Consider the following 144,179-nt stretch of genomic DNA (forward strand, 5'->3'; position numbering starts at 1 on the left):
AATAACAAAGAATTCACTGTGGGGTAGTGGTTAGAATTATATAGAAGATATTTCATCTCCTCATACATGAACATGTATTATATTACTTTTATATTTTATTCTTTTAAAAAAAATCCTTTTATATTTTTCCATAAAGTTTATTATTTGCTATTTTAAATTATATTCTCTGGCCTGGCATGGTGGCTTACGCTTGTAATCCCAGCACTTTGGGAGGCCAAGGCAGGCAGATCACATGAGGTCAGGAGTTTAAGACCAGTGGTAAATATGGTGAAACCCTGTCTCTACTAAAAATATAAAAATTGGCCAGGCCTGGTGACAGGTGCCTGTAATCCCAGATACTTAGGAGGCTGAGGCAGGAGAATCACTTGAACCCAGGAGGTGGAGGTTACAGTGAGCCAAGATCGCACCATTGCACTACAGCCTGGACAATAAGAGCGAAACTCTGTCTCAAGAAAAAAAAACAACAATAATAATAAATAGGATAGAATAGAAAAATTCCCATTTACTTTTTTGCTATCATGGAAAAGATTTGCTAAATGATATTTTTAAAATATTTTCAAATTTTTACAGTCATCTTAAAATGTTATTGTTATATCCAGTAATGTTGATGCACTTTTACTAATTGTAATAGTTTGTGGATTTTCTTTCTTTTTGATGAAGATAACCATGTCATTTTGTTTCTTCCAAATTACACATCTTTTACATTTTCCTGTCTTATTGGGGCTGGCTCAGACTGTAGGTACAATTGTGAAGACAGCACTGATAGCAGACATCCTTATCTTTTTCTCTACATTAGAGGGAATACTTTACTAATTGACCACTAGGTATAATATTCAATATTCAATTTAGGATTTTGCTTAGTAAACTTTACTAATATTTTATGCCTAGTTTAAGAGTTTTTTAAAGTCATGAATATTATATTTTAACATATCTTTTTATATTTTTAAAGATAATCACATTTTTGTCTCTTTTAATCATTAAATTTTAAGTGCTGAATTGTAGTTGCAGATTTTTTAATGTTAAACTCTTTATGAATTACTGGGATATACCCTATTTGTTCACTGAACAAAAATGCGGGATTCAATAGACTTTACTAATTTTTGTTTAGAATTGTTTCATCTGTGTGCCTTCATAAGATTGCCTACAATTTTTCCTTTTGATATGTTCTTGGTCAAATTTTAGAGTTGAAGTTATACTATCTTCATAGAGTGAGTTGGAGAGTTTCTTCTCCTGGCCCATTTCCTGAAATACATTGTGTTAAGATTGTCTTTGCTCACCTTCTAGTCAGATTTTTTTTTTAAGACGGTGAGAGAGAAGAAATAAGTAGATACTTGACAATCAATTGAATAACTTTAATGACATAATTTCTAATCAAGTTCCCTATTTCTCCTTGTGGTTTTTATTTATATTTTCCTAGAAAATGGTCTATAGTTCCAAGTTTTCAAATGTGTTGGCATAAATTTTTCTTAATAATCACTGATGTTTTCTTCTAAAACTGTTCATTTGCTTCTTCATCTGTCTTTCTGTTCTCTTTCTGCCTCTTTGTCTCTGTCTGTCACCCTCTCTGTCTCTCGCTGGGATTTACCTACACTTGTTTTCTTTTCAAAGAATTAGCTTCGGGTTTTGTTGATCTTTGCTTTTCCTGCTCTTGTCTTTCTCCTCTGTTTCCCTTTCCTTTCTCAGAGTTTTCCCTATGCGTCTTCTCTTACTTCATAAGTTGAACAAACAGATCACTTATTTTTTATTGTATTTATTGTTCATTTGTGCATTTCAGGCTCCCAGACTCTGGAAATGTTATTTCAATGGCATCTCTTGAGTTTCAATATGTAGTTTTTCAGTTCTTTATATGTTTTTCAGTTCTCTTTCCAGAGGCTTACCCACTCTCTTTTTTTTTTTTTTAGAAAAAAAAAATGAAGGAGAAGATGAAAAAGGAAGAGAAAGAAGGAGAGAGAACGGGAGTATTGCTTTATTGCCCAGGCTAGAATGCAGTCTAAAAATGGGAACTGAAAACCTAGTAAGGCAGTTTTTCAGTTCTCTAGTATCCACTCTGAATTTCTCTCTGACTTATAAAATATCAAATATTCAAATTTTAAAATTTTTATACAAGTTGTTTAGTGTTTCAGGAGGTATTTTTGTAATGTGTTTTTGAGGAGTTTGCTATTTTTTTCTAACTTATTCTATTTCAATTCTGTAGGGGTACAGGTTTTTTTTATTACATGGGTGAATTGTATAGTGGTGAAGTCTGGTATGTTAGCATACGTGTCACCTGAGTGACACTCCAGTAGGTAGTTTTCTAATGTTATCTGCACCAGGTTAAATTCCGGTACGTCTTTAGACATGGTTGATCGTTATAAAAATTCTGTGTCTGCTAGAAAGTAATGAGTACCTTAACTGTTGGGTACTGGGCTTTGTATGACAATCTGAACAAATCTGTTAATTTTGCTCTCTGATTTTTTTACCGTTTTTCAATTTTCCCTTTTTCTGTTTCTGACAGGTAAGCTAGTCTTCTATGATTTTATTCAATTAATTTTCCCTATGATTTTTTTTGTGCTTTATACATTTTGAGGTTACACTGTTAGAGGAGGATGGATTTAGTATTATTTCATTTTCTAGATAACTTTCAAATAATTTCCATGATCATTTTTATCATTAGTGTTTCTTCATACCTTTAAATTTAGTTGAATGACTTTAGTATTGCTATATCAGCTTTACTCAGATCAGCATTTGCCCTAATATACCTTTTCCCATTTTTTATTAATATTCTTTCTGTGTAATGCCTTTTTGTTTATCCAACTAGATGATCTTTATCTTTATTATTTATTGAGATTATAGATGTAGTTGGAATTATTTACACGACTGGATTTTTTTGTTTTCATGCTACTTCTTCATTATTTTTCTCCTCTTTTCCTCAGTCATCCTTCTGTTGGATGATTAGAATTTCTTTCCACTTTGTTTCCTTCCATCAAATTAAAAGATACTTTATTTATTTTGGGTGATATGTTAAAATGCACACCTGAATTAACAGATTTTCTCATGACCAGTGAAGAATTGCAGAATGTCCACATATTCCATATTATCATTGTGTAGTATTTTGGTTAGAGCTGTTTTGCTCCCCAAATAATAATTATTTTAATTATTATTAATTTTTATAGTACTTTTACTTATATTTACTCACATTTTTTCTGATTTATTTTGTAACCACTCATTTTGCTTTCTCTTTCTTCCTTCTTAGGTTCAATTTTTATCTTTATGTAACACACCACATCTATTCCATTTCTTGGCCTGCATGTGTCCACTTTACACCCACACACATACACACACACATGCACACGCACACGCACGACATTTATCTGTACATATGTTTATTTCAAAATAGCTATTAAATAACAAAAGAAAATAAAAATAAATAAATAACAGTTGTGTCTTTCAACAAGAAATATGGGTGGCAAAGTTAGCATTTGTGTGAAAATATATTTGACTTTTGAGGGTTTAACTGGACACAGAAGTCTAAGTTCCCATTATGCTTCTTAGCAACTTCAAAATGCTAATCAATTTTCTCTACTTTCTATATGCTGATAGAACACCTAATTGACAATCTGTTCCTTTTTTGTACATAATCTTTTTCTACCTGATTGCTTCTAAGAGTTATGCTGTGTCTTCTTTTCCCTGCAGTTTCACTATTATGCATCTCATTAATTTTTATTTTATTTATACAGCTCAGGAAGTGGTATGATTCCTCATTGTAAAGATTAATAGCTGTTCATCAGCTCTGAAAATTCCTAGCCATTTATCATTTGGTATTTTTTTTCACCCAACTTTTCCCTGTGTTTTTCTTCCACAGCACATATTAGACATATGTTGGTTATTTTTATTCTACTCACCATGACACTCAATCTTTCCTTTACGTTTTCCATTGCTTTATCTCACTGAATTATTACTTCTTGTAGCAACTTCTGCAGACTACTCTTCCAGTTCACTAATTATTTTATTTAGTTGAGCTCACAATTCTTCATTCAGTTGTGTGCAACATGATGTTCAACTCACTGAGTATTTAGTTTTGACTGTATATTCATTTTTAATGTTCTTTTTGTTTTTCTTTTAAAATATTATTTCTAAAATGTCTACTATAATTTTATTTCATGTTTTTATTTGTGAACAATTTTAAGTACACTTTATGACTGTTGTATTACTTCTGGTTCTCGAGACCGTATGCCTTAGGGTTTATTATTAATCAGATTCTCTCTCATGAGATTATTTTCTCATGTGGTTTATAATTTTGCATGTGCTCCTTTATTCAGTAGGCGTGGTGTGTGTGTGTGTGTGTGTATGCGTGCACACGTGCTTTCACACTGGGTAAAAAATGCTTCCATAACAAATTTTTCTGTTTGCCTAATAAGTCAGGACACAAGACTATCTTTATTTGGAAATACGTATTTATGCCAATTTTTCCTCCTCATTTAGCTGTAGCATAGGTTGGGGCTCCTCCTTCCATCCCTCCCTGTTTCCTTCCTTCCTTCCTCCCTTCCTTCAGATGGAGTTTCACTCTTGTTACCTAGGCTGGAGTACAATGGCATGATCTTGACTCACTGCAACCTCTGACTCCTGGATTCAAGCAATTCTCCTGCCTCACCTCCTAAGTAGCTAGTACTACAGGCACCCACCACCATACCTGGCTAGTTTTTTAATTTTTAGTACAGATGGAGTTTCACCATCTTGGCCAGGCTGGTTTCAAACTCCCGAATTCGTAATCTGCCTGTCTTGGCTTCCCAAAGTGCTGTAATTACAGGTGTGAGCTACAGCGCCCAGCCCGATATCGCCTTTTTGAATGCCTCTTGTCACCTCTTCGCAGGCATCATCACCCCATCCCTGGTAGGATTCAGTTCCTTCCTGGGCCACGATAGCATCATTCCTCGAGGTTTGCGTCTGTCGTTTTTGGCATCTAGGAATTCTTTTTTTTTTTTTTTTTTTTGAGACGGAGTTTCGCTCTTGTTACCCAGGCTGGAGTGCAATGGCGCGATCTTGGCTCACCGCAACCTCCGCCTCCTGGGTTCAGGCGATTCTCCTGCCTCAGCCTCCTGAGTAGCTGGGATTACAGGCACGCGCCACCATGCCCAGCTAATTTTTTGTATTTTTAGTAGAGACGGGGTTTCACCATGTTGACCAGGATGGTCTCGATCTCTTGACCTCGTGATCCACCTGCCTCAGCCTTCAGAAGTGCTGGGATTACAGGCGTGAGCCACCGCTCCCGGCCCGGCATCTAGGAATTCTATCTTCTTTCTTTTTAGGTCAATTATATATTAAACTCTTTGTATTACATATTACCAGGCACTTCCTCGTATTTGTAGCAGAAAAATACTCACATATTTCAGCATGCCTTGAAAGAACCAGTCTGATTTAGTCTTCAAAAAACAGTTATTGTGAAATAAACATATTTACAAAAAAATGCTGTGTGTGTTTGCATGCACATGTGCACTTGTGTGTAAAGTTAATGCCTGCATGTCAAGAAATGAAACATTATTGCCAAGACCCTGAATTCCCATGTCCCTATCCCGGTGACAACGTTCATCTTCCTTGGTAGCAATTGCAGTCTGACTTTTACGATAGTCATCCTTTTCCTTTTTATTGTAGTTTTACCACTTCTATTAATTATGAAACAGAAGAACTTAGTTTTCCTTGAGTTTGAACTTCATAAGGTTGAAATAATTCTGTATTCAATCTTAGGTCTTGTTTCTTTTGATCAAAGTATGTTTTTGACATTTGTCTATGTCAGAGATTGGCAAACTTTTTCTTTGGGGATCAAATAGTGAATATTTTAGTCTTTATAGGCTACCTATAGCTTCTAACACACACTTTTTCTTGCTTGTCTGTTTTTCAAGCTATAAAAATGTAAAAAACATTCTTAGCTTGTGGGCCATGCAAAAATAGGTCACAGCAGGTTTGTTTGGCCCAGGGGATCATAGTTTGATGACTCTTGATCAAATGTCACTGCAGGGAGCTTTAGTTATGTATCTGTATTGCTATTCAGCAATGTACATTTATTCATCCTAATGTGAATGTACACTTTGAGTTTTTTCAGTGTAATCTAATGGTATTTTTTTTTTTAGAATAATGAGTACACATTTTCTGGTGTATACATGCGTATGTTTCTACCTAAGGATGCCATTGCTTGATATGCATATATTTGACTTTTGAAAATATTGTCAAAAGTTTTCTCAAGTGCTGTTACTAATTGTTTGTACCCCTGTCCACATTAGCAGTAACAGAATGTTTGGGTTTAGCCGATCTTGTTTTTAATCAACATTTTCTTGATTATTAGTGAGGTTGAATACATTTTCAAATGTTTATTGGCCATTTTGATCTCTATTTTTGTGAGGTGCCCGCTTTTATTTATTTGTTTATTTTTAGACAGGGTTTCACTCCCATCGCCCAGGCTGGAGTGCAGTGATGTGATCTAGGCTCTCTGCCACCCCCTCCTCCTGGGCTCAGTGATTCTTTTGCCTTGGCCTCCTGAGTAGCTGGGACTGTAGGTGCATCCCACCACATCTGGCTAATTTTTGTAGAGACGAGGTCTTGCCATGTTGTCCAGGCTGGTCCTGAATTTCTGAGCTCAAGTGATCCACCCACCTTGACCTCCCAAAGTGCTGGGGTTATAGACATGAGCTGCACCCAGCATGCTCTCATTTTTTAATCACTTTTAAAAATAGGAGTATCTGCATTTTTCTTACTTTTTTTTAGTTCTTTATATACTTTGTATTATAATTCTTGACCAATTAGTTCTGTGTTACAAATATTTTCTTATGTTCGGTGGCTTGCTTTTTCTTTTCGTAAATGCTGTCTTCTGATTAATGTGAATACTTAATTTCCAATTAGCTCAATTTGTCAACCAATCCCTTCCTTTTTGACTCTCATTTAAAAATATTTCCCTATTGTTAAGTCACATTATTTTATATCAATACGATGTTTATACTTTGTCTTTTATATTTAGATTGTCAACACACCTAGAGCTGATGTTTTGTGCATGGTTTGTAGCAAGAGGCAAATTTCTTTTGTCCAATTGGAAACCCAATCATTCTAAGATTCGATGTTTAAGAAATATAATTCTGTCGCATATTGAATAGTCACATATTCATGGCCAAGTACCAGTATTTTCTATTCAGTTCCATTGTACTCTCCCAATGCAAATGAAAAGCAGATTTTGTTATTGTGGTTTTTATAATAAGACTTGAAATCAAGTAGAGCAAGTTGTCCTTAATAGATTCTTCTTCTTTAAGCATGTCTTCACTTTACTTGGCAATTGCATTTCCACATTATTCTTACCATAAGTTCATGATATCCTAAAATAAAGCAACAACAATGACAATATCAACTGGGTTTCCCAAACCACCAATAGGTTATATTCCTTCCTCTATTTAGATTTTCCTCCTTGATATCTCTCAGAAACATTTAATGCCTCGTAATTTTTCTATAGAAGTCTTGCACATATTTGAAAAGGTTTTCCCAACTTGGTCATATTATTTGATGTTACATGTAACTCGTATCTTTTAATATTTACATTATATAAATGTTATTACTCTTAATTTCTAAATTTGTTTATGTTGCCATAATAAAATGTGTTGTTCTAGATTGCTTCTACAGTTAGCTATCTGTTATAAACAAACCCTCTTCTCAATTTTAATAATTTATCTATTTTTTAGATAGTATACATATGAAATCATATTATATTTCTGCGTTAACTGTTCTTCACTTTCTTTCCCAGCAATCCTCATGTTTGATTCTTTATCTTCTTCTCCCAATATAATACTGACTAGAAATAGTGACAACACATATACTTTCTCTGCTTCAGCTTATGATGTTGCTATCAGTTTCATGTCAATTTCTCTGAGATGAAGGAGTTTTCCTTCTACTTCTAGTTTAAGAATTCTATCATGAATGAAGGTTGGATTTCACAAAAAATTTTTAATCTCTTGAGAAAATCATATAAGATTTCTTTTTTAATTTGCTGATATTGTGAATAAGGTCGGATTTGGGACTAAATGTTTAGTAGTCATTAGTATATAAATTATTCTTAAAGTCAAAGGAATTTATAGGCTCATATATGGAAGAGTGCAGAGACAGGAGAAAAAGACTGAGTCCTGAAGAAATCAGGGTTTTGTAAAATAGAGGGAGCTGGCAAATAATGTTGAGAAGACTTATTTGGTGATGTACAAGAAATACCAGAGAGTTGAGCAATCTAATAAAATATCAGTTCGTTGGCAATATGAAGGTGGTTTTTGGTTTTTTTTGTTTGTTTGTTCATTTGTTTGTTTTTTGAAATGGAGTCTCACTCTTTCTTCCAGGCTGGAGTGCAACTTCACAGCAACCTCTACCTCTTGGGTTCAAGCAATTCTCCTGCTTCAGCCTCCTGAGTAGCTGGGATTACAGGTGCCCGCCACCGGGCCCAGCTAATTTTTGTATTTTTAGTAGAGATGGGGTTTTGCCATGTTAGCCAGGCTGGTCTCAAACTCCTGACCTCAGGTCATCTGCCCGCCAAAGTGCTGGGATTATAGGCATGAGCCACTGTGCCTGGCAAACATGTTGGGTTTTAGCGATTTTTGCAATAAACATCTTAACTGAGGTGGTGAAGGGTTGAAGTGCGGAGATAGAGAAGCCAAATTAGAAAGAATTCAAACTAGATACTGAAAAAAATGTTACTGAGATGAGTGCTCCCAATAAAAGAAGGTACAATCTAGAACAAAGTATTTTCAGAATCTTTTGTAAATGTATTAAGGAACACTCCATGAGTTAGAGCCACAGGATCTTGTAGTGATGGTAGCACAGTTTTGTTTTCTTCTTTATGTGATAAGAAACCATTAGTGCAAATTTTCTGAACAAGTTCTGGAGGAAATTGGAATCCAGAGACTTAAGCAGAATACCAGGGTAACCAAGCCAATTTTCTCTAAGAGATTTTGAGTGTAGGATCAAGCACAATAGATGCCGACTGAAAATTACTTATTCATGAGACTAGTATGGTTCTTAGACCTGAGCAGGAGCAGGAAAGATTTTTACCCTGAAACTCTTGCTTCAGAGTACCCCTCATAACACAAATCCAACACCAGTGGTAATAGCCACAGTGTTACGTTTGTTAACACCTCTCTCTGGACACCTCTCTGGGATCTCATACTAAGTACAGCCCCATAACAGCACTTGAAATTGCTGACATCTGCTCTTTGATGAATGCCCCTGAAAGAAACACTTCCGTGTGTCTTGCTGGACACTTTTGAAAGGAAAGGCAATTCTGTTCAGAGTCCATAAAGGTTTGAAAGCTGTGCCACTGCTGGCATCACTGTTTTGAATTGAAGGGTGAGTTTGAGTGGATTAAGTGCTTAGCTAAGAGGAAAGTAGCATTATAACCTGTCAAACCCTACCTCCTCACATAAATACAATAGATGTTTATATTTCTCAGAAATGTCTAGTGTCCAATTTTTGGTTTTTCTTACATTCCAGTTGTGGTTCTTGAATAAGTACAAACCAACAAGAAATAGGATACTAGCAATAACTGCAAATAGTGTCTGAGGAACATTCTGAATACTAAATAATTCATTTTACTCTTGAACTTAAGTATATGTTGAATGTAAAATGCATGATTAGTGACACCCACTGTTTACCCTTGATGAGATGAACAGCAAATGCTAGAATTCTGAATAGTTTTAATTTCACAAAATTATTTAGTTAGGCTTACTTGCATTTGAAAGAAACCATTACATTTGCACTTTTATTTAAGTGATTTGTATTTGTAAACTTTAATATTTAGGCATATGGCCTGTGGGCCTCCTTTTATACCCTTGGCCTGGGCCCTGCAAATGTTAGAGATGGGACCCGTCATGAGTTAGAGCCACAGGACCTTGTAGTTACGGTAGCACACTTTTTATTTTCTTCTTTATGTGATAAGAAACCATTAGAGCATGTTAAAGTAGAAGAGTGATGTTAGCTGAATCTGGATTTAGAGGAATGTTTCTCAATGTTATGTGGACCTTGCTTTTGCTTTAAAATATCTAATTATTAAATAAAGTTTGGTTATATCCGAGATGTACAACGCAATGGCTTGATATATGAACATACTGTTCATTGATTATCACTGTCAAATTAATTAACAAATTCATCTTCACTCATGCTGTATGTTAGATCCCAAGAGTGTTTTCAGTTTATAACTCAAAGTTCATACCCTCTGACCAGCATCTTCCCATTTCCCCATCCACCAGCCTCTAGCAATCACCATTTACTGTACTTTTAGCTTCTATGAGTTTGGCATTTTCAGGTTCTTCATATAAGTGCAATCATACAGTATTTGTCTTTGTATGTACGGCTTATGTCACTTAGCATAATCTTCTCCAGGTTTATCCATGTTGTTGCAAATGGCAGAATTTTCTTCTATTCTCTGACTGAATAATATTTCTTTTGTATATGTACCATAGTTTCTTTATCTATTCATCTACAGATGGGTGCTTAGGTTGATTTCATATGTTGACTATTATAAAAAATGCTGCAACAAACGTGAAGGTACAGATATCTTCTTGAAATATTAATTTCATTTCTTTTGGATATATTCCCAGAGTAGGATTGCAGGATCATATGGTAGTTCTATTTTTAATTTTTTGAGGAAACTTCATACTGTTTTTCATCATGGCCATACCAATTATATTCCTATCAACAATGTGTACAAGGGTTGAGGATCCCTTTTCTCCACAGCTCACCAACACTTTTCTCAAATCTTTCTGATAAAAAATTTCCTCTAGAGGGAAAAGAATAAATGCAAGAGACTAAATTAGGAGATTCTCAGGGTAATCTAGGCAGTGTAGACTGGTGGTTACAAGCGTAGCCTCTAGAGCTTCTCAAGTTTGAGATCACTTCTTAGGTACATGCCATCTCTATGATACTGTGAAAATGACAGCCTCGGTGCTTTCATGTCCTTATTAGTAAAATGAAGGCAAAAATCACCTGGTTTATTCATATTTTGTAAATATTAAACAAGTTATGCAAAGCACTTGCAACTGTACCTAGCACTCAGTAAATGCGATCTGAGGGTTAAGTATTATTGGTTAGTATGGCATGGGAAAGGAATTGAGGGTGATCTTGATTTTGGTTCAAGTAACAGGATCAACACAATAGCACAATTTAATGATGTTGAATTTTATCAAATGCTTTTTCTGCATTAATTAAGATGATTACACAGTTTTTGTTTTAAATTCTGTTTATGTGATGAATTACCTTTATTGATTTGCATATATTGAAACACCCTTGCATTCCTGGGGGAAAAAAGCCCATGTGATTGTGGTGTACTCTCTTTGTGATGTGTTGTTGGATTTGGTTTTCTGGGTTTTCTGTTTGTTTGTTTGTTTTGTTTTGTTTTTGAGGATTTTTGCATCGATGTTCACCAGAGATACTGGTCTGTAGTTTTCTGACTTTGGTGTCACAGTGATACTGCCTTCGTGGAATGATTTAAGGAAGATTCCCATCTTGATTTTCTTGGAATAATTCCAGAAGAATTGACACCAGGTCCATTTGTACATTTGGTACAATTCATCTGTGAATACATCTGGTTCTGGACTTTGTTAATTGGGAGACTGTTTTTACTATTGCTTCAATCTACTACTTGTTACTGGAATGTCCAAGATTTTTATTTCTTCCTGGTTCAATAGTGAGAGGTTATATGTTTCCAAAAATTTATCCGTTTTCTCTAGGTTTTCTAGTTTGTAAGCGTATAGCTATTCATAGTAGTCTCTGCAAATGTGTTGTATGTCTGTGGTCTCAATTATGATGTCCCCTTTTTTTTTATTTCTGATTATGTTTATTTGGATCTCTCTACTTGGTTAGTCTAGCAAGTGGTCTATCTATTTTGTTTTATTTTCTGAAAGAATCAGCTTTTCATTTCATAGATCCTTTGCATTGTGCTTTTGTTCTTGATTTATTTAGTTCTACTTTGATCTCTTTGTTATTTCTTCTCTTTTGCTAGCTTTGGGTTTAGTTTGTTCTTTTTATTCCTAGTCCTTTGAGGTATGCAACATTAGGTTGTAATTTGTTGTTTTTCTTTTCTCTTGATGTAGGTATAACACTAGAAACTTCTTTCCTAGCATGGCTTTTGCTGTACCCCAGATGGTTTTGGTATATTGTGTATATTTTTATTTATTTCAGTTTTTTAAAATTTCTGTCTTAATTTTGTCATTGGCACAAAGATTATTTGTGAATATGCTGTTTAATTCCCAGGTATTTGTATGTTTTTGAGAGTTCATCTTGAAATTCATTTGTAGTTTTATTCCACTGTGGTATGAGAAGATACCTGGTATCATTAGAATTTGTTTTTAAAAATTATTGAGACTTGTTTGGTGGCCTAACATGTGGTCTATCTTGGAGAATGTTCCATACACTGATGTGAAGAATGCATATCCTGTTGTTGGGTAGGATAAATAAATATATTTACAGCGGACCCAGTGTTGGGTGCATATATATTTAGGATTATTATATTCTCTTGTTGACTAGATCCCTTTATCATTATATAAGTAAGTCAGCAAGTCATTGGTGCCCACTCAGGGTTCCCAAGTTCAAGGGAATTGTTCAGGACAGGTTTTCATCGTAGGACAACAGTTATCAGCACAAAAGGACAGTATATAAAAGTATTAAAACAGCTGCTTAAAGCTAGCAGAGCTTCAGTTTCACAAGCTCAATTTAGGGACTTAATGCAAATTGTTGTCTTCCATAATCCATGGTTCCCAGCAGAAGGCATGCTAGATGTAGAGGTCTGGGAACATGTCGGGAGAACTCTTAAACAACATCATGCACAACAGCAATGGGTCCCAGTAACATCTCTAACTTTATGGGCCTTACTTAGGCCTGCTATGGTCCCTCTCTACACAGAAGAGCCTAGAAAGGGAAGGAAGGAGGAACCAATCACCTACCTTATTGCCTCCATCTCCCTCAGCCCCACCGTTACCAAGTAAAAGTGTCATAGAGGAGACAGAAATTCTCCCTGAGCCCCTTCACCCAATAAATTGGAAAATGGTGGGAAAAGGACAAGGGAGATGCTACAGCTATGGGAGCCTGTCTTAGGCAAGTGGCGTCAGAAGGGGAGTTCCTGGTCTGCCCAGTGATGCAATATCAACAAGGCAATCTAGTGAATGTTTATAAAGAGATAAGAAAAAGCATTAGCGAAAAAGAAGCCATTAGCCCATTTATAAAAAGATTAATTGACGCCATAGCAAACAACCTTCGTATAAGCCCATGGGACTGGTCAGTCCTAGCTAAAACAACTTTAGGTGCCAGTCTATACTTCCTCTGGAGGGCATAATAACAGCTAGTAAAATGGCCACTATTTTTCCTCCCCTACCCGTAATGTGGCTCTCTCAAAATCCTATTTGGGTAGAAAAGTGACCTTTACAGGGAGAGAAATTGCAGCGAGCCCATGAATTAGTTGAGAAGTAATTAAAAGCCCGCCATAAAAAACCATCAAACAGCCCTTGGAATTCTCCCATTTTCCTCATTCCCAAAAAGTCTAGCAAATGGAGACTTTTGCATGACTTAGAGGCTATCAATGCTAATTTGCAACTTATGTGGCCTCTTCACTGGGGGCTCCCCTCTCCTGCAGCAGTTCCTCAAGACTGGCTTGTTATTGTTATTGACTTAAAAGACTGCTTTTGTATTATTCCTTTTGCAGAATAGTACAGAGAAAAATTGGCATTTACAATACCAGCTATCAATAATGAAAGGTGAATTTGTTGATTTCACTGGAAAGTGCTTTCTCAAGAAATGCTGAACAGTTCTACCATGTGTCAGCATCATGTAAATCAGGCTTTGCTCCATAGCGGAAAAGAATTTCCTAATTTCAAGATCATTCATTTTATGGATGATATTTCATTGGCAGCCCCAATGGATCCAGTACTTTTAAGTTTATGTGCCTCTGTCCAAAGGAATACACACTTAAGAGGTTTAATAAAAGTATTAAACTTTTTCAAGTTTAATAAAAGTATTAAAACAGCTGCTTAAAGCTAGCAGAGCCTCAGTTTCACAAGCTCAATTTCACCTGAAAAAGTACAAATGTCTATGTCCTTTTCTTGGAACTATCTTGGATATGTACTAACTTTCCGATCAGTAAGACCTCAAAAGGTTAAATTAAATACTAGCAATTTATATACTTCAAATGATTATTAAAAATTACTGGATGATACTGGCTTTGCACCACCTTGGACATAACTACTGATAAGTTGCAAAACCTGTTTTCTACCTTAAAAGACAATGCTACCCTGGATTCTCCAAGGTGTTTAATCCTGCAGAAAAAGGGAAATTGAGGAAATAGAGCTAGCTATCTCTCAGAGGCAGCTAGATCACATAGACCCAGGATATTCAATTCAATTGTTTATCTTTCCCACTAACCATTCCCCAACAGGATTAACAGGACAAATGGAATATGTTTTTTGCTCACATACAGATACTAAAACACTATCTCCCTATATTCAGCTAGTTAGTAAAGTAAATGAGTTAGGGAGGATTCCCTCTTTTTCTATTGTTTGGAATAGTTACAGAAGGAATGGTACCAGCTCCTCCTTGAACCTCTGGTAAAATTTGTCTGTGAATCCATCTGGTCCTGGACCTTTTCTGCTTGGTGGGCTATTACTTGCTGCCTCAATTTCAGAACTTGTTAATGGTCTATTTGGGGATTCAGCTTCTTCCTGGTTTAGTCTTAGGAGGGTGTATGTGTCCAGGAATTTATCCATTTCTTCTAGATTTTCTAGTTTATTTGCATAGAGTTGTTTTTAGTATTCTAATGATGGTTGTTTGTATTTCTGTGAGATCAACAATGGTCTCCCCTTTATCATTTTTTATTGTGTCTATTTGATTCTTCTCTCTGTTCTTCTTTATTAGTCTGGCTAGCAGTCTATCTATTTTGTTAATCTTTTCAAAACATCAGCTTCTGGATTCATTGTCTTAAAGGTGCATGGGAGTTGACTGATCCGCCGTCTCCCTCCACAGCACGGAGACGCTTACAGCAGTGTTAGTCCATGCCTGGCTGAGGGTGGGGTACAGCCCAACATTGCACTTGAAACAGCACCAGCTGTGATCCCACAACCAGAGAGGGTGGGGCACCTCTCCAGCAACTAGCCTGGGGAACATGGTCTGCTGGAGTCTTGGTCTCTCAGCAACCCGCAGCAGGGCAGGAGGAATCGTCCCAGGGTGTGAAGGAGTGACCGGCCTCCCCTCCCTCCTGGGCTGGGCTGTGTTTGCAGTAACGTCAGTCTGAGCTCAATCCAAGGGCAGGGTATAGTTCAGTGTTCAATTCCCAGAGTGGCACCAACTGTGCCCATGACCAGAACACGTGCGGTCCCTCTCAGGTGAGCTGCGTGGGTAAAAAGGTGTTCAGAGTATGGTCCACTCACAACTCTCCCTCACAGCGGCCCATAGCAGGGTGGTGGTTCTTGTCCTAAGTGTGCACAGGAGAGCTGGCATCCCTGTTCCTGTGAAGCGGGGCCACAGCTGTAGTAGCATCTGCATGAACTCGATCCAAGGGCAGGGTGCAATCCAGCGATAAACTCTCAAAATGGTGTTGGCAGTGGGCTTGTGCCCAGAAAGGGTGGGGCCCCTCTCAGGTGAGCAGCATGGGCAAGAAGTGATGGGGAGTGTGGCCCACCCACATCAGTCTCGAAGCAGCCTGCAGTAGGGCAGCAGCCTTCCCAGGAGTGCATGGGAGCAGGCGATCTCCCCTTTCCCTCCTTGGAGGAATGCAGCAGCAGCGGCTGTGCCTGCAGATCCCCAGTAACTAGGCTCTCAGAATGGCACTAAGCTGAAGCTGCTCTAGGCTCAGAGTCTGTGGGATTCTATGGGTTCCCTTTCTGAAGCAACGTCTCTGTGCTATATCTGGGCAACCCCCTATGTTAGATCCAAGACCCATGTGGATCAAGGGGTTCTCCAGTAGGCAAGATGGTAAAAATCTCATTTTGCCGCATGGAACCCCTTATGAGTCTCTGTCTTTCTTTCTCTGTCCAGGAGCCTCTCCAACTCCCAACCAATCCCCAGCTGGGCACACTGCCTCAAACCCTCACCTTTCTTTTGGTGCTTCTCCTCCCTTTGCAGATGACCCCTAATGCTTGCTCTTGGGGAGCATTTACATGATCTGTCAGAAATGTTTTTGGTTCCTCTTCATGGAGAAGGCACACACTGCCTGCATCTAGATAGCCCATCTAGATCCATCTCCTGAACCATACTTTGGCTCAGCCATTCCACATGAGCTGCGCTGTGCTATTGATAATGATAATAATAATTATAGTAATAGTGGTGTTTTTATGTATTGACTACTTACTATATGTCAGTCATTTTACTTATCATTTCTTTTATTTATTTTCTCTATGAGCTAAGCACTATAGTCGATATTTTTGTTCTCAATGTCAATATCTGAAAAATTAGTAGAATCATATTCTATCTCCAGTTAACATAACTGAGTATCAGAGCAGTAGATTCCATGGTGAGATCTAAACCCAGAGTAACTTGTCACAAAAAATCATAACTCTTGACTTTAGGGCGTTCTCCGCTGTTCTGTTTCCCAGCCCTGCTCCGAAGCCCACATCTCCAGGCAATGCATACACACCAAGAGCGTCTTACATCTTACAAAGCAGTAATGAGCTCTGTGTCGCATGATCTGCCACATCCTCCACCAAAAGCAGTACCATCTGGGATTATGGGGAGGGAAGGATAATCTAACATCCTTTACTCTTCTTCACTTTTCTCTTTCTCAGCTGAAACTACATTACTTTACTGCATGCAGCTCCATCTCTCAAAGCAACACACTGATATGCTCTCAAAAAAAGGGGGAATCTTGACAGAATAGGTGTTTATCTGTTTGGGAGTCCTGAGGAAGATGTCTGACATTTATTTTCTCTTTTTAAGTACCTATACTGATGTCAGGGAACAAAAATTACATGATGTCTCTGAACTGATGTCATAGAACCGACCCTTCCTGAAGTCAAAGGGACTTTAGGGTGAGGAGTCACTAGGCTGAGTCACTGATTAGTACTTTCTAAAAGGAAGTGTTCGGTAGACAAGTGCTTTTAGACACGGGATTCGCTGGTGTTTGTTGTGGAGACCGTTTGCCTCAGAAACCATGAAGAAAATACACCCGAGACTAAACATTCTCTAATGACCTGTTACAGTTCCTGGTAGACTCACTTCTGGGCTTGGGGGCTGTGATTCTGATTTCTTTTTTAATGTTGAATTTCGACTGATAATGTTTCTGTCCTGTGAAGTGATTTCTTATGAGTGGTGCCATGACACCCCTCAACTTGCTCCTTGCCTTAGAGACTGAGGGCTGATAACTTCACAAGAAATTTCATTACCCACTGGGTTTGTAGTAGCAATGGGTTTGCAGGAGGTTCATCTCTGGTCACATAATATATTTGATATTTGCCAGCTGTTATGTGATGGTAAGTCCTAGTGTTTGTTTTGTGCCTTATTCTGCACAAGACTTGAGGCAGCTTGCAGAATTGTAAGAAAACTTTTTGATTTGAATACAAGATGGAGATTGTGGGGGCACTTAGAATCCTGGACTGAACAGAAGCAAGACAGCTCCAGACAGGTGAAGCCCCCTGCCCAGGCTCTGCTGGTGTGTCAGGACAATTGGAAGGTTTTACCTTTTGTAACTCCTTCTCTCTGCCCCAGTTCTATGCCCAGATCTAATGATGATTCTGGTGGCCTGTGTGGCAAGGCACCATGACATCCTGAGCCACCGGGACCTGGGGTGAGGCTGCAGCACAGTGGGTGAGAGATGGTATCCAATAGCGTTTTCTCTCCCTTGGGTCTGGGAGCACAGCAGAGAGGACGCTTTCAACTGGCTGCTTCTTCCAGCAACTCCACTAACGCCCTCACTGGCTCATACATTTGTAAATTCAAAGTGCTTAGTAATGGCCTATAAGATTCACACTCACCATTCTCTTTTTTTTTTTTTTTTTTTTTTGAGATGGAGTTTTGCTATTTGCTCTTATCACTGAGGCTGGAAGTGCTTAATAATGGCCTATAAGATTCACACTCACCATTCTCTTTTTTTTTTGAGATGGAGTTTTGCTCTTTGCTCTTGTCACCGAGGCTGGAGGGCAATGGTGCAAACTTGGCTCACTGCAACCTCTGCCTTTTGGGTTCAAGTGATTCTCCTGCCTCAGCATCCTGAGTAGCTGGGATTACAGGCATGCCCCATGACGCCCAGCTAATTTTTGTATTATTAGTAAAGAAGGGGTTTCACCATGTTGGCCAGGCTGGTCTAGAACTCCTGACCTCAGCTGATCCACCTGCCTCGGCCTCCCAAAGTGAAGGGATTACAGGCATGAACCACCATGTCCAGCCCATATTCACCAGTTTTTTAAAAATAACTTTTTACATTTTGAGTTGCTAAAACACTTTGGTTATGTAACACAGTACCAAAGGATTTAATTTGTATAATCATCTGTAAGATGAGTTCTATTCATCCCATTTTGGAGAAGAGTGAGTTTAGCTTTAAAGCGGTAAAATGACTTGCTTACTTTTACACAGTTAATAAATAGAAGTGTTAGAATTGGAATCCAGATTTAGTTCCGGAGTCTACACTCTTCCCATTACTCTACACAGCCTGGTAGGAAAACAGCATTGACAAGGCTTTGATGGACATGTCCGAAAGGCACAGACCTGAGGTTCTCCGTACTCTCTGATGAAGAAGAAAAGATGTGCGTATGTGAAACTGGTCAGACATAACAGATAGCAATAGAGCAAACGTTTCAGAATTGAAAACAGGGACTCAAAGAGATGTTTGTGTATCCACATCCATAGCAGCATTATCCTCATAGCCAAGAGGCAGAAGCAGCCCAAGCGTGCATGGGCAGATGATTGGACGAACAAACACGGCGTGTGCTTAGAATAGAATAGTGTTCAGCCTTGAAAAAGGACATTCTGAAGTGTGCTACAACATGAATGAAACTTGAGGACATTATGATAAGTGAAATAAGTCAATCACAAAAGAGTAAGTACTGTATGAGTCCACTTACATGAGATAACTAATGTATCAAATGTCATAGGGATAGAAACAAGAGAGGTGGTTCCAAGGAATGGGAGGCAGTGCAGTGGGAATTAGTGTTTAATGGGTACAGAATTTCATGTTTGCAAAATGAGAAAAGTTCTATGGCTTGATGGTGGTGATGGTTGCGTAGCAGTGTGAATGTATTCAATACCACAGAGCTGTCTACTTAAAAACGATCGAAGGCAACTGTGTGTTACATGTATTTTACTACACTTTTTTTAAGCATTTATTACAGTTTATTAAACTCGCCTGTTTGTGTGTTGTTTGCTTGTTTGTCTATGTCTCACAAAAGACTACAAGCTCAGTGAGAACAAGGACTTTCCTGTTCTCAGTGACTGTCCTCTCAGCACAATGCCTCACACACAGTAGGCAGACATTCAGTTATGTGGGCTGAATAATCTAAGAAGTTTTAGTTTTATGCAAATATCTATGCGACATTTTCTCCCTTGTCCTTTTGAAAATTCTGTGAGGGATATTGAATAGATCTTAAGGCTCCTGTTTCACTGATGTGGAAATTGAGGTCTCAAAAAGTTAAGAAAATGATGTAGGGCCACGCAGATCGAAAGTGGCAGAATCATCTCTTGGTACAGCTTTTATTCATACTGCAATACCCCAGACCTTAGCTTCCTATTTCACACAGAGAAGGCTCTCTTTCCTGGTGGTTTTCTTACTTGTATCTCTAAGTGAAAATTGTGTGTGTGCTATGGTTTTCTTCTGTGTACGGTAATAGACCCTATTGGCACCCCACCTCTGTATTCCACAGTTCACCTCCACATTCACCTGTGGCTGTGTAGGCAGTTTCCAGAAGGTCGAGAACTTCTCAACCCAAACACCCACATTTCTTTTCCCCTGCTGCCCGAGGTTTTCGTCGGTACCATTTTATTCAGGAAGTTGCTTTCTACCTAGTGGTACAGCCCAAAAGTATATAGGGAGGAGGCTAATGTCTTTGGGAGAAATCCCCTATTAATGGGGATGAGAGCTGCTAGGTAAATAATGCAGCCTCCACACCCGCTGGTGGGACAATTCAGAGGTGTACTTCTTCCTCCGGGTTTCCTGGAGGGTCTACCCAGGGGTTGAAACCCAGGCGCCTGCAGAGCTCAACCCACACAGTACTACCCCCTTTCTTGGCTTTTCTCCTTCCTTGAATCGTTGTCATCACTCTCTTATTCATGCTTCCAGAGATTATTTTACAAATAAACTACCTGCATGCAAGGTCTTCTTTTGGAAAATAAACAAACTAACCAATCCATGATAAGTAAGAAGAACAGAGGCAAAGAACGGGGTTTCCTCCCCACTGCTGCTAAGTATCCTTGAAGAATACTCCCAACCATGTGGCCCATCCAGCTCCTCACCAGGTGACCTCTTGAGAGCCCTTTCCTCTCTGAGAGGTCCCTCATTCTACTCCAGGGTAGAGTCGTTCTTCAAACGCCATGCTTGACGATGATGGCTCATCCCAGTGTGGTCTTCCTACAGCTGCACTGTCACTATCTGGGCACTGGCCGGTGGCAGGCTGGAACTGGCACAAAGCTGGCAATTTCCAACCTCTGTGCCAGTTCTTCTTGTCCTTTGTTTATCCGAACTGGCTGGAATTACTGACTAGACCCCTAAGGGGAAGACAGAAGTTGCAAACAGCCATAGCTGTCTACACTCCATTAGCTGAGGCAGACAGCCAGCAGCACAATACGGCATTAACTTCCAGACATGCACATTTAGTTTCAGACAGTTCACAAGAATGGTGGGAGGAGCAAGGCAGAAACCGTACCCACGCAGCAAAATGCAAAGGAACAGCACACCGGATGCCCTTTGTTAAATATTGCTCAACAGGCTTCTGAAACCAGTTTTCCCAGAGTTGATTAAGTGTTTGTTTATTCAAGGAGCAAGACTCTAAAATCCAAAGGTCAATTTCATTGATTGATGTCTGTGCCACCTGCACCGCAAAGAATGACCTTCTAACCTGTGTCCTCCTTTCACCTCTCCCTGGGCACAAGGGCCACTACCTTATGGGCACCACCTGAGCACCAAGGTACTGTTTCTTTCACCCCCAACTACTTTGACCTGCTGATTGCTCCATCACATACACCACCCTACCAGGAAGGAGTCACAGGTGCAGAGGGGTGAACGTATTGTGTTGGCAGTGGGCTCAAACTCTAGGCACCTCCGTGAGTTTTGTCTTATTTATCTTCACATCCCATTCCTAAGTAGAGTGTCTTGCGCTTAAAGGATGTTCATTAAATATTTGTTAAATCCTTGGATGCATGCATGAAAGAATTAATAAATTTATGTGTAATTCTTCCCAGCTTGAAGGGTTGAGATTTATGCTATAAATACATTTCCTGAGTAATTAGGTCTCTGCATAGCAGGTGCCCAGTAAATATGAATTAATGGATCAATAATGTGCCTGAATGGGGTTTGCAGAGGATAAATCACTAGGAAGACCTGTAGGTGGGCCCCCAGTTTGTTATCGGTGGAATTGTGTGATGTACCCCCTGAGTGATTAGAGTCTCATATAACTGATTCTTGTGATAGTTACCACTGCTGAGATTGGTAAGAAATCATTTCAGATGGGCTTTCCATTTCTTCATATGCCCTTTCTTCATATCCTGTTTTGTAATAGTTTTGTTTGTTTGTTTGTTTGAGATGGAGTCTCGCTCTGTCACCCAGGCTGGAGTGCAGTGGAGAGATCTCGGCTTACTGCAACCTCTGCCTCTTGGGTTCAAGCGATTCTCCTGCCTCAGACTCCCAAGTAGCAGGGATTACAGGTGTGTGCCACCACGCCTGGCTAATTTTTGTATTTTTAGTAGAGATGTGGTTTCTCCATGTTGGCCAGGCTGGTCTCGAACTCCTGACCTCAGGTGATCCACCTGCCTTGGCCTCCCAAAGTGCTGGGATTATAGGTGTGAGCTACCTTGTTCAGCTATATTAGTTTTTTTGAGGCATCTAGGCAGGGCTAGACAATAGGGAAGGATCAGGGCTATAAATTATTTTCAGATAGATCCCTTAATTGAGTAAGAGTCAGCCTGTGGTCTTCAGTGTAGGTAACTAGTCCCTAAGGAAAGGTACTAGCTGTATTATCTATAGCACGCTGTGGGCATGCAATACGTTCAATAAAGCCATAATAGAGTAATAGGTACAATCATTCATTGTTATCTTTGCCCATTTAAAGCTGTTTCAGAGTGTTATGTCAAATACCTTAAAATGAAGAAGTTTCCTTTCTCCATTTTATAATGATATTGTAGAATCGAGGCATTTTGCTTTTTTTTTTTACTTTCATATCATATTGAATATTTCTGGAATGTTTATAAATAATATACCTTGGGTCAACATTTCCTATATTTAATAATAATGATAGTGATAATAATAATGATAACAGTGGCCTTTTTTTGAGATGGAGTTTTGCTCTTGTCACCCAGACTGGAATGCAATGGCTCACTGTAACCTCCACCTCCTGGGTTCAAATGATTCTTCTGCCTCAGCCTCCTGAGTGGCTGGGTTTATAGACACATGCCACCATGTATTTTTAGTAGAGACAGGGTTTCGCCTTGTTGGCCAGGCTGGTCTTGAACTCCTGACCTCAGGCGATCCACCTGCCTTGGCCTCCCACAGTGCTGGGATTACAGGTGTGAGCCACTGCACCTAGCCAATCTACTTATTTTAAGCGATCTTTCTGGAGATTTACCATACAATGTTTTTATTTACATCTGATTTATTTACATGGCTGTACTTAGATGTAATGGTAGCTGGGAAGTATGGGGATTTAGCTAGATTATTTAATACCCTAAATAAAGTCATCATTCTCTTCTATATAATTCTTACCAACAGTCTGCCACTGCAAAGGGGCATCCTAATAGTCAAGTGGATGGGCTTGCTTTTGGATGTCAGTAAATTCCCTTACTGGTCATCTTAGAATTTGCTTAATGAACTCATGAACAAAGCAGCCCTGGTGGCAGCGATGGGAACTGTGCATCTGCTCAGCCACAAAGATGTCCCTCACCAAGGCTGACGTGTAACTGACCAGTGCTGAATACACAATAGGCTATATTGCTAAGCACACAGTATTGGTTAAAATTTTGGATCACTATTTGTTGATAAGGGAATCCAGCATCACGGTAGTAAACTGTTCACATTAGGCACCTGCTATTATGATGAGGGCAGAGATTTGATTTTACTGGCAGAGACACTTTTTCCAGATTTGCATTCTCTTTCTGTCTGTTATGGCTTTGGCAGAGCTGTAATCTATGAGCTTGTAGTAGTCTTACACACCATCATGACATTGTACACTCATGATCAGGGATTTTCCCTTACTGTCAAGGGAGTAAGGCTATGATCCCATGCTGAGGGCATTCACTGGTCTGATTCTGTATCCCATTATTCTGAAGCAGCAGCGGTGCCACAGCTGGAAACAAAGCCTTGCCAGCTTGTGCAGCCATCCGGAGGGGTATAGTGAATGCTATGAAGTACTGATCCAACATATGATGGTGTTTTACTCACAGCTAAAAGATACGGTTCACAGAATTGGAAGATGGAAATTGATTTGATGCTTTGCTAGGTTACATACCTACTTGACTTCTATTGCCAGTTCTTCTCAGGACATGGAGATATGAGAATTTTAATACTAATTTACTTGGGAACATGGGGTTTCTTATTTTATTAGATGAATAGATCAAAAAAGATGTTATGCTTTTAGCTATGGGAGAAGTTGGATTATTCCTATACATTAGAGCAGGAGATAATATGGATAAAATCTAACTCATTCCCTTTATGGGTTCTCTGTAAAACTAGGCATGGTAGTAAATATTAATGGAAGTCTTTAGTAGAAGAAGTGTTAAGGTCTCAGATCTGTGAGGATGGCAAAGGTTTGAGTCACCATATTGAGAATCCTTTGACAAACTGGTTGTTGGAAGATGGCAAGAGAAACAGAGCACGTGGGAAGGAAGGCAGAAAAAAGATTAGTGGGCCAGGAATGGTGGCTCATGCCTGTAATCCCGGCTCTTTGGGAGGCCCAGGTGGGTGGATCACGAGGTCAGGATTTCAAGACCAACCTGAACAACATGGTGAAACCCCATTTCTACTAGAAATACAAAAATTATCCAGGCATGGTGGCGGGTGCCTGTAATCCTAGCTACTTGGGAGGTTGAGGCAGTAGAAAAAAAGCCCATGGGGCAGAGGTTGCAGTGAGCTGGGATCATGCCACTGCATGGTAGCCTGTGTGACCGAGCGAGACTCCATCAAAAAAATAGAAAAATATTAATTATGGCCTTGTGATGAGTTATAGAAATGAGATCTATAGTTTCTATCTTTATGCATTATCACCCCCTAGTGATGAGGCCCCCTCACCATGCTCCTCTCAACCAGGACAGCATCAGCAGAGGTCTAGTATTGATACTAAACTACCATTCCAGCAATAAAGAGTAACACCACCCTTCTTGGCTGTCCCTGGAGGCCCCATAGGGGACTTGGACTTCCACCCCACCTAGGAATGAGGAGCTACTGCTCTTCTCTTGATGACATGGTGTCAAAGGAGTCTTGCTACACCGGAAGCTGTAAATGAAATCCAGAATCTCTTACTATAATATTCAAAAGGTCCAAGTTTCAATCCCAATTTACTTGTCATATGAGAACCAAAAAAAGCACAACTTGAATGCTGAACGACAATCAACAGACACAAACAAGAAGATGACAAATGTATTAGAATTATCTGACAAAGATTTTAAAACAGTCTTCATAAAAGAATGCTTTAACACAAATTACAAACACACTTGAAACAGTAAAATTACAAAGTGTCAATACGGAAATAGAAAATGTAAAGGAGAACCAATTAGAAATTTTAAACTTGAAAAGTAAAATAACCAAATAAATGAAATGAACTCAATTGATAACCTCATTAGCAGGAAAGAGAAAAGACTAAGTGAAATTGAAGACAGGATAATAGAAATTCCCCAGTTTAAATAAAACAGAGAGGAAATAGATTGAAAATAATAGTGAAACAGAGCTTTGGAGATCTGTGAGATGTTTTAAAAAGATTTAATATTTGTACTATTAGCATCATGGATAGAGAGGAGAGAGAGGTTGAGGCTGAGAAGGTACTCAAAGAAATAATGGCTGAAAATGTTCCAAATTTGTGAAAAGACAAAAACTTACACATTCAATAACCTGAACCAACCCCAGCTAGGCTACAAAAGTCCACACCAAGGCAAATCAAAATCAAAATTCTGAAAGTTACAGACAGAGAACATGATTGTTCACAGCAAGAACTGACACTTACTCGTAAGAGAAAAAAGTTTTAAAGATGACAACTTTATGGCCGGGCATGGTGACTCACACCTGTAATCCCAGCACTTTATGAGGCTGAGGCAGGCAGATCACTTGAGGCCAGGAGTTCAAGACCAGCCTGGTCAACATGATGAAACCCCTTCTCCACAAAAAATACAAAAATCATCCAGGCATGGTGGTGTGCACCTGTAATCCCAGCTACTCAGGAGGCTGAGAGGCACAAGAATTGCTTGAACCCAGTAGGCAGAGGTTGCAGTGAGCTGGGATCATGCCACTGCACTCCAGGCTGGGCGACAGAGTGAGACTTTGTCTCAAAAAGAAAAAAATTAAAAATTAAAAATAAAGACAGCAGATTTATTAACAGAATCTACAAAGGCCAGAAGGAAGTGGCACACCATTTTTCAAACGCTGAAAAGGAAATGTCAGACATTCTTCAGAAATGAAAAGGAAATTAAGACTTTCTGAGATGAAGGAAAAACCAAGAAAATTTATCAGCAGCTGACCAACACTAAAAGAATGCCTAATGAAAATTTCTTCAACAAAAGAGAAAGGATGAAATTAGATCTTGGAACATCAGTGTGTTAGGCCATTCTTGTATTGCTTTAAAGAAATACCTAAGACTGGGTAATTTATAAGAAAAAAGTTTAATTAACTCAAGGTTCTGCAGGTTTCACAGGAATCCTAGTGTCAGGATCTGGTTTTGGGGAGGCCCCAAGGAGCTTTTACCCATGAGAGAAGGTGAAGCAGAGCAGGCCCTTCACATAGCAAAAGCTGGAGCAAGGGAGTGCTACCCACGTTTAAACGTCCAGATCTCCTGTGAACTTAGAGTGAGTGCTCATTTATCACTAAGGGGATAGCCCAAGCCATTCTTGAGGAATCTTCCCCCATCACCTCCCACCAGGCCCCGCCTCCGATACCGTGGATTACAATTCAACATGAGATTTGAATGGGGACAAATACACAAACTACATCAATCAGGAGTAAAGAAAGAGCCATGAAAAATGTATGTTGAGGCCAAATGTAGGTAAATACAAGCGACTTTCCAACTATTTCAGTTTTCCAAATTATGTATGACATTCGTAACAAAAATTTTAACACTGTCAGATACGGTTCTCAAAATTTGTAGAAGAAATAGTTAAAACAATGATATCGTGTGTGCAAGAGGGTTAAGTACTGTAGAACAAGGGAAGGTTTCCACACTTCACTTGAACTGTTGTATAACATGTGTGCCAGTAGACTGTGCAAAGCTGCACATATGTTAATATGGCACTGAGAGAAACCACTAAAAATAATATAGAAAAGTATACACTCAAAAACACCACGTATAAATAAAAATAAAAATGTTCACATAACCCACAGAAAGTCAGGGAAAAAAAAGGAAAGAGAAGAAGGCCAGGTGTGGCGGTTCATGCCTGAATCCCAGCATTTTTGGAGGCCAAGGTGGTGGATGGCTTGAGCCCAGGAGTTTGAGACCAGCTTGGGCAACATGGTGAAACCCTATCTCTACAAAAATCACAATAATTAGCTGGGCAGGGCGGTATTTGCCCATAGTCCCAGCCCAGCTACTTGGGAGGCTGAGGTGGGGGGATCACTTGAGCCCTGGAGGTTGAGGCTGTAGTGAGCTGTGATAGTGCCTGGGTGACAGAGTAAGACACTGTCTCAAAAATAAATAAATAAAATAAAAATAAACAGAAACAGAGAAGAAAAAGAGAGAAAACAAAAATTAAATACAGACATTAGCCCCAACCTATCAATAATTACATTGAACATAAATGTTCTACATATAACAATAAAAAAAAATAGAAATGAACAAAGTTGATTAGAAAACCAAACATGAGGCCAGGTGTGGTGGCTCATGCCTGTAATCCCAGAACTTTGGAAGACTGAGAAGGTGGATCGGTTTGAGTTCTGGAGTTCAAGACCAGTCTAACCAACATGGTGAGACCTTGTCTCTAGTAAAAATACAGAAATTAGCAGGGCATGATGGTGCATGCCTGTAATCCCAGTTCCTAGGGAGGCTGAGGCAGGAGAATAATTTGAACCTGGGAGATGGAAGTTGCAGTGAGCCTAGATAGTGCCATTGCCTGGGCAACAAAAGTGAAACTCTGTCTCAAAAAAAAAAAAAAAAAAAAGGAGAGAGAAAGAAAAGCAAACATGACCTAACTATATCTCCTCTTCAAGAAACTCACTTCAAATATAATAATATAAATAGCCTAAAAGTGAAAGAATAGAAAAGATTCACCATGAAAACATTCATCAATCAAATCAGGATTGGCCATATGAAATCAGACATTTGTTCTTTTTCCCTAAGTTATTGGGGTACAGGTGGTATTTGGTTACATGAGTAAGTTGTTTAGTGGTGATTTGTGAGGTTTTGGTGCATACATCACCTGAACAGTATGCACTGCACAATTGTAGCCTTTTTTCCCTGTACTCCCTCCCACGCTTGCCCCAAGTCCCCAAAAGTCCATAGTATAATTCTATGCTTTTACATTCTCATAGCTTAGCTCTCACATATCAGTGAGAACATACGAAATTTAGTTTTCCATTCCTGTGTTACTTCACTTAGAATAATAGTCTCCAACCTCATCCAGGTCACTGCAAATGCTGTTAATTTGTTTCTGTTTATGTCTGCATAGTATTTCGTCATATACATCTATACCACAGTTTCTTTACTCACTCATTGATTAATGGGCATTTGGGTTTGGGTTCCACACTTTTGCAGTTGTGAATTGTGTTGCTATAAACATGTGTGTGCAAGTATCTTTTTTAAATAATGACTTCTTTTTCTCTGGGTAGATATCCAGTAGTGGGACTGCTGGATCAAATGGTAGTTCTACTTTTAGTTCTTTAAAGAATCTCTACACTGTTTTCCATAGTGGCTGTACTAGTTTGCATTTCCACGAGCAGTGTAGAAGAGTTCCCTGATCGCTGTGTCCATGCCAACATCTACTGTGTTTTATTTTTTGATTATGGCCATTCTTGCAGGAGTAAGGTGATATTGCATCATGGTTTTGATTTGCCTTTCACTGAGAATCAGTGATGTTGAGCATTTGTTCATGTGTTTCTTGGCCATTTGTATAGTTTCTTTTGAGAATTGTCTATTAATATCCTTAGCCCACTTTTTGATGGGATTGTTTTATTTCTTATTGATTTGATTGAGTACATGGTAGATTCTGGATATTAGACCTTTGTCAGATGTATAGATTGTGAAGATTTTCTCTCACTCTATGGGTTGTCTGTTTACCCTTCCGACTGTTCCGTTAGCTGTGTAAAAGCTCTTTAGTTTAATTAGGTCCCAGCTATTTATTTTTGTTTTTATTGCATTTGCTTTTAGGTTCTTGGCCAAGAAATCCTTGCCTAAGCCAATGTTTTTCCCATGTTATCTTCTAGAATTTTTATAGTTTCAGGTCTTGTATTTAAGCTCTTAATCCATCTTGCATTGATTTTTGTATAAGGTGAGAGATGAGGATCCAGTTCCATTCTCATACATGTGGCTAGCCAATTATCCCAGCACCATTTACTGAAAAGGGTGTCTTTCCCCCACTTTATGTTTTTGTTTGCTTTGTCGAAGAACAGTTGGCTGTAAGTTTTTGGGTCTATTTCTGGCTTCTCTATTCTGTTCTATTGGTCTATGTTTCTATTTTTCTAACAGTACCATGCTGTTTTACTGCCTGTGGCCTTATAGTATAGTTTGAAGTCTGGTAGTGTGATGCCTCCAGATTTGTTCATTTTGCTTAGTCTTGCTTTAGCTATGTGGGCTCTTTTTTTGGTTGCATATGAATTTTGAAATTTTTTTCTCTAATTCTGTGAAGAATGATGGTGGTATTTTGATGGGATTGCATTGAATTTGTAGATTGCTTTTGGCAGTATAGTTATTTTCACAATATTAATTCTACTCATCCCTGAGAACTGCTTGATCCAGGAGGCAGAGGTTGCAGTGAGCCTAGATCATGCCATTGCACTCCAGCCTGGGTGATAAGAGTGAAACTCTATCCCCCTAAAAAAAGAAGTTGATTCATTTCTTTTTCTTTTCTTTTCTTTTCTTTTCTTTCTTTCTCTCTCTCTTTCTTTCTTTCTCTTTCTCTCTTTCTTTCTAGATGGAGTCTCACTCTGTCACCCAGGCTGGAGTGCAATGGTGTGACCTCTGCTCCCTGCAACCTCTCCCTCCCAGGATCAAGTAATTCTCTTGCCTCAGCCTCCCAAGTAGCGGGATTACAGGTACCCACCACCACGCCCAGCTAATTTTTGTAGCGACAGGGTTTCACCATATTGGCCAGGCTGGTCTTAAACTCCTGATCTCAGGTGATCTGCCTGCCTCAGCCTCCCAAAGTGCTGGAATTATAGGCGTGAGCCACTGCTCCTGGCCAAAATGGATCCATTTCTTGAAAAGCATAAACTGCCACAACTCACCAAATATAAAAAAGATAGTTGAATATTCTTATAACTATTTAGGAAAGCAAATTGTTGTCTAGGGGCCAAGGGGAATCTTTCTTCTCTCCTCTAAAGATTCACTAGAAATGAACCTATAATAAGGCAGATTAATAGGAGAAAAAGGCTACAAATATATTTAATGTACATAAGCACTGCAGAATATCTAACAACCCAATGAGGTACAGATACTTACATATCCATCTTAGCAGGGGAAGGTGATATGGAAGAAATATGGCCATCTTGAGGGGTTAATAAATGATATTTTTAGGGGGAATAAATAGGCCCACTGCTCAGACAGTGGTAAATTAATAATTCTTTTTGAAAACTGAATGAGACTTAAGAACAGATGATAATGTGTGACAAAGTTTATCTGAGCTCCAGATATGGTGTTAATTTTCAGTTTCTTTCTCTGTGATTTGAGTTTTCATCTTCTCTGGTTAAGGAAGTTTCAGGGAGTGGACTAAAGGCAATTTTATTTCTCTCTGGCAGGTCCACTTCCTAGGCAGATAAATGAACTTTAAATAGCCTCATCCTGTACTTCCGGAAAGATAGAGAATTGAGAGATAGGAGAATGGGGGGAAAGTCACCGAAAACTTGAGGCTTTTTTCACAGTTCATCATGTCCAGCTGCCATATTTTGGGGTGCTGTTTTGTGAACCCTCAAAGTTATACAAAAAAAAGAAAAACATCCCAAATAGAAATCTCTAGGCTCAGATGGTGATACTAAAAGGTTCTACCAAATATTTGCAGAAGAATGAACCCAAATTGTCTACAACCTGTTCCAGAAAATAGAAAACATTACTCAATTATTTATTTTATAAATCTTATATTAATCTGAAACCAAAACCCGACAAGACGGTACCAAAAAAGAAGCAAATACAAAACCCCAAAACTATAGAACAATATCCTTTATAGATATAGATGCAAAAATCCTTAACAAAAGATTAGCAAATAGAATTTAGCAATATATAGAAAGAATTATATGCCTTGACCACACGGGGATGCAAGGTTGGTTTAATATTTGAAAATCAATGTAATTCACTATATTAATAGGTGAAAGAAAAAAAATCACAAAGATATGTAAATTGTTGCATAGAAAGATTTGACAAAATTCAACACCTGTTCGTGATTACAGCTCTCAGAAAGGTAGAAATAAGAGACAACTTCCTCAACTTTATAAAAAATATCAACAAAACCTGTATCAAACATTGTACCTAATGGTTAATTTCATGCATGAACTGGACTGGCCAGGAGGCGCCCAGACTTAAACTTATTTCTGGGTATGTCTGTGTGGGTGTTTTGGGGTGAGGTTAGCATTTGAATTGGTAGATTTCACAAAGTGGATTGCTCTCCCCTGATATACGGGTGGACATCATCTAGTCTGCCGAGGTCTTAAATGAAGCAAAAGGTAGAGAATGGCAGAATTCACGCCTTTTGCCTCTTACCTACCTGTGACTTTTCCTAGCAGCTTTATTTGTAATAACCCAAAACTGGGAACAGGTAAACATGCCCCACAATAGCTGGGTGATTAAACAAATTGTGCTACATCAGTATCATGGAATATTACTCAGCAATCAAAACAAATGAACTATCAACACTTCAATAGCTTTGATGGATCGCAAGGGTGATTATGCTGAGTGACAAAAGCCAATCTCCAAAAATCACATACCAGGTGATTCTATTTGGTTGTTGTCAGGGTCAGAGAGCCATTTAGCTAGGTCAAGTACCAGGATCAGAGTTGGGAAATATTTTTTTCTTTCATGTTAGATTGCTTTAGGAAATAGACTTCGCATGGATATTCAAAATCAAAATCTTCAAACTGTATTTTGAATCAACGTGGTTATTCATGGGCTTTCTTTGTAGTCTTGTCTTGTTCCTCCTTTGGTGTGAATCAAATATTGAACAATGCAGGTGCTCTATCTGTCTTTTCTGCTTTCATCTACTTCACCCTGTATCCCAAGAGGACTGGGTCATGCAGTTCAAAACATGGCCCGTCCGGCAGTGAGTCTATAGATAGAGCAGATTTTCTTAGAGAGGAATGTGAGCAGGGCAGGAAATGATCCATGTGGACTTGCTTTAAAAATGCTAAGAAGGCTTCCAAGCCCCAGGACCCATCACACTGCTTGAAATATCATCTGTATTCCTTTATAGTTAACACGTCTTCAGTTTCAAAATGCAGAGAAAAAGCTGAAGTACTAACAAAGATATACTCCATTGATGAAGGGATTGTTTTTTCAAGAGCTACTTTAAATTGTGAATGGGTATTCAATCTCAGCTGTGTGTCGAGGTGGAGTTGCGTGTGCTTTCAGGCCAAGTGGGGACTAGCAAAGAAAACCAGGAGTCTGGACCAGCACTGTGGCCCACACCTGGAAGGCTGAGGTGGGTGGATCGCCTGAGGTCAGGAGTTTGAGACCAGCGTGGTCAAAAGAGTGAAACCCCATCTCTACTAAAAATACAAAAAATTAGCTGGGAATGGTGGCAGGTGCCTGTAACCCCAGCTACTCAGGAGGCTGAGTCAGGAGAATCACTTGAACCTGGGAGGCGGAGGTTGCAGAGAGTAGAGATCAGAGATCATGCCATCGCATTCCAGCCTGAGAAACAAGAGAGAAACTCTGTCTCAAATAAATAAACAAATAAATAAACCCAGAAAACCAGGAGTTGGATGTGACAGAATGAAAATAGGATGGTGGGCTTAAATGGGCTGGAATGGCTGGAAAGTCAGCAGTGAGGCTCTCAAACATATTGGCTTTTTGTTTTGTTTTGTGAGTTTTTTTTTTTAATTTGGTTTGTTTATTTTTGTTTTTGAGATGGGGTTTCAGTCTGTCACCCAGGCTGGAATGCAATGGCACCATCATAGCTCATTTCAGCCTCCACCTCCCGGGCTGAAGTGATTCTCCTGCCTCAGCCTGCCATGTAGTTGGGACTACAGACATCTGGCACCACATTCTGCTAATTATTGCATTTTTTGGTAGAGACAGGGTTTCACTGCGTTGCCCAGGCTGCTCTCGAACTCCTGGGCTCAGATGATCCACCCCCCTCGGCCTCCCAAAGTACTGGGATTACAAGTGTGAGCCACTGTGCCCGGCCTCTCTAACATATTTATAAAGCAGAAGCAGAACCAGAGGGATAAGCAGCATAAGGAAACTACTTAGCACCGGGGGGATATAAAAGCTCATCCAGGAATCTATGAGCATGAAAGTCTGCAAATAACTTTGAGGTCACATCTGGCAGAGTTAAATAAGGAAGCAAGGTACAGACGCCAAGACAGGTACATATTGAAGATAAATCGTTGTGGATAGCAGTTCATTGTGTCTAGTTCATTTATTTAATTTTTAATATAACTTAATCTATTGTTTTAAGCAACTGAAATGTCTAATTGAATAGAGTTGGCTTCAATCACATGTTCTTTCTTTAATTAGCTTCAAATCTACATTTTCCTGAACCTCTTTCAGCACCCAGATATCCAAAATCAGAGGAATAAAATGGCCCTGTTCAGGTCACATGCTGGCCCTGCTCAAGTCACCTGCTAGCCCTGCGAAGTTCACTGTGGCCTGGTGTTCAAAGGTGATAAGGTCAGATGTCCACATGGCATCTGGCGAATAGGAACTGGTCTCGCTGGTCACAGGTAAAACGGAACAAAGCCATTCTCACGTTGATTCCAGTGTGCAGATGGGAGTGGAGGTTGCTTTCACAGGTGAGACAGACCCCGGCAGGTGGAGAGTTAGGAGTTGAGTGTAAACACACCAGAATGCTTGAGAGAAGTGATAAAAGGAAACACAAGGTGGGGAGTGCTAGAGACGCTCCATTTCAGCATGTTGTCAGGAGAGCCGTGTGCAGGGAAGCCCCACAAGGAATGACTTTGACATACGGGTACCAAATAAGGAGAGTTACACCAATGGTCACAGCAGGAAAAATAGACCATGCTGTTTCTCTGTTCCTCTGTGCCTTGGACAGTAAGTCAAGCCCTTCCCCCTCTTGAGACAAAATGTACAATCCAAATGTAGAAACAGAAAATTTCATTAGGGTCTCAGACAAGAGCTCTAAAGAAGCATGAAATCAAATCTTTTTCTTCCTTCTCTACCCAGAGACGTCCTGTTGAAAGCCAGGAAGGGCTGTCTCTGGACTGAACAGTTACCCCACGTTTACTAGTGTGGAGCTAGAAGTCTCATTTCCCAGGAAGAATTAAAAAACAGGTTGTGGCCGGGCGCGGTGACTCACACTTGTAATCTCAGCATTTTGGGAAATCAAGGTGGGTAGATCAAGGCGGGCAGATCACCTGAGGTCAGGAGTCTGAGACCAGCCTGGCCAACGTGGCAGAATCCCATCTCTACTACAAATACAAAAATTTGCTGGGTGTGGTGGTGGTTGCCTGTAATCCTAGCTACTCGGAAGGCTGAGGCAGGAGAATCACTTGAACTCAGGAGGCAGAAGTTGCAGTGAGCTGAGATCACACCATTGCACTCCAGCCTGGGTGATAGAGACTCCAGCTCAAAAGGCCAACCCGTATATCTTCCTCAAGATTATAAGTAAAGAATCTAAAAATCTTGGATCCTGGAATAGCTTTTAACTACCCTTAAAACCACGAGGCAAATAGCAAATGAATAGGTCAAAATGATAGCTCATAGAACAGGTTCTGTTAAAATACTTAATACTCTTGGAGCAATTTAAGTTTTTAAACTTTTTACCTGGTAGCAACATCAAATGTGAATGCATCATTTTATGCTTGAGGCTTACAGTCTGTCTGTAGCTGATACAGTGCAGACTTAGTCCTGTGTTTGAAGGGTGCTCCATGACACTGGTAGCATGAACCTCACTGTTGACTGACTTTCTGGATAGGCTAATAGCTCTTTGAAGACACGCCTTGAGACCATGTGTTGTACATGTACAGAATACATATATATACACATGTATATTTGTATATGTGTGCTGCGTGTATGTGTGTGTGTGTGTGTGTGTGTATAATATTGCTTTTGTAATGCATGGCATATAAAAGATACCCCAAATTATCATTTGATGGTCTGGAGATGAAGGTTCTGGAAATCAGGCATCTGAAGTATGTCCTTGGTTGGGAAGCATAAAATCTGGTCTCTATTGGTTTTTAACCCTTTGTAAAACCATTGTCTTATTTTCCTGCGCTATGTGTAAAAGCTTCTATGGTGACATTGATTCAGGCCCTTAGCTGTATCACCCACATCAGGCAGCTCTTTCACAGTGTCCTGGAGAATTTCACCCTAGCCTCTGTTCCTCTGTGCCTTAGGCAGTAAATCAAGCCCTTTCTCCTCTTTAGACAAAAGAACAATCCAGATGTAGAAATAGAAAGTTTCATTAGGGTCTCAGATATGGGCTCTAAAGAAGCATGAAATCAAATCCTTTTCTTTCTTCTCTACCCAGGGAAGTCCTGTTGAAGGCCAGGAAGGATCTTTCCAGTTCTATACCTGTGGAATTTTCTTTACCACTGCTACAATAAAGGTTTATGGTAAGTCCTGTCTCCAAGCTAATCTAAAAGATAGCAGGACAGATTGCAAATGCCCTTTGCATCACCCACCTCTCATCTTTGAGGAGCCCTGGAGGTGACAGTCAGGGGAAGGAGGAGATGGCGCTACATTCATAGTGATTTCTCTTGAGAAGGGAAAGGGACATAAGCTTTGTTTTTCCATTCTCCTTTCTCTCTGTGAGGGAACTTCTTATAGTTGCTGTGGCCATTGCCCCTGGCTTTTAAATTAAAGACGTCTGAAGTGAATGAAACTGTTTATAAAATACGAATTAAAGATTAGAGTTAAGTGGCTTGACTCACCGGCAATTGGAGGGTGATTCACCACAGGGAAATCTCTGTCCAAAGCCATTAGTGTGGATTTTCCAATTAGGGACATCAGTTGAGGATCCTGTGTCTCTGGGTTCTTGCTCCCAGAGCGACATAGAAACTCAGAGATGTCACGTGGGGACAGGAGTGAAGCAACCACAAGCTGCGGTTAGAGAACTGAGTTCTCTGTTAAGCCACTTGGAAGGACTGAGAAAGACTGACTTGTAACATATTCCCTCCCTCTCCCCACCAGACAACATATGTCCAGTTGTTGTTGTTGTTGTTGTTATTGTTTAGATGGAGTCTCACTCTGTCGCCCAGGCTGGAGTGCAGTGGCGCAATCTCGGCTCACTGCAAACTCCACCTCCCAGGTTCAAGTGATTTTCCTGCTTCAGCCTCCTGAGTAGCTGGGATTACAGGCGCCCGTCACCACACCCACCTAATTTTTGTATTTTTAGTAGAGATGGGATTTCACCATATTGGTCAGGCAGGTCTCAAACTTCTGACCTTGTGATCCGCCTGCCTCTGCCTCCCAAATTGCTGGGATTATAGGCGTGAGCCACCACACTTGGCCATGTCATTTTTGAAGCTGCTTCTCCTTTGAAAATAGTGTCATGAAAGAACAGAGAGATCCTTGCATCTGGAACCAAAAAATCCAGCTTGATTTCTAGTCCACCACTTACTGTGCAGCTGAGCTTGGGCAGGTCCCTGACCTGACCTTCTTTGAGCTGCCCTTTCTCCAGTAGCCAAACTGACATAATAATACCCATGTTGCCAGGCTGAGGTAAAGATGATAAAACGATGATATGCAAACACGTTTCATTCATTATCTACCCCTTCTCTTATTATTATAGATTCTGAACACCTTTAAGCCATTCCTGATGCTTATGATCTAGGTCTCAGTGTTCAAAGCTTCTCTTGATGTAAATTTAATAACATTTTGCTAGTATCAAAATGTGTTGATGGAAAGACCTACAAAGTCATTTGGCCCATGATGCAGATTCTCTAGAGCTAAGTAGACTCCTGTTCCCTGGTAAGGCGGCTCTTTTCCCCACACCAGATGTTGGCACTGTGTTTACACTCTTGTGCTCTGCCTGGAAGGGACAATCTCCACGCACCCTCTCAGCTTATTCATTCCTCCCATTGTTCCAAGAATATTTAGTAAGTGTGGACTATGTGAGACATGGGAGATTTCAAGGCGACTTCACGGAACTCACAGTTAAGTGGAGGAAGCAGTTATATAAACAGATCATTATAATTCTGTGAGCTAAATACAGCAACAGGGGCCAGCCCAAAGTGTAGGCAACACATAGGCTGGGGTGGCCGGGAGTGGCAGCAGGGAGGGCTTCCCAGAACTGATGGCTGAATTGAGTCTCCCTAGATTTGGAAAAGCTCACCAAGAAATGACAGAGGAAAGGCTGCCGAGGGCATTTCAGGCTCTCTCCATATATAATGGATTAGTTTAGTTATTTATCATAAATTATAAGAAATGATGATAGCACACTTGAAGTCAGGAGTTTGGGACCAGCCTGGTCAACATGGTGAAACTCCGCCTCGACTAAAAATACAAAAATTAGTCAGGCATGGTGGTGTTCACCTGTAATCCCAGTTACTAGGAGGCTGAGGGAGAAGAATGGCTAGAACCCAGGAGACGGAGGCTGCAGTGAGCCGACATCGCACCATTGCACTCCATACGGGGTGACAGAGAGAGATTCCTTTTCAAAAAAAAAAAAGAAGAAGAAATTATGATAACATGATAAAAATAACAATCGCCACTTCAAATATTCTGTGATATTGTTTGGAAAAGGCAGAAGATCATGTACGATGAGGGCTGGTTCAGTGGAGCTAGTGGTTGTGGGATGAGGGTTTCAAGTAAGAGACGTGTTTCTTGTGTAAATTTCTTTGTTAAAACATGATTAATTGTTCTATTTTTATCATTCTATTTGTCATGAACACTCTCTGTTTCACGGAAAAAAGCAGGGTTAAGCCTAAGTGGCAGTGAACGGACTAGGACTAAGAAGCACAGTGGGGTGATTTACAAGCAGAATCAGTTCCCTGTGCACTCCGCACAAGAACGTCCCTTGCACACTCATTAGTGAGCAGTAAATGTTAGGAAAGGGACAGTCCTTAGAGCTTGTCCTGTCCAGCACACTCATTTCACAGATGAAGAGACTGAGGCTCACCGAGGTGGGGCAGCGTGCATCAGATGGATAGGCGAGGAGGAGTAATACAGTCATTTAGCCATACAATATATATTTATTTGCAGAGGAATCCAGATTTGTATTAAGCATTTCCAGCTCTATTCTCACTCAATTTTTTTTTTTTTAGACAGAGTCTTGCACTCCCACCAGGGCTGGAGTGCACTGGTGTGATCTCAGCTCACTGCAACCTCTGCCTCCTGGGTTCAAGTGATTCTCCTGCCTCAGCCTCCCAAGTAGCTGGGATTACAGGTGCCCACAACCATGCCCAGCTAATTTTTTATATTTTTAGTAGAGATGGGTTTTCACCATGTGGGTCAGGCTGGCCTTGAACTCCTGACGTTGTGATCTGCCTGCCTCGGCCTCGCAAAGTGCTGGGATTACAGGCGTGTATTCTCACTCAATTTTGAAGGGGATATTGTATCCATTAATTTTAGCATCACTTAATAAACACACCAAACTACTTTCAATTTAGGTCCCAGAATCATTCTTCCTTGTGATAAGATCATAGTCCTTCAGCAGTCGACGTGGGATGTTTCCATTTTGAGAAAGTCATTCATCTTCTCTCCTGTATCTTTTGACCTAAACTGTCTTGAATTCTTACCATGCCCTTCATTTACTGGTAGTTTTCTGAGGTTCAAGTTTGTTCTCTGTGTCTGAAATATAATGCTGACTTAATAGTGCAAGAGAGTGATCAAAATGGAATATTTCAAAGTAATATATGCGTTTATAGCATTTTTGTGTGTGTTTTGGAGGGAGACAGGTATGTCAGAACAGCCTAGGCACTTGATGTTTCATATTCAGATGCTCATAAAGAACTGAAGCTTTTTCTCTTCAGAAAGCAACATTCTTTCATTAAATGTGAGATGAATTCTAGATAATGACTCGTGGTGCTCGTGCTAACAAGGAAAAGAGGAGCACACCATAAAGCAGTGGTTCTCAAACTTGAGCTTGTAACGACTTCAACTGGGAACTTGTTAGAAAAGTAAATTCTTAGGTTGAACTCAAAATTGACTGGATAAGAAACTCTCATCTGTGTTTTACCCAGTTGTCCAGGCGACTCTGATGTAGGGCTACAGGTTGAGAGCCACTGCCGTAAACTTAGGGACTGCAACCCATTTAGAGAATTGACTCTTGACTCTGAGAGCACGTAGAGTTTCTTCCAATCCGAGAGCAGCTATTTTACATAGGCAGGACTCTTTGGTTTCAATGGAGCTGTCAGGTGAAGACAATATTACAGTTTTCAGTGCGAACTGGCCTAACGCAAAAGCCGAGTTGTATGTGTGCTGTGATTCTACACTGTTCTACCAAACGCTGCCTCTACTCCCTTCTCTTCCTTTTCTCTCCCTTGAAACTTTACTAGTAAAATGTAGTAACTGTGTTCAGTCTTTAAGCCCATTAAGATTCCTTAGGTAGTGCTAATACTTTTATCCTTTATCAATCTCTTACACAATGGAGTGAGTTTTCGATTCCTTTCTGAGAAAAAGTCTTGGGGAACAGGAAGGGCACTGAGAAAATTGGGCTACTTAAGAAAGATAAATGGATTCTGTTGCCTACCTCAACATGCATTCACCCCCTTCTCTCCTCTTTTGAACAGAATCCCAATTTTTGCGGGGTTCATGGCTAAACTGTTAAGGAACTGAATTTGCCAGTATCCATTGTAGCTAGGAAAACTATGAGACTAAGTTACAGCCAACTGAAAGAAAACAATATCTACGGGGCTTCCTGGAAGTCTCATCAAAGGGAGAAGGTTGCTTTCATTCCCCTATTATTTCCCATGAACTGGAAGGCAGATGTAAAGGCTGGAGCTTCAGTAGCCCTGTGAAGCCATGGGATAGAGGAACCCTTCTAGGATATCAGAGCAGAGAGAGAGCAACTTGAGTCATGAATGGCACTGTGGAGCCATCATTTCACTCCTAGGTATTTCGTTGTTGTTGTTTTTGAAATGGAGTCTCGCTCTGTTGCTCAGGCTGGAGTGAAGTGGCAGGATTGCAACTTCTGCCTTCCAGGTTTAAGTGATTCTCCTTCCTTACCTTCCCGAGTAGCTGAGATTACAGGCACACATCACTGTAGCTAATTTTTTTTTTAAGAGACAGAGTCTTATTTTGTCGCCCAGGCCTGTGCAGTGGCACGGTCTTGGCTCACTGCAACCTCCGCCTCCCAGATTCGAGTGATTTTCCTGCTTCAGCCTCCCAAGTAGCTGGGACTACAGGCACCCACCACCACACCTGGATAGTTTTTGTATTTTTAGTAGAGACAGGGTTTCACCATATTGCCCAGGCTGGTCTCGAACTCCTGAGCTCAGGCAATATGCTCACCTTGCCTTAGCCTCCCAAAGTGATAGGATTACAGGCGTAGCCACTATGACCTGCCAATTTTTGTATTTTTAGTAGAGACAGGGTTAAACCATATTGGCCAGGCTAGTCTCAAACTCCTGACCTCAGGGGATCCACCAGCCTCAGCCTCCTAAAGAACAGGGATTACAGGCATGAGCCACCATGCCCAACCTCACTCCTGGATATTTTAAAATACTGGAGAGAAACAAACTCCTATCCTTGGGATTTGTTAATTTTTAATTCTATAAAATACAACATTTCCCTAACTAATAGAAGAGACGTCACCAATTTGTGGACTTGGCAGCACAGCAAGAGGAGTTTAGAAGTCTCAAAGCCAAACTCCTCGTACTTTACAGGTTAGCCAATCCCATCAGGCAGTGGGATATGACATTATCTCACCGGGAAAACTAGCTCCATCCTGACAAGATTTGCCTGAACTCTTAGCTCTGTAAATTCCAGTTCTAATTTGTTCAAATTCTATGGTATCGCCAGTTCTCTCAAAGAGTGTTGCAATATCCCACAACAAAACAGACACCATTTTAGTTTTATTTGAAAACCAGATGTTTTATATAATTTGGAATTTAGGAGTGGGATTGGAGAAGGTGTTCTATAGGGAACACAATAGCAATCAAACAGTGATAGAGAAATACTTCCTTGAGGCCGGGCACAATTGCTCATGCCTGTATTCCCAGTACTTTGGGAGACAGAAGTGGGTGGATCACCTGAGGTCAGGAGTTCGAGACCAGCCTGCCCAACATGGCGAAACCTTGTCTCTACTAAAAATACAAAAGTTAGCTGGGAATGGTGGCACATACCTGTAATCCCAGTTACTGGGGAGGCTGAGATGGGAGAATTGCTTGAACCCAGAGGCAGAGGTTGTAATAAACCGAGATCAGGCCGTTGCACTCCAGCCTGGGTGACAAGAGTGAAACTCCATCTCGAAAAAAAGATTTAAAAAAAAAGAAGAAAAGAAAAGAAAAACATTTTCTTGAAAAGATAAGAATGCAATACCATTTCTTGCTTTTTCCAAAGGCCTTCCTTTGAGGTTCTTGGATCATAAACTTCCCTTCCAGATGAAGTCTGAGAGGACAAAAATGAGTGAAACGTTTCAATGACTCTATATCTTGGATTTAAGAAAGCAAGCTTTTCTTCCACACTGTTTGACAGTGTGTCTAACAATTCCTAGCAACTAATCATGGCAGCAACAATAGCAGCAACCCGTTACATGATTGCTTTCTATAGACACTAATCTAAATGCTTTACGTTTATCAACTCATATTCATAGCCTATTGTGTGGGTATTGCTATTACACTAAAATTTACACACAGAGACGCTACAAATGGAAGAACTGGAATTTGCACCCAGCAAGTGACATGGAAAGGAAGGCCATTGTGAGCAGATTTGTGTGGAAAATACTCTGTATTTCAATCACTAATCCAAATCTATGTTTATTATGAGGTCTATAGGGTATTGAGCAATGTCTAGTCTAGATTTATTGTTTCATTTGTTTCATATGAGAACTTTTAATGCTCTGGTCAGCATCCTTATTATTGTTTTTTATTTAATTATTATTATTATTATTGGAGACGGAGTTTCGCTCTTGTCGCTTAGGCTGGAGTGCAATGGTGTGATCTCAGCTCACTGCAACGTCCGCCTCCTGAGTTCAAGCGATTCTCCTGCCTCAGCCTCTGGAGTAGCTGGGATTACAGGCATGCACCACCATGCCCGGCTAATTTTTTTTGTATTATTAATAGAAACAGGATTTCACCATGTTGGCAGGCTGGTCTTGAACTCCTGACCTCAGGTGATCCACCCGCCTCAGCCTCTGAAAGTGATGGGATTACAGGTGTGAGCCATCATGCCCGGCCTTAGCATTCTTATTGATCATTGGATGTGAATGGACAAGAGAAATGAGAAATAACTCTTGAAATTTGATTTCTTTTATACTTGATTTGTATTTTCAAAGGTCGGACTTGGTGAAGATAAGCAGATTAGGTAGATATCACACTGTGTTGCCTCAGTCCCATCCATATTTCCCCTCTAGAGTTGCACTGTGATCTCACTGATGGCCTTACTAGGACATGTTTCAGTGGACTGTCTATCTGCAGGAGCCTGATACACCCCTGGTCTTACAATTGCAGGTATTCCTCAGGAGTCACCCATGGCTGAATGTGGTGCAGTGGGGGTGGGCTGGGGCAGTGAGGAGAGAGAGATTTAATTCCAACAATATTTGTCTTTTCTTGTAGATGAAAACCCAACTAATCTCTTTCAAAGCCCAAGGCAGTGATTTGGCTTTTCCTGTTTGACTATTTATGTGATCTTTCTTTGCAATTCTGAGTCACTAATCTTCTTTTCACAATTTGGCTCCGTTTCAGCTTAACAGCAAAGATCCTCAGATAACACTGATCACAGAACAGGACAAAGAATTTCTCTCCAACTATGAAATAGAGTAACATTTATTATCATTTATCTTTTTAAATAAAGAAATATATAAAAAGAAAAGTATCCATAAGTCTACCATTTAGAATACGCCTATTAACTTTTAAAAATAAATAAAATACCGTTTGTTTCTGAACCAGAGAGATCCATCAAGATTTATTTAATGTGGATTTTTGTGGAGGCAGAATCTTGGATGAGAGAATGACTCAAGGTCCTCCCAGCCCTACTAAGGGAGAAATATATGTAGGCACCAAAATGGGATATCTACACACACACACACACACACACACACACAGATGTAGATATATATTTATATATACAGATAAATACGTTTATATACAAAACAGCTTTATTGAGATATAATTTATGGTTTACACAATTCGCTTATTTAAAGTGTACGGTCCAATGGCTCCTAGTACATTCACAGAGTTGTGCAACCATCACGACAATCAATTTTAAAACATTTTCATCACATAAAAATGAAACTTCATCACAATATTTCTAAAACACAGGAAAATCTTTGGCCTGGGAAATCAGTCGAGAAGCCACACCTTGCTTGGAGTTTGGCCTTCACCGTGCAGGCTGCTATTGCCCCCTCATGGTAAGTGACTGGATCTACAAGGAAAGATTAAACCTTTCAAGCAAAAGACATAGCCAACCATTGCCCTGTCCATAATGTTTGCCAAGGCCTGGAGTAAAATGGACATCAACATAGCATCTTTACACATGTTTGAAAATTACAAATCAATGCAGTAAATTATTAAAAAGAGATGCTCTATCATCTTACCTTCATAATTACCTGAAAGCCCATATTCAGATTAAAATTCTCAGATTCCTTAGAATTCCATGCCAAACATGAAGACATGGAGTGGTGGGTCTCAGGTCCAGCTTTACTCTTCCCAAGCCTGCCCAGGGGCTGTTTCATTCTGCATGTAGACATCCCAGTCCACCTGGCCAAGATCCATCTACACATCTGCAAGGGGCCCTCTCCTCCCCACACACTCACTGGCGAATAAATGCCAATGGCACAGTCAAGAGCAAATCCACTGAGCTCACTGCAGCCTGAAACTCCTGGGCTCAAGCGATCCTCCCACCTCAGCCTCCTAAGTAGCTAGGACTACTTGGCTAAGACATGTGCCTTTGTGCCTAGGCTAAGGTTTTATTTCTTAAGTTTTTGTAGAGACGGGTTCTTACTATCTTGTTCAAATTGGTTTTGAACTGGCCTCAAGTGATCCTCCCACATCAGCTGTTAGTTTTAAATAAAAGCACTTATATAACAGAAATTAAGTATTGCAGAGTATAATTTCAAATAGATGGTTGTGTTTATATTTTAATAATATGGCCCAGCGTGATGGCTCACACCTGTAATCCCAGCACTTTGGGAGGCTGAGGTGGGCAAATCGCTTGAGGTCAGGAGTTCGAGACCAGCCTGGACAACATGATGAAACCCCTGCCTCTACTAAATTACAAAAATTACCTGGGTTGAGGTGGGAGGATTGCTTGAACCCAGGAAGTGGAGGCTGCAGTGAGCCAAGATTGCACTACTGCACTCCAGTCTAGGCAACAGAATGAGACTCCATCTCAAAAATAATAATAATAAAATGCGCATACATGTGCATGATTATTACATTATTGTATTATTGTCATTTGTCTGGCATGGCTGTGTACTCAGTTGGTTCTCGAAAAGCCTGGTCATTCTAAGGGCAAGTCCCTTTAGACCCAAGACTCTTCACTTTGTGAAGAGCGATATGGCCTTTGAATGACCAGGATGGTTCCATGGCCCACTACAAATGATTTCTGACACAGAATGTAGGTAAAATCTCTGAATGGTGCTGTTAGGAAGGAATAAAGCTGCTTATGGACAATTAAAGTCAAATGCATAATAGAGTCTGGTCTGATACCTGTACAGCTGTCACAGAAGCATGTGGTCCAAAAGATTGGTGAGTTTACAAAGGAAATTACTTTGCAAACAAAAGCACTTATTTTTGATGATGCTTACACTCAAGAACTCAGTTTTTTAATGTTACTGGGAAGCAGATGCTAAACTGCAAAAATTAACTAGCAATTGCATTTCAGAAAGCAATAATATCCAACTCCTTTATTAAGTTTACTGTTAAGTGAACAAAGAAAAAGAAGAGTATTTTTTCCATTAGCAAAGCAAATAGGACATCTGTGCACAAGACACAATTTGGTGGGTGAAGTTCATTGCTGTGGAAGCAATGAGCGACTTATAGATACAGAGAGTTTTGTATTCCAGAACACAAAGGATCTCACAGTTTTTAAGAATTTCTTTCCTCTTTCTCTTTTTTATTTTGTCTTTTTACTTCTTTTCTTTTATTTCTTTTTTCTTTATCTTTTTTCTTTCTCTTTCTTTCATCTTTCCCTCTTCCCTCCCTCTCTCCCTCCCTCCCTCCCTCCCTTCCTTCCTTCCTTCCTTTTTTCCTTTCTCTCTCTCTTTCTCCTCCTTTTATTTTCCTCTTTCCTTTCTCCTTTTTGATTAATTTTATTTCACTTAACCCTGTTTGGGAGACAATAAAATACAAAAACAAAGAATGAATTTCAAGCTAGCAGTAAGGGAAGAAGAACTCAGTCTATGAGCCTCACTGTCTTGACTTCCTGCTCTGTAAGTTGTGAGATCTTTGGGTTCCAGTTTGAAAGGTCCCATCACCTAAAGTCAACCCAGGGATCAGGACAGTATTGGGTCTGAGAGCACCACAGAGTGAGCATTACATATTATCAAGCTGTTATTTCTATAGTGTTTTTTTGTTTGCTTGCTTTTAAAATCACCCTAAGTTTTTACTAAATTCTCCTTAGAATTACTGCAGGAATCAGTCTGTCATGGCGGCTCATCCCTGTATTCCCAGCACTTTGGGAAGCCAAGGTGGGCAGATCATTTGAGCTCAGGAGTTCAAGATTAGCCTGGCCAACGTGGTGAAACCCTATCTCTACTAAAAATACAAAAATTAGCCAGATGCGGTAGTGCATACCTGTAATCTCAGCTACTCTGGAGGCTGAGGCATGAGAATCACTTGAACCCAGGGAACAGAGGTTGCAGTGAGCTGAGATTGTGCCACTGCACTCCGGCCTAGTCAAATAGAGCAAGACTCTGTCTCAAAAACAAACAAACAAACAAACAAAAAGAATTGCTGTAGGAATCGCAGCTCAGGCATAACATTAAAGGGAATCAGTATCCCCTTGTCCCGGATGGTGGTGAGTAGTGGCAGCAGCCAAGGTGAAGGTGTCTTGTGTACTAGCTTTAAAATTTTAAAGCCTGGTCACCTCTTCCCAGGTGGAGAGTCACCCTACATCCCATACCTCAGAGCATTGGGTTTTAGTTTTTATTATGAGAGGCAATGATTTTGTTCCACAGTGATCACACAGCTTAGAAAGCCTTTACTTGTAACCTAAGTAAGGTTCATCTGAGTGGAGTTCCCCACCTCTCTCTCAGAGGCTTCTATCCAATCCATTGCTGCCTCCCTTCTGGGCATCTCTTAGGGGGCAGCTACACTCTTCACCACTTTTGACCTCCTCTCCATCATTATGAAAGGAGAACTCTTTTTCTTTGGGAGAGGCTGAAGGGAGCGTGTGTGTCAGATGCCATAGCTTATCCTATTTCAGGTTCTTCTTAAGGACCCCAGTGATTATTAATTTAATGTCAACTTGGCTGGGTCATGGTACCCAGGCATTTGGTCAAACATTATTCAGGATGTTTCTATGGGGATATTTTTCTTAAAGGAGATTAACGTTTAAGCTGATGGACTTTGAGTGAAGCAAGTGGCTTTCCATAATGTGGGCAGGCCTCTTCTAATCAGTTGAACACCTGATAGAACAAAGACTGACCTTCTCTGAGCAAGAAGGAATTAGGAATTGTTTTCTCTATGCTAACAGTGAACAATGTGAAAAAGAAGTTTTAAAAAGTAATCCGTTTACAATAGCCACACCTGAAAATAAATACTTAAGCAAAGAAGTAAAAGATCTCTATAATAAAAGTTATAAGACACTGATGAAAGAATTTAAGAGGACATCAAAAAATGGAAAAATATTTCATGGCCATGGATTAGAATCATCAATATTGTTACGACATCCATATTACCCAAAGTAACCTACAGATTCAATGCAATCCCTATCAAAATAGCAATGACTTCCTTCACAGAAAAGAAAAAAGCAATCATAAAATATATATGGAACCATAAAAGACCCAGAGTAGCCAAAGCAATGTGGAGCAAAAAGAACAAAACTGGAGGAATCACATTACCTGGCTACAAAGTAACACAAATGTTATACTACAGAGCTACAGTAACCAAAACAGCATGGTACCGGCATAAAAACAGACACAAAGTATACCACAAATGTTATATTACAGAGCTACAGTAAACCAAACAGCATGGCACCGGCATAAAAACAGACACATAGACCAATGAAATAGAACAGAGAACCCAAAAATAAGTCCACACACCTACCATAGAACTCATTTTTGACAAAGGTGCCAAGAACATGCACTGAGGAAAACAAACTCTTCAATAAATAGTGCTGAGAAAATAAAATATCCATATGCAGAAAAATGAAACTAGACTCCTATCTATCAACATATACAAAATCAAATCAAAATGGATTAAATACTTAAATCCAAGACCTCAAATGATGAAACTACTACAAGAAAACATTGGGGGGAAATCTTCAGAACACTGGTCTGGGCAAAATCTTTTTGAGTAATATCCCACAAGCACAGGCAACCAAAGTGAAAATAGATAAATGGGATCACATCAAGTTAAAAAGCTTTTGCACAACAAATAAAACAATCAACAAAGTGAAGAGACAACCCAAAGAATGGAAGAAAATATTTACAAACTACCTACCCCTTGACAAAAGATGAATAACCAGAATATATAAGGAACTCAGACAATTCTATAGGAATAAAAATCTAATAATCCGATCAAAAAATGGGTAAAAGATCTGAATAGAGATTTTTCAAAAGAAGATATACAGAGGGCAAACAGGCATATGAAAAAGTGCTCTGTAAGTTGTAAGATCTTTGGATTCCAGTTTGTGAGGCCCCATCATTGATGATCAAAGAAATGTTAATGAAAACTACGTTGAAATATCATCACACTCCAGTGAAAATGGGTTATATCCGAAAGACAGGAAACAACAAATGCTGGGATGCTGGCAAAGATGTGGAGAAAATGCAATACTTCTACACTCCTGATGGGAATGTATATTAGTCCAACCATCGTGGAGAACAGATTGGAGATTCCTTAAAAATCTAAAACTAAAAATTAAGTCACCGTATGATTCAGCAATCCCACTGCTGGGTATACACCCGAAAGAAAGAAAATCACCATATCCAAGAAATTTCTGCACTCCTATGTTTGCTGCAGCATTGTTTATGAAAGCTAAGATTTGGAAGTAACCTAAGTTTCCATGAACAGATGAGCGGATAATGCAAATGTGTTATATATCTAGAATGGAGTACTATCCAGTCATAAAAAGAATGAGATCCTGTCATTTGCAACAACATAGGTGGAACTGAAGATCATTATGTTAAGTGAAATAAGCCAGGCACAGAAAGACAAACATTGCATGTTCTCACTTATTTGTGGGATCTAAAAATTAAAGCAATTGAACTATGACACGGAGAGTAGAAGGATGGGAAGGGTGGTTTTGGGCTGGGGGCAGGTGGAGATGGTTAATGGGTACAAAAAAATAGTTACAAAGAATGAATAAAACCTACTATTTGATAGCACAACAGTGTGACCATAGTCAATAATAATTTAACTGTAAATTTTAAAATAAAGAGTGTAGTTGGATTGTTTATAACTCACAGGATAAATGCTTGAGGAGATGGACGCCTCATTCTCCATTGTGTGCTATTTTCACATTTCATGCCCGTATCAAAACATTTCATGTACCTCCTAAATATATATACCTCCTATGTAGCCACAAAAATTAAAAATAAAAGAATTAAGGAAAATAATTAGGAATTCTGCTTGCAGATGGTCTTCAGACATAACCTGCAACAGCAGCTATTCCCTGGGTCTCCAACTTGTCAGCCAATCTTGTAGCTTTTGGAATTTCTAGCCTCCATTTTCTCTCTCATTTTCTCTTTCTATACACATACACACACACACACAAACACAAACACACACAGAAACAGACAGACACACACACATAGTTGGACCCCCGCCCCATGTCTGTGGGTTTCATGTCTGACATTCGCAGATTTAACCAATCACAGATGAAAACTTTTCAAAAAAATGAAACAATAAACAATAATGTGACAATATAAATGATACAAATTGAAAAGAACACCATAACTATTTACATGGGATTATTAGTAACTATTTACATAAGTATTACTAGTAATCCAGAAGTGATTTAAAGTATGCAAAAGGGTGTGTGTAGGTTACATGCAAATATCACACTTTTATATATAAAGGACTTGAACATTCACTAACTTTGGAACTTTGGTATCTGCAGGCATCCTGGAACCAATCTTCTACTGATACCAAGGGACCCCCCACACACACACACACACACACACACGTGTGTGTGTATATTGTGTTCTGTTTCTCTGGAGAACCCTGATGTAAGGCTTTAATCTCAAATATTTATCAAGTCACTGAAGGAGAGATCTACACATCAGCATAGATTTGGGCAACCTTCAGCACAAATTTGGGGAACACATGAGTGGTACCTGCTCCATCCATTTGTAGGACTGACTTAGAATAATTGAAGATGCAGGCTCCCTAAGAGAGAAAGGAAACACGCATTTTCCTCACCTCCATTGGGCAATAAGGATGAGTATTCTGAAGAAAACCATCTTTGAAGGCAAGAGCTTTAGATAAGCCCTCTATTCCATTCAGTCCGGGTATAGATTTATTCTACAATTATTGAGAAACCATGATGTGTTAGACTACCATTGGTTTGGATTTTATCTGGTTAAACCTAAAGTATAATCCCATGGCACCGTCCCTCTTGTTCTTATTATGAAACAAAACTTACAAGCCCCACATCAGAGTGTGTCTATCCTGGGATCTGAACCTGAGACAGTTTTTCAGTCTCTTTATCCTCAGTCATAATTCTGCTTCTTACCTCCATGTATATACACACACGACTCCACACACACATGCTCCAAGGGTTTCTGCAACACTTCTTCTTCCTCTTCCTATTCCCCTTCCCCTTCCCCTTCTTCTTCCCCTTCTTCTTCTTCTTCCTCCTCTTCTTCCTGTCCTCCTCCTCCTCCTTCTTCTTCTTCTTTGTTTTATTGCCTAGACTGGAATGCAGTGACACAATCTTGACTCACTGTAACCTCCACCTCCTGGGTTCAAGTGATTCTCATGCCTCAGCCTCCCCAGCAGCTGTGATTACAGGCATGTGCCACCACAACCAGCTAATTTTTGTATTTTTAGTAAAGACAGCGTTTTGCCATGTTGGCCAGGCTGGTCTTGAACTCCTGATTTCAGGTGATCCACCCACCTCAGCCTCCCAAAGTGCTGGGATTACAGGCGTGAGACACCACCCCTGGCCTGGTTTTTCAGCTCTTGAAGCCCAAACTTTTGTCAGTTTCTACTTCCCCGCATATCTGAACGAGAAACAGCCATTTTATTGTTATGGATTCAAGAAGCTGGAGGAATATAGTGTTCTCTCTTGACTGACATCTGTGCAATCTATGCGCTAAGCCCCACCTCATAACTGAATAAACTTTTACTGACTTTTCCCCTCTGTGCCAGGCACTATCACATCTGTTATTGGTATCTACCTTGAGACCCATCTGATCATCTCGATTTTATAAGAAATAGGAATCTAAGAATTAGTGACTTTCTAAAATTGGTCAAAAACCATATTGTTTTAAAAACAGGAAAGTCAGGATTCAAACATAGGTCTCATTCTAAAGGTCATGTCCAGCTGGGAGTGACAGTGGGGAAGAATAATGTTCTGGATCACTCACCAGTGTGCTTGTGTCCTCTGCTGCCACCCGTCCTCATCCTTGGACCATGGCACATGCTCAGCCCAAGCAGTTAAGACCATAAAAGGCGTTCTAAGTTATGACAGTCTAAGTCTTTGAGCTGAGACTCTGACCTGCACAACAGGCAGAGAGGACACTGTCAGAGCCAGGCATCTTCCTTGGCCAATCCAGACTAGAAAACGATTCTCCTTTATGGGTTAGAGAAGAGAGGGCAGTGTCAGCAGCAGAGAGGAGCATCCATAAGGGTCTCTGAGAAGAAGCTCTTGTGTTTCTTGCCCACCTCATCTTTGCCAGACCAAGCCCTGTGGAGACAGGACAGGAAGAGCCCTCCTTGTGCCCCAGGTGGAAGACACTGGTTCATGGCTTCCTACCAAGGGCCCCAAGAGTTTACAAGGCTGCAAAATTCTCTTCCCCCCATGGCACTGGAGAGAGGAGATGGTTGCTGTGGTTATAACAGTCCCCAAATATTCCTTAGGGATGTGGGAAGTAGTCAGATATTTTCCCAGGTATTGTGATAGGACGTGAAGGGCTTTGAGACATGATGACACAGCCAACAGGTTCCACTTGACCAGTGTCCACGTAAGGAGAGGGACTTCTTAGCACACATGAACTTGGGCAGAGGCTGCTCAGTGACCGAAATACTAGATAGGTCCCCTGGAATTTAGAAGCTATTCCAGGTATGTGTGTGCACAGTAAGGAGTGTGGGGGACAACCTTAAATTAATGAAGTGTAATCTATTCTAAATTAGCCTGATTGGCTGGGTGCAATGGCTCATGCCTGTAATCCCAGCACTTTGGGAAGCTGAGGTGGGTCAATCAGTTGAGGTCAGGAGTTTGAGACCAGCCTGGCCAACATGGTGAAAACCTGTCTCTACTGAAAATACAAAAAAAAAATTAGCCGGGCATGGTGGTGGGCAGCTGTAATCCCAGCTAATCAGGAGGCTGAGGAAGGAGAATCACTTGAACCCAGGAGGTAGAAGTTGCAGTGAGCTGAGATTGCACTGCCATACTTTAGCCTGAGTGACAGAGAGAGGCTTTGTCTAAAAACTAAATAAATAAATAATAAATAAATAAATAAATTGGCCTGATTAAAAGTTTCTGATTTTCTGCTGCCAGGTGGAATGAAATCTTGAGATAGAAACGAAGTCAATAAAAGCATTTACATTTATTTGCACACTAAACACATCAATTTACTGCTTATTCCCATTTTCCTTATATACTTATAAAGGATCCGTTCGTTCATTTTACAAATACAGATTTTCAGAGTAGGAAGAGAGAATAATTCTTCTAAAAATAAAGAAACGCATTACAATAGAATTTGGAAATCTGTGTACCATGTGGAAAGTCTCATCTGTTCCTATATCATTAACTGCTCGTTTTCACACTGGTGACTTCCAAGTCCTTATTTGTCAGCGTGCTCTTTCTTCCACATCACCACTGGAGCATTTCCAACCGCCTGCCACCAAACTCAACACATTCAGGGAGAAGAGGGCTGGTCTGGGACCACAGAAATCCTTGTTCTAATCTTGGAGGCAGTGTTCAGTCTGAACTTAATGAATTGTGAAGTTAGTTTGTTTTTTAAGGAAATCAGCCAGGTAATGTATCCACAGGCAATTTTATCTGATTTTTGAAATTTAGATTGGTTTTCTATTCCTTGGTGAAGAGAATGGGGTACAGTCACTCCTCTGGGGGGTTCTGCATGAGGAAGTATCCACAATACTTGCTGTTAAGCAGTGATCAGGTAGGGAAGGAAAGTCTTGGCCATATCAATGCTCCTTTGTGAAGCCAACAGCTCTCAACAAGGAGAATATGACGCTCTGTAGAGCAGGAACATGAATAGGGCTGAGATCCTTCCTGGATGATCCCAGGCGGAACCCTGATCCTCATTCTCCAGGCCCACCTGCCCTCCACGGGGGGCTCTGCACTGCCGCGGAACGGGCAGCCTCCTAACCACGTGGGTGAAGGATTGACTCCAAGGTCTTATCCCTGACACTCTTAAGGAAGCTCATAACTGCGGTTCCACCTGTGCCCCTGTCTTCTAAAGCCTGAGGAGGCCCTGGGAGATGGTTTGGCTTCCCACACTTTCCCTTGGCTGCAGCTGTGATGATGTATTTGGTGACTACGGTGATGTGATAGCTCCGCAGCTCTGCCAGGGCCTGCAGACACTGGTTATAGGCTGTCAACAAGTACTCCTGTCCAGAGGACAGGATGTAGTCCCTCAGGGAAGGTGCTGAGTGGATGTCTTCTACGAAGGCCTTATGGGAAGGAGGCATGTAATCCCTCATTCTGTACAGAAAGTCAGCTGAAAGAAACAAAACAGCATAATGTCATAGCTCCACATGGAAATATAGCAGAGCTCGTCTGCTTCTTCTTTTTTTTTTTTTCTTGAGACAGGGTCTTGCTCTGTCACCCAGGCTGGAGTGCAGTGGCATGATCGCAGCTTACTGCAACCTCTGCCCCTGAGTTCAAGTGATCCTCCCACCTCAGTCTTCTGAGTAGCTGAAACTACAGGTGTGCACCACCATGCCCCACTAATATTTTTTCTATTTCTTTTAGTAGAGACGGGTTCTTGCTATGTTGTCCAGGCATGTCTTGAACTCTGGGCTCAATCGATCCACCTGCCTCAGACTTCCAAAGTGTTGGGATTACAGGCGTGAGCCACAGTGTCCAATCTTGTCTGCTTTTTCAGACAGGAATGCACCAGAAACTGTTGCTGGTGTTCTAACTCAAATCTACATTGGACCTTTTGTTTGCAGATTTCACATACTCAGATGTATATTTCTAACCGTTGACAGGAGATGGAGAAAAGGAAATGAAGTAAGCACATCTCAGATGACAGAGTTGGGACCAGATTTATTTGCTGATGTATAAATATTTACTACATAACAAATGTAAACAAAGTATGCAGATTCTAGCTGCTATGAGGAATAGCTGCAAATGTAGGACACAAACCCTTAAATTGACTAGCTGAATACTCTGATGAATTTTGTTTTCTTAGTGCTTTGTTTGGGAGGGAGCACGAGAAAAGGAGAAAATTATATAGAGCCTATGAAAGTAAAAAAGATAAAGAATGAGTCACTGTTTTAGTAATAGCCTCTTGAGGCCGGGTGCGGTGGCTCATGCCTGTAATCCTAGTACTTTGGGAGGCTGAGATGGGCGGATCACGAGGTCAGGAGTTTGAGACCAGCCTGACCAACATGGTGAAACCCTGTCTCTACTAAAAATACATAAAATTAGCTGGGCGTGGTGGTGCGTGCTTGTAGTTTCAGCTACTTGGGAGGCTGAGGCAGGAGAATTGCTTGTATCCGGGAGGCAGAGGTTGCAGTGAGCTGAGATCATGCCATTGCACTCTAGCCTGGGTGACAGAGCCAGATTCTGTCTTAAAAAAAAAAAAATAGCCTCTTGAAGCCAAGTGGTTTAAAAATCAAATCAATATATAGTTATAGGAAATTCATTATGTGTTTAATATTATGCATAGTAAGTCAACTCAACGTCACCAAATGCCAAAATCCATACAAATTATCACAGTAGAGAACTGACTTGAATCTATGACACTAAGTTCTGGTGATTCTTTTTCTTCTAATCCAACTTGAAAACTTCATTGTATGAAGCATCTCTTTCGCAACTGTTAAAAACTTAACTTGATCCTGGCAGGTAAGAGAATGAGCAATTTCCAGCTTCCAGGCTGACAGATCCCTCTGCTGATCTAAATAGATTTGGCTAGAGGTTGCACCATTTTGTGGGGAGGGACTTTATTGGAAGAGCCCAGACCTGTTTCCAGCTGGCCCAGACTCACAGCCTTCAAACTCTACATCTCTCCCCCATCTCAGAAAAAGAATGCCAGTGTCTAAAGATCCAAACCAAAGTGTTAGTGAACAGCTGGAAATAGAGCCCAATTTTAAGATTTGGAAGTAAAACCCAAGATCCTGCTGAGATCTGATATTCAGATATTAATTGACTTGACACAAAAACATTTGGCAGTCATGCAGTTTCTTGGCTGACTTAGAGAAGTATAAGCTTCATGACATTTTAATTTATACTTGGTTTTATCAATTGGTTAAAAAAAAAAAAAAAAAAAAAAAAACCTCTGCTCTTCCTCCCTCTCCTCTTAAGGGGAAAAAAAAAATCCGCCTTACCACTTTCCTTGCTATGACGAATGCCTAAGAACTCATCAAAGGCATGAAGCACCGTGCTCTGTGCTGCACTCCCGCCAGAGTATTTCAGGGGCTCTTTGGAGACTCCTTCGTACATCAGCCCTGCAGGCATTGCTGGATTATCTTTCCATCTAAGCAAGAGTAAAGAGAGAGAGAAGAAAGGGTGCAGGGAGTTAACGGTACATTTTCTGACGTGGAAACAGAGTGAATAAGAAAGGGAACGTGATTTCGATGGTAATTTTAGGGTGAGGGATTGGGCATCTTTGTAGGATAAGTACCGAAGCATCATCTGGACTCGAGCTTCATAACAAGCTACAAAATCACAGCCCTTTTCTTTCTCATCTAAAGGGTTATTCCAGAGAGGTAAAGGCTATTTAGAGAAGAATTTGTGGTACTGGTCCCATGGCATATTTATTGCAAATACTCAGTTATAAAGATGCATCAGTGCTGGTCAACAGGAACATTTTAGGGGCTCTGGAAAAATTTTCTTCACTTCCTTTGCTAATGTCAACCTTGATGACCAGATACTTAAAACTTTGACAAGTAAAAAGCCTCACAAATATACACAAACATCCACAATTAGATACACAGATACACACAAATAAACACACATACACACACACACAAACACACACACACACACACACACCTTTGCCCTTCCCTGAAACAGTGATAATTGTTAAGAAGTCACCACACTAAACTACCAATTCTAGGTATTACCCAACTTTGCAATCTGTAATCTACAGATGCTACCTGACTTTGAAAATACCTTTATCGAATACTTTGTTGACCACAGGTATTGATAAGCAGGGTGGATGAGAAGAGTAACAGCAGGCAGCACAGATCAAGCCTGTGCCTCACCAGAGGCTGAAGTCAGGGACATACAGACAGGCTGGGTCTGAGCTGTCAGCCACGCTCCACGAACTAGCTGTTCTTCTCCTCTCCTCCCCTCCCTTCCCCTGCCTCCTCTCCTCCTCCCCACCTTTCTGATTGCGTTCTTCACTGTTTTCTGAGTCCCCCCTCTTTATGCCTCCATCTGTTTTACTCATTTTCCTGTGCCTGACTTTGCACAGTCTTGAACAATCACAGAGTGTGTGTGGGTGACTTTATAATGAGTCCAAAATAAGAACAAGCTTATGTCACATTTGCACCTACCATGCTGTATGGTTTATAAAACATCTTCACATTCATTTTCTCATTTGACCTCTTGTGTGTAGATCAGAAGAGGCTGTTGTTTTTTTACGGCATTTCGCTCTTGTTGCCCAGGCTGGAGTGCAGTGGCGCGATCTCGGTTTACTGCAACCTCAGCCTCCCGGATTCAAGAGATTCTCCTGCATCAGCCTCCTGAGTAGCTGAGATTACAGGCATGCACCACCATGACTGGCTAATTTTGTATTTTTAGTAGAGACAGGGTTTCTCCAATTTGCTCAGGCTGGTCTCGAACTCCCAACCTCAGGTGATTTGTCTGTCTCAGCTGGGTTTTTTTATATACTTCATTTCATAGATAAAGTAACAAAGACTCAAAGCAATTAAGGTTTCAGGATTGTACTGTTAAAGGATGATAGAACCAGAACTTGATCCCCAAACCTGCAATTCTCTAACTTCATTTTACCAGAACCCCGTATGTGGATTTCCATTTTTACTAAGGAATATTGTCTTTTCCTCTTAAAGCCAGAAACAAGCCACCTTCTCTGTTATGAGTTTAAAAACAGATTTACATTGATGTGTCACCTTTTTCCTATAATTCTAGAAGTCATTTTGCTCAAGAGAAGGGACACACGCACACACCATGTACACACACAATAGCCACAGACAGACTGCCGTGTTGACTGTTCATGATATTTTTCAAATACTGCTCTAGGTTGGAAGTGCTGTAAGGAGCCAGGTTGTCTTCACTGGGGGCTCATTGGGTTGGCTGTGCTATGGCTTCACTGGATAAACAGCACAGTGGCCTTTGCAATTGGGGCAGTATCACTCTGGAAAGAGATGAGGTCCAGAAAGCAGTGCAGGAGAATGGTGGGAAGAGGAAAGGAGAGGTTCCTACTGCAGGGTCCTCCCAGGCTGCAGCTGGTAGGAGCAAGACCTCTACCTCAAGCAGATACAGAATTTGATCTCAGCTTTGCCATGTATTAACAGTGAGCCTTGGCTTAGTTAATTCACCTCTCTGATCCTCAGCTTTCTCAGCTGAGTACACTAGTATCTACCTTATTGGGTTATTGTGAGAACTAATAAAATTATACCTGCCCAGGGCCTGGCACATGTTAAGCATTCAATGAACACTAGCCATTCTCTCATATTATTTAGAGGGAGTTGGAATCCCTGCGCCCCTTTCATTATTGTGTAAGGTTGTACAAATCTCTCTGAGGCTTAGTTTTCCCAATTTGTATTTGCTTCCTACAGCTGAGTAAAATAGGTTCTAGAGAGGTTTTGTGACTTGTCAAATGTTAAGATGCTGGTCCAATAAAGTTGATGAACAATATTTTATGGGGATGAAATACGAAAGACATAACTGCTATTGGGTGAGATATGGACACACTTGTTCGGATCTGTCTTTGTAACCTGGGTGATGATCTTATGTACATGTCATTGGGGCTCTTTGACTAGCTCCTTCCCATCTTGACTACTGCTAAATGTTGCAGTCTCAAAATGTCAGTCCTTGGACTGCTCCTACTCTCAGTTCCCGAATGGTCTTATCTAGCTTCATGGATTTAGAAAACAACTATATTCTGGGGCTGCATGCTGTGGCTCATGCCTATAATCCCAGCACTTTGGGAGGCCCAGGTGGGAGGATCACTTGCGGCCAGGAGTTCGACACCAGCCTGGTCAGCACAGTGAAAATTCCATTAAAAATACAAGAATTAGCCTGGCATAGTGGTGCACACCTGTTGTCCCAGCTACTGGGGAGGCTGAGGCAGGAGAATCGTTTGAACCTGGAGGCAGAGGTTGCAGTGAGCTGAGATTGTCTCACTGCACTCCAGCCTGGGCAACAGAGAGAGACTGTCTCAAAAACAAAAACAAATAAACAAAACAAAAAACCCTATATCCTGACTATTTACAAGTATAAAAAGCTATTTACACCTCTAGCTGGACCTCTCCCCCGTATTCTCGACTCGAACATCCAACCGCCTACTTGACGTGAGTGTGTCCTCAAACTGATCTCCTGATTTCCTTTCTCTGTGCCAGACTTCTTCCTCCTATTCTCTTTCTCATTGGAGTAAATGATGGTTCTGTTTTCTCAGTGAACCAGGCCCCAAAAACCTGAAAATTATCTTTGACTCATATCTTTCTATCAACTTTGATTTCAGTATATATCCAGAATCTGACCATTTCTCAACACCTTTAGCCTTTCTACCCTAGTGAAAGCCACCACCCTGGACTGTAGTGATGGCTTCTTAAATATTTTCCCTGCTCCCGTCTTTATTCTCGGAGTCTATTTCCTACTCAGTCAGTACAGAGATGATTTTCAGCTGAAGGCAGATCATGTTGTTATCCTTTTCAAAGCAAGTCAGTGTCGTCCATCTCACTCAGAAAAGAAGCTGGCAAAGCTGTACATGATCCAGTCTCTACTATCACCTCACTCTTCTCTCTTTTTTTTTATTTGAAACAGAGTTACATTCTCGTTGTCCAGGTTGGAGTGCAATGGCGTAATCTCAGCTCGCTGCAACCTCCACCTCCCAGTTTCAAGTAATTCTCCTGCCTCAGCCTCCTGAGTAGCTGGGATTACAGCTAGGCATGGTGGTGGGTGCCTGTAATCCCAACTACTAAGGAGACTGAGGCAGAAGAATGGCTTGAACCAGGGAGGCAGAGGTTGCAGTGAGCTAAGATTGTGCCACTGCACTCCAGCCTGGGTAACGAGCGAAACTCCGTCTCAAAAAAAAAAAAATGACTCTGTTTCAAAAAAAATAAAAATAAAAATAGCATCCTATAAGTATGTATTATATATCCAGAATATGTACACCCAAGCATAGTTCTTGAAAGAATGTGGCCAGCTTAAAATGCCATCCAATGTCTCAAATGGCCAAGTGACATTAATCAATCTGCCTCCAGTGCCTCACCTTGAAGAGGATGTCACATTGAAGGTGACAGAGAAAACATCAGCATAAAAGTCAAAAAAGATAAAAGAAGCACTCTACTTTCAAAACTCATGTTCTCTAGCTTGGTAATTCCAGTCTGAGGAAGGGAAATTGTGTTTCTTCGAGCAGACCGAATATTGCTCCCATACATTCCCAGGTCCAAGATGCTACTGTGAAAAAAGCGGAACCATTTTCCTTTCAAATATCTGCAGGCAAGATATTTTTAACCTTTTTTTGCAGCAACTTTCTAGCAATCCCAAGCAAAGAGGAAGTTTTAGTAGAAAAAAAAGAGATGACTTTTTATTTGTCTGTTTTTTTTTCAAAGGCTATCCTCCTTGAGAAATTTAATGTGAGTGGAAACTGAAAGGAATAAATATTTATCATCTACACATGATATATCACCATTTTTCTGAATAAAAGTGTTTTTTAAAAAGTAAGCAAAAAGGCCGGGTATGTTGGCTCACACCTGTAATCCCAGCACTTTGGGAGGCCAAGGTGGGCGGATCACCTAAGGTCAGGAATTTGAGACCAGCCTGGCCAAAATGGTGAGATTCCGTCTCTATCAAAAATACAAAAATCAGCCAGCGTGGTGGTGGGCACCTATAATTGCAGCTACTCAGGAGACTGAGGCAGGAGAATCGCTTGAACCCAGGGAGGCGGAGGTTGCAGTAAGCCAAGTTCACGCCACTGCACTCCAGCCTGGGCGGCAAGAGCAAGACTCTGTCTCAAAACAAACAAACAAAAAAAGTGCCCATACTGAGATGAAATAAAACACATGACAAAGAATACTGGATGCCTCAAGAAGCTGGGAGCAGCGCCTGTCCTTCAGCTAGCAAGGAAACAGACCTCAGTTCTAGAACCACAAAACACTGAGTTCTGACAACACCCTAAATGAGTTTTGAAGGGAATTCTTCCCCAGATCTTCAGTTAAAAGCCCAGCTCAACAGATAAATTGACTTCAGCCTTTTCAGACCCTAAGTAGAAAACCCCGCTGAGCTTGCCTATGATTCTGACTTACAGAATTGTGAAACAGTGAATGTGTACTGTATTAAGCTGCTAAATTTGTGGTAAACTGTTATGCAACAAGAGAAAACATACAGATTTAGACAGCGGTGTGAAGCACAAAGGGACTTTCCAGAATTGGGCGCTTCCTAAATCCCTGTCTTTCTGCATCTGTAGTACAAGTCTGCTATGTGGTAGCATGCAACTTTTTAAAAAATGGTCCATTTTTCGCTTTCTAATCCTATCAAAGGTATACAGAGAAAGTCTAAATTCTGAGCACACTTTCAGCAGCTCCATTTCTGTACCCTTCTGTTTGTTTTCCTTTTCCCCCATAAACCATGCACCTATTACTCGCAACCTTGGAAACAGTCTTGCTTCCACTCTGCACCCTTTACAAGGAGGATTCCATCCCTACTCCCTCCCAGGCTGGACCCCATTTGAAGCGCTTCACACATCAAACCCACCCAATCTAAAGAAAACACTTAGTATGTGTTGCCTCTCTGTCCTTGCATCAATACAATATATCAGTAATTGATTTTTAGCATTTGCATGTCTCTTGCTGTATCCAGACACTGCTTCCGATTATTTCTATTGACAGCACTTCAGGATCTCTCAGTTAATAAGATGGCCCACTAGATGATATCTATCTGACATATTCGCCTCATCCATCCATTGCCTCTACCTTTCATTTTTCACTGTTTAAAAATTGAACAAAAACAAATAAAAAACTTAATTTTTCGAAGTTAATAGGAAGGCAATCTGATTAAAACACGTCAAGAATGGTTCATCTGTTTAAGCAAAGCACATATATAAAGGTAGAGTCCTCGGCCAGCCGCAGTGGCTCACGCTTGTAATTCCAACACTTAGAGAGACCAAGGCAGACAGATCAACTGAGGGGAGGAGTTCCAGAACAGCCTGACCAACATGGCAAAACTCCGTCTCTACTAAAAATACAAAAATTAGCCATACTTGGTGGTGGTTGCCTGTAATCCCAGCTACTCGGGAGGCTGAGGCAGGAGAATTGTTTGAACCCAGAGGCAGTGGTTGCAGTGAGCTGAGATTGCACCTCTGCACTCCAGCCTGGGTGACAAGAGCAAGACTCTGTATCAAAAATAAAATAAAATTAATAAAATAAAATAAAAGTAGCATTCTCTATGTGAAGAAATTTCAAGCCATATGACAAAAGAATACTCAGAAATACGAAAAAAAAAATGGTTTGGGGTAGTGTCTCAGTCTGTTTCTGCTGCTACAACCAAATACATTAGACTGGGTAATTTGTAAATATAGATGTTCCTTAACTCACAATGGGTTACGTCCTGATAAACCCATTGTAAACTGAAAATATCACAGGGCAAAAATGCATTTAATACACCTGGCCCACTAGGCACCATAGCTTAGCCTAGCTGCCCTTAAATGTGCTCAGAACACTTACATTAGCTCACAGTTGGGCAAAATCACCTAACACAAGGCTTATCTTATGTCAATGTGTTGAATATCCTACGGAATTTATTAAATACTGTACCGAATGTGAAAAACAGAATGGTCATATAGGCACTCAAAGTAGTTTCTACTGAATATGTATGCTTTTGAACCAACATAAAGTCAAAAAATTGTATGTCAGACCGTATTGAGTTGGGGACTACCTATAACAGAAATTTATTTCTAACAGTTCTGGGGACTGGGAAGCCCAAGACCAAGGTGCCGGTAAGTTCAGTATCTGGCGAGGGCCTGGTCTCCACTTCCAATGTAATGCTCAACTCCTGTCCTCACATAGTGGAAGTGACAAGGAATGGAAGGGAAAAGGGCAAAACGGGCCAGGGAGTTCCCTCTAGCCCTTTATAAGGGCATTAATTCCACTCATGGGGGTTGTTTTCTCCTCTCAGAGGAGACATAATCACCTCCCATAGGCCCCACCTTCGAATACGTCACTGTCACAATTCGTTTTTAACATATGAATTTTGGAGGGACACATTCATTCAAACCACAGTGTAGCTCATCCAGGAACTTTAGAAGGAGAGTCTATGCTATCCAACCCTATACTACACTTCACCCCTCTACGTGCCTTAATAACAAGAGGAAAAAGTAGATAGACGTAACTGATAGAACTGTGTGAGTGGTCTACTGTTTTTCTTCTCCTTCTGTCATTGAGCTAGAATTCTGAGAGTGAATACAAATGGATCTAAATTGCCTAGGGACAATCACGCTGAACTTCAATCTTTAGTCCTCAGTGTTATTTGTCGTGCAGATGGTATCCTACTTCTTTTATCTGAGAGTGGATCCCTAGCAAGGGTCAGTTGGTATGTTTCTTATGCTAAGAAGCTTCTGCCTGTTTCTCACCTTGCACATTCGGTCAATGCTACAGAGACCTCACACAGGAAAACAACTGAACTATACTTACCCAGAGAGAAAGATCCGGATGACTGCATAAAATATGTCTGGATCTACATAATCTGGAGAAGCAATCAAAATGTGAACTTTACTACAGGCAAAGAAAGCAATTGGTTACATGTGCCTGGGCCCTGCTGCGCTCCCAGAGCTCCTTCTCTATCTGATATGCACGGAAGCTGGAATGAAGGCTGCAGGAGAAGAGGGATAGAACATTCTCTTCTGCAGTTTCCCTCATGGGTGCTCCCAGAACTTCTAAACTATTCCATATGTTGGCCTTTTCTATTTGTACTTAAAATAACAACTAAAAAGAGATCAAGACCACCTGTAAAAATTTAATATTTTAAACAGGCGATGTTTGAGAAAATGAGGGAAGAGAAGAGAAGAAAAGCAGACAGAATCACCTTTCTCAAGGTTTTCACAAGAGATGAAAACTAAATTCATCCATGCGCAATTGAAGGTCTGAATATTCCACAAAGGACACAGGAGTGGAGCACGTGTCCCTCGCCCAGGGATTGCCACATTAGGTCAGAGACAGGTTCACTTAGCTTCATATTTAGCTGCCTTCAGTAATGGAAACAGCTATTTTTTAATCTATTCCAATGTTCAGGGATAATCGATTCTTCCAGTTTATTAAACTGTAATGTAAGGAAGCCTGCCCTCTTATTTGTACTAAATTTCTTTTCATCAACTTTTGAAGGTTGTTCTATTGCTTTCATAGTAGGACCTCTCTGAATTCTGTCACCTGGCATATGTCTATCTTACTGAGATCTCTGTCTTTGTCTGTTTCTGAGATATCTATCAATCTATCTATCAATCAATCAATCTATCTATCTATCATGTATCTACATCTTTGATGTGAGACCTAAATAATAATATCTCCATACCATCAACTTCCCTTTTCTACCATCACAAATAGTCTTTGCTCCTATTTCTTTTTCTTGCTCCCTAATTTCTCTGAAGTTCTCATGATCCTCGGTAACTCATGTCTTCCTTCAGCCTCCAGGCCTCCAGATGCTCCTCCGTGGTGCCACATTCTATCTGCTCACATGTGACAATGCCCCATGGTCTAGATTTTTACTGGGTTCTATTTCTATGTCTTACTTATTTGATGCTCTATTTTCACCAAAGCTGATAAGAAACTACTACTTTTTGCTGAAGCAGAATGACTGGCAATACTTTAATATTTTGTCCAACTTAACATATTAAAGGAGGTAAAGTGAAATAATCATTTCAACAGGTGTAAAATATCTTTTATGTAAAACAATTTCAATAGATGTAAAAAATCCATTCATGATTAAAACAGACATGCAGAAAACTTCAGCTAATCACTCCTCACTGCAGCCTCGACCTCCTGGGTTCAAGTGATCTTCCCACCTCAGCCTCACAAGTAGCTGGGACTACAGGCACACGCACCACCACACCCAGCTAATTTTTCTTTTTTTAAAGATAGGGCCTCACTATATTGCCCCGGCTAGTCTCAAATATCCAGGCTCAAGCAATCATCCTGCCAAAGACTCTCAAAGTGTTGGGATTACAGGTGTGAGGCACTGTGCCTGGCCAGTCCCCACTTTTAAAGCCTCATATTTCTACTGGATGTCTTATAATCACCATCAATTAAACAAGCCTTTAAAAATTTTTTCAATTATTTTTAAAGAAATTATTTAATTTATGAAGTCTAGGTAAGACATGCATTTGGCAAACAAGCTACAAAGTTCAGCAAGGTATCTAATGAGAAGTATGCTTTCCTCCCATTCCTGACCCCATCAATTCCTCTCACCAAAAGCAACCCATGGTCACTGGCCACTTCTGGTGAATGTTTATGGAGAATATTTCCAGATTGGCCATTGGGCAAGACTTCTAAAGCTTACATTTGACTTTTCTTCTCATTCTCTTGAGGAAGAAAATAAAAAATTTAAAAATTGCGGCTGGGTGTGGTGGCTCACACCTATAATACCAGCACTTTGGGAGGCTGAGACGGGTGAATTACCTGAGGTCAGGAGTTTGAGACCAGCCTGGCTAACATGGTGAAATCCTGTTTCTACTAAAAATACAAAAATTAGCTGGGTGTGTCGGTGGGCACCTGTAATCCCAGCTACTTGGAAGGCTAAGGCAGGAGAATCGCTTGAATCAGGAGATGGAAGTTGCAGTGAGCCAAGATCGCACCACTGCACTCTAGCCTGGGCAACAGAGCAAGACTCCATCTCAAAAAAAAAAAAAAAAAGAAGCAGGAAAATGAAACCTAAGGCCAGCAAATTGAGTAACACGAAAAGTAGACAGGTACAGAGAAACTTGTACATGTAGTCAGGGGAGAAAGATAAACCAACAGCTAATGCTCAATAGCAACCATGGAGACCAGAAACTATTGTCCTGGTATATTAAACATCTAAAAGAATATAGCTGCTAGCCAAAATATCCTTCAGGAATTGAGGAGAAACAAGGCAATTTTTAGATGGGAGAGTTTACCAACAGTAGACACTCACTAGAGGAAGTCCCAAAGGACGTACTGAAGGAATTTATAAAGACAAACTTTAGAAGCATTAACATGGGGCCTGGTGTGGTGGCTCACACCTGTAATCCTACCACTTTGGGAAGCCAAGGTGGGCAGATTGCCTGAGCTCAGGAGTTCGAGGCCAGCCTGGGCAGTGTGGCAAAACCTCGTCTCTACTAAAAATACAAAAAATTAGCTGGGCATGGTGGTGCACACCTATAACCTTAGCTACTTGGGAGGCTGAGGCACGGAGAATTGCTTGAACTAGGGAGGTGGAGGTTGCAGTGAGTGGAGATCACACCATTGCACTCCAGCCTGGGTGACAGAATGACTGTAAAAAAAAAAAAAAGAAAGAAGAAGAAAAAAGCATTAACATAGGAGGGAGGGAGGGAGGGGAGGCTGAGTCCTGGAAGCAGAGCTCCACACGGGAACTGGTTCCCTTGCAACCATTTTCTGTCCAGCTAAACAGCTGATGAGACATGGGAGCCAGCCAGAGCTGCACTGGAGGTGAATGGAGACCACTGCATGACATGGCCTTCTGCGCTGGGAATGTCTGAAGACTGCACTGGAGGAGTCATTACATTACACAGCCTCATGGTGACAGTGAGGACGGCATGAATGGTCATGAAGATACAAATCGTTCAAAAGAAAGTTGCAGAGAACAAGATACACATTGTTTTTGTTTTTGTTTTTTTTTTTAACAAACAAGCAGCCAACCAATATTTCATTTAAACCTGTGAAATGCTATTGATACACATTGTTTTACTGCACATGTCACAAGGATAATGAAACATGCCATATCTCAAATGGGAAATGCCCAAGAAAGAGTTCAAGAATGTGTACATGCATTCATGAGCTTTGTAATATCCGAGGCAAGTGACCGAGACTAAGAGAATTGGAAATGACCAGTGGAGAGGATCTTCTTGCCGTGTCTACCGTAGGCTTCGACAGTTATGTGGAACCTCTGAAATTATCCCTTCAGAAACTCAGAGAGGCTAGGAAAGGAGAGAAGGGAATTAGAGGAGAAGTCAGAGCTATAGAACAGGCATTTGCTAGCCAGTCACCAGCCGGCTTCATGCCTTCAGCTGGACAACAGCAAATGCTATGGCTTGTGCACCACCATAGCAACACATTTCTGGTGTTCAACAAATTCTGTTTCCATGGTCTGAAGAAATGATGGGATGGGGAGTGTAGGGAAGGGAGAGTCTGTGTGATTCTGGAACAGAAATATCGGAAGACAGTGACTGGTGAAAAGGTGTCCCTTTGTACATTAGTAGCTGTAACGTTGCTTCCTGATGTTTGACTGGTTGAGGTGTTAATTCTGACTAGAGAATCTTTTTCATAAATGATGTTTATTTATTTACGTATTGAGACAGGGTCTCACTCTGTTCCCAGGCTTCAGTGGTGCGACCTTGGCTCACCGCAGCTTTGAGGTGCATCCTCCCATCTCAGCCTCCAGAGTAGTTGGGACCACAGGCACTTGCCAGCACGCCCATCTAATGTTTGTATTTTTTTTTGTAGAGATTGAGTTTTTCTATGTTGCCCAGGCTAGTCTCAAATTCCTGGGCTCAAGCAATCCTGCCTTGGTCTCCCTAAGTGCTGGGATTACAGGCGTGAGCCACCATACCCAGCAATGATTTTTTTTTTGTTTTACTTTGGATTTTAAAGGTATAAAATATTTTTATTTCCTAGGAGAGTTTATTGCTCTGTAAGACTCCTGTATGCGTTGTATATTACAATTTATTACTGTCAGACATTTGTAGACAGAGTCTTATTTTCATTTTGAGTCATGCCACTTTTGTAATTCAGGAAGCAGCTGGGTTAATCCATAAAGTCTCCCTTTTTAATAAAATATAAAGGTAGACTTCATTCTGAATGCAAGTTGCTCATGTTATGAATCACATTTGTCTTGGTTATATATCTTGCATGATAGTTTAGCTAGAGTTTTAGCATTTACTGTATTTATTAAAATGATTTCTTTTGCAAAGCATTCATAGCTTGAGCAGCACCATTTTTTTAACAGTATAATTGAATAAGTGTGGATGCGGAAGCAAATGCTGTCTGCCCTATTAAACTTGGTGCCTGTTAACTGTTTGCAACGCTCATTGTGCCTGTTAATGTAGTTTTAGTTACGGGAGCTTTTGTCAACACTAGATTTGTTTTTGAATTACATTATTAAGAGTATTGGAACTCATTTAAGTTTAATGTAGTTCTAGTGCTTGTGAAATCGTGCCCTTTCACTTAGTATATAATTTTTTTAAAAAACCATATTTTCAAGTACTATGATATTATCCTTCAGAAGCGAAATTTTAGCCTGGATGTGGTGGCTCATGCCTGTAATTCCCAGCACTTCGGGAGGCTGAGGCAGATGGATCACTTGAGGTCAGGAGATTGAGACCAGCCTGGACAACATGGTGAAACCCCATCTCTACTAGAAATACAAAAAATTAGCCAGGCATGGTGGCGTGCGTCTGTAATCCCAGTTACTCTGGAGGCTGAGGCAGGAGAATCGCTTGAACCCGGGAGGCAGAGGTTGCAGTGAGCTGAGATTGCACCACTGTACTCTAGCCTGGGGGACAGAGAAAGACTCAATCTCTTAAAAAATAAGAAGAAGAAGAGGAATTTTATAGTCTGATGGCAAATGTAAATGTCCTCATTTTGTCTTTTAATTGAAATGTTAAGGTTCCTATTATACTGCAGGAACCAAAAAACATCATATGCATCGTTGTGTGTACAGACCTCGTGCATGGGCGAGTGAATGGCTGGAGAACAGAGCGTGGGACTGTGAGCAGTGTGAGTGGAAACCAGCAACTTCTAATGCGTTGTCTTGATTTTTGCAGTAAACTAAGCTTAGATAATGTAACTTTGTATAATTTTTTTGGTATTTACTTTGGTTGTTTTTTAAAGTGAGGATTTGTATTTTCTCAATTATTCTTTTGGTGTTAATTAATCTGAAGGTCTTTGTTTTAAACTATTAATATCAGAAATTGGTATTACACAGTCTACCTAAAATGAAGTTTGAGTGAATGTCGTTTCTGAAGGACACTCCAGTTTATAAGGTAGAAACAATTTCCTAGATTCAGGCTGAACGGAGACATTCACTCTGCTAAAAGGAGCCTCTAGGGGCACATTTGGGCTAATCTAAGTTTAATAACTCCTCACTTTCTAACCCTATTTAAGAAATAACTTCATTATAGAATATTCAAATAGAAAAAAGGAGGGAAGAAATTAAGCAAAATCAACTATCATCCTCTATGTTGAAATAATCAATGTATATATTTTAATAAATGTCATTTGTCCTTTTATTTTGCTAAATATGTGTATTTTTATTAAAATAGGCTCGTATGCAAGTTCTGTAATCTGCTTTTTTCACTTAACAATATATCGTGCATGTCTTTTTTTCTTTGAGACGGAGTCTTGCTCTGTCACTCAGGCTGGAGTGCAGTCACAGGATCTTGGTTCACTGCAACCTCTGCCTCCCAGGTTCAAGCAGTTCTCCTGCCTCAGCCTCCTGAATAGCTGGGATTACAGGCATGTGCCACAATGCCCGAATAATTTTTGTGTTTTTAGTAGAGAGACAGGGTTTTGCCATATTGGCTACTCTGGCCTCTAACTCCTGACCTCAGGTGATCTGCCTGCCTCGGCTTCCCAGTGTGCTGGGATTACAGGTGTAAGCCACCATGTCTGGCCTGTGAACATCTTTCCTAGATCAAAAAGAAAAAGAAATAAATGTGTGTATGATTTTATAATCACGTAGAATTTATTCAAGAAGAATCCCAGTGTTAATTACTTTCCAATCGAGTTTAGACAGAATAAGTTCACAAGCTAAGACGGAAAATGCCTTCCATGAAATCAAGGGAACTAAAGAGAAAGAAACAGTAGCAGAAGTTCACACTACAGCTTAGCCCCAATTCACTCAATAAGAAACCTGATTTAAATGCATACACTAAATTGTTAGAAAGAAACCCTTTGACGACTCATTACTGCTAAAACAAAACAATTCTTTTTTTGTGTTTGTTTTTTTTGAGACAGAGTCTTGCTCTATCACCCAGGCTAGAGTGCAATGGCGCAATCTTGGCTCACTGCAATTCCACTCAGAAGTAAGCGCTGTACAAAACTGAGAAAGGCTGGGCAAAGGACTAGTGACTCAGGTACCAGGAGGGTGGCTCTCCAAAATGCCACTGTAGTCTGCGACAGGTGTTGTCTACTCAGCCCTGTGTGTGAAGGGAGTCTACGTGCCTGGAAAGGAAGTATTTATGGATGAATGGGTTAGAGCTCATGACTCTTGCTAAAGTTGGGCTTTGAAAGAAGCAATCGTGTGGTATGCTCCATTCTGGGGAATGGAAGCAGAGGGAAAAAGTCCAGCCAAGCTCTATTTATCATGCAGAAGAAAGTTAATAATCACAAACCAGAGACCATGACTGGAGCGCTCATGTGATTCCTTAAGTCCTGCAGTTTCTAATGTTTGTTACAATATTGCTGCATAGAAACCACTCCAAACTTAGGGGCGTGAAACAACCACTATATGCCAAGATCGCACCACTGCACTCCAGCATGGGTGACCGCTGGGGAATCTGGGCAGAACAAAGTGGCAATGGCTTGTCTCTGCTCCACAGTGGCTGGTGCCTCAGTTGAGAAGACTTCAAGATGGGACATAAGTTGAGGTGGGAGCCTAGAACCATCTGCAGGCACCTTCACTCTTGGACAGAAGTCAACTGGGGAACCGACACGTGGCTGTTTGATGTGGTTTGTCTGTGTAGTTTGCACAGCATTGTGGCCTCAGGGGAGGTGGATTCTGTATCTAGTGGCTCAGGACACAAGGTGGAACCTGCATCACTTTTTCTAGTCTTGCCTCAGAAGTCTTGTCCTGTCCCCTCTACTGCATTATATTGGCGACACGCACATCACAAGCAGGGCCAGAGTCCAGCCCTGGGTGAAAGGAGTGCTCAGGCCACGTGGTGGAGGAGCACGCAGGATGGCATGGGGCCATCTTTAGAAAACACGGTCCAATCCACTCAGCTATTTCTCCATCTAGATGAATGTAACTAGGAGTAAAACATTTAAAATAAATTATGTCTGTGTAGAAAAACGTGCCTTTTCGGAAAACAAGGGCGGTAGCCCTGGGACCTCCTCAGACGAGGAGATCTCCTGCAGAGGCTGAGCAGGAAAGCACAAGGGGTTGACCTGGGGTTAAGAAGTGAGTCTGGGCCGGGCGCGGTGGCTCAAGCCTGTAATCCCAGCACTTTGGGAGGCCGAGGCGGGTGGATCACGAGGTCGAGAGATCGAGACCATCCTGGTCAACATTGTGAAACCCCGTCTCTATTAATACAAAAAAAAAAATTAGCTGGGCACGGTGGCGCGTGCCTGTAATCCCAGCTACTCAGGAGGCTGAGGCAGGAGAATTGCCTGAACCCAGGAGGCGGAGGTTGCGGTGAGCCGAGATCGCGCCATTGCACTCCAGCCTGGGTAACAAGAGCGAGACTCCGTCTCAAAAAAAAAAAAAAAAAAAAAAAAAAAAAAAAAAAAAGAAGTGAGTCTGGGCTGGGCACAGTGGCCCACGCCCGTATAATCCCAGCACTTTGGGAGCCCAAGGTAGGCAGGGGAGTTCGAGACCAGCCTGACCAAAATGGTGAAACCCCGTCTCTACTAAAAGTACACAAATTAGCTGTGTGTGGGGATCCACATCTGTAGGCCTAGCTACTCAGGAGACTGAGGCAAGAGAATCTCTTGAACCCACGAGGCGGAGGCAGCAGTGAGCCGAGACCGCACCATTGCACTCCAGCCTGGGCGACAGAGAGAGAGTCTGTTTCAAAAAAATAAAATAAAAATAAAAAGAAGTGAGTCTGCAAGTGAGCCCTAGGAAAGCCTGTGACAGCCAGACACTGCGTGCACCATCTTACTGCTACATGCACTGGGGCCAGATGGAAAGTTTCTCATAATCTTCCAAAACTACTTTCTTGAGCTCATCCACGTGATCCGAAGACACCTGCACGGTCTCCCTAATAGCCTTGATGTCCTGAGTGATGGATTCAGGCTTTCTTGGCAAAGTTAAAACACATCTCATCTCATTTCAGCTTGGCAAAGCCACCATACAATTTGGGGGGTTTCTTTGGCCGAAGGCCTACTGATGTGATCATGAGGGCTTTAACTTAAAATTCAAGGAAATGGAGAAAATACAAATATAAAACCGGGAAATTGAATGGAAATAATACCTAATCCTATTACTTCAGATAGATTTCTACTAGTGCTGAGAGGCTGGAAGGACAAATTTATTTACTTTTTTAATATGAGATAATAAAGCTCGGCACCATCTCGTGTCTTTCTCCCTCCCTCCTGTCCTGCTTCCCGTAAACACTCTCTTCCCAGAATCTCTCTTTCTTGTAGGGAAGCAGGATTCAAGGAAAATGATACTTAGAATCCGATTTGTTAAGAAATCACACCCCTGTCTCACACCTTTGTAAACACATTATTCAGATTCCTCTGAAAGAAGAATTTGAAGAGCCTTCTAAATGTTGGAAACTGAGTGCAGTAACCAGAATAAGATGTAACCTAACCAGAAAGAGTGAGCCTCATAACTGACCATGCCTATGCTAACCTAAGTAACAGGGAGAGGCTCCCTGATAGAAATCGATATTTATTCTGGAATAGGGCATTGCAATGGGAACAAGTGTGCCATAGTAAACAATGTGGGCACTCAGAAAGATAAAGGAAGTCAAAGGTCTTTAAAGGAAAAACGAGGACACTTACATAACTGTTTTGAGATCATTATCCTTGGCTGTGAGCACCAGTAAAAAGGGTGGCACCAGGCCAGCATTGGATAGGGAGTCACTGGGCAGATGTCCTCGTGGAAGTTATTTTTTTGCATAAGGCTGTCAGGGTTGTGATTTTTGCAGAGTCATTTGGAAAAGATTTTGTTATCAGGCATTTATGCATGAGAGCTCTGTCTTTGTAGCCTTCCCCAGCTCTATTTGTCAAGGTTTAAAAACTTTTCTTCAACGCAAGTGACTCCATCTTGATTCTGACAACTTTCCCACCTATGACAACTCAGCCTGCCCTAGCTGCAGAAAAGGAGCACAGGCCATCCGTTAGACAAGGCTTAAAACCAAGGTCAGACATCTTGGGAACCAGCAGAGCGGGGTAGAATAAAAGGGGCATTAGAGAGAGCAGACAAACTACCCTGCAGTACCTAACGCTGCGGGATGGGGCACAGGTGACCAGCGTTACTGGGCGTCCCATCCCCTCCTCCCAAGCTTCAGGCAAGACTTCAACATGCTTAAGAAATATCTGGCCACCGTAGAAGGGAAACCGTCTTAGTCACGGGAGAATAGAAAGGACAAAGCTGTCAGAATAGCTCTCCAAGATAATACGCATTTACCCTAAAACAAAGATAGTCCACCAGCGTCACCTGGTGGACAAATATATCATCACTCCTTTAGGACATGCCTGGTCTCCAGGCTCTCTTCCCGCAAGCAGGACCCAGAACCCTAGGGGGATCCTTCAGGAGTACTGGAATCACCTTACCGTGCATCCTCCCTAAGGCTTTGGTGATGTCCTGAATAGAAAGTCTCAGTTGCATCAGGGCTTGGAGCAGGGCCTCCTGGCTGGGCTGCAAGATGGCATTCATGGCCTGAACAAGAGCCTGGGGATAAGATTCATGCGCACAACTTATTAGCACTCCCTTAAAGTCCATGCAGGCAGAGGAAGCCTTGTGCTGTGGGAACCCAGGGGAGGACTGGACAGTTTGTCAGAGCTTTGTGGGAGCACCCTAAGCTAGATCCACTGTGGGGTCGGCCTGACAGCCAGTAGCTCCCTGGGTACCTCCCAGACGGACCCCTAGGTAAGTGTTCCTGGAATTTCAGCTGGCCGTTACTTCTTGTACCTCCCAAGGGCCTGAGTTCTATTATTCTACTGTTTTCTTCTCTCAGACTTGTCACATATTATGATCAGTTCTTCTGCATCTTCAACTACCTTGCTCCGAAGCTGTCTCATATAAAGTCAGGTTAATACGGTCTGGCTCTGTGTCCCCACTCAAATCTCATCTTGGATTGTAATCCCCACATGTTGAGGGAGGGTCCTGGTGGGAGGTGATTGGATTATGGGGGCAGGTTCTTCCATGCTGTTCTCATGATACCAGGGAGGGTTCTCACAAGATCTGTTGGTTTAAAAGTGTTTGGTGGTTCCTTCCTTTGCTCTATCTCTCTCTCTCTCTCCCTCTCTCCTGTTGTCTTGCTGAGAGATCCTTGCTTCCCCTTCGCTTTCCTCTATAGCTGTAAGTTTCCTGGGGCCTCCCTGGCCATGCAGAACTGTGAGTCAATTAAACCTCTTTCCTTTATAAATTACCGAGTCTCAGGTAGTATGTTTATAGCAGTGTGAAAATGGTCTAATACACAGATTCTACAGAGCCCCCAGCTTTAGAACCCCCTCTCCTGGGAAGCCTTCCGGGAGTCTCTACTTTATCTGAACTACACTTGGAAGGCCGATATTTGATTCTGTGTCTTTCAATGGGCTAGACACATGGTTGAGAACTAAAGTAAGCATGGAGTTTAAGTATGAGAGGAAAAGCAAGTGCTGTAATAATCATGCCAGCAATGGGTCATCCCATTGAGGACACAGTAGGGGCTCAATGCTTATCAAGGGATGTAGGGTTGGCTCACACCTGTAATGCAAGCACTTTGGGAGGCTGAGATGGGCAGAACACAAGGTCAGTAGTTCGAGGCCTAACCAACATGGTGAAACCTCATCTCCACTAAAAATAAAAAAATTAGCTGGGCGTGGTGGCACATGCCTGTAATCCCAGCTACTCAGGAGGCTGAGGCAGGAGAATCGCTTGAACCCAGGAGGTGGAGTTTGAGGTGAGCCGAGATCACGCCACTGCACTCCAGCCTGGGTGACAGAATGAGACTCCACCTCAGGAAAAAAAAAAAAAAAGGAAGGTAGTAAGGGAAGGCAGAAATCTAACTGAAATATTTTTAGGCAAGGCATTAACATCTCCTATAGCACTGTAGCTGACCACAGGCTGCACCACTGTCTTTTGTCTTCTATCCAGCCTTCCTGGTACCTGTCTGACTCCTGAAGAAATTCCGGTTTGAGGCCGGGCGCGGTGGCTCACGCCTGTAATCCACGTTAAATCATCGTGATCCACAGCATCTGTCATGAACTTCTGTCAGGGCTGGGACAATGTCTGTCTTCTTTGATCCAATTTTCCATTGCCCAGAACAATGCCTGTTCATTGAATGGACATAAGGTCTATTCCAAGTTTTATAGGAATTGAGAAACGGGAGCGAATATGGTGACCTAGAACTTAGATCTCTTCTCTCAGACTTGAACTAAGCAGGACAGGGTCTATGTTCATTTGTAGTGAGAAATCCAAAGCTCAAACTCATTTAAAAGGAAAAGGTGCTATCAAGTGAGAAGATACCTTTATCCCAGGCACTGCTGCTTTCTCCACCAAAACAGTCACCAGTATAAAACCATGCAGGCTCTCTCCCCCAGGAAATGAGATGATGGTTTCCAGGTTCCTTGGGAAGGAGAGGATCACGTGGTTAGAGGTGTGAAGACTGTACGGTGAATACTCACTGCCCAGAGGTCCCTGCTGAATTAGATAACTGCAATTATTTAATTACTGCACAACTGCTTCCTCTCCATTAGACATCCCTGAGGATGAGCATCTACCTTCAGCAACATTCAGGGAGGAAAGAGAACAGATGAGTTCAATCTCATGTTCACTTGACAGGCAGCCTCCCAGTGTCTACCATGGCCCTGATGGTCCTGGACCATCCCCGCAGTGGAGTAACTGGCTAAATGAGAAGTTCCTAGTAAGAGATGTAGCTGATTCTCCACAGAGCCAGTTCTATGGCCCATCATGTCATTCCTAACAAAAGCTAGAGTCTTGGAGCTAGAGACCCAGGCAACAGCTAAGTCCATGCTTTTTTTTTTTTTTTTTTTTTTTTTGAGACGAAGTTTCACTCTTCTTGCCCAGGCTGGAGTGCAGTGGCCCGATCTCGGTTCACTGCAACCTCTACCTCCTGGGTTCAAGCAATTCTCCTGCCTCAGCCTCCCGAGTAGCTGGGACTACAGGCGTGAGCCACCATGTCCAGCTAATTTTTGTATTTTTAGTAGAGACGGGATTTCATCATGTTGACCAGGATGGTCTCTATCTCGACCTCGTGATCCACCCGTCTCGGCCTCCCAAAGTGCTGGGATTATAGGCGTGAGTCACCGCGCCCGGCCTGTTTTTTTGTTTTTGTTTGTTTGTTTGTTTGTTTGTTTGTTTGTTTGTTTACAGGTATGAAACCACAGCCCAGAGAAACAGAGTAGCTTCCCCAGGGTCATATAGCCAATCACAGGACCAGGCTGGAAAGAGTTTCACAACTAGGCCAGTGCTGCTTCTAATCCATATAAATGTATATTAGTTCGTTCTCACACTGCTATAGCAACTACCTGAGACCGGGTAATTTATAAAGAAACGAGGTGTAATTGACTCAGAGATCCTTAGGCTTAATGGAAAGCATGGTTAGGAGACCTCAGGAAACTTTCAGTCATGGATGAAGGAGAAGTAAGCATCTTACATGGTGGCAGGAGGTGGGGGGAAGTGTCACACTTTTTTTTTTTTTTTTTTGCGACAGAGTCTCGCTGTGTCACCAGGTGCCAGGCTGGAGTGCAGTGGTGCTATCGCAGCTCACTGCAACCTCCGCCTTGCGGGTTCAAGCAATTCTCCTGCCTCAGCCTCCGGAGTAGCTGGGACTACAGGCGTGAGCCACCATGCCCAGCTAATTTTTTTGTATTTTTAGTAGAGACGGGGTTTCACCACGTTGGGCAGGATGGTCTCGATCTCCTGACCTTGTGCCGAAGAATTAAGATTTTAGGTTTTGTAGCTATTTTAATCCATTTAAATGACAGCAGGTCATTTAGAAATGATTCCTCTGTAACAGCTTTTCAGATCCCACTCGATTGTACAGCATTGGGTTTAGAGATAGATAGATAGATAGATACATAGATAGATACATAGATAGATGATAGATAGATAGACAGAGCTTGCTTGGCTCTGTGTCCCCACCCATATCTCATGTCAAATTTGAGATTTGTGATCCACCCTCTTCAGCCTCCCAAAGTGCTGGGATTACAGGCGTGAGCCACCGCGCCTGGCCGAGTCTCATACTTTTGTCATCAGATGTTGTGAGAACTGGCCGGGCGCAGTGGCTTATGCCTATAATCTCAGCACTTTGAGAGGCCAAGGTGGGTGGATCAGCTGAGGTCAGGAGTTCGAGTTCAGCCTGGCTAACATGGTGGAATCCCGTCTCTACTAAAAATACAAAAATTAGCTGTGTGGCCGGGTGCGGTGGCTCACGCCTGTAATCCCAGCACTTTGGAAGGCTGAGGCGGGTGGATCACAAGGTCAAGAGATCGAGACCATCCTGGCCAACACGGTGAAGCCCCGTCTCTACTAAAAACACAAAAATTAGCAGGGCATTTGGCACGCGCCTGTAGTCCCAGCTACTCGGGAAGCTGAGGCGGAAGAATCGTTTGAACCCGGGAGGCGGAGGTTACAGTGAGCTGAGACTGTGCCACTGTGCTCCAGCTTGGCAACAGAGCAAGACTCCGTCTAAAAAAAAAAAAAAAATTAGCTGGGTGTGGTGGGTCACGCCTGTAGTCCCACCTACGTGGGAGACTGAGGCAGGAGAGTCGCTTGAACCCCAGAGGCAGATGTTGCGCCCCGAGATTGTGCCACTACACTCCAGCCTGGCTGATAGAGACTCCATTGGAAAAAAAAAAAAAGAGAGAGAGAGAAGAAGATCTTGTGAGAACTCACTCACTATCATGAAAACAGCACTGGGGAAATCCACGCCCATGATCCTGTCATCTCCCACCAGGTCCGTCTCCTGACATGTGGGGATTAAATTTGACATGAGATATGGGTGGGGACACAGAGCCAAGCAAGCTCTGTCTATCTATCTATCATCTATCTATGTATCTATCTATGTATCTATCTATCTATCTATCTCTAAACCCAATGCTGTACATTCGAGTGGGATCTGAAAAGCTGTTACAGAGGAATCATTTCTAAATGACCTGCTGTCATTTAAATGGATTAAAATAGCTACAAAACCTAAAATCTTAATTCTTCGGATCAAATTTGCCCTTCACATTTTAAGAATGAGACAAAGATGAAAAACAAACAATTTCAAACCAAAACAAACCAAGACAAAGTCAAGACTTACATTGTTCCAGCAGCGACATTAGCTTGGGAAATGATATATTCACCTTCTAACACTCAACTGCCCAGTTTTTCTACTGGACACTCTTGTTTGATGGGTTTGATGATGGAAGAGGCAACATTGGATCAGAGGCTATTTTTGTTTGCCAGGAGAAGCGGAGCCTAAGGGTGTGTGGACCAGACCTGCCCCATGAGCTCCAGTCTATGTAATAACAAGGTATTGCAAAGGGATTCTTCTGTTGCCAGGGAAACCACTACCATCAATCTGGCCTCCCACAGAAGTTATCGTGAGATGAGAAATATTTTTTCCAAACCATTAAACTTCAGCTGGGCGCAGTGGCTCATGCCTGTAATCCCAGCACTTTGGGAGGCTGAGGTGGGTGGATCACCTGAGGCCGGGAGATCAAGACCAGCCTGGCCAACGTAGTGAAACCCTGTCTCTACTAAAAATACAAAAATTAGCCAGGCATGGTGGTGGGCACCTGTAATCCTGGCTACTCAGGAGGCTGAGGCAGGAGAATTGCTTGAACCCAGAGGCAGAGGTTATAGTGAGCCGAGAACACGCCACTGCACTCCAACTTGGGCAACATAATAAGATTAAGTCTCAAAAAAAAAATGTTAAACTTTAAACAGCCACTGAAATTTGGTAACATTTTCATTTTGTGTTGTTTACATTGCATGTTACTTGTTTTATTATGTACAGACTGGAAAATACAGTAAAAAAAAAAAAAATCCCCAATCCATACAAGGAAGAGGCAGCCACTGTTAATTTTTAGACTATAAATTTTAGGCACATTTCCTTCTAGCATATTTTTTATGCATTTATGTAGTTGATATTGTACTTTACATGTAATTTACCATGCCTTCTTCTTTGTTTTATTGTAAGATTTTAAAGCTGACCTGGATTCTAAAGTGAGTAAAGGATTTCTGAGAACTTACCCAATTTCCAGGAAGCTAGCCCAATTTCAGTTATCGGTAACCACAAAGAGAAAAAAAGAAATAAAAAGCAATTCAGTTTGTAAACGAGATGTATTAATAACTTCTAGGGTCACATGTCTGCAGGCACGCACACTTGTGTTCAAGGCGCTGCAGACACACACACATCCACACAATGAATTCCGCAGGCTGTGGCTGGACTATGGGATGCTGTATGATAAAGGGTGAGCAACATCTCCACTCACATTTCAGCCCCACAATATATGGCCTGTGGCCATCTCAATAAATTATTAGGCTGGGTGCAGTGGCTTATGCCTGTAATCCCAGCACTTTGGGAGGCCGAGGCGGGCAGATGATGAGGTCAAGAGTTCGAGAGCAGCCTGGTCAACACGATGAAACCCTGTCTCTACTAAAAATACAAAAATTAGTCGAGGGTGATGGTGGGTGCCTGTAATCCCAGCTACTCGGGAGGCTGAGGCAGGAGAATTGCTTGAATCCAGGAGGCGGAGGTTGCAGTGAGCTGAGATCATGCCACTGCACTCCAGCCTGGGTAGCAGAGCAAGACTCCGTCTTAGAGAAATTAATTAAATAATTAATTAATTCACTCCTCTTACATTTTTGTATTTACCACAAACCCACATTTTGTTCTAGCTAGTCGATTCCTACTCAACTTTTAAGATTTGCCTTACATCAAGCTCTGCCCCCTCACCAAGAATTTTGCTCATTTGTGAAGCCTGTATTGACGTCATTTCTCTGAAATTCTAAAGGACATACTGTTTGAGCCACTCTTTGACATTTGTCATGAGTGTCTTGTTATTTAACCCACATGGGGAGTACTTTGCTTCTATTTCTTTTATTTCTTCATAGCACTTAGCTCTGTGCTAGGCATATTAAAAGGCTTCAAAAGATGATTAACAAGCAGAATAACTGGTGAGACCCAGAACTGTGTCTGCATCTCTGGAATTAAACTACCCCTTCGCTGTCACTTCCTAGAAAACTATTAATAGTTTTTTTGTTGTTGTTCTTTTATTTTTGTTTTGTTTGTTTGTTTTTGAGACAGGGTCTCACTCTGTCACCCAGGCTGGAGTGCAGTGGTGAAATCTCAGCTCACTGCCACCTCCGCCTCCCAGGTTCAAGTGATTCTCCTGCCTCAGCCTCCCAAGTAGCTGGGATTGCAGGCACCCACCACCACACCTGGCTAATGTAGAGAGAAGGTTTGGCCTTGTTGGCCAGGGTGGTCTTGAACTCTTAACCTCATGTGATCCCCCCCACCTGGGCCTCCCAAAGTGCTGGGATTGCAGGTGTGAGTCACTGCGTCCACCTGTTGTTGCACTTCTGACTACCATTCTAGCATAGTCATTTTCTCATTTTCCCTTCAACCTTTTCTTATTCTGTCTTTCTCTTTGAATAATAAATCCAGCTTATTCAATATGAAATACCTTGAACAGAATAAGTTATGCACATATATTTATCATTTTTTCCATCCAAATTCTTACCCAGATTCAGCAGCTTTCAGTGGTCACCCATTTTGTTACTAAAGCAGAATGAATCAAAGATTACAATTCATAATTGCAGAAATCATAAACCTCCTGGGCTCAGAGCTCCTGAGAGAGATGAGATGGCCCAAGCTCACTTCTTCCAATGGAACACATTTTTTTTTTTTTTTTTTTTTTTTTTGAGACAGAGTTTTGCTCTCATCACCCAGGCTGGAGTGCAATGGCACAGTCTCACTCACTGCAACCTCTGCCTCCTGGATTCAAGCAATTTTCCTGCCTCAGCTGCACAAGTAGCTGGGATTACAGGTTCCTGCCACCACACCCAGCTTTTTTTTTTTTAGTTTTAGTAGAGATGGGGTTTCTCCATGTTGGCCAGGTTGGCCTTGAACTCCCGACCTCAGGTGATCTACCTGCTTTGGCATCCCAAAGTGCTGAGATTACAGTCGTGAGCCACTGTGCCTGGTCGAGGCACATAAATTACTCCTAAAATCTAGGCTGTCTACTAAATATGTAACCCTTTTAAGTGGATTCTCATCATCTCCTCTGGCAAGACCATGGCTGAGGAAGTTCTTCCTCATATTCAACCTCCATGAATCTTCAGCTGCTGTAATTAGCCACAAAAGAAAGTGCTGTCTCTTTCATTTGGCTGAGAAAAGGAAGCTGAAAGGAAAATTTAACATTTTCCATCATCTGTCCAATTCTGACTGTTTATTGAATTTCTTGTTTGTTAAAAACTCATGCTATTCCTTCTACAGACAAATGCTCTTATTCCCAGACCAACTGTCAAAGGAATGATGTAAGTTTGGTGGAATAGATGGAATTGTTAATCAAATTCTCAATCCAGCACACCCGGAGCATCTGCTCTGAATTCTTCAATAGTCATTCACTTCTGGTCACTATATAATGATCACTTATCAAAACCACTGGTTCTAATCTAATATGAATGGAGGGCATCTTAGGGAATAAACAGTTTGAAGAGAAAGAACAAATAAAATCTGATTTTGCAGGAGCTTGAAGGTCAGGTTGAGAAATTGACACGTGGTATGGAAATAAACAAGACAAAATGATCTGAGCCAATGTGGTCAGAGTGCATTGAGAGGAAACTTCCAGAACCTGTGACTTTTGAATTTTTGGTCCAGCTCAACCCTTCTTTGGAACCATAAAGCAGATTATAAACATGAATATCCCTAATTATAAAAATGCCTGGGCATTTCCTGTGGGAAAAGTTAAAGTCACGAGACTGCCTCTGGTGGAGTTTCTGTCTGGGGAAATTCAAAGGATTCTCTTCCTTCCTTACCCATCTGGATCTCTTTTGGTCCAGTTCGTCAGCACCAAGTCTGAGTGGACCAGGATAGGAGGGAGCCCCAAGTTCCTGGAGACCTCGACAAGCGGAAGGGCAAGATTCCTTGGTAGAACCTTTCAGATATAAATCCGGACAATTAGCATAGTCTAGAAAGATTGCAGCAGAGGAAATAAACGTAGTTGCCTTTTATTCTATTCCAGCAATCCTGTGGTACAGAAATGACCTGGGAACCAAGCTTGAATTACTTGAGTGATGCACATTTATACGCCACACACATATCTTTCTGTTAATGAAAAGTGGAAATACTGCTTATACTTGTGTACATGGTGAAATATATGTAAAAATTACAATGTTGGACCACACACATACACATAGAATATAAAATAGCCTCTGCAAACTGATTGTGCAAAGAAAGGCATTACCAAAAAAATTAAATGGAAACTGGGGCCCAAAAAGATTATCAATAGAAAAATTATTGATAGATAGATAAGTAGGTAGGTGGATAGAAATACATATATATATATATAGAGAGAGAGAGAGAGAGAGAGACATAGATACATAGAAGATGATAGATCGATAGATGATAGATGGTAGAGATGATAGATAGGTAGATTGATAGATAGATGACAGACAGATGTATTGATTGATTGACTGATACAGATGTACAGCTAGATGTAGAAACCTCTTTGTGCACCGGGTATGAGCCAGGGGAGACCCCAGCGCCCTAGAGAAGCATGAGGATAGAGTGCCTCAGCCTGTGGAGAAACTGACTCTGTCTCTCACTTTATAAGTCAAACCAGTAACACCTTCAAGTAAACCCCTCAGGACAGACCCCCTTTACCCTTTTTTTATCCGAGGGACCCTCCAAAGCACTTTATCAGCCTCAAGTCCAGAAATGCTGCTTGGGGGTCTCTATGGGAGTAAGGGCTGAACGAGTCTAGATTCAAACCCCATCCCTGCGCCCCCTCTTCCATCTCCATTTTCATTTCTCCTTAAGATAAAATTTCCATTAAGGATGCTCTGCTTTTGCCTTCTTGTTTCCCTTGAAATGTTAGATTTGGGACAGAATTGTTTCATGGGTGGAAAACAACAAAGAGCTTTAAAGCGTTTTGCAATGTGAACCTTGGGTAAACTTTCCTCAGAAGGCACTGGAAAACCAAGTACTTTCTGAGCTTAAAAGTCAAGGGAGGAGAAACAGGAAGTGAAAGGTGATCCGAGGCAGGGTGGTGGATGAGGAGCCTCGCTGGTCCCCTGGAACTACCAGGACACAACTGGGAGCTGGAGGCTTCTCCCCCCACCATCGCTCTTCTCTCCCCTAGACCCCAATTTAGGATAATGGTCTGGGGAGGGGATGGTATAAAGAGAACCCACTGGGTTGTGCCTAGACTTCAAACTTTTCAGCATCAGACACACTGTTTTAAAAATGAGACATACTGGTCAGGCGCTGTGGCTCATGCCTGTAATCCCAGCACTTTGGGAGGCTGAGGTGGGTGGATTACCTGAGGTCAGTAGTTCGAGACCACCCTGGCCAACATGGTGAAACCCTGTCTCTACTAAAAATACAAAAAAATTAGCCGGGTGTGGTAGCAGTTAGCAGTTGCCTGTAATAATCCCCACTACTCAGGAGGCTGAGGCAGGAGAATTTCTCTTGGAACCGGGAGGTAGAGGTTGCAGTGAGCTGAGATCACACCACGGCTACTGTACTCCAGCCTGGGCAACAAGAACAAAACTCTGTCTCAAAAAAAAAAAAAAAAAATGAGATGCACTGACAAATAACAAGGCTGAAGTGACTCTACGCTTTCCTCTTCCCTGAGTCTCATGTGTTTCCCTGAGAAACAAAAGGTAAGATCAGTCAGGCAAATACAATGGGCGCGGGCTGCTCTCTTCACCGTGGAGTTATAGGACAAGGGTAACTCCCTGATTTCTGGGAAAGGCATGTTTTTAGAAATGAAGAGGAATAGTAACTGACACTGTGGGTGGAGACTGTAAAAAGTTATACAACGATTCAAAGGAGATTTAGATGAATTATTAAAAGACTGACTAGGCCGGGCACGGTGGCTCACGCCTATAATCCCAGCACTTTGGGAGGCCGAGATGGGTGGATCACGAGGTCAAGAGGTCGAGACCATCCTGGTCAACATGGTGAAAACACGTCTCTACTAAAAATACAAAAATTAGCTGGGCATGGTGGCGCGTGCCTGTAATCCCAGCTACTCGGGAGGCTGAGGCAGGAGAATTGCTTGAACCCAGGAGGCAGAGGTTGCGGTGAGCCTGGATCACGCCATTGCACTCTAGCCTGGGTAACAAGAGCGAAACTCCATCTCAAAAAAAGAAAAAAAGAAAAGAAAAGAAAAGAAAAGAAAGGAATATCTGCAAAACACAAAGATATCCCTGTATGATTGGCTGGATAGAAAGCAGCATGAAAAAAAAATAAAGATGAGTGTTGTAAATATCAATGTGGCCTCTGGGGAAAGAAGGCTGCACTAGGAAAATGAGAAGATCTGAGTGCTGACCTTGGTTTTTCCACTAATTTGCTATCTGACCTTGCTTAAGGAATTCAGTGCCTGTGGTTTTCAGTTGCAAAACGGGCCGGTAGAGCTCCATTTATTTCACAGGATTAGGAAGTGCAACCTAGATAATTTATATACATAATAGTACAAGATGCTGTAAGGTTTCAATGAATTCTCAGAGTCTGTCTTCAGGCCCGGCATGGTGACTCATGCCTATAATCCCAGCACTTTGGGAGGCAAAGGCAGGAGGATTGCTTGGGGCCCGGAGTTTAAGACCAGACTGGGCAAAAGAGCAAGACCCTCATCTCTGCAAAAAATTTCTAACAATTAGCTGGGTGTGGCAGTATGTGCTGGTAGCCCCAACTTCTCAGGAGGCTGAGGTGGGAGGATTGCTTGAACCTGCAAGGAGTTGAGGCTGTAATGAGTTGTGATTGCACCACTGTACTCCAGCCTGGGCAACATGGTGCGACTCTGTTTTAAAGCAAAAAAGCAATCTACCTTCAAATACAGCTCTTCAAACATTCTTGGGAGAGGGTGCCAAAAAAAAAAAAATTCAAAAGCTTATAAAAGGAAGAAATAGCTATCAGTTTAAAAAGCAAATTATCTTCTTAGTCTGAAAAAGAAAAAAATCCTTCATCTAAATAGGCCCTCAGGCAGGGCGCAGTGGCTTATGCCTGTAATCCCAGCACTCTGGGAGGCCGAGGCAGGTGGATTACCCAAAGTTAAGAGTTCTAGACCAGCTTAGGCAACATGGTGAGACCTGTCTCTACTAAAAATATAAAAATTAGCCAGGCATGGTGGTAGGTGTCTGTAGTCCCAGCTACCAGAGACTGAGGCAGGAGAATTGCTTGAACCGGGAGGGGAAGTTGCAGTGAGTCAGGATCACCCCACTACACTCCAGCCTGATAGAGTGAGACTGTCCCAAAATAAAATAAATAATAAATAATAATCATAAAATAAATGGGCCCTTCACCCTTGCTTCAACTGATGCCCATCAAGAAGAAGAAAGCACCCATTTTCCAGGAAAACAGCATAGCACCTAGCAGAGCGCCCGTTATTCGAGGTGCAGCCAACCTGCCAGGTAACAGGAGGAGCCGCTCTCTGGCCCTCACCTTTGCAGGCTGCTCCTCTCCTTCCTGCCACACATACCCCATGGTGAGGAAGCTCAGGACCAGGTGGGCCAGGCGCTGCTCCCGGTGACCCTTCAGGAACTGGCAGCTCAGCAGGGGCATCTGTTTGTGGAGGTCCAAATACCGTCAGAGGAGGGATGGGAACGGGGACAGGGGAGGGAGCGGGGACCGGGGACCTGGGATGTGAAGGGGCCTTTAGGTGCAAGGCAATGGGTTATATTTTAATGAAGGAACGAGGAGCCCGCACACACACCCATTTATCCCCAGACCCAGGACCCTGCAGTATGGGAGGTGGTCCACACGACTTGGCTCAGGAAGTATCTAACCACCCACCCAAGCCCACAGCTTGTCCCCATGACTGTGCCAGCCTCCCATCTCCATTCCGAAGCCCCTGCTTGGCTGGAATGTTGTAAGATGCTTAACTCGCAGAACTGAGCGAACTTTTTTCCCAGGTGTCTTGCGTGGCAACTTTTACGAGCCTGTTTTATCCAAACACTGTGGCCTGCTTGCCATCGCTGACCCTGCGACAGCCCTGTGCGGTGGGTGCCCGTCTCTCCATCAGACCGGAGCAGAACACAACCCCTGACCTTTTAGAAACAGAGTTTTGCCCTATTGCCCAGGCTGGAGTGCAGTAGAGCAATCATAGCTCAGTGCAGCGTTGAACACCTGGGCTCAAGCAATCCTCCTGCCTCAGCCTCCTGAGTACCTGGGACTACAGGCATGTGCCACTGCATCTGGCTAATTTTAAAATTGTTTGTGGGGATGGGGGTCTCACTATGTTGCCCAGGCTAGTCTCAAACCCAAACTTCTCAGCTGGAGCAATCCTCTCGCCTTGGCCTCCCACTGTGCTCGGCTTACAGGCGTGAGTCATTTTGCCCGGCCTTGAGATGTTGCTTTTTAACAGGAACCAGGTAAGCATTAAAACAGCAGTTTTTTATTAAGTACATTTTAAATTTATTGACAATCTCTTGGGCAAAATCAGATCTTTCACTGTTTTCCCAGGACTGAGTGAACTTATTTCCTAGGTGTCTTGCATGGCAACTTTTACAAGCCTGTCTTATCCAAACACCAGATATTTTACTGTTTTCATTAGCATTTTTGGTTTATTCTTGAGACTAAGCATTTTTTTACCTTATTGATTTCATAGAATACATTTTGTATTATGGATCTTAATCTTTAATACATATGTTCTAAAATTTTTTCAGTTTGTTGTTTAATAATTTATTTTGAACATTATATAATTATTTTTATTATCGCTAGACCCATTGGAAAGATATACTATTAGAAAATTATTAACACTTTTCTCACAAATGAATAAAAAATATTGATGACATTTTATTCCTAAGTCAATTTGTTCTGAATTGTAAATGACTTTGAGGACATGAGCACAAAATTATTTGTCTCTGATGACTGGTGTATTAAAAGTCTATGAATTAGTAGAAATAATATTGAACTCAAACCAGAAATACTAATTTGTGGGTTTCCATCATAATAGAAAGGTACTCTACCTTGAATGCTTTTCTTAATGCTACTCAACTAATATTTTGAAAGTCTCTGACCTCAGTGTGGGAGGGCCGGATATGTGATTTTCCCTCTTAAAACAAAAATGCAGTTTGAGGAGCATCTCAGAACCGTCATGAACATTTCTTTAGAAACTGCAACGTGATTCAGGGAAATATGTTTGCATTATTTTCTGCTGAATATTTTGTATTTCTAATAGGAATAACTTCCTGTTAGAAGTTATTCATGAATTTATATACTATGAACATAAATTAACACATGTAATGCCTATTAACAGCCTAAAGAGTATACATAAACAAACACTTATTTACTCATCACTCAGCTTAAGAAATAGAACTTGACCAAAATTTTTGCAACCCTCTGTGTACCTCTCATTCATTGTAATATCCTGCTTACTCCTCAAGGGTATCTATTTGCTGAATTGTGTATTCATTATTTTCTTGCTATTTATATATTCTTCAAAATTCACATACATATGATCGCTGAACAATATATTATTGAACAGGCACGGTGGCTCACAGCTGTAATTCCAGCATTTTGGGAGGCTGAGGCGGGCAGATCACATGAGGTCAGAAGTTCGAGACCAACCTGACCAACATGGTGAAATCCCATCTCCACAAAAATACAAAGATTAGCCAGGTGTGGTGGCTCCCAGCTACTCGAGAGGCTGAGGCAGGGGAATAGATTGAACCTGGGAGGTGGAGATTGCAGTGAGCCGGAATGGTACCACTGCACTCCAGCCTGGGAGACAGAGCAAGACTCCATCTCAAAATGTATTTATTATTTAGTTTGAATGCTTTTGAAGTTAACATAATAGAATCATACTGAATACAGGATATCCTATAATTTCCTCTTCTCATCAACATTATGGCTTTGACCTTCATCATTACTGGATACATCAGCAGTTCATTTATTTTCACATTTTTTTTTGCTATGAAAAATAACACTTTCATACCTTTCAGGGTACACATGCCTAGGAAGCTCTAAGGTATTTACATACACAAGAAGGGAGGTATTTTTCTGTTGGGTTTTTTTTTTTTTTTTTTTTGAGAGAGAGTCTTGCTCTATTGCCCAGGCTGGAGTGCAGTGGTGTGATCTGGGTTCACTGCAACCTCCACCTCCCAGGTTCAAGAGATTCTCTTGCCTCAGCCTCCCGAGTAGCTGGGACTACAGCGGCATGCCACCACACCCAGCTAATTTTGTATTTTTAATAAAGACCGGATTTCTCAACCTTAGGTGGGTCTCGAACTCCCAATCTAAGATGATCAGCCCACCTCGGCCTCCCAAAATGCTGGGATTACAGGCATGAGCCACGGCACCTGGCCAAGAAGGGGGTTCTTAATTAATAGGATGTATATTTTCAACGTTGCCAGATAATGACAAGTAGTTTTTGAGAGAGGTTGCACTCACCCACAGTGAATAAAAGACTCAGGTGTTTTATATGTTGCCAATCCCTGCTTATGCCAGGCTTTTAAGCAATTTTAGTTGTAAGGTTATAATATATTATCCCATTATGCTTTCCATTTTCATTTTCTCTATTAGTAATGATAGTTTGCATTTTTCAGATGATATATTGGGAATTTATGCTTTCTATTCCACAAAATGTCTATTAATGTCTGTCAAACATTGTTTTTTATTTAGTTGTTTTTCCAATCAATTTATAGGATTTCATATATTCAGGATACAAAGCTTCTTTCCACTTATATGTGTGACAAGGTCTTCTCTCAGTTTGTGACTTTTAGCCTGTTTTGATGAGCAGAGGTCCTGTTTTAAGGATATCGAGTATATCATAAAAATATGACAATTTTACGCCGTATTAGAAAAATCTTTTGTTTTTTAAACAGAGTCTGGTTCTGTCATCCAGGCTGGAGTGCAGTGGCACAATCTCAGCTCACTGCAACCTCTGCCTCCCAGGTTCAAGTGATTCTCCTGCCTCAACCATCCGAGTAGCTGAGATTACAGGCTTGAGCCACCACACCCAGATAATTTCGTGTATTTTTAGTAGAGATGGAGTTTCGCCATGTTGGCCAGGCTGGTCAAAATCACCTCGGCCTCCCTAAATGCTGGGATTACAGGCATGAGCCACCGTGCCTGGCCCAAGAAAATTCTTCCTTCATGCCAGTACATAAAGATACCCTTTTACATGTTCTTCCAACAGATGAAACATTTTTGATTTTTACATTTAAGTTTGTATCCATCTTGAATGAATTTATTTTTGTTTGTGGTGAAAAGACCAGACCCAGTTAATCATTTTGCTACATGCAAACTCTTTGTATGAATTGCCACTCACGCTATTATCATCATGTTCCCAACGTTTCGCCCCTGTCATGTGTTCAGTATGTATTCCGTACACACATGGGCCTGTATGTAGGTCCTCTATTAAGTTTTTGGTTCCATTGGCTATTGCTGCCCTGATGCCATCTGGTTACAATTTCTATGGTTTTATAATATATTATGATAACTGATAGGACAAATCTTACTTTGCTATTGAATATATATTATTTTTCTGCTTCATTTGTTTTATAATCCAGCATAGCACACCAATACAAACATTATTTTGGCCAGGTGCGGTGGCTCACGCCTGTAATCCCAGCGCTTTGGGAAGCTGAGGTGGGTGGATCACTTGAGGTCAGGAGTCCAAGACCAGCCTGGACTTGGAAACCCAGTCTCTACCAAAAATACAAAAAAATTAGCTGGGTGTTGTGGCATGCACCTGTAATCCCAGCTACTCGGGAGACTGAGGCAAAATAGGTGCTTGACCCTGGGAGGCAGAGGTTTCAGTGAGCTGAAATTGTGCTACTGCGCTCTAGCCTAGGAGACAGAGCAAGACTCTGTCTCAAAAAAAAAAAAAAAATTTTTTTTACTTTTACAATTCTCACTCCACTACATCCCAAATCCCAAGTTTTGTTAAAAAGAAATATGGGGGCCGGGCGCGGTGGTTCACGCCTGTAATCCCAGCACTTTGGGAGGTCGAGGCAGGTGGATCACGAGGTCAAGAGATCGAGACCATCCTGGTCAACGTGGTGAAACCCCGTCTCTACTAAAAATACAAAAAATTAGCTGGGCACGGTGGCGCGTGCCTGTAATCCCAGCTACTCAGGAGGCTGAGGCAGGAGAATTGCCTGAACCCAGGAGGCGGAGGTTGCGGTGAGCCGAGATCGCGCCATTGCACTCCAGCCTGGGTAACAAGAGCGAAACTCTGTCTCAAAAAAAAAAAAGAAAGAAAGAAATATGGAGTTTATCTGTATCATTTTAACACAACTGGGTCACAAGAATATGTACCTACACACAATGCTTGCACAAATTATTTTAGAAATTATTTTCTTATTTCACATTATCAATGATTAGAATGACCATAAAATTTTCTAATTTCATTATTTCACAATGTTTCTTACATACTCACACTTTCCTTTCCTGAGTGCTTGATTCTAATTTGTATTCACTTTATTGAAATAATTCCTAAGCAACTGAGACAAAATGCTCGAATGACATATTTTCTTATTTCTTGGTTTGACGGATATCGTGTCTTTTTATACTCACAAATGAACGATACAATTCTGGGTTCTAATTTTTTTTTTTTTTTTTTTGCTAAAACTTTACAAATATTTCTTACTTGTCTTTTTAAATAAACTAATGTTATGAACACGTGTATATTTAATTTTTACTTTGAGTCACACTCCAGTGCTACTTGATGTATTTTCGTCTCAAATTGTTCCAGCCTGGCTTTGGTGGCTGTCTCCGTTCAGCTCCTGTGTCCCACTTGACTTCTACTCGACCTTTTCTGAGCACCCCCACTTCCTAGTGATACAAGATGTTCTAGTGTCATTTTGTATTTTCCCTACCTGAGGGTTATTATCAGCTATTTCTTCAAGAAGACCAGGTTCCTGTTATTGGAAAAGGGTATTTATCTGGACGGTGGGTTTGCTCATTGCTACTGGGATGTCACTAATTCTAGATCCTTGCAGTGGATAGATCTAGGAAGTGTGTGTGTGTGTGTGTGTGTGTGTGTGTCTACATACATATAACTCATTATATAGGCATATGTAAGTAGTATGACACATTCTCATGGATTTATAAATATTAAACAAAACATGACTTCATACTGATGTCTCCAATTCTAATCCAGTAGCCCCTGTTAATTCTAGCTTTCCCTCCTACCCCTTGCTAATCTATAATTTCCCTCACTCACAGTGAAACACCATTCACCATCCATTTTCTTATTGTTCAACCCAAGTAGATATAGGCGTACCTTGGAGATATTCAGGGCTCATTTCCAGATCACCACAATAAAGTGACTATCCCAATAAAGCAAATCACACACACTTCTTGTCTTTCCAGTGCATATAAAAGTTATCTTCCAGTGCATATAAAGTGTGCAATAGCATTATGCCTAGAAAAACAATGTACATTACAAAGTACTTTATACCTTAATTATAAAGTACTTTACTGCTAAAATATGCTAATGATCATCTGAGCCATCAGTGAGTCAAAATTTCTTTGCTGGTGGAGAGCCTTGCTTTGATGCTGATGGCTACTTACTGTTCAAGATGTTGGTTGCTGAAGATTGGGGTGGCTGAGGCAATTTGTTACGGAAATGACAGGGCAGTTGGCCACATCAATTGACTCTTTCACAAAAGACTTTTGTGAAATATGTTTGCTAGCATTTTTTCCCCAGGAGAACTTTTTTTTTTTTTTTTTTTTTTTTTTTGAAATGGAGTCTTGCTCTATTACCCAGGCTGGAATGCAGTGGTGAAATCCTGACTCACTGCAAACTCTGCCTCCCCGGTTCAAGCAATTCTCCTGCCTCAGTTTACCGAGTAGCTGGGATTACAGGTGCCTACCACCATGCTCAGCTAATTTTTGTATTTTTAGTACAAACAGAGTTTCACCGTGTTGGCCAGGCTGGTCTCAAACTCGACCTCAAATGATCTGCCCGCCTCAGCCTCCCAAAGTGCTGGGATTATAGACGTGAGCCACCGCACTCGGCCCCCAGTAAAACTTCTTTTAAAATTGCAGTTAATCAGCCTGGCTCCATGGCTCACACATGTAATCCCAGCTCTTTGGGAGTTTGAGGCGGGCAGATCATGAGGTCAGGAGTTCAAGACCAGCCTGGCCAACATGGTGAAACCCTGTCACTACAAAAAATACAAAAAATTAGCCAGGGGTGGTGGCAGGTGCCTGTAATCCCAGCAACTCTGGAGTGTGAGGCAGGAGAATTGCTTGATCCCAGGAGGTGGAGGTTGCAGTGAGCTGAGATCATACCATTGCACTCCAGCCTGGGTGACAGAGCAAGACTCTGTTTCAAAAAGAAAAAAAAGTGCTGCTGCTTTGTCAACTATGTTTATGCAACACTCTAAATTTTTATTTTATCATTTCAACAATGTTCAACAACATTTCAACAGCAGTTCAAACAGTATTTTCACCCGGAGTAAATTCTGTGTTGTGAAACTACTTTCTTTGCTTCATAAGAAGCAATTTATCTCTTAAAGTTCAATCATGAGGCCAGGCATGGTGGCTCATGCCTGTAATCCCAGCACTTTGGGAGGCCAAGTTGGGCAGATCAACTGAGGCCAGGAGTTCAAGACTAGCCTGGCCAACATGGCGAAACCCCATCTGTACTAAAAATATAAAAAATTACCTGGGCATGGTGGTGGGCACCTGTAATCCCAGCTACTCAGGAGGCTGAGGCAGGAGAATTGCTTGAACCCAGGAAGTAGAGGTTGCAGTGAACCGAGATCGGGCCACTGCACTCCAGCCTGGGCAACAAGAGTGAAACTCTGTCTCAAAAAAATAAAAAAATTAAAAAGTTAAATCATGAGATTGCAGCAACTCAGTTACAAAATCAGGCTCCACTTCTAATTCTAGTTCTCTTACTATTTCCACCACATCTGCAGTGACTTCCTCCGCTGATGTCTTGAACCCCTCAAACATCCATGAGGGTTGAAATTAACTTCTTGCAAACTCCTGTTAATGTTTTTATTTTGACCTCCTCCATGAATCACGAATGTTTTTAATGGTATCTAGAAGAGTGAATTCTTTCCAGAAGATTTCCATTTGACTTTGCCCAGATTCTTCAGAGGAATCACTATCTGTGGCAGGAATAGCTTTACAAAGAATAGTTCTTAAATAATAAGACTTGAGAGCCAAAATGACTCCTTGATCCACAGGTTGCAGAATAAATGTGTTAGCAGGCATGAAAATAATATTTATTTCCTGGTACATCTCCATCAGACCTCTTGGGTGACCAGAGCCATTATTATTGAGTAGTAATATTTTGAAAGGAATCTTTTTTTGAGCAGTATGTTGCAATAGTGAGCTTAAAATATTCAGTAAAGCATTCTGTAAATAGATATGCTACCATCCAGGCTTTATTGTTCCCTTTATAAAGCACAGGCAGAGTAGATTTAGCATAACTGGTAAGGGCCCTAGGGTTTTGGGAATGGTAAATGAGCATTGGCTTGAACTTAAAGTCACCAGCTGCATTAGCCCCTAACCAGAGAGTCAGCCTGTCCTTTCAAACTAGGCATTGACTTCTTCTTAACTATGAAAGTCCTGGATAGAATCTTCTTCCAATAAAAGATGGTTTTGTCTGCATTTAATACGTTCTTAAATGTAGCCACTGGCCAGGCATGGTGGCTCATGCCTGTAACCCCAGCACTTTGGGAGGCTGAGGTGGGTGGATCACCCAAGGTCAGGAGTTTAAGACCAGCCTGGCCAATATGGTGAAACTCCATCTTCACAAAAAATACAAAAATTAGTCAGGCATTGTGACAGGCATCTGTAATCCCAGCTACTTGGGAGGCTGAAGCAGGAGAATTGCTTGAACCTGGGAGGTAGAGGTTGCAGTGAGCCAAGATTCCACCACTGCACTCCAGCCTGGGTAACAGGGCAAGACTCCATCTCTAAATAATAAATAAAGTAAGTGTAGCCACCTTCATCTATGATCTTAGCTGGATCTTCTGGACAATTAGCTGCAGCTTTTCCACCAGCACTGCTGCTTCACCGTGCACTTTTATGTTGTGGAGATGGCTTCCTTCCTTGCACCGCATGAATCAACCTCTGCTGGCTTAAAACTTTTCTTTCTGCAGCTTCTTCACCTCTCTCAGACTTTGTAGAATGGAAGAGAGTTTGGGCCTTGTTTGAGTTAGGCTTCGGTCTTAAGGAATGCTGTGGTTGCTTTGATCCATCCAAAACACTGAAACTTCCTTTACATCAGCAATAAGGCTCTTTTGCTTTCTTATCATTCGTATGTTCACTGGAGTAGCACTTTTAATTTTCTTCAAAAGCTTTTCCTTTGCACTCCCAGCTTGTCTGTTTCGAAAAAGAGGCCCAGCTTTAAGCCTATCTGGTTTTGACATGACTTTCTCACCAAGCTTAATCATTTCTAGCTTTAGATTGTTAAAGTGAGAGACATGCAACTCCTTTCACTTGAACACTTAGAAGCCAGTGTAGGATTATTAATCGGCCTAATTTCAATATCATTATGTCTCAGGAAGTCAGGAGGCCTGAGGAGGGGGAGAGAGATGGGGCAACGGCGGGTCAGTGGAGCAGTCAGAACACATACATTTATCAATTAAGTTTCAGGACTTACAGAGGCACAGTTTGTGGCACCTTCAAAACAATTAAGATAGTAACATTGAAGATCACTGATCACAGATGACTGTAACAGATGTAATAGTAAAGAAAAGTTTTAAATATTGTTAGAACTATCAAAATATGACACACAGATGAAAAATGAGCGCATGCTGTTGGAAAAATGGGGTTGACAAACTCATTTGATGCAAGGTTGCCACGAATCTTCAGTTTGTAAAAATTGAAATATCTGCTGGCCAGGTGTGGTGGCTCACACCTGTAATCCCAGCACTTTGGGAGGCCGAGGCGAGTGGCTCACAAGGTCAGGAGTTCGAGACCAGCCTGGTCAACATGGTGAAACCCTGTCTCTACTAAAAATACAAAAAAAAAAAAAAAATCAGCCAAGTGTGGTGGCACCCACCTGTAATCCCTTCTACTCGGGAAGCTGAGGCAGGAGAGTCACTTGAACCCAGGAAGCGGAGGTTGCAGTGAGCCAAGTTCACACCATGGCACTCCGCCTGGGTGACAGACAGCAAGACTCTGTCTCAAAAAAAAAAAAAAAAAAAAGAAAAGAAAAGAAAGAAATATCTGCAAAACGCAAAGATATCCCTGTATGTAAAGCAGTTTCAGAATTGTTTACTTGTACCCCATGAAAAACTGGTTTACCAACTAGAATATAGTGATGATGTAAGTTTCATTTACCATTAGCCTTACAGATTCTAGTCACAACACTGTTTTGGAGTAATTTAAGTCCATTCCTTTCTCTACTCCCCAATCTCTTCGTTGAGGTTATATCGTGCATTTGTAGTACTTTTTTTTCCCCACTTTTTAAAATTTTACTTTAAGTTCTGGGATACATGTGTAGAATGTGCAGGCTTGTTATATATGTATACATGTGCCATGGTGGTTTGCTGTACCTGTCAACCTGTCATCTAGATTTAAAGCCCCACATGCATTATTAGGTATTTGTCCTAATGCTCTCCCTCCCCTTGCTCCCCACCCCCAAACAGCCCCGGTGTGTGATGTTCCCCTCTCTGTGTCCATGTGTTCTCATTATTCAACTCCCACTTATGAGTAAGAACATGGGGTGTTTGGTTTTCTGTTCCTGTGCTAGTTTGCTGACAGTCTAGTTAGTTTTATTTGTCAGAGTCTGCATTCCATCCTGGTATTCTCCCAATATTCTGATTTATTTTTTAAAATTTGCATACATGAAAGTTCATTCTTTATGACATACAATTCTATGGGTTTTTCAATGCATAGAGTCATATATCCATCACCTGAGTACCATACAAAACAGTTCCATCATGCTAACCAGTCCCCTATATATTAGTTTTGCAGTCAACTACCCACTCCTTGCCTGTCTCTGGTAACAGTTAATCTATTTTTAATCCTTCTAGTTTTGCCTTTTCCAGAAAGTCATACGAAAAGAATCATACAATATAGGACTGACATCTTTCATTTAGGTAAATGTATTTAAGGTTTATCCCTGTCATTGCACAAATTAATTGCTCAATCATTTGTATCCCTGAATACTATTCCACTATCTATTCCACAGTTTTCAATTACTATAATTTGGTTTGTTCATTCCCTTGTTGAGGGATATTGTGTTTTCTTCAAGTTTTTTTTTTTTTTTTGGTGATTATGAATAAAGCTGTTATAAACATTCACATATGGATTTGTTTTCTGTGAACATAAATTTTCCATTTACTTAAATAAATACTTAGGAATGCTGTTGCTGAGTTGTATGGTAAATCTATGTTTCATTTTATAAGAATCTGCCAAGCTGGTTTCCAAACTGGCAGTATCATTTTGCATTTCCACCAGCAATGAATGAAAGTCTCTATTGCTACACATCCTCTCCAGCATTTGATATGGCAGATTAAAAAAAAATTTTAGCCATACAAAATAGGTATGAAATTGTCTTTTAGGCTGCGCATGGCAGCTCACACCTGTAATCCCAGCACTTTGGGAGGCCGAGGCAGGCGGATCACCTGAGGTCAGGAGTTTGAGACAAGCCTAGCCAACATGGTGAAACCCCGTCTCTACTAAAAATACAAAAAATAGCTGGGAGGAGTGGCACATGCCTGTAGTCCCAGCTACTCGGGTGTCTGAGGTGGGAAGATCGCTTGAATCCAGGAGGCAGAGGTTGCAGTGAGCCGAGATCAAACCACTGTGCTCCAACCTGGGCGATAATAGTGAAACTCCATCTCAAAAAAAAGAAAAGAAGCTGTCTTTTAATATTTAGCATTGCAGGTAAATAGTCCTATGCACTTACTCTGTAAATAAACTATTTTTCATTTTCTAAGAATTTGCAGATTTTTTATGCTAGAATATTTGAAGTCTCATCTGAGTATTTACATGTGTCCCCTAACCCTCACCCCAACACCATCTTTCTGATATAAAAAACTCAAATATTTCTTAAGAACTAAAAATTTTGTGCTTATAGGTCGGAAGTTTTACTTTTCCTCCACCCATCTGTTGAGGGGATTCCGTTATATGGAATTTGAATCACCTGTACTCTCTTTTTTATATATTTTATTTTTCTGATGGTTTGCATTCTTTGATTTTTGCTTTATGCTTTATGAAATTTCTCAAGGAAGTCCCTAAATCACTATATATGTTTTCTGCAATCAGTGTTTTACTGAATTCGTTGAGTTTATATTGAGGAGTTTTTGGATGTGTGTGTTTTTTAGTTATAATAGTTCCTTTTGTATATCAGCTTTCACTTAATTTATGAAGGCAATACGCTGGATACACTTCATAGAATATTTAAAGCACAAATATCATCTTAATTATTTATTGGAGGCCATTGCTTCTGAATGCCGATTGGACTACCCTCTTCTTTTTGAGTTGCCCATATTATCTATATTATTTGGTAATTTTAATGTATCTATTCAAATTCATGAACGAAGGTTAGTTTTATTAGGATCGGCATCTAATATGAATGTTCTTACTGTATTTCCAGAACACTGCTGGATTTCTTCTTGCATAGATTTCTCTGATCATGCCTTCCTGGGAAATGTGAGTGGATGGGTCTAAGCCAATTAATATATTTTGTTTCAGATACAGAGGGGTATGTTGAGGCATTCTAAGACAAGGTGGTTGGCTTAGGTGCGCTGTAAGATCAAAGCTGTAAATTCACTTATTGTGTTGTCTGTAGCAAGTAAAGGATCCAGAGAACACATGTTTTTGTCTATAGCTCCAACTGTGGTTCTGGAAGCGATTATATTTGCTTCTCACAGATAATTCCTAACTGCTTCAGTCTCAGCTTTTGGTAGTAAAGTCTAAAAATTGGTCTTAATTTGTTAGTTTGTTTTTGTTTTTGTCTTTTTTGAGGCAGAGTTTCACTCTTTCGTCCAAGCTGGAGTCCAGTGGTGCGATCTTAGCTCACTGCAACCTCTGCCTTTCACTTTCAAGCTATTCCCCTGCTCAGCCTTCTGAGTAGCTAGGATTACAGACGCCCTCCATAGGCAATTAAAAGTAGGGATAGAGACCAAGACTGTTGTGTTAGTTTCCTAGGCGGCCATAACTAATGACCGCAAACTGCATGACTTAAAACAGCAGAAACTTGTTCCGCCACAGTTATGGAAGATAGACGTCCCAAATTAATGTATCAGCAGAGTTGATTTCTTCTGGAGCCTCGGAGGAGAATCTGTTCCACACCTCTCTCCTAACTCCTGGTGGCTGCCAGCAATCCTTGTCACATCTTGGCTTGTCAATGCATCACTCCAATTCTACCTTCATCTTCATGTGGTGTTTTCCCTTGTGTCTATCTATGTCCTTGTGTTTAAATTTTCCTCTTCTAACAAGGATGCTCATCATAGAGAATTTAATCCAGTATGGCCTCAGCTTAACTCGAATACATCTGTACACACACTATTTCCAATGAGACCACTTTCACAGATTCTGCATGAACATGACTTCTAGGAAGACATTATCAAACCTAGCAAAAATTTATATATATGTGTGTATATATATATATATATCTGTGTGTGTGTGTGTGTGTGTGTGTGTGTGTGTTTATTTCTTTTGTTTTATTTTTTGAGACAGAGTCGCACTCTGTTGCCTAGGCTGGAGTTCAGTGGCATGATCTTGGCTCACTGCAAACTTCGCCTCCCAGGTTCAAGCGATTCTCCTGCCTCAGCCTCCTGAGTAGCTGAGACTGCAGGTATGTAGTCTCATCCACCACATCAAGCTACTTTTTTTTATTTTTAGTAGAGACATGGTTTCACCATGTCGCTTAAGCTGGTCTGGAACTCCTGAGCTCAGGCAATCCACCAGCCTTGGCCTTCCAAAGTGCTAGAATTACCAACATGAGCCACCACACCCAGCCTAAACCCAGTACAAATGTTAAGTGATTATTTTTACATTCAATTTTGGCCAAAAGCCAAGAAGCAATAGGGACTGATTTCAATGCTCTGCTAGGAGGAGCCCCAATTTAACAAGTCCTTCTCTTCCTTCATGGCAGTTTAATCAAATAACGCCTGGTGAATGTATGTGGCAGAGGACCTCATAGTTCACAAACTGATTTCTAAGCTGCCCTCCTGCCAACTGTTCCAGACTCCCCTTGCTTCTCTACTCTGCTATTCTGAGATGGGAAAGGGGGACTCATGGGAGTCGCCCTTTGCTTTGGTTAAATGCCTGATGTGGGTCCTGTAAACTTATTTCTGGATCTTAGACATGACTTGCTTAATATGATCAAAAAAATCCTTAAGTTTTTATTCCATCATTGGAACTTTTCTCTGTTTTCCTTTGCTTACTGATAGTTTCTTTCTTTCTTTTCTTATTTTTGTATTTCTTTGGTCATGTCAGCGAAACATCGGTGACATGGTTTGATTTGAATTTTAGGAAAATAAATTTGTAGGAAATTACTCTATTTAGTTGCTATCTTCATAGATATTGAAGGCAGGCCCTTATTCATCTTTTACAGGGTTCTAGTGCTTTGCACAGAGCTGGCATTCAATGAGTATTTTTACAAGAATTCATAATTATAGACATTAAATACTATCTATCAGCAAAGGGGAATTCTGGAGCGTGGGAAACTTTTCATGGACTTCTGCAATTATGTGGCACTCCAAACTGATAAGATTAAGACAGATGGAGATGAGACTACAGGGAAGAAACGAATGTGTACTGAATGCTACCATGTGGCGACAACTACAAAAGGGCCACTTTGAAGGTGGGTTAGTTCCCATAACGATACCGTGGGACCAGAATTCCCCTCATTTTATAAATAAGGAAATGGGATTACAAAGTTGAGTAATTTTTCAAGATCACATACCTATTAGGTCGGTACAAAAGTATTTGTGTTTCTTGTCATTAAAAGTAACAGCAAAAACTGCAATTACCTTTGTACCAGCCTAATAAATACTTTTGTGGAATTTACTGGCTTATTGGATGTTTCTGTAGAACCTGTGGCTAATTTTATAATTTAGAAATTCCCTCCATTTTACAATTCAGAAATTCCTTCCATTCAACTATTCTATAAGACCCAGGACAAAATCAAGGTAGACCCGCTGAGAAACAACAGGGCCCTGACCACGTGACACAGAATGAGGAACCTGAGAATTCCCAGGCTGGCCTTCCTAGGCCACACCTTCTCCATTAGTTTGTTTATTAATTCCCATCCAGACTCTCTTTTAAACAAACATTTGGTGAGTGATTAATATGTGTCAGGCATTGTTTTGTGCTGGCTCTGGCAACCTGAGGAAAACATACGCATCATATGTTTGAAGGGTCATTCTGTTTTTCAGGAAGGATGAGATAGCTTTGCTGATAAGCTCAATGGTAATATCAATTTCCCAGGTCAACTGATGGACTTCCACAAGGCTAAGAAAGAAAAGTGGTATGATGATGAAAACAGCATGGTGATGAGTGGGTGAAGACAAGAATACCTTGTCCACATGAACTCGAAGCTGGTGAGCATCAATCAACTGAGTAAGTTTGTTGGCAATTTCCATCCAAGGTCTATAATGATCTGGAAGTTCTTTCTGCATTTAAAATAGAAACATATAAATATTTTAGACCTCTCTGGAAAGGGGCTTTTGAGGGTAGCTACTTTCAGATTTCAGTCTTCAGGAGAATTCAAGTCAGTGCAGTTCAACTAACATGGAGGATGCACCATATGGTAGGTAGGCCCCGTGCTGAGCACCTCAGATACACAGATGACTAAGGAGCGCATGCTTCAGTAAGGGGAAAAAAACACATTAGTTAGATACATGCCAATGCAGTAAAATATGTTTAATTACTGATATGTGTGTAAGCCAAAGAACTTGCAAAGAAGAGGAAGTAGTTAATTCAGTCAGCTGTTGTGAGGAATTAAAGGGAAATAGACATAAAAATATGACAGTTGAGCCCAGTTTTTGGAGTAGAAATGACTTTTTTGGGTAGAGATGTGAAGAAGGGAAGGTAATAAAAGTAAAGGGGATAGCAGATAAACAGATGTGGGCACTTCCCTGGGAAACAGTGTTACTCAATGTTGCTAAAATATAAAACTCAAGAGAAAGTGACAGAGGCAGGAGGCAGACAAATGCCTAGGCAAATAGGGAAGGGTCCCTGGTGAAACCCCACCTTCAAGCATGTAACAGTCTGAAGGCTGAAGATCAACTGCTGGTCCCAGATGAAACCTGTGACCCAGAGGGAGAAATTCCCCTGTTTGCCCACCCTTTCCCAATTGATTCTTTCTAAAGAATGTCTTTTAACCAATCGAATGTTGCCTTTTCTGATACTATCTATGGCTTGCCTGGGCATGCCCATGTGTGTACTAGGAAAACCTGCGGAACCACCAGGAACTTGTGCCTTATGCTGGGGAGGAGCCTAGCCTTTTCAGCTCATGTCTGAAAGTCCTGCTACTCCATTGTGAGGTGGGAACCTGCTAGCAGAACCCCTCTCTTTGCTGAGAGCTCCCCTTTTGCTTAATAAATTCTGTCATCCTCACCCTTCACTGTGTCTACCTGCCTAATTTTTCCTGGTCGTGAGACAAGATCCTGGATTTTGCTGAGCTAAGGAGCAGAAAATCTTGCAGCAAAAGGATGATGAAAGATGAGCCTAGAAAGTTACATGAAATGTGCTGGGTGTAGAATATATGAATTTTCCCTTTATTTAAGTTGATGACATGATTTGATTTGAATTTTAGGAAGATAAATTTGTAGGACTTTAAGATATAAAGTCAGATAAGGAAGCCTTTAAAATACTGTTCAAGGACTAAACTTAGGCAATGACAGTGAATTTGGAAAAGAGAAGCCATGTATTCAAGATATATTTGGAAAATGCAATTGAAATTATGAGATAATTAAATTTGGGGCTGGGGGCTTAAGGCAAGAAAATCACTAGCCCAATAGTTCCATTACGTGCCCACTCTGGGCCCATGGTTTAGCCAAGGAAGACATGCTCTGAATTTCAGTGACCCCCAACTCTCATTTACCCAAGAGACAGAAAACTACATTAATTTTTGTGAATTTTCATTTGAACCCAGCCTCTCTTATTTGTTTACATACTATCTATGGTTGCTTTTACATTACAGCAGCAGAGTTTGTACTTGCAACAGAAACCATACAGTAGGCAAGCTTAGAGCACCAAGTATTTGGCCCTTCAGAAAAAGTTTACCGATCTCTGATTTATCCCCATGATCTGGGGCTCCTTGCTCAGTGTATAACCTGCGCAACTGAATTTGTGGGTTAAGAAGAAGAGGAAGTGAGGATGATTTCCAAGTTTATGAATTAGGTGAGCAAATGAATTGATGGAAACATGAATTGAGACAGAAATGCAGGTTAAAGTCAAAGAGTGGGGATAAAGATAATGAATTCATTTTTAAATATATTGAGTTAAATTACCCATGGAATCAAAAGATATGACTGTACTGAGCAGTTGGATACACATTTTAAAGTTCAAGAGAAAAGTCACATTAGAAATATACAGTTCAGGCTGGGCACGGTGGCTCATGCCTGTAATCCCAGCACTTTGGAAGGCCAAGGAGGGCGGATCATGAGGAGTTTGTGACCAGCCTGACCAACATGGTGAAATCCCATCTCTACTAAAAATACAAAATTAACCAGACGTAGAAGTGCATGCTTGGAATCCCAGCTACTAGGGAGGCTGAGGTAGAAGAATCGCTTGAACCCTGGAGGCAGAGTTTGCAGTGAGCCGAGATAGTGCCACTGCATTTCAGCCTGGGTAACAGAGCAAGACTCTGTCTCAAAAAAAAAAAAAAAAGAAATACACAATTTGAAAGCATTAACTACTGTGAAAACCCTACGTTGTGGTTAAAACCACAAGAATGTATAAAGCCATTTGAGAGAATATGAAAAGTGAAAGGAAAAGAAGCCTAGATTAGCACAATGGGGAATATTCACACAGCAGGTAGAGGAACTGATTCAAGCAATACAGATCAAAAACACAGTGACAGACATTTAATGAACCTCAATAGAATGACCCTATAGAATTCAAGACAGTAGAGCATTTCACAGAAGTGGAGGATGGTCAAATACATCATTACGGAGTTAAAGTAAGATTGCCCTCTTTAGTCTATCTATGTACATTTAATAGGAATTTATGTCAGGGTCATAAAAGCAGGGTTCAAATGTTAGTGTGTTGAGGAAGTAGAAAAATAGAGAAAATGTATATTATTTTTGAAGAAAAGCCATAAGGCAGTAAGGAATTTGCATTTTAGAGAGATCTTTTAAGAACGAGAAACCTGAGGCCAGGCACGGTGGCTTGCACCTGTAATCCCAGCACTTTGGGAGGCCGAGCTGGGTGGATCATGAGGTCAGGAGTTCAAGACCAGCCTGGCCAAGAAGGTGAAACCACCATCTCTACTAAAAATACAAAAATTAACGGGGCATGGTGGCAGTTGCCTGTAATCCCAGGCTGAGGCAGGGAATTGCTTGAACCTGGGAGGCAGAGGTTGCAATGAGCCGGGATCACACCACTGCACTCCAACCTGGGTGACAGGGTGAGACTCTGTCTCAAAAAAAAAAAAGAGAAACCTAAACAATTTATACTTGGCTATTGCAAGAGGAAGAGACCGAAGACAAAGGAGAGAGGAGAGTAATTGAATGCAAAAGGAGCAAAGGGCAAAGGACGGGAAGAAGGGAAGGAGGAGAGGGAGAACTAGAATGGAATGTCTGTCCTTGCAGCGGTAGAAGGAGAAGATCTGGAGTTTAAAGGAGTTCACTTTTTATGGACTCAATTTATCAGCAGATGGGAGTGAAGATCAAGTTGTGTGAGTTGAGATAGGGGTGGGTGTGAAACTAATTACAGAGGGGAAAAGATCAGACGCTCAACCTAAACATACAAATGACATGGAAAGTCCATGAGAACCCAGGGAAGTCTGAAAACTGTAGATATGGAGAAGTACAGACCGACAAATACTCAAGATTCACCTGGACGTCTTCTGTCCCTGAGGATCTGAGACAAATCTGGGTTTAAGCTCCTAATTAATTCATAACTGGGTATGTCCAACAGCCTATTCACAATCTCTGACTTATTTATTGATTTTATTTTTTTGAGACAGAGTCTCACTCTAGGCTGGAGTGCAGTGGCCTGATCTTGGCTCACTACAACTTCCGCCTCCTAGGTTCAAACAATTCTCCTGCTTCAGCCTCCTGAGTAGCTGGGATTATAGGTATGTGCCACCAGCCCAGCTAATTTTTGTATTTTTAGTAGAGATGGGTTTTTGCCGTGTGGGCTAGGCTTGTCTTGAACTCCTGACCTCAGGGGATCCACCTGCCTCAGCCTCCCAAAGTGTTGGGATTATAGGTGTAAACTACCATGTCTAGCCTGATTTCTTCAAGCGATTGCTTGAATCTGGGAGACAGAGGTTGCAGTGAACTGAGATCACAACACTGCACTCCAGCCTGGGCAACAGAGCAAGACTGTCTCCCCAAAAAATTAGCTGGGCATGGTAGCAGGCACCTATAATCCCAGCTTGGCAGGCTGAGGCAGGAGAATCACCTGAACCTGGGAGTTAGAGGTTGTAGTCAGCTGAGATCAAGCCACTGCACTCCAACCTGGGCAAGAGAGGAAGACTGTGTCTCAAAAAATAAAATAAAATAAAATATCTGCTTTCTTTTCTTCAACTAGCTGCGAAAAAATAAAAAAAAATAAAATAAACCAGGTAAATATCAACAGGAAACTTGGGTGACAATATTAACATCAGAAAAATTAAAATTTAAACTCAAAAAGATTAGAATTTGAAGTGGATGATTTTAAATGAAATAAAAGGTTTAAGTTTTAATGGAAAGAAGCTGCTCTGACCACATCACAGTAAAGTGAAGGAGAAAGAGCTATTACACGCCCTGGTGAGCATCACAGGAACCCTGTAGGAAAAGTTTTAAAGAGCAGACTGTCAAGTTTTTATTTTCATTTTACAATTTTTAGAGAAAGGATTCACTCTGTCACCAACACTGGAGTGTAGTGGTACAAATATAGCTTATTGCGGCCTCAAACTCCTGGGCTCAAGCAGTCCTCCCACCTCAGCCTCCCAAATAGCTGGGAACACAGGCACGCAGCATCATGCACAGCTAATTCTTTTTTATTTTTGTAGCGACAGGGTCTCCATATGTTGCCCAGGCTGGTCTCAAACTCCTGGCCTCATGTAATCCTCCTGTCTCAGCCTCTCAAACTGCTGGGATTATAGGTGTGAACTACCACATCTAGCCTGATTTTCATTTTTAAGCATCACTTTGCTATGCACAGAAAGTGTTACCGCTGGACAAGAATGGAAATGAAACAAGGAAAGGAGGCAGTCGTCCAAGGTATACATGACGGTGGATTGAACTGGGGTAAAAGTGGAGAAAATTGGTCACCTTGGAAATATATTTCAGAGATAGTGTTGAATTCATTTATTGTCAAATGGATCATTTGCAAATGATGAAGACTATTGTGAGAATTATTTATTTATTTTATTGATTGATTGATCTTTTTTTTTTCAGACAGAATCTCACTCTGTTGCCCAGGCTAGAGTGCACTGGTACGATTTTATCTCACTGCAACCTCTGCCACCCGGGTTCAAGCAATTCTCCTGCCTTAGCCTCCTGAGTAGCTGGGACTACAGGAATCATACCTGGCTGATTTTTGTCTTTTTAGTAGAGACAGAGTGTCACCATTTGGCCAGGCTGGTCTCGAACTCCTGACCTCAAGTGATCTACCTACCTCAGCCTCCCAAAGTGTTGGGATTAGAGGTGTGAGCTACCGCACCTGGCCAAGACTACTGTGAAGCTTAGATTTAAAAGGTATAGTCAGAGTTAACAAAGGGCCTACTACAAAGTGCGTATTTTCTATATAGTTATTATTATTACTATATTTTATAGACAAACTTCAACAAGAAATAAGAAAAACTCGATTTTGTTGTGTTTTTTTTTTTTTTTTTTGCGAGTCTCTCTCTCTCTCTGTTGCCCAGGCTGGAGTGCAGTGGCTTGATCTCAGCTCACTGCAACCTCTGCCTCCTGGGTTCAAGCAATTCTCCTGCCTCAGCCTCCTGAGTAGCTGGGATCACAGGCGTGTGTCACCACGCCCAGCTAATTTTTAAAATATTTTTAGTAGCGACAGGGTTTCACCATGTTGGTCAGGCTGGTCTCAAACTCCTGACCTCAGACTCCTCAGCCTGTCAAAATGCTGGGATTACAGGCGTGAGCCACTGAGCCAGGCGGAAAAATTCAACTCTTAATGAAATGTAAGAGGCCGCTATGAATAAATTTTGCTAATACATTTGAAAATTTCAATTGAGTTTCCCCTTGGGAAATTGCAGAAAATCAAATTTTTATTTAGAAACAGAAAACCTAACTAGAGCAATAAGCATAGAGGGATTAGAAAATGCAATTCCAAACATACAGCCTAAAATGTCTCTAGTCTGAAGAGTTATGCTATATCAACAGACAGATGATCTGTTTCAGAAGACAGAAAAGCATGAGAAGGCATCTAAATGGTCGAGCTGGTGGCTCATGTCTGTAATCCCAGCACTTTGGGAGGCCCAGGTGGGCAGATCACTTGAGATCAGGAGTTCAAGCCAACAGGGGGAAACCCTGTCTGGCGGGTGCCTGTAATCCCAGCTACTCGGGAGGCTGAGGCAGGAGAATCGCTTGAACCTGGGAGGCGGAGGTTGTAGTGAGCCGAGATCACATCATTACACTACAGCTTGGGCAACAAGAGCGAAACTCCATCTCAAAAAAAAAAAAAAAAAAAAGAATCACTGAGGACTTAAATGCCAGGAGATGAGGACTAGAATGTAATGTCTAGGAGTGGAGACTTTTCACACTGTTCTTTTTATCACATCTGTATCCTAAGCAACTTCCTAAATGCCCTTAGACATAGAAGCCAATGAATAAGTTTTCACTAAATGGAAACAATAAAATGCCCAGAAAAATTCTGAAAGAATAGAAAACTCAGAAACAGTTGTTGAGTTGAAACTAAAGAAATAGAAGAAATGATATTAGGTTGGGATGGCAATCGACCTCAAAATTAGCTAGCGATTACAATTATTTTTTAAATTTGAGACAGGGTTTTGCTCTGTCATCCAGGCTAGAGTGCAGTGGTGCAATCTTAACTCACTGCAGCCAGGAGATGCTCCCACTTCAGCCTCCCATGGAGTTGAGACCATTAGTTGTCATGCCTAATTTATTTTTTGTAGCGAATCAGTCTCACTTTGTTTCCCAGGCTGGTCTTGAACTCTTGAGCTCAAGTGATCCCTCCGCCTTGGCCTTCCGAAGTGCTGGGATTACAGGTGCAAACTACCACTCCCAGCCTCTTAAATACTCTCAAACACCAAAGGTATTTTGATTCTGTGTTGGGGCTATGAATTATCAGCTTCATACCTTTCTAAATTTTCCAATTTTAATTAATATATCTTTACTAATTTAATAAAAATCCTCACATTTAAAATATTTTTCTATAAAAATATTATGGCTAATGATGAGCCACCATGCTTTAGTAGTGTCCCAATTTCTAAAGAGTAATAATAAAAATAGGCCAGGCGTGGTGGCTCACACCTGTAATTCCAGCACTTTAGGTGGCTGAGGTGAGTGCATCACTTGAGGTTAGGAGTTCAAGACCAGCCTGGCCAACATGGTGAACCATGTCTACTAAAAATACAAAAATTATCTGGATGTGGTGGGGGGTGCCTGTAATCCTAGCTACTCAGGAGGCTGAAGCAGGAGAATCGTTTGAATCCGGGAGGTGGAGGTTGGAGTGAGCAGAGATGCACTCCAGCCTGGACAACAAAAAGAGGCTCTGTCTCAAAAATAATAATAATAAAACAATCAGTAAAAATAAATATAAAGTAGAAATTTAAACACTAGACTTTCAATTTATGGGACTCATTAACTGGAGATGGTATACAAGTGAAAGATTTCTATCAGTAATAGAGCCAGGATATATTATTAAAAGTTGATTAATCTTTATAATACTCATATTTCAAGTACTGAGGTCAGTTATGCTAGAGATTCTGAATGAATTATTCTAGGTAGAGCTCCAATATCAGTATTTTAAAAAACTCCCCAAGTACTTTTGCTATGTAGCCAGGAACAACAACTCGAAACTGCCTTGCATGTAACATTCTTTGAGGAAACTCTTCAAACACCAAATGCATCATGTCATTTATGGGATGTGTTAAATCTAAACTCAAGGCCAGGCACGGTGGCTCACACCTGTAATCCCAACATGTTGGAAGGCCAAGGCAGGAGGATCAAGAGGTCAGGAGTTCAAGACCAGCCTGGCCAACATGGTGAAACCCATCTCTACTAAAAATACAAAAATCAGAGGGACGTGGTGGCACACCCTTGTAATCCCAGGTACTCAGGAGGATGAGGCAGGAGAATCGCTTGAACCTGGGAGGGGAAGTTGCAGTGAGCAGAGATCGCGCCACTGTACTCCAGCCTGGGCGACAGAGCAAGACTCGGGGAAAAAAAAATCTGAACTTCAGAGCCTCACATCCAAGGTCTCTCAGTTCTCCTTGTTCTTGTCTCCTATTCTAACCTTCTTGATGCCAAGCTAATTTCCTTGTATTCTCCATGTCTAAAGAGAAATTACCCCTCCCTCCAGAAACACACATCCATTCCCCCTCTACACACGTAAGGCACATGAAACATTTATGGGTATGAGTTGGCGAGGCACACATTTCCCACAATATATATTGGAGCTTGGAAAGGTCTGAACGTTGATAGAAACGATAGGATAGAAGATTTGAAACCAAGTCAAACTCCTCCAAAACCAGAATTGTTTTAGTCACTGTCTTGACTATGTTTTCTTCAGACACATTCAAGCAACTACCTGTAGTGAGAAACCTATTAAAATGGCAACTGAAAGAGATACCGAAGGAACTTCTCTGGGGTCACCGGACATGAAGGAACAGCCTCCCAATGCTGACGCTTGCCTTTCAACTAAAGGAAGGTCTGGTGCCCCTTGAGCTGAGCAGCCGACTGTGCTTCTCCATCTGCCCTTGCAACACTTCTGCCTGGTTATTTTAGTGGTTGGGTCTCTCCTTATCTATGAAGCAACCTGGGGCAGATTTTGATGAAAATGTCCTTCCCCTACATCTTCCCAGGAAGGGAGATGTTGAAAATGGTCACCACAGTGAAAGAAAATTAAAACTGAAACAAGGAAGTACACTTTGAGAACTCTGGGGAAAATGATCATAACAGAGTAAAACCAGTTTCCCAAGGGACTGTTTTGCATTCAAGCTCAGGAATGGAAATTCCACCAACGAAACCATAGCATATCAGGCAGGGAGTGTCACAAGAACTTGATGCTGTTACTGTTTCTCATCTGTTTCCATAGTTATGAAAGAGGAAAGCAGAGAGAGGGACTCTACAACTGTGGGTCTACTTCGTGTTTAGCTAATTTGTAATATTATTTTTCCTCAGCTCAGTGTACATATTTAATCCCAGTAAGAGCAATTTGGTCTTCTCTTCCTTTGGAACTAGGCAGGATATTCCTGAATTGGGTTAGACAGGAACCAGACAGGATATTCCTGAATTGGGTTAGTGCTTGTTAAAAACTGAGGGGAGTTTTTAACAATCACTGGCTCAAGGTCAGAGACTGGCTTCTGGTCCTTAAACTAGATTTATGAAAGTGCTTTCACATTCATTCTCATTCTTTCACATTCCACCAGATATGGCAATCTAGTGGAGGTGGCACCAGATCTCCATCCAGTAAATGTGAAAATTGAGGGTCAGGGGATGTTTGTGATTCACTCAAAGTCACAGGAGCTACTAAGTGCAATTTAGGGTGACCGACGCATCAGAATTGTCCCAGAACTTTCCTGATTTAGCACTGAGGGCCCTGCATGTCAGAAGAACAAATTGGGACACTGAGTCATCCTAGTGGCAGTGTCAGAGGCAACAGTCTGGTCCTCGGGACCACAACTCGACTGTGCATAGTAATATAGGAGTTACTAAGAAATTGTTTTTGGAACTGTGCTGTGGCTCGCGACTGTAATCCCAGCACTTTGGGAGGTAGAGGTGGGCGGAACATGGGATCAGGAGATCGAGACCATTCTGACTAACACAGTGAAATCCATCTCTAGTGAAAATACAAAAAAAATTAGCCAAGCGTGGTGGCACGTGCCTGTAGTTCCAGCTACTTGGGGGGGCTGAGGGAGGAGAATCGCTTGGACCTGGGAGACGGAGGTTGCAGTGAGCCGAGATTGCATCACTGCACTCTAGCCTGGGCGACAGAGCGAGGCTCTTTCTCAAAAAGAAAGAAAGAAAGAATGAAAGAAATTATTTTTAGGTAGCTAGAAAGGGTAAAGGAGGTCTCAGTGGAATTTTCCTTTAATAAAAAGCAGCAGGAAACCATTTCTTCTGTAAAAGCAGTCTGATAGATACGCAAACTAGGAGCGTTCATATGTAAACGCCAGCAGCTGTACCTGGAGCCAGGTACATTGAATATAGCCATTGCTTTTCTTTCTTTCTTCCTTTTTTTTCCTTTTTTGAGACAAAGTCTCACTCCATCCCCCAGTCAGGAGTGCAGTGGCGAGATCTTGGCTCACTGCAACCTCCACCTCCTGGTTTCAAGCGATTCTCCTGCCTCAGCCTCCCAAGTAGCTGGGATTACAGGTGCTCACCACCATGCCTGGATAATTTTTGTATTTTTAGTCGAGACGGGGTTTCACCATGTTGGTCAGGCTGGTCTCGAACTCCTGACCTCGTAATCTGCCCACCTCGGCCTCCCACAGTGCTGGGATTACAAGCGTGATTACTGCACCCGGACCTCGGTCTCATTTCCTTGTCACCAGGTGTGTAGATGTCATGGCCCCCTTCAGGTAAAACCACGTGTACCGGCATCATGGCGGCTGCCAGGTGGAGGCTGCATTTGCATAATAAAAGACTAGGGTGGGAGGGCCAGTCTTCGCGGGCTATGTAAATGACACAGCTGGTCAAACCAATCCTCTGGGTCCTGTGTAAATCAATCACCGCCTCTTCAAGCCTCTGTACAAAATCCATTGTCTTCTACCTCAAAGCAGAGACCCCCTCTTGGGCTACCCGTTCTCTCAGCGTAAGGAAACCTTTTCTCTCTCTCTTCTTTGTCTATTAAACTTTCAGCTCCTAAACCCACTCCTCGTGTGTCCGTGTCGTGAATTCTTTCTCGAGGGAGGCAGAGAACCAGGATATACACCCCAGACAACGGAGCCTTTTTTTTTTTTTTTTTTTTTTTTTGAGACGGAGTCTCTCTGTCGCCCAGGCTGGGGTACAGTGGCACGACCTCTGCTCACTGCAACCTCTGACTCCTTGGTTCAAGAATTCTCCTGCCTCGGCCTCCCGAATAGCTGCGACTACAGGCACTCGCCACCACGCCTGGCCAATTTTTGTATTTTTAGTAGAGACAGGAGTTTCATCATGTTGGCCAACCTGGTCTCGAACTCCTGACCCTCAAGTGATCCACCCGCCTCTGCCTCCCAAAGCGCTGGGATTACAGGCATGAGCCACGGCGTCCAGCCTGGATCCCAAGATTTTTAACTCAGTGACCTTGGCCTGCATTTATGATATAATAATAATACTAATAATAAAAAGTCAAGAGCTACAAGCAGGACTAGGTCTTCTTTCGGCACTCATGACTTTGAGCAAGTCATTTCCTTTGGATTTTAGCTAGCTCAGATGTACAGAGAGGCTGACACCTGATGGTCTGTAAATGCTTTGATAATTTTAATGTTCTAGGCTTGAACCACACCAGATGAGAAAAACAGTGTTGATAAAGGCTAAATGATGAAACAGAATTGCATTACAGGTTAAGCCCTAAGCAGAATTAAGAATGAGGTATTGTTTGTTATCAAGGTTTCCTTCCTCTTTCCAGAAATTTCTGCTTGGACTTAATCCTTCTTACCAGCTCTGAAAGCACCCAAGTTTCCTCATGTTCCCTTTTTTTCTCCCACTGACCAGTCAAGATAAACTAATTTACCTCAAAATGTCAGTGGTAGTGATCCAGAACAGTTTATAAGCAAGTCCTCCTGGAGGGATCTGCATTACAAACATGTAGTCATGCAAAGGAGAAAATCTGTGACAGAAACTCCAGGTATTCTGTTGAAGGAGCTTGAGTCTTGCTGTGACCTTAGCTCATGTACCTTGGAAGTGCCATGTTCCAGTTGCTGAGATTCTATTTGTTCTTATAAATTCTCTCTACTTAGTTCATTCTTTTTCTTGGTAACTACAGATTCGCTTATAATTTCTCTGGCCTAACTGACAATCTACTCAAAAGAAACAGAAACAAAAAATATTCCATATGACCTGTTCTCTGGTATCTGTTACTTAACTTTTGATGGTAATGATAATCTATATTCTTTGTAGCATGTTTTCTCAGGTTATATGGCATGTCTCTTAATATTCACATGCATTTTTAAAAAACAAACCAACCAGCATCTCAAGAAACATATTCTAACCTGCTCCGAGGCTCTATCCTTACCAGAGAATCTGGAAGAAGAAAGCCATACTCTTCAGATATGTGATATCTTTCCAAAGACAATGGCAGTGCTGTCTTCACATTTGGTCTTTGGGGCTCCATTATTTTGTTTGAAGTATCCGCACGGAAGGTGTCACTGAAGAATCAACTGCTCCTGAGATATTAAACACCCAGGTTGTATCCTTCGGTTGCAGTTAGTTGAGCAGTGTCTCAGCCACAGGGGAGAACTTTGCCCTGAGGTTGAATTCCAGATTGTCATGGACTTTCCTGAGACAGAGCTGAGTAAATGATTTTTAACATGCCGATTAAACAAACAGACAAACCAAACAAACTCAAAAAAATTTCCTCCTTTTCTTTCACACACCAATGTGAGAAAAGTGGTTTTAACCCCAGAGACATTTGTTCCACTTTGGAAAAGGAGAAATGTGCTAGACCTGTGGTCGTGACTTATCAAACCTGTACCCTGACGGGAACCTGCTCCATCACGAACTTTGGCAAATGGGTCAGAGTTACTCGAAATGGAGTAGTCTATCAAAATTAGAAGTTACATGCACACAATTCTTTCAGTGATCTGTGGAGGAAGGGCCTGTCAGAAGTTCAGAGAGTGTTGTATGTAGTTTGAGCAACATAGTCTAAGATTATGGGTGATTTAAGAAATAACACAGTAACTTTTTGAAATATTTGATCACATTAAAGAAAAATTTATGTTTTCTAAGTTTAGCAAATGAGATAATAAATACTAACAAACTTGAAAATAGCATGAACGAATTATTTAATTCAACACTCTACTTTTTTTTTGAGATGTACTTTCAGTCTTGCTGCTCAGGCTGGAGTGCAGTGGCATGATCTTGGCTCACTGCAACCTCTGTTTCCCAGGTTCAAGCGATTCTCCTGCCTCAGCCTCCCAAATAGTTGAAATTACAGGCACCTGCCACCACACCCAGCTAATTTTTTTGTATTTTAGTAAAGGCGGGGTTTCACCATGTTGGCCAGGCTGGTCTCGAACTCCTGACCTCAGGTGATCCACCCTTGGCCTCCCAAAGTGCTGGGATTACAGGCGTGAGCCACCATGCCCGACCTCAATCCTCTACTTCTACCAAACAACTTTTAAGACACTACCACTAAGATAAGTAATTTCACTTATGAAGTGGGTACTACTGTAACTGCTTAATGAATTCACCTTGCCCACTGCCTAGACTGAGCCAATTTATTAAGACAGGGGATTTACAATAGAGAAAGAGCAATTCATGCAGAGCAGGTTGTGCTGGAGACTGGAGTTTTATTATGACTCAAATCAGTGTCCGTAAACATTCATTCAGGGAGCAGATTTATTATTTTTTATTTTTTTTATTTTTTGAGATGGAGCTCCATGGCCTAGGCTGGAGTGCCTTGGCACAATCTCGGCTCACTGCAACCTCCACCTCCTGGCTTCAAGCAATTCTCTTGCCTCAGCCTCTTGAGTAGCTGGGAGGGATTACAGGCATGTGCCACCACACCTGGCTATTTTTTTTTTTTTAGTAGAGACTGGGTTTCACCATATTGGCCAGATGGTTTCATTCCTGACCTTATAGTCCACCTGCCTTGGCCTCCCCAAGTGCTAGAATTACCAGCCTGACCCACCGCATCCTGCCAGGAGCAGAGTTTTTAAGGAAAACGTGCTGCCTTTCAGGAGGCCAGTGAGCCAGGAGTTGATGGTTCAGGGTTGAAATCAGAGGGAGTCAAAGCTGTCTTCTTATGCTGAGTTAGTTCTTGGGTGGGGGCCACAAGATCAGAGGAGCCACTTTATCAATCTGGGTGGTGCCAACTGATCCATCAAGTGCAGGGTCTGCAAAATGCTCAAGGACCAATCTTAGGAGCAGTTTTGGAAGGGTTAGACTATTGTAGCCTCCAGCTGTATGACTCCTAAAACACAATTTCTCGTCTTACAGCTAATGTTAGTCCTATAAAGGCAATCTAGTCCGCAGACGAGAAGGAGGTCTGCTTTAGGAAGGGGCTGTTATTATCTTTGTTTTAAACTAAAAACTATAAACCAAGTTTCTCTCAAAGTTAGTTCAGCCTACGCCCAGGAATGAATAAAGACGGCTTGGAGGTTAGAAGCAAGATGGAGTCGATTAAGGTAGATGTCTTTCACTGTCTCAGTCATCATTTTGCAAAGGCAGTTTCACTACCAGCTTCTGCAGATTAGTGATGAGAGATAGAAATGAAATCCTAAGCTCTCCAACCAACTGAATGGACCTCGCTTTGGCCAAGAGGGTCCCAAAGTAAACATGAAAACTGAGTTCTAGGTCATGACTGGATGGGGATGTCAGACACTCCTCCTTATACCCTTCTAGGTAATTCTCATTAGACATTCTTCCCTAAGGGCCAAACAGAATCCAGCCCTTTTGAAAGTCTCTACCCTTGGTATCAAACAAGCACCTGACTGTTACCCCTCCCTTTTGCAGTTTCAACATAATAACAAGCCAGGTTTCCCAACCATGCAGTGGTTCTGGTGCCTCTGGAGAATGCACCGTGAGGGTTTCAAGTCCTCTGCTTCGCTCTGACAACAGAGGGGTGAAAGCTCCACCTTCAGATCTTACTAAGGCCTCCATTTTTCGAACATAGGTCCCATGAAGGGGCATGAAGCTAAATTGCACATGTGCACATTTCTCCTTTCATAAATATTCATAACTCCTCCTATAGCCTGTTGAATATGTATATTTGGTCACCCCATTCAGCATAAATCTCTGTCTTATTCTTCTGATTCTGGAAGTGCCTGTTTCTGGTTTCCAGCCAGAGGCTATGCTTCCTAGACAGTAGCATGGCCACCCTGCAGGTTGCAATCTTACGTAAGAAACCTCTCCTTTCCAACCAGGCGTGGTGGCTCACACCTGTAATCCCAGCACTTTAGGAAGCTGAGGCAGGTGGAACACGAGGTCAGAAGGTCGAGACCAGCCTGACCAACATGATGAAACCCCGTCTCTACTAAAAATACAAAAATTAGCTAGGAGTGGTGGCAAGCACCTGTAATCCCAGCTACCCGGGAGGCTGAGGCAGGAGAATCACTTGAACCCGGGAGGCAAAGGTTGCAGTGAGCCGAGATCGTGCAACTGCACTCCAGCCTGGGCAACGGAATAAGACTCCATCTCAAAAAAAAAAAAAAAAAAAAAAAACTCTCCTTTCCACATTTGTGAACCTTGTCATTCTTCAGTTAACAGTAAACTGAGGCACACACATGTGAATAATCCTGTCTGATTTCACTCTATTAATTATTAGCAGAACAAGGATTAGAGCTAAGGAATCTTAATTTCCAAGCCATTGTTCGGAATTTTATGCCAGGTGTTGAAAGGCATAATAGATGATAGAACAGAGATTCACACTCTGGTAGTCCTGAGTTAACAGTAGGAAAGTCTTGGGCCGGGTGCAGTGGTTCACCCCTGTAATCCAGGCATTTAGGGTGGATCCCGGCATAACAAGGTCCAGGTCATAGATTGCACTGGGGAAATTCTGAAGACCCTGCCTTTTTGTTCATTGGACCTAAACTCTGGTCATAAGATTATAAACATTTATTTGAATGCTTATGTATCCACACACACCTCTCCTTCCCCCCTTTCTCTAAGATAAATATGAAAGCTAAAAGCAGGAAGTTCCCAGATAACTGATTGAACACTTCTGACACAGGTTTCAGTTTTGAAGGTTGCTGCCTAAAGCAGAGTAACTGATTTATGGTTCCTTATGAGATATCTAGGAGCCATTCTTGAACGCCTGGCCTCACCTCCTTATGTGCTAGGACAACAGGACTGAGCCACAGTGCCTCCTGAGCCATTCTCGATTATCCACTTCCCCTGCCTGATTGCTCTGGCTGGGACTTCCAGTACTATGTTGAGTAGGAGTTGTGAGAGTTGGCATCCTTGTTTTGTTCCAGTTCTTAGAGGAAAAGCACTCAACTGTTCACCATTCAGTACATTGTTAGCTATAGGCTTCTCACACACGGCTTTACTGTGTTGAGGAACATTCTTTCTACACCTAATTTCTTAAGCGTTTTGTTTTGTTTGTTTGTTTGTTTGTTTTGAGATAATCTCCCTCAGTCATTCAGGCTGGAGTGCAGTGGCACGATCTCAACTTACTGCAACCTCGCCTCCTGGGTTCAAATGATTCTCCTGCCTTCCCCTCCAGAGTAGCTGGGATTATAGGCTTGCACCACCATGCTCAGCTAATTTTTTTGTATTTGTAGTAAAGATGGGGTTTCACCATGTTGGCCAGGCTAGTCTCGAACTCCTGACCTCAAGTGATCTGCCCGCCTCAGCCTCCCAAAGTGTTAGGATTGCAGGTATGAGCTAATGTGTCCGGCCAAGAGGTTTTTAATTATTAAAAAATTCTCAGTTCTCTTCAGCTCAGTATCTAACCAATTTTGCAGTTCATCAACTTATGCCTCCTAAGTTCAAGTTCTCGAACTCTGTGTGTTTAACTGTCCTCTTGTTCTTTCCTTCAATCTCAGATAAAAACATGGCCCCGTTATTTTTTATGCCAGTCATGTGATTTTTTAATCCATTCTCTGCACCTTCCTAATAATTTACAGTAACATTATACAACCACAGAATTGTAAAATATTAGAACTGAGTCAGTATAGAATAAATGATATAGTTCAACACTCTCATTAAACATGATAACCCAAGATTTATGTGAATGAAATGACTTATCAAGTGTATTCCTGGAAGTTGGCATCAGAGTTGGAGTAAAATCCTGATTTGATGCCTCTCAGTCCGAGACTTCCTACTGTTTTTTTGGTTGGTGGTTGATTGGTTGGTTGGTTTTTGTTTTGTTTTGTTTTGTTTTGATACAGAGTCTCTTTCTGTCATCCAGACTGGAGTGCAATTGTGCGATCTTGGCTCACTGTAACCTCTGCCTCCCAGGTTCAGGCGATTCTCCTGCCTCCGCCTCTCAAGTAGTTGGGAATACAAGTGCGCACCACCACGCCTGAGTAATTGTGTTTTTGGTAGAGATAGGCTTACACCATGTTAGCCAGGCTGGTCTTGAATGCATGACCTCCGGTGATCTGCCTGCCTCAACCTCCCAAAATGCTGGGATTATAGGCGTGATGGCTCATGCCTGGCCGAGGGCTTTCCGCTGTTAACTCAGGACTACCAGAGTATGAGTCTCTGTTCTGTCAACTATTAGCTACTTGGCCTTTCAACACCTGGCATAAAATTCTGAGCTTCTGTTTCCATATCTGCAGGAAATACATAATGTTTATCCCAGAGACATTACCTGATGAATTAATGAGAAACTATAAGCAAAGCACCTACCATGTAACAGAGAATGTTGTTTTTCTCACGTTTCATGTTGTTTTCCTCTCATTCTAGAAATCCTTTCTTATTTTTTATTTTTGGAAACAAGATCTCATTTGCTCAGCCAGGCTGGAGTACAGTGGTGTGATCATAGCTTTCTGTATCCTTCACCTCCTGGGCTCAAGTGATCCTTCCGCCTTGTGTAGCTGGGACTACAGCGTGTACCACCATGCCTGACTAATTTTTATTTTTATTTCTTGTAGAGATGGGGTTTTGCTGTGTTGCTCTGGGTGGTCTTGAACTCCTGGGCTGTAGCAATTCTTCTGCCTCAGCCTCCCAAAGTGCTGGGATTACATATATGAGCCATGAGCCACCACATCCACCCATTCCTTTCTTAGTATCATGTATTTCTGGTTTTCTTTCCTATTGTTTGAACCGTATTTTTATGACTTCTTTTTCGATTTCATCTCTAAACATATAGACATTTGCAGCATTAATGAACCATTTCTCTATCTCACTGTTCTTAAGTATTTTTATCTAATCTTAACCATTAATTATACCTGATTCCCAAGTCTGCATACTCAGTCTTGACTTTTCCTGTTCCCAAAGTCTAGAGTCATGTGTCCTGTGGGTCTGTAAGTATCTCAGGTCCTGTCAATAAAACTTTCAAGAACTCCTCCTTGTTAATGAAATAAAGTGTAAATTTCCTTGGCCTGGCATTAAGTCTGAAATTTGACCCCTCAGCACCTTTCTAGCAAGACCCTTGCTCACACCCTCAAAAATAATTTGCTGCTCCTGAAACAACTGGTATAAGGTTTCTTTGGTCTAGTTATTCATACTACAGCCTCTTTCCAAAATACTTTCTTGACAGTCACCACGACTAAGCTCTACTTCTCTTTTTTTTAAGTTTTTTTCTTTTTTTTTTTTTTTTTGAGATGGAGTCTTGCTCTGTTGCCCAGGCTGAAATGCAATGGCATGATCCTGGCTCACTGCAGCCTCTGCCTCCTGGGTTCAAGCAATTCTCCTGCCTCAACCTCCTGAGAAGCTGGGTTTGCAGGCACCCACCACCACACCAGGTTAATTTTTGTATTTTTAGAAGAGATGGGGTTGCACCGTGTTGGCCAGGTTGGTCTGAAGCTCCTGACCTCAGGTGATCCACCCGCCTCAGCCTCCCAAAGTGCTAGGATCACAGGTGTGAGGCACTGCACCTGGCCAAAGTTTTTAATTTTTAAAAATTTTTAATTGGTACATAAGAATGGTATATATTTAAGGGTTCCATGTGATATTTCTATGCAGATATGCAATGTGTAATGATCAAATCAGGGTAATTGACATCTCCGTCACTCAAACAGTGATCATTCCTTTGTTTTGGGAAGCAGACAGTAGAACAGTGGATACCGAGAGTGGGATGAGTAGGGGGAGGAGGGACAGGGAGAGGTTGGTTAGTGGGTACAAAATTAAAGTTAGATAACAAGAATAAGTTCTAGTGTTCTATAGCACAGTAGAGTGACTATAGTTAACAATAACATATTGTATATTTAAAAATAGCCAGAAGAGAGAATTTTGCACGTTTCCAACAGAAACCTAACTTATCTTTTAAGACACATCTCAAATGCTAATACTTCCATGAACACTTTTTCAGAATTGTTTTCTTTCTGCAGAATTCTACAGTCAACCTGTACCTCATTCGCATCACATTTCCAGTTCTATCCCGTCTGATTGTTAGTAATGTAGTCACCTCATCTTTCCTGTTAGATGATAAGATCCTTGAAAACAGAACTCACATCCAACCCAACTTTGTATTTTCCTTTAGCCGCAAGCCCGAGTGCTGTCTGGCACTCAATAAATACCTGTTGGATGATTGATCTCTCAGTCTCATTATGGACCTCACAGTTTTAGGACGGGGGTCTGCCTGTCAGGTAGAACATTGCACTGCTCTCGGTGACACTGCCTTACTCCCAGCCCCAGAAACTTACCTTACAGTAAGGAATCCAGGGCCGTACCCTGCATGAAGCCCTGCCTGGACTCTTTCTTACTAACTAAGAGGAAGTTGGTTAGAAACAATTGTGGTCAGAAGCTTTCTTTCCTAACAGTAAGGCTGGGAATTTTGGGTTCCATGATCAGTTTTCCATGAATCACAGCAGTACCAGTGCACAGCAAGAGTTCCATTTCTATTAGTCAGGGTAGTAGGGCTTTTTGGAAATGGGCCAAGGAGAAATTAGAAAAAGGAAAAAAAATGACTACAGTCGAGTTTTTTAGGGCATCATTTACTTGTTTCCTGAAAGCAACATCTGATATTCTGAGTTTCAGTTTCTAAGCTGATAATGCTGGTACATTGAGAGTGTTTTTGTCCAGTTTACTAATTACTTCTTTGTTCCTAAATTCAATGGGGACATTTAAGTCCTTTCCTTGATTAACTTTTCAGGCATCTGTCATTACAACCTACGTTTTTTTGTTGTTTTTTTTTTTAACTCTTTTCTCTTCTTGACATTTTCCATGACCTCTATGCTTCCTTATTTTACTGTACTTAATAATAAATAAGTAAAGGCTGCAATCATGGAATTTCCTTTTATTTTTTTGAGACAGAATCTTGCTGTGTCACCCAGGCTGTAGTGCAGTGGTGCAATCTTGGCTCACTGCAGCTTCCACCTCCCAGGTTCAAGCAATTCTCCTGTCTCAGTCTCTCAAGTAGCTGGGACTACAAGCATGAGCCGCTACTGCCTGCTAATTTTTTGTATTTTCAGTAGAGATAGAGTTTTGTCATGTTGGCCAGGCTAGTCTCCAACTCCTGACCTCAAGTGATCCCTCTGCCTCAGCCTCCCAAAGTGCTGGGATTATAGGTGTGGGACACTGTGCCGGGCCACCCTTTCATCCTTTTATGCTTTTGTCATACTGAACTGTGTGCCCTTCCCAAACAGATTGTGCTTATACAGCTGTGCTTTGCACGTCCTTTCTCTTGTTCAAATAAAAACTTCAGCCAAATTAAATTTAAAGGAGTTTAATTGAGCAATGAACGTTTTGCCTATCAGGTAGACCCAGAATCACAGCAGATTCAGAGAGACTCCAGGGATGCCTTCTGATCAGAACAAATTTTTAGACAAAAAACAGGGAAGTGATGTACAGAAATCAGAAGTGAGATACAGAAACAACTGGATTGGTTACCGCTCAGCGTTTACATTATTTGATCACAGTTTCAACACTGGACAGTGGATTAGTGGTTGAAGTAGGCTGCTGAGATTGGCCAAAACCCAGCCACTGTTATAGGCGCACACTCTGAAGTTAGGTTGCAGTTCATCCACAAAGACTCAAATATTGAAGTACCGAGTTCTTCTCAGGCCATATTCAGTTCACTTTAACACTCCTCCTGGAATTTTTAAATATTTCCTTTTCATTTGCATATAAATTAATCACTCCTTAAAATTCATCTTTTTCTTTTTTTTTTTTTTTTTGAGACAGAGTTTTGCTCTTGTCACCCAGACTGGAGTGCAATGGTGTGATCTCAGCTCACTGCAACATCCGCCTCCTAGGTTCAAGTGATTTTCCTGCCTCAGCCCCCCGAGTAGCTGGAATTACAGGCACACACCACCACGCCTGGCTAATTTTTGTATTTTTAGTAGAGAGACGGGGCTTCACCACCTTGGCCAGGCTGGTCTTGAACTCCTGACCTCAAGTGATCCACCGACCTCTGCCTCCGAAGTGCTGGTATTACAGGCGTGAGCCACCGCGCCTGGTCGGCAAAACTCATCTATTTTACCTTATCTGGAAAGGCCTATTCTAGCACACATCCTCTTAGTAGTGTTCTGCCCTGCCTCTTCCCCTTTTGTCAATGGAAGGCTCCCTTCTCCTTCTGCTGCTCTCTGGTCTCTCTAGTCTGGGTTAGAGACTCCTGCTCTGTGTTCCTCCATCTGCTGCTTAAGTCCATACAGCACTTATTTCATTCATTGAAATGATTCATTCGTGAATTCAACCCTAAGGAGCTCTCTAAGGGTAGGACGGTGCCCTTAACCTTTCTATTTCTAGTATCCACTCAGGAACTAGCTCACTATATTTGTCTGTTAAATGGTTATTAAACAAATGAGTGGTCTAGGTAGAGATTCTGATGCTTATAGGGTCAGTTCTAAACTCACTCGTAAAGAGATCCTCTGAATCCACACAGTATTCTTCTTCTTTTTTTTTTTTTTTTTTTTTTTTTTTGAGATGGAGTCTCACTCTCACCCAGGCTGGAGGGCAATGGTGCCATCTTGGCTCACTGCAACCTCTGCCTCCTGGGTTCAAGCTATTCTCCGGGTTCAAGCGATTCTTCGGTCTCAGCCTCCCAAGGAGTTGGGACTACAGACGTGTGCCGCAATGCCTGGCTAATTTTTGTATTTTTAGTAGAGACGGGGTTTCACCATGTTGGCCAGGTCAGTCTTGAACTGCTGACCTCGGAAAATCTACCCGCCTTGGCCTCCCCAAAGTGTTGGGATTACAGGCATGAGCCACCACGCCTGGCCACAGTATTCTTTAACAGCCAATATTTTAAAAACGTTGCTAAGTGCTATGATGTAAAAATGAAAAACCTGTGGGACCTATCCTTAGGAACTGATGAATTACCAAATGAAGTGACAAAAACATGCACGTGCATGCACCCATAATCGCGATACAAGGACCAAAATAATATGTACCCAAAAAGAACTTTCTACAAATAGTGGGAATAGAGTAAAAGAGAATCCCTTACAAGTTAGTTCTTTAGTTTAAGTTGGGAGTGGCCTAAACAGTGGTTCTCAACCAGGAACAGACAGGTGGGTGGTGGTTATAGCAGCAGGATCAAACCCCAGAGCCCTTGAAGCTCTGGCTACCCTTGGAGAATTAAAGGTATGAATGTAGGTTCTTCAAAAGATACTCTCTTCAAAACGTAGGTGATTCTGGTATTTCCCTCTACTCATTTACCCTGCGTCCTACAGTTTTAAAGCCAACCACATTAAAGGAAAATGGTTACTCTTTTGATTTAACCAACAGGGCTGTAGAACGTAAACAACATGGAGTGAAAACAAAATCTAAGTACTGTTTTACTTTTGAACACATTCTGGCTTTTTGTTACTTAAATTTTCCATTATGATTAATTTAGCTTAGCAATCAGTTTTATTTCTTTTTCTTTTGTGTGTGTGTGTGTGTGTGTGTGTGTGTGTGAGAGAGAGAGAGAGAGAGAGAGAGAGAGAGTCACCCCACTCAGACTCAGCAAATTTATTTATTTATTTATTTATTATTTAGAGATAGTGTCTTACTCCATCACCCAGGCTGGAGTGCAGTGGTGCAATCTCAGCTCACCGGAGCCTCCGTCTCTTGGGTTCAAGCAATCATCTTGCCTCAGCCTTCCAAGTAACTAGAATTACAGGTGTGTGTCACCATGCCCTGCTAATTTTTGTATTTTTAGTAGAGACAGGGTTTCACCATGTTGGCCAGGTTAGTCTTAAACTCCTGACCTCAGATGATCCACCTGTCTCGGCCTCCCAAAGTGCTGGGATTACAGGCATGAGCCACCATGCCTGGACTTATTTGTTTATTTGCTTATTTTTTATTTTAATCTTATTTTTTCAACTTTTATTTTAAGTTCAGGGGTACATGTGAAGGATGTGCAGGCTTGTTACATAGGTAAACATGTGCCATGATAGTTTACTGGACAGATTGTCCCATCATTCATGTATTAAGCCCAGGACCCATTAGCTATTCTTCCTGTTGTTCTCACTCCCCACTGGTGCCCAGAGTGTGTTGAGCCCTTCCATGTGTCCATACGTTCTCATCAGTCAGCTCCCACTTATAAATGAGAATATGTGGTATTTGGTTTTCTTTTCCTGCATTAGTTTGCTGAGGATAATGGCTTCCAACTCCTCCTGTGTCCCTGCAAAGGACATGATCTCATTCCTTTGTATGGCTGCATACTATTCCCTAGTGTATATGTACCACATTTTTTTAAATCCAGTTTATCCTTGATGAGTATTTAGGTTGATTCTATGTCTTTGCTATTGTAAATAGTGCTACAATGAACATATACGTGCATGTGTCTTTATAATAGAATGATTTATGTTCCTTTGGGTATACATCCAGGAATGGGATTGCTGAGTTAAATGGTATTTCTGCCTCTAGGTCTTTGAGGAATCACCATGCTGTCTTCCAGAATGGTTGAACTTAAAGCAAGCAAAAAACAAACCACCCCATTAAAAAGTGGTAAAGGACATAAACAGACACTTCTCAAAAGAAGATGTACATGTGGCCAACGAACATATGACAAAAAGACTCATCATCACTGATCATTAGAGAAATGCAAATCAAAGCCCCATGGAGATACCATCTCGTGCCAATCAGAATGGCTACTACTGAAATGTAAAAAACAACAGATGCCAGTAAGGTTGTGGAGAAGAAAGGGATGGCTTTACACTGTTGGTGGGAATGAAAATCAATTTTATTTGTAGGTAAAATTTGCAAACACATATGATTGGATTACGGAGTTGGAGGTCATCCTAAGATGATCTGTTTATCTCTGATGATGTTAGATGTACAAAACAGACAAGAGAGGTTAAATGAATTATCTAAGGTCATACAGCAATTTTATTTTATTTTATTTTTTTGGAGACGAGTTCTTGCTCTGTTGCCAAGGCTGGAGCTCAGTGGCACAATCACGGCTCACTGCAGCTTGGAACTGCTGGACTCAAGCTAGGACCACAGGCATGAGCCACAACGCCTGGCTAAGTTTTATGTTTTGTGTAGAGATAGGATCTGGTTATGTTGCTCAGGCTGTTTTCAAACTCCTGGCCTCAAGCAATCCTCCCATCTCAGCCTCCCAAAGGTCTGGGATTACAGACGTGAGCTACAACATGCAGCCCAATTTTATTTTTAATAACCTTTTTTTAAGAGCAGTTTCAGGTTCACAACAGAATTAAACAGAAAGCACAGAGAGCTTCCATATATCCCCTACACCCACACCTGTACAGCTTCCCCCAGTCTCAGCATCCCCCACCAGGGTGATTCTCTTCTTACAATTGATGAATGTACACTGACACATCACTATCACCTGAAGACCAGAGTTTACATTAGCGTTTACTCTTAATGTTGTATATTCTACAGGTCTTGACATGTATGGTGACATTTATCTATCATTATAGCATTATAAAGAATAGCTTCAGCACCCTAAAAATCCTCTGTGCTCGATCTATTTATTCCTCCCTCCCCACAATCCCTGGCAAACACTCGTATTTCTACTATCTCCATAGTTTTGCATTTTCCAGGATTGACTTCTCTTATTTAGTAGTAATCTTTAGTAATCTTTAAGACCTACACTTTCAGCTGGGCATGGTGGCTCATGCCTGTAATCCCAGCACTTTGGGAGGTCAAGGCGGGTGGATCACAAGGTGAGGCATTCAAGACCAGCCAGGCCAACATGGTGAAACCACGTCTCTACTAAAAATACAAAAATTAGCTGGGTGTAATTGCATGCACCTGTAATCCCACTACTCCCAAGGCTGAGGCAGGAGAATCGCTTGAACTTGGGAGGAGGAGGTTGCAGTGAGCCGAGATCTCACTACTGTACTCCAACCAGGGCGACAGAGCAACACTCTGTCTCAAAAAAATAAAAAAAGTCTTACATTTTCGTGGCTTGATAGCTCATTTCTTTTCAGCATTGGAAATACTGAAATGAGAGCGTTTCCTTGAGCCTTCACAGGACTTGTGACAGGGATGGCTTGTTTCCTCGACCGCCACTCTCAATCCCTTATGGGAGGGAACACGCAAGTGGATGAGTTTGGGAACTGGAGCCAACAAAAGCTGGAATCGCTGGCTGCTTCTCTCTGGCGAGGGCAACCTCTGTTGAGGCCCTACAGCAGCATCCAAGTGTGTTACAATGCTCTTTTATCTCTGCTGTCTAGGAGGGGGTGCCTGTGACCCCTGAAGTCCCAGAGGGCATGTTACCAGCTTGGTGGGACTTTTGCCTCATTGTGTGGGGCAGCTGCCCTCCCCCAGCAAGGGCAAAGGGCCAGTGACAGCCTTTTTGGGTTCCCGTACCCAGTGCATCCCTCATTCTTGTCCAGTACCCAAGAGCAATGTGGCCACACAAACTTGAAGGATGGTAAATGTGGAGATTTTATTGAGCAGTGAAAGTGGCTCTCAGCAGGATGGGGAGCTGGAAAGGGGATGGAGTGGGAAGGCAGTCTTCCCCTGGAGTTTGGCTGGGACAGAAATCCTCTCTTACCATCCTGGCTGAACTCCTCTCCAAGTGTTCCTGGCCAAATTCATCTCCGACCATAGTCCAGCTGCTTCTTTTCTCAATGTTCAGACTCTTCTCTCTTCTATCCTTCTCTGCCATGCTACTCTGCTCCACTGCCAGCGGAGCTCGGGGTTTCTATGGGCATGGGATGGGGGCATGGTGGGCCAAAAGACAACATTCGGGTGGGCAATTGAAGCTGTGCAATTCTCATTTAGGGCTGTGGATCTAGACCTGGGGTTGAAACCCTTGCCAGGGACCCTGCCCTTTTCTACCCAGTATTTTCCTGCCTCCTGTTCATATCAATATCACAGTTTATTTATCCACTGCCTGACGTCTTGGTTGTATCCCAAGTTTTGGCGATTATGAACAAAAGTTGCTATACATATCTGTTTGCAGGTTTCGTGTAGACCTAACTTGAAACTCCTTGGGATAAATATCCAGGCTCATGATTACTAGATTGTATGGTAAGAGCATATTTTATTTTGTGAGAAATTGCCAAACATCTTCTCATCATTTTGCATTCCCAGCAGAAATGAGTGTGGATTTCTACTGCACCATATCCTCACCAGCACTGAGTGCTGTCAGTGTTTGGGATTTTCACCAATGTAGTAAAAATGTGGTGGTATTTCACTGCTTGATTTTGCCATTTCCTAATGGAATATGATGTAGATCATCTTTTCATATGCTTGCCACTTGTATTTCTTCTCCGATGGGGTTTCTGTTTAGATCTTTTACCCATTATTTAACTGAGTTGTTCATTTTCTTATTTTTGAGTTTTAAGAATTATTTGTACATTTTCATAGTTATCTTTTATCACATATATCTTTTGCAAATATTTTCTCCCAGTCTGTGGCTTGTGTTCTTGTTCTCTTGACAATGGCTTTAAGAGATAAAAAGTTTTTAATATTAATATGTGATATAAAACTTGTCATTTTTTTTTCATGGATTGTGCCTTTGGTGTTGTATATAAAAAGTTATCTCCAAACCCAAGGTCACCTAGATTTTCTCTTATGTTATCTCTAATAGTTCTATGGCCATAGCAGGTTTTTTGTTTGTTTGTTTGTTTGACGGAGTCTTGCTCTGTCACCCAGGCTGGAGTGCAGTGGCACGATCTTGGCTCACTGCAACCTCTGCTTCCCGGGTCTAAGCAGTTCTTCTGCCTCAGCCTCCTGAGTAGCTGGGACTGATAGGCACATACCACTATGCCCAGAGGGTTTTTTTTGTTGTTGTTGTATTTTTAGTAGAGATGGGGTTTCGCCATGCTGGCCAGGTTGATCTCAAACTCCTGACCTCATGATCTGCCCGCCTTGGCCTCCCAAAGTGCTGGGACTATAGGCATGCACCACCACACCTGGCCCATAGCAGTTTTTAAAATGAGTTTATTAGTAAATTACCTTAAAATAATTAAATGAAATAAATCAAGGATAAAGTAATGTTTTATAAAATTCATTTACAGATATATTTCCTGAGAAAATTCATATATATACATATAATATATAGTTTTCCTCACAAAAGTCCTTTATATAGATATAGATATAGATTTTTTTGTAGAGATAGAGTCTCACTATGTTGCCCTGGCTGATCTCAAACTCTTGGGCTCAAGTGATTCTCCCACCTTAGCCTCCCAAAGTGATGGAATTACAGGTGTCAGCCACCCTGCCTGGCTGGAAAATTCTGCTACAAAAGAAATACAAAACAAACACATTTGAATATCATTCATTGTAACATAAATACAAATTATTTAAATATTCACAAACTCCCATATCTTTTTTTTCATAATTCTTAACATGTCTAAGAAGTAGGGAAACAATAAAATCACAAATAAAATACACACATTTTACATTTTGTTTTTATAAAACGGTTCTTTACAAACATATGAATGCAGCAAGTTTGTTTGCATGGTCTAAAAGCAATGTTATATAGACTATCTATTTCACTTTTTGATCATTATATTGTAAGGTCTGAAGTTTCCTAGCTCTTTGTCATCTCATCAAAATACAGATGTATTGAGATGTTATGGTTGCTGACACCCGTTACCCCAACACTTTGGGAGGTTGAGGCAGGAGGATCACCTGAGGCCAGGAGTTTGAAACCAGTCTGGGCAATGTAGCCAGACCATTTATCTACAAAAATGTAAAAAATTAGCCAGATATGTTGGTGCATGCCTATTGTCCTAGCTCCATGAAAGACTGAGGTGGCAGGATCCCTTGAACCCAGGAATTTGAGGTTGTAGTGAGCGAGGATCACACCACTGCACTCTGGACTGAATGACAGAGTAACACACTGTCTCAAAAAAAAAAAGAAGAATTTTGGTGTATTTTTAAGTTCTCATAGAAAAGCTTCCTGAAAATAGAAAATTATATTACATAAAAGTCGTTTCCTTTTAAGCCAATAAAATGTTATTTATCGGCTGGCACAGTGGCTCACGCCTGTAATCCCAGCACTTTGAGAGGCTGAGGTGGGCAGATCACCTGAGGTCAGGAGTTCGAGACGAGCCTGACCAATATGGTAAAACCTCGTCTCTACTAAAAATACAAAAATTAGCCAGGCGTGGTGATGGGTGCCTGTAGTCCCAGCTGCTCGGGAGGCTGAGGCAGGAGAATTGCTTGAACCTGGGAGGTGGAAGTTGCAGTGAGCTGAGATAGTGCCACTGTACTCCAGTCTAGGTGACAGAGTGACAGTCCATCTCAAAAGAAAAAAGGTGTGTATTAAATATATGTACCTAAATAAAGTTTTAATTGATGAAGACTAGTATTTTGACTAGAAAACTTTAAAGAGATGAAAGACACTGCAATTTCTGTTTGATGCAAACTAGAATTTTTTTTTCTCTGTACCTCATTATTTTGCCTTTCTGTGAAATATAACTGTTGGAAGATAATCCTGCCTGCATGATAAACTGGGAGCCATCATTAAACTATATCCATAGAGATCCACAGGGTTTACTGTGTTGCTCAAACAACATTTTCAACAAAACAGAATTCAAAAGTTGTTCTGATTTTGGAAGACAATCATTGAGAGTACCAGAAAAGGAGTTTGTCCCAAAGTTGTAGCTGTGCCGTCATATTCTTTGTAATATAACAATAGATATATTAAATATGGGTATCTATTGCAGAGAAGATGAACTATTCATGATTAAACTAGTCATGATTATTCTTTTAAAAGATGTCATTCCTCTCACTGGGAAGTCTGACCAATAGAAGGAGGAAGTGATAAGGCCTTAGGGGCATAACAATGCCAGATTGTCTTTGAATACCAAGAAGGAAGGAGGACTTTCACTTTTATTTTTTTCTTCTGAAATTATAGATTTCCGTTTCAAACAAATGGAACACCCCTAATTAGCATGGACCGAATATATTTTCATTTTCTCTTTGTGGAGGCTCAAGCAACTCCATTTTGGATGCTAATCTAACATGTTGACTGCTGATTAACTCCAGTTTTAGGAATGCCTCTAAGGTTCCTACTTAATCTACTCTTAACAGCACATACTTCTGTAAATCCTGCTGTTAAGCAAATGGCTGCAATCGTCTTTCCCTATAGTATATAAGCCCTGGGTCTGGGGGTAACAGTGTGAGGATCCACCTTCTCATCTCAGGGCAGAGCTATGGCTTCTGTTCATAAATCGCTATTAATTTTTCTTTTTCTGAGAAACTAGATTCGCCAGCCTATTTCTTCAGCCTGTCAGCCCCCCTGACTTTTGGGGGTAGGTTTCCAGAGAATTGTTCACAGTGGAACACATTTTCAAGCTACCAACTTCACTTTCTCCTTTCAATGTATAAGATTTCTCACACATTTTTCAAGACTTTTCCGTCACTTGAATTAAATCTCTTTTGTATTTTTTGCTCTATCATAATACCAGACCTCGAAATCAATACCAGGGTAATTTTTTCATCAAAATGCATTTATAGCACCTTGTAAAATAGATGACTTTGGAGACAGATCCTGTAAGCAGAATAAATCTGGAAGCATATTCATATTTCCTCCAGTATGTTTCTGGTAAATTATTAAACCTGTACCTACTGATGTTAGTAGGTGGATGCATTCTGTCAGCAAAAGAAGACTGCATTATTTGGAGAATACATTGTAATCATATCTCTATCCGTGAAAGACCTCTTTTAGAAGAATCCATCCATGGATACCTCTTCTGCATGAAGTATGTTCACTATTGCCCTTTTGATTGTCAGTTATTAAGAATTTTAACTTGCACATAAAGAAGGTATAATACTTCACAATGTACATTTCTGAAAATTCGATGGTGTTTTCATACTTCAGGTTTTGCTGTCTTCCAAAACAATTGCCATCTCATAATCTGCCAGTTCTACTTTATTTAGCATTCTTGACTGTGCCATTATCAAATGTGGCCTCAAAAGTAGTGCACAGGCTGGGTGTTGTGGCTTATGGCTGTAATCCCAGCACTTGGGAAGGCCAAGGTGGGTGGATCACATGAAGTCAGGAATTCAAGACCAGCCTGACCAATATGGTGAAACCTCATCTCTACTAAAAGTACAAAAATTAGCTGGGTGTGGTGGTGAGTGCCTATAATCCCAGTGACTCGGGAGGCTGAGGCAGGAGAATGGGTTGAACCTGGGAGGCAGAGGTTGCAGTGAGCCGAGATTGTGCCACTGGATTCCATCCTGGGCAACAGAGCGAGACTCTGTCTCAAAAAAAAAAAAAAAGAATGCACAAAGCATTCAGCCCATGGACCAAACATTAAATGAAAATACATGTGCATTTTGCAATCTCTAGGGAAATATAATTGGGAATTTTATACTGTTTACATTGTTCTCAGTAGAGAACAGTGATTTTTTTAATTGAGTTGCTAGTCCACAATTGTCAGTCTTGATGTTTACATGATGCGTAAGAGGTTAGAAAAGAAGTTCCCAGTGTACTTACCACGATAATGAAAATGCAACATTCTTGTGATGACCTGGTGGGTGAAATATCAAGCTTCGTTTCCTAAGAATGTTTTCATTCTGTTCTTTAGATATCTGTTGCCATCCGCATTACCGTACATTTCTAATATCAGGTCTAATCCAATCCTTGTCTTGAAAATATTTATAAAGTTCCAATGTAGGAGGATGTTTCAACTGGCAGTGCATTTTCTTTATTTTTTTTTTTTCATTTTAATGTTTAAAAATTTTTATTTATTTTTACTATTTATGGCAGTACATTTTCATCTCACTTTGGACTCTCTGTATTCTTATCGCTTTCTTAACTATCATTTTGACCAAAATTTCCAAACCTTTGTGTATGGATTCAACTTTGCAGACACCAGCAAATGATCCCTTACCAGGCAGATTTCCAACTTTAAAATTCTCCATCTTCTTTCTGTGGCAACTCACATTTTCAGGCACCAGCCTCTGCATTCACTGGGCTCAGCTCCCATGGCAAAAGTGCAACCACCTTAGCGTCTCCAGGTCATCTTCCAAGGCCAGGGCCTTGCCTCTGAGCTCTTGTTTTCAAAAGCTTGAGCCCTTGCTCCACATAGCAGTAATGAGCACAAAAATAAGTCTTCTTCCACCCCACCTCCACTGTTCTCTTATTACTACAACATAATGAAAAGTCATACATGAGTTGGGAATTTGAAGGGAGACTTGTGCAGTCAATTATCCAATACTGTGATAGCAAAGTTCAAAAGAAACCGAGTTCCCTTGTAAAAGAAAATTTGCCAACAGAGGAGATTGTATTGTGTAGTGGTTTGAAATACTCCGTAGTCAGATTGCCCAGGTTCAATCTTTTACTTTGTCATAGCTGTGTGGTTCTTGAAAACTACTGAACTACATTGGATACCAATTCCCATATAGGAAAAAGAAGTACTAGTAATAGTACCTGTCTCTAGATTCATTGTTTTGATTAAGTGATTAATGAATATGACACTTGTAGGAAAGTAAGAGGCATATGAAAGAATTAAGTATTTATTAGCTATCATTATTAATTTATAGTTTAAAAAAGTAGATGTTCCAGAAGATTCCCTATATTAGGCAATTCTGATGCTCATTTGCAAAATTCGTATTTTTATGTTTACTTCTTGCATTATATATGAGGCTAGGTCAACAAGCCAAAGTTATGTGTTTGCTTGTTTATTTAATGCTAGGCATTCAGAGGAAAATTTTCAACTAAGGTACACCAATCAATTTAACTTTAAAGCTAAGTATCAAACTTACCTCCTATAAAAAACGTTCCTCAACTTTTCAAACAGAATGAATCATTTTCTATTTTGTGCCGCTATCACACACAATTTTCTTGTTAGTCTAACGATTATAGAAGTAATCACCCCCAAAGAAACACAATATGATGTCTCGTCTCTGTAAGCTAATTGAGACTAGAAAAAGTGTTTTATTGATATTTAAATATCAAGCAACTAAAAGAATGAATGTCTGTGCAAAAGTGAGTCAAGCCAGATGTGTGTTATTGACGTCCCGTTCTCTAGAGGTGTTTCCACAGAAGCTGAGTACATTGCCTCCTATATATTAAAGTAATGAAGAGCTCATCTTTGGAGCCTGACTGTGCAGATTTATACCCTAGCGTTGTCTCTTCCTTGTTATGTTCTTGAACAAATTTAGCCTCTGGCATCTCAATTTCCTCATCTGTAAAATGAGGAGAGTAATAATACATAGAATTGCTTTGAAGATTAAATGACTGTATATAAAGACCATTAGGAGCAGTAATTGATGGTGTGAGTTCTAAATACAAGTGTGCTATTTCCCAGAGGCTCTGGAGATGGAATTTCTGCCTGTGTGGGCCATTTTGTTTCATATTTGGCAAGAATCTTAGGAACCATTAAGTGTATGTTTATATGAAAAATTTTTGGCTTGGGTGAACTTCTAACCTTTTAATTGTTTATTGTCACAAAACAATTCTGTGGAAATGAGCAAAGTTCTATTTCCGGTTCATGGCTGACCATTACAAATGCATGACTGCACTAGTTCTTGTTTACAGGACATGAGACATTCAGAGTGGCGTAAACTGAGAAAAGTATTTCTCATTTCCATGTGAGATTATATATAATATAGTAGAGTGAAAAAAATAGGATTCCATAATACGTAAATAACTTCAACATTTAATATGCAAAACTGAATTATAGAAGGCAAGGGCTAAAGAATACTTTTTTGAACTTTGATATGGAAATGATACATATTTTAAGCTAAATTATCTTTATTTATGGAAAACAACATGTGGAGAAATACACCACTATGATTCTGTTCTCTCTCTTTCTTTCTCTCTCTCTTTCTCTCTCTTTCTCTCTCTCTTTCTCTCTTTCTTTCTTCTTTTCTTTCTTTCTCTCTTTCTTTCTTTTTCTTTCTCTCTCTCTCTTTTTGAGGGAGTCTCTCTCTGTTGCCTGAGTGCAGTGGCATGATCTTGGCTCACTGCAACCTTCACCTGCTGGGTTCAAGCTCTTCTCCTGTCTCAGCCTCCCAAGTATCTGGGATTACAGGCACATGCCACCACGCCCTGCTAATTTTTATATTTTTGGTAGAGATGGGGTTTCGTCATGTTGGCCAGGCTGGTCTTGAACTCCTGACCTCAAGTTATCAGCCCTCCTCGGACTCCCAAAGTGCTGGGATTACAGGCGTGAGCCACTGTGCCCTGCCACCACCATGAATTTCTGTATTTCCCATGACACAGACTGGGATAGAATTATCTTTAATTCCATTCAAATAGGAACTGTGTTACTTAAAATATATTACATCTTGTTAAAACTGTGCCTGTGATAGGAAACCACCTTCATCATCTTGTGATCCCACCCCACCCCTGGAGGAGCACTCACTGTGATGTGCAGAAAATGCATGGGACGTGGGGGCAGAAGCGGCAGGGCTTCTTATGAAACATACCAAGCATCTTGCCGTGCCTTTCCCACTCCAGAGATAGTTTAATTAGAGTAACTCAAGAATCTTGGTTTCTATTATGTGGACATACAGAAGAGACTCTGGAGCTAGTGTCCACACTCTCTGTAGGAGCACGTGGAGCCCAGCGTCAGTCCCTGTCTCACCTACAAGGCAGCAGTGGGCGCAACTTCTGTGGCAACGCTCCTTGCTTCCTCCCTTTCCCTCTATCCCTTAGTATCAGAGTAAAGGTGATGTTCTAAAGGAGAAGGCGTGGCTGCAGGGTCTTTCTTAGGGAACCAGAGACTCTCTGCATTTCAATACTAATTAGGTAAGACCAAGTCTGGAAGAGAGAAATGCCTGATGTGTCTGAAGCATAGCCTTTCCAGGGTTGTGGGCCAGAGTGATCAGTGTTGCAAGCAGAACACAAGACAGAAAGCATCTTGACCTATAGTGGCCCACGCCTGTAATCACAGCACTTTGGGAAGCCAAGGCAGGCAGATAACCTGAGGTCAGGAGTTCAAGACCAGCCTAGCTGACATGGTAAAACCCCGTCTCTACTAAAAATACAAAAAATTAGCTGGGTGTGGTGGCAGGCGCCTGTAGTCCCAGTTACTCAGGAGACTGAGGCAGGAGAATTTCCAGAACCTGGGAGGTGAAGGTTGCAGTGAGCCAAGATGGCACCATTGCACTCCTGCCTGGGTAAAAGAGCAAGACTCCATCTCAAAAAAAAAAAAAAAAAAAAAAAAGATCCTTAGCAATTTGCTTACCTATACTAGTAGTACATTATAGCTTCCTAACACTTCAGGACCATATTGCATTCAGGCCTCACAGTAAGAACCTCGTGAATAAGTCAGGGCTAGTGTTGTCATGCTTATTTTGCAGACATAAAATGTGACTTGCCTAAGGTCACAAAGCTGAAAGATGTCCAAATGAAACCCATGTCTTGGTCTCTTGACTCTTAGTTAGAGATTTCTGTACCACATTCAACTCTAAGAATGTGACGGTCTTTCTGGTTATCCCTTAAAACTTAAACACAGGCCAGGCACGGTGGATCGTGCCTATAATTCCAGCACTTTGGGAGGCTGAGGAAGGTGGATCACCTGAAGTCAGGCGTTCGAGACAAGCCTGGCCAACAGGGTGAAACCCTCTCTCTACTAAAAATACAAAAATTAGCCAGTGTGGTGGTGGCAGGCACCTGTAAGTACCAGCTAGTCAGGAGACTGAGGCAGAAGAATCGCTTGAACCCAGGAAGCAGAGGTTGCAGTGAGCAGAGATTACACCACTACACTCCAGCCTGGGCGACAGAGCAAGACTCCATCTTGGAAAAACCAAAAACGAAAACAAAACTTACGTGCATGTGCACACGCATATATGTATTTGGTAGGTATATGTGCATGGTGCATATATACCTTTTCATTATGAAAGTATATGTCCTCATTGCAGAAACATGGACAGGACCATGAAGAAGAAAATGTGTCCTGCCTGATAAATACTGCTATCATTTACATTTGGTACATTTTCTGTGGAATCTAGTGAAAGTTCACTGTAAGCAGGATGATTTCACTGAGTTAGGGTGTATTTAAGAAACAATATTAAAATAGTTTTTAGAAATTTGGCTTTTAGTAGTGTATGGCTACATTTCCTTCCCCAAACCTACTTGGGTATACTCATTTAAATTCCTGTGTACTTAAAAGAGCTCAGAGCTTCTTCAGGGCTGAGGTTTTCATATGCTTGCTAATTCCACACCCATGAGACCATGGTGCTTTTTCCCTCCATCTCATCTTCTGTAACTTACCTGATTTCTGGCTGACCATTTACAATCTCATGAGTTCCTGCCCAGTCAACTCACTTCCTCCCCTTTCCCTTCCAAAATTATTTTTTCCTCCACCTTAGTTTACACTAAATAGAGCAAAAAGAAAAAAGATGAGAGTCATCAAAAATTTTTGCTCCCACTGTTAACCAACTAATTGTGTGACCATCGGTAAGTTATTCCACCCTGCTGTGCCTCAATGTTGTCATCTTTAAAATGAAGAGCTTAGCTTTGACAATCTGTAAGTTCCTCTCAGGCTGTAACTTTTTAGGTTTCCATTATTAAATATGTTCATGCCAGAGTGTGAGTGCCCATAATCTGAATCTTGCAGTTTTATTTCAAAGGTGAACTCTTCTTGTTAGCTCAGGTTAATTTATTCATACATTCATTCTTTCTTTTATTATTTATTTAACATATATTTGCTAAGTATCTACTAAAAGCTGGAATGTGGCTGGCTGCGGTGGCTCACGCCTGTAATTCCAAAACATTAGGAGGCCAAATCGTATCTTTCATAATCCTATGGAATCACAGGCATGAGCCACCACACCTGGCTGCATCCCAGCACCTTGAGAGGGATGCTGTAATCCCAGCACTTTGGGGAAGCCAAGTTGCTGGGATTATCATATATTCCAACGATAAGATACATTTATGCTGGGATGCATAAATCTGGTAAACAATATAGAATGTCTCTGACTTCAAGAAGCTTATCATGTAAAAAAAAATCATAATAATTAAAAAAAGAAGCTTATCATGTGATGAGAATACAGACAAGTAAACAGGTAATTATGAAAAAATCTCACATTAACATAGGGAATGTATAGGAGTCTATTAGCCCTGCTGAAAGCAGGTTAGAGTAGGTCTCATCTAAAGAAAGATTTGATTATGGTTATAATCAAATAAATCAAGCAAGATTTGTTATATCTTATGCATTTTTATTTATTGAATTTCATCATTTTATTCCAATGATAAGATACAGATTATAAAACTTCTATAATTTTTAATATTTACACATAATTACCTTTTGTTGTTTTCCTACAAGAAATGCACAGATATTTTGAGGTCTTTTGTATTGCATTATTGATAAAACATTGCGTAGTATTAATTCGTGGCTCTGTTATAAAGGGTAGAGACAGGAATATGTGTCTATGCTATGATGAAATGTGCTCTTGTTGGGTTACATTAACCTTCCTTCAAAAGAGATTTCTGGGTTGTCGTTCTTACAGTCTTTAGGAAATTCATTAAATCAGTGCCTCCAGTTCCTTTGTTTTCCTGTTCTGAAGGCTCTTTGGAGGTGTTGTTCTTTGATTTCTGACTTGCAGGAATCAGGACGTACTTAGTTACAATTTGCAGATGGTAGTTCCTCAGATTGACCAAAGCTTTCACACAGGCATCATAAGCTTCCTGCAGGCCAGCATCACCTTTTAAAAGGACAAACTCACGAACTGAGGGATTTGACTCTAATGAGCACAGAAAGTTCCTGTGAGCTGGTGGCATATACATTCTCATGTCCTGGAGGAACTGAGCAGCAGATCCTATAGGATCAAGAGAAAGACGAGGAAATGTGAAGGTCACAGCATTCCCCAATCCAGGAGAGAAAGGCAGAGTCAGGTCAGAGTGGACAGGAGATCACCAACACAGCAGTCACTGAGGTCAAGGTAATTCGATTTGAAGGCTAATGTTTGGCTATTAGTCTTGCTATTATAGCAATCATAATTGTTGTAAAATATTATTAATTTTGAAAACTGGATGAACTAAATTCACTTTCCCACAATAAGTATTTTTGTTTGCACTTTCTTTTCTTTTCTTTCTTTTTTTATTTTTTTGAGACAGAGGTTCGTTCTTGTTGCCCAGGCTGGAGTGAAATGGCGCAATCTCGGCTCACTACAACCTCTGCCTCCCCGGTTCAAGCAATTCTCCTGCCTCTGCCTCCTGAGTAGCTGGGATTACAGGCATGCACCACCAAGCCTGGCTAATTTTTCATTTTTAGTAGAGACTGGGGTTTCTCCATGTTGGTTAGGCTGGTCTCGAACTCCTGACCTCAGGTGATCTGCCAGCATCAGCCTCTCAAAGTGCTGGGATTACAGGCGTGAGCTACTGCACCCAGCCTTTGCACTTTCTTCCTCACTTTTCTATTGTAAGAAGCTGATGTTATAGACAAGGGCATATATAATCTACATTTGACAGATCATGACTGAGTCTTAAGAGAGTTTAAGAGATTGTGTTTAAATGAGTGTTCAGCAATAGCAAAGATATGGAATGAACCCAAGTTTCTATCAATGGTGGATGGGACAAAGAAAATGTGGTACATGTACACCATGGAATACTACACAGCCATGAAAAAGAATGAAATTATGGGCTTTACAGAAACATGGATGCAGCTGGAGGCCATTAGCTTAAGTTAGCCTAAGCGAATTAATGCAGAAACAGCAAACCAAGTATCACATGTTCTCACTGATAAGTGGGAGCTAAATATTGAGTACACATGGACACAAAAGATGGGAACAATAGATATTGAGGATCTGAAATAGGGGATGGAGGGAGGAAAAATTACCTATCAGATACTATGTTCTATACTTGGGTGAGGGGATCATTAGAAGCCCAAGCATCAGCATCACTCAATATACCTGTGTAACAAACCTGCACATGTATCCCCTGAATCTAAAATAAAAAATTAAATATGATTAAAAAAATTAAAAATAAGTGCTCAAGTTAAGAAAAACACGTTTGGGCCAGGTGTGGTGGCTCAGACCTGTGATCCCAGCACTTTGGGAGGCCGAGGTGGGTGGATCACGAGGTCAGGAGTTCAAGACCAGCCTGACCAACGTGGTGAAACCCTGTCTCTACTAAAAAGACAAAAATTAGCCAGGTGTGATGGTATACACCCGTAATCCCAGCTACTCGGGAGACTGAGGCAGGACAATCGCTTGAACCCAGGAAACAGAGGTTGTGGTGAGCTGAGATCATACCACTGCACTCTAGCCTGGGTGACAGAGCGAGACTCCATCTCAAAAAAAAAAAAAGAAAAGAAAAGAAAAGAAAAATACATGTTTTTACCCAGCCTGATGCTTTCCCTTTTGACTATTAAACAGTAGTTTAGCAAAACAGAAAATTAGAAAGAAGTTCTTCTTGGAGCTTATTCCTCTCCTCCAGCCCTTAGAAGGCATATAATGAATGTGGCACGTCTTTAAACTTTGGTGTAGGCATTGCTCTGGGTGGCTGGGGCCACAGGACAGCTGAACAAGAGCAAGGCCCAGACCCTGCTTGCCACTGAGGTCTTTAGCTCCCCTTAACAGCCCTGTCTCATTTGATCAGACTGTCTCTTTCTGAGTCTGATCATACATTTTCTGAACATGTGATATTGACTTCACCAGAGTCAACCAGTCTTTATATACATGTTCAGATATCAAGATGAAGCTTGGGTGTGAGGAAAGCTCTGCCACTTTTTTTATTTTTTATTTTTGTTTTGAGACAGAGTTTCACTCTTTCGCCACTGGAGTGAAGTGGTGTAATCTCGGCTCACTGCAACCTCTGCCCACCGGGTTTAAGCGAGCCTCCTGAGTAGCTGGGATTACAGGCGGCACCACCACGCCCAGTTAATTTTTGTATTTTTAGTAGAGACGAGGTTTCACCGTGTAGGCCAGGCTGGTCTTGAACTCCTGACTTCAGGTGATACATCTGCCTTGACCTCCCAAAGTGCTAGGATTACAAGCTTGAGTCACTGCGCCCAGCCAGCTCTGCCACTTTCTAGCTGGTTCAGAAGGAACCAGTCACTGACCCTCATAAAGTTTATGCATCTTCATTTTTAAAATGGGATGATGGCAACCAAATCCCTACTTGCCTGGTTCTGCTAAAACCATCAGATAAGCTCAGATGAGATGCTGATGGGAAGGTGCTTTGTAGATATCCAAATACAATTGTGTTCACATAAGAGATGATTATTTCTTGTTATTTTCCACTCACCTCCACCAGCCCTCTGCGGGATGCCCAGGAGGACGTCAAAGCACTGAAAGATGCTGCTTTGGCCTGCACTGCCCCCTGAAAACTGCTTTGCATCTTTCCAGAACCCGTCATACGTCAGACCTTCTGATAGCTGGGGGTTGCCTTTCCAGCTATCAGAGGAAAGAAAGAAAGAAAGAAAAATCATTCTTTAGATTAATTGCTAATTTTTAGATATCAAATCTGGCACTAGCGGTGAATAGAAGGTGACAAGAGATGGATTTCATGATCCTTCTTTCTCGCCCCCTTCCCCCTGCTCATTTTCATTCATGAGAATAATAAGTAATATGATCCTGAGCAAATCTGGCATAAATATTCTAGGAATGGAACCTTACCTTGGCACCAGCACGGATCATTCCACTCTTTTTAAAATGACTAGCTTTCCTGTTTTCCCTTTTCTACCCCCCGCTGTACATTCCTGGCCAAGTAATAACAGAGAGAACAGTCTAGTGTTTTTCTACCACATGAATTTTTGGATATAAATTGTTAGCCAAACCCAATGGATATGAGGGACTGTCCAAGGGAATTGGTGGTGTTCTTTGTTAAGTGAGAGCAAACAAATTCAAATGTAAGACTACATACCCAGCCAAATATATGCGAAGAACATTGAAAAATACTTGCGGGTCCACGTGCTCTGTAAAAAGATGGAATGTGTTTAATTAGGCAGCATAAGAGGTATACAGGGAAATCAAGATATTGTGTACAACTGATAGTGGATTTCGGCAGAGGCTGCAGGAAAGGCATTAGGTCAGTATGTGCAAAACAAAGCCCCTGCGGATAAGCATTCACTTTCCTGCCCTCTTCCAGGAGGCCAGTTAAACTGTAAATATTTGTTTAGCGCTATTTTACGTGCTTACTGATGCAACAGATAAACTGTTTACATAGAGAAAGAAACAAACCGAAGACAAAATATAAACCAAACCAAAACAAAAACCAAGAAGAAACTAGATCTATTTTTAAAATTTTTAAAAATTGTTTGGAGACAGGATCTCACTTCATCACTTAGGCTAGAATGTAATGACCAAAGCTCACTGCCGCCCCAACTCCTGGGCTCAAGCAATCTTCCCACCTCAGCCCCCCAAGTAGCCGAACTACAGGTATGAGCCACCACACTCAGCCTCCTACCCTACTTGATTTGAAAATCCAGCTTCTTGACAAGGACCAAATAGCAATCACTCAAAACCCAGAGATAAACAATCAGATTGGTTGAGTCTGCTCAGTAGGGCAGATTTCCTGTCGCAAATTACTGCTTATGCACTTTTTTGTGTGTGTTTTTTTGGGGGTAGTTTTTTAGCTGTTAATTTCACCACAAGTTTTCAGCTCAATGAAAAACTTCTCCCCCCTCCACTGGCAGTACATTCCTGGCCGAGTAATAACAGAGAGAACAGAAAGCTGACTTTTCTGTGTTGTTTCTTAATTTGTGAATAAGCAGAATTAGGAAAGAGTTCTTATCAAGTAGAAGCTATGTTTTTTCGGAACTCAGCCAGTTTTTCTAAGGTTTTTAGTGGGAGGTAAGGAAGTTCCTTAGAGTTAAATAGACCAGCCTGGAACTCTGGCTTCACTATTTACTGCCTGTGGAATCTGAAGTCATTTATCCTGTCTTTCTCAATTTAGATTACCTTACTTGTAAAATGGAGGTAATAAAACCTACCACATAGAAAGCGTAATGGTTTATAAGATAAAACACCTAAAGTGAAAACATGCTAAGTGATAGTTGCTTTTTGCTTCCCCTTTTCAACTATTTTGCACTTGGAAGCTTTGACTTGTCAGGCTAGACCGTTGCACGGCATACAACACTTGCCATGGATTTGGTGAAACACCTGAAGCGCTTTCTCCAGGCAGGAAGCTATTTTCAACAGCGCCTTTCGCAAAGTGTCCAGTTCTTGCATTCGCATTGCCTTGAATATAGTAGGGATTTCCTTAAAAAAAAACAGCAGACAAGCATTTAAGGTTTTCTAAAGCTAAACATTGACATAGAACAAAATTCTTCTGTCTTTGTCTTTTTTTTCTTCTTTTTTTTTTTTAACAGAGTCTTGCTCTGTTGCCCAAGCTGGAGTGCAATGGCAAGATCTCAGCTCACTTCAACCTCTGTTTCCCCAGGCTCAAGCGACTCTTGTGCCTCAACCTCCAAGTAGCTGGGATTTTACAGGTGCGTGCCAAGATGCCCGGCTAATTTTTATATTTTTAGTTAGAGACGGGGTTTCACCACGTTGGCCCGGCTGGTCTCCAACTCCTCACTTAAGTGACCTGCCCACCTCAGTCTCCCAAAGTGCTGGGATTATAGGCGTGAGCCACCATACCTGGGCAAACTCTCCGGTCTTGATCCATAAATTAAATTTGGAATTTTTACATTTCTTTCCTGGGCTGGACACCCTATTTGACTAATTTCTTTATATTTCTAGAAGCTTGGATTTGTTTTCATTCACATAGCATTTAATTTAGAGATGTTTATATAGTTGTATATGTTTCATTTCTATTTTTGATAACCAAAACTATTGAATTTATGACACTGTGTATCATAGTTCCAAATCCAGATTTCATTGAAAATTTTTATTTCCTACAGAGGTTTCAAGTTGGACTTTAAGTATATGGCTCTGAGATTTTATATTTTAGGTAATACACAAATATAAATAATTGATCCTCTATTCACAATTAAATGATCCCATGTTGTATTGTTAAGGATAAAGTTAACTCATGCTTAATATAGTTTAGGCTCCTAAGTGGTTGCTCTGCTTATGTAAATTGATGTATAAATTTTGAAGTGAGGATAGACATACTTTGATTGCAGAAGCAGCTTCTATTTCCACCAATAGAGAGACCAGGAAGAATCCTTTACTGCAGTCTGTATGACGAAATGAGAACAAAACATCCATGTTCCTAAGGAAATCAGATAAGGAAGGCAAGAAATTTAGCAAAAAGTGGTTTTTTGACGTTTTAATTTATTCTATTTTATTTTCAACATAATTTTCTGAGAGTGGTGTGGCAGGCCTTACTATCTCCATTATGTAGTTGAGAATATTAAGACTCAGTTGTTAGGCCCATTGTCTAAGATCATATAATTAATAGTAAATAGACTAAATTGAGACCTAAAATTTCATATTAGAACTCAGAACTAGGGCTGGGCATGGTGGCTCACACCTGTAATTCCACCACTTTGGGAGGCCGAGGTGGGTGGATCACCTGAGGTCAGGAGTTCAAGACCGTTTGGCCAATGTGGTGAAACCCCGTGTCTACTAAGAATACAAAAATTAGCTGGGCATGGTGGTGGACACCTGTAATCCCAGCTACACAGGAGGCTAAGGCAGGAGAATCAGTTGAACCCAGGGGGCAGAGGTTGCAATGAGCCAAGATCGCTCCATTGCATTCCAGCCTGGGCAACAAGAGCGAGACTCCATCTCAAAAACAAAAAAAAACAAAAAACGCTCAGACCTAGAAATTCTCTAACTAGTTCTGTTTCTATAATCCTGTTAACTTTTCACAGGCATTTATATTACCATACATATATACTCAATGTTTACAGAGATATCTGTGAGGTAGAATTTTAAGAGGTAACCTTTTGTTTAAATAATTACATTCATATTCATATTTTAATTTGTGAGCCTAATTCAGTTTCTCAAATGTCTTTACAAAGGCGTTGACTGCGAAATTCAAATAACTGATTAGACCCTGTTTTTCTCTTCAATTGAAGTTTTGACATTGGTGAAAACATGATCTTAGTATCTGTATAGCTATGAGTTTTGTGGTGGTTAAATTCATGGTATCTGAAGCCAGACCACCTCTGCAACTTATTTGCTGTGTGACCTTGAGCAAGATACCACATCGTCTGCCTTGGTGTTCCCATCTGTAAAATGGGACTGACTGCTAATATCATCCTCCTGTTTAAAAGCCTTCCAGTTTCTCCCTTATCTTAAGATTCTGTTTTAACTGCTTATCATAGTTAATAAAATCCTACATAATCTTATTTTTTTTGAGACGGAGTCTTGCTCTGTCACCCAGGCTGGAGTGCAATGGCATGATCTTGGCTCACTGCCACCTCTGCCTTCCGAGTTCAAGCGATTCTCCTGCTTCAGCCTCCTGAGTAGCTGGGATTACAGGTGTGTGCCACCATGTTCTGCTAATTTTGTATTTTTAGTAGAGGAGGGGTTTCACCATGTTGGCCAGGCTGGTCTCAAACGCCTGACCCCAGGTGATCCAACCGCCTCAGCCTCCCACAGTGCTGGGATTATAGGCATGAGCCACTGCACCCAGCCATCTTTAAAAAAAAATTATTAATCCTTTTCTCACACTGTTATTTTTATTATTTATTATCAGTGACATTAGCCATCCTTCAGCTTTGATAATGCACCAAGATATTTGACGTTGAAGGCCTCAGTTTTGTTGTTTCTTCTGCTGTGAACACCAGTACCTTTTTCCTCTAGCTAATTCCTAACTCACTCTTCAGGACTCAAATAACTTGCTTCAAGGGTTCCCCCATTACCCCTTTTATTTGGTTGGGGATCCCAATACTTTATCTTCTTACACCTTCTCTCAGTCATATGGCAGTTTACACAATTTTATGTACAAAGCCTTTCCTCTCTGTTAGTCTAGCTTCACCAAGGAGAGTTTATACTGATGATATTTACCTTAGTTTTTCCGTCTCTTAGCCTATGTTTAGTATATATTATAGGTCAGAAGTAGTAAGGATTGGGTCAAAAAGAAATTAGCATATGGTTACTTATAGACACTGGTAACTATGGACTAGGAGTTATTAAGTCATAGATACACAGATGTATGTGTGTTTTGTATGTTTGCCTAATAATCTCCTATAGATGTATTTGAGTAGCATTCTTGTATATATCTATAGCTATAATATCAAATAGACATAGTTGTAACACAATCATAGATATAATTAAAGACTGAGATTGTTTGTTCTCTAAATAATCACTTAAATTATTTTTTTGCCTGAATTCAGTTAATCATATAAAAAATGTATTTGGCTTTATTGATAAACCTACGTTCAACTACAAATAACAAATAATTTTTAGAATAAAACAAGAATCAGATACTTACTCATAAGTCAGGGGCCTTATGAAAGCAGCCATGAAGCAATGGGCCAATTGGAAGAGAGAAAGAAAATCAACTTAACATCAAATAATGATGAGTTGTTGCTATTTGATTGACTACTACTGATCTATCAGTGGTAAGACACAGACAGGTAAAAAGAAAAACTTTTAAAAAAGATTTCTTCAGTAGGCATTACAAACATTTAACTTAATAACTTACAAATGAATTAAATAATTAAATATGCAAAGAACTCACATGGACAGTCAAAACTAATTGTTTTATTTCTATTTTTTTTTGAGACAGGGTCTCCCTCTGTCGCCCAGGCTGGAGCACAGTGGCGTGAACATGGCTCACTGCAGCCTCAACTTCTTGGGCTCAAGTGATCCTCCTATCTTAACCCACTGTGTAGTTGGGACCACAGGCATATGCCATCATTCCTGGCTAACTTTTTTTTTAACTAATTGTTAATAATAAACTTGATAGCTCAACTTCTTTCATTTTGTGGTAATCCCATTTGCAGAATATTCTTCTACCAGCACATGCCCAAAGTCGTGGTCTTTGATTCTCCCTTCCCTTTATTGTAGCAGATCTCATGCCTAAATGGGTAAAAATGGTCTACATCCTGAGCAGACTGCTCTGAAAAGCCAGTCATTGCTGCCTGTTATTAAAGATGTGTTGACTCTTAACCACAACTGGCTTCTTAAAAATTAAACTGATTGAATCTCAAAAACCTGCTAATCAAAAGAAGTCAGATACACAAGACTCTATACTCTATGCTTTCATTGATATGAAACCCAATAACAAAAATAATTTAATTTTTGATAAAGCAAATA

The 144,179-nt window shown here is 41.1% G+C and overlaps 2 protein-coding genes across 6 annotated transcripts in view; both read right to left on the reverse strand.

Annotated features, from left to right (window-relative positions):
• Positions 1-51,644: 51,644 nt before the first annotated feature.
• On the reverse strand, positions 51,645-111,453 carry IDO2 (indoleamine 2,3-dioxygenase 2). Of its 5 annotated transcripts, XM_064368836.1 has the most exons (10): positions 111,175-111,453; positions 99,180-99,275; positions 84,175-84,294; positions 80,547-80,665; positions 77,757-77,771; positions 74,022-74,121; positions 72,125-72,242; positions 62,126-62,177; positions 54,635-54,783; positions 51,645-52,800 (listed from the first exon to the last, which is right to left on the reverse strand). In XM_064368836.1, the coding sequence occupies exons 1-10, from the start codon at positions 111,271-111,273 to the stop codon at positions 52,445-52,447; spliced, it is 1,224 nt and encodes a 407-aa protein (XP_064224906.1). In that variant the 5' UTR covers positions 111,274-111,453; the 3' UTR covers positions 51,645-52,444. The 5 variants fall into 5 exon arrangements, with proteins under 5 accessions (XP_064224906.1, XP_064224909.1, XP_064224907.1 ...); XM_064368839.1 differs by lacking the exon at positions 84,175-84,294 and having other exon boundaries at positions 111,175-111,452; XM_064368837.1 differs by lacking the exon at positions 77,757-77,771 and having other exon boundaries at positions 111,175-111,452.
• Positions 111,454-135,218: 23,765 nt separating this feature from the next.
• IDO1 (indoleamine 2,3-dioxygenase 1) overlaps positions 135,219-144,179 on the reverse strand; it is a 14,031-nt gene continuing 5,070 nt past the window's right edge. Inside the window, exons 5-10 of the mRNA XM_012476084.3 lie at positions 143,353-143,367; positions 141,081-141,180; positions 140,105-140,222; positions 138,886-138,937; positions 138,268-138,416; positions 135,219-135,839 (exon numbers count right to left, since the gene is read on the reverse strand). Of these exons, the coding sequence (XP_012331507.1) occupies positions 135,487-135,839; positions 138,268-138,416; positions 138,886-138,937; positions 140,105-140,222; positions 141,081-141,180; positions 143,353-143,367 (787 nt within the window). The 3' untranslated portion in view covers positions 135,219-135,486. The remainder of the gene's footprint in view (positions 135,840-138,267; positions 138,417-138,885; positions 138,938-140,104; positions 140,223-141,080; positions 141,181-143,352; positions 143,368-144,179) is intronic.

This window comes from Aotus nancymaae, unplaced genomic scaffold, assembly GCF_030222135.1.
Source record: "Aotus nancymaae isolate 86718 unplaced genomic scaffold, 86718_ANA_hifiasm-v0.15.2.pri h1tg000079l, whole genome shotgun sequence".
Taxonomy (NCBI): Eukaryota; Metazoa; Chordata; class Mammalia; order Primates; family Aotidae; genus Aotus; species Aotus nancymaae.

What these genes read in the sequence shown, in the direction of transcription:
- IDO2 (XM_064368836.1), bottom strand. Translation starts at nt 111,273, where the DNA reads ATGGAGCCCCAAAGACCAAATGTGAAGACAGCACTGCCATTGTCTTTG. An exon ending in GAGAGGAGCAGCCTGCAAAG is followed by an intron (nt 80,666 to 84,174) that starts GTGAGGGCCAGA and finishes TATATCTGAAAG; the next exon opens with GTTCTACCAAGGAATCTTGC. An exon ending in AGCCTTAGGGAGGATGCACG is followed by an intron (nt 62,178 to 72,124) that starts GTAAGGTGATTC and finishes TTGCTTCTCCAG; the next exon opens with ATTATGTAGATCCAGACATA.